The sequence below is a fragment of the Nomascus leucogenys genome, chromosome 14, assembly GCF_006542625.1.
Source record: "Nomascus leucogenys isolate Asia chromosome 14, Asia_NLE_v1, whole genome shotgun sequence".
In the NCBI taxonomy this organism is placed as follows: Eukaryota; Metazoa; Chordata; class Mammalia; order Primates; family Hylobatidae; genus Nomascus; species Nomascus leucogenys.
In genome coordinates this window covers 33,455,401-33,599,579 of record NC_044394.1, presented here as the reverse complement: position 1 = coordinate 33,599,579, position 144,179 = coordinate 33,455,401, and the positions used below count along the sequence as shown (strand labels likewise).

Sequence of the window (144,179 nt, the reverse complement as noted above, 5' to 3'; positions counted from 1 at the left end):
TGTCTGTTGGAAGAAAGGATGTTAATATCTTTCTTCACCTGTTAACATCTTTCTTCACCTGTTAACACTGTTCTCTTGTCTCTGCACCCCTGCTTTCCTCTGCTCCATCTTCTTCCTTCCCTCTTTCTTCTTTGCCCTAGTGCCTCATGCCTTCTTCCCATCCCTGTGTCCCTGCTCTTCCTTGGCCTTCATGAGGCATGCTGTGAACTGGGAAGGGACACCTAAGTGCCTTTGCTCTCAGGGTGAAAGGAGTTAGTGTTCTAATTTCTAAATCTTCCCCTGATATTTAATTTGATTGTATTTTAATAATGTCCTTTATCAAATGTTTTGTTCATGAAGAATACTTAGATATAAGAAAAAAGAAAACCAGAATAAGTAAGTATAAGAAAAAGAAAACCAGATTCCAAATGAATGGATTTAAATAAATGAATTTATGAATAGACACACAACCAAATGACTCAAAAGCCAAGCCTGAATTTTGAAATCATGATTGTTTCATGGTAGAAACCCGGTAACTTTCCCATCTTCTTATCTTACCATCTTCCCATTTTGCAACTGGCCAGGACTGAAAGTGGTGGGGAAGTGTTGTGCACAGGAAGGGTCCTGTGGTTTTCCTGGCAGGTGGCAGGCTCCAGTCTTAACCCCTAACCAGTTCCCTCTACCTGGCAAGCACATTCCGGGCTTTGTGCAGGAGGAACCAGAGCAGAGCAGTTACCAAACTGTTACAGCATCTCCAGGCAGGGAACATGGATGGTTCCTGTTAGAACCAGGAATGTGGTTTCCAGTACATCATCCCCCATGCACTCCTACTCATCTTAAGGAATGCTTCCTTAAGAAGTCTGACACTTTTTTCTTTTTTTTACGCTGGAAAACAATCAGTCCCCTTTTACAAATCTCCTAAGGTTATAAACTCAAACTGCACTAGACAATAGAGGCAAGGAAAACTATTTTGAAGAACTTTTGCCCAATTTGAACCTCAGCTTGCTAGATCTATTGTCTGCTGGGTGAATCCTGGGGAATTCATTGCTCCTGGAAAAATGGTGTTTTGACCGTCAGTGGGTATACAGTGATTGATGCTTTGAGAACGCCATGCAACTCAGAATCACTATTTGTGGAATAGCCTCCATATAACATGATGTGTTTATGTGTGTGTGATGTATAGCTGGCTTTGAATAACCACGTTTAATACCTTCAGTGGAATATGGTGCATCCTTCATACTCCATGGTACACAACGTATACTCACATACTCCAAGGTACTTCTTATCCTTTCTAAAGGACACTGAAATAGATACACAGTAAAACCTCAGCTGACCAGGATAGTCCTGGTTAGATAAAAATTAAGCAAAATTTTCTTTATGTCTAATACATATGACAGTGGTGTGCTGATAAATCCCTTACAACCAGCAATCCAGGGGGGATAAAAAGCCCTGATTTGTGGATTTCAATGCTGTAAATGCTCCTACATGATCTATCTTGAACTACCAAGGTGATGTCAACTGGCTTGCAAAACTTGTAAAACCTAAGTCAGCTCTTGGGAGCTGTGCACTGGCACTGGCACACCGCTGACATTTAGTATCCCACTGACATTAGCACACCGCTGACATTAGCACCCTGATACTAGAATGTTAAGGATGTGCCAGCCCTGCTTTCCACTATGTGCGCTGCTGGCTCTGGGCTTCTGGAGAAATCTTGTCTCGAGCACTTATAGTCACTCTTCTGTTAAAGAGATATGAAAATATAGGCTGTTGGCGATCAGGCTGCATAGCCCAGTTGTTTCTTTCTGCCCATCCAGATGTAAACAGGCATTTCTATGATTTTCTGATTCCCTGTGGAAAGGGAGTGCAGAAAGCAACATATTGCTATTCAAACGTTGCTAGTTGTATTTTTTTTGGCTTTCTTTTTGTCAGAAAGTGAAAAGACATAGCCCATAGAGGAGTTCTCCCAGCTCCCACCAGAACCCCGGCAGCACACTGGCGTCACTTCCAACTCCTGCATTGACAGGAAGCCAGAACATTGTCAGATCCTTAAAAATGTAGAATCTTACTAATGTTTCTCTGGTCATAGACTTTCTGCTAGGTCCCATACCAGTTTTTTTTCCGCCTTTTATTGCAGAATTATCATCGCTGAAGTTGATATAGCTAAACAACTCTTGAGGAGAATTATAGCAGAGGGACTTGGGCAGCCCACAGCCAAAACATTCATGTAAGAGTTTCTAGGCTTCCCACTATTTATTGATTGATATATTTATTTTTGTAAAATATTGTAGAATACCAAATATTTTATTTTTATGTCTGTGATTCCCTTTTGGATAGAGAGTCTTCTGGGCTTCAGAGTATGGCTCACATATAATATATGGCCTGTATTTCCATCTCTCTCTTTTTGTATCAGAATGTTCTGTTGGTTTAAGGAATCTTGCCATAGCTTGCCATAATTTTGTATATTTGTGTCTTGTAGGCATGCTGTGCCTACAAGCATGCTTTGTAGTATATTTTCTGATTTGTAAATAGTACAGTATTAACTGAAGTGTAGATGTTCCAGGAAATATTTAACCAGTACATTGTTATGCAGTTTCATAAAGTGATGTTGTCAGTTTATCATGAGAGGCAAATATTGTCAGGCTGTGAGAGAATGTGATTGCTACTCAGTAAATGGAGATGCTATGTAAATGAATCTTTTCATCCCCCAAAGCTGGTACTTCCCCTCTGAATTCACCTATTGCCTTCACTGACCCAGAAATTCAGAGATGCGATTGGTCAAATTCATTTGTAATTGGACCAATTACTTTGTAAATGTCAAAAATGTTACCTTAGTGATTTCCAAAAGAGTCAGCCCCAAAGTGCCCAATTCTTTCCTGGTGTGTAAATTTTGGTCCAGGGAATTAGTGACAAAAACTTTTTTTTTTAGAACTGTTACTAAATGTTTCAGTATTTATTATGATTTATATTCTTCAAGTAAAAGATATTTTCATATAAGAGAATTTTATGTATTCTTCTTACTTGATTCATCAACAGATTATGAAGCCTAGCAGTGTTCTGGCAAAACCTTTTTAACTTGCCTAGAACACAGAAGGGATGTTGCCCTTTTTAAGGTTGTAGATCTTTTCAGAGTCACTGTGGGTCATTCCTAACCCTTTGCAGTTCTGCAAGCTCACAGACGGTGCAAGAGGAAATGCTGGTATGACTCTGTGCATTTTCTTGCCCCCAAACAGGAACAGTTGATTTCATACATTAAATGGAAGGTAGATGTGACTATGCAAGAGAAGTATGCAGGGGTGTTTCTGGATGTGAAATATTTTTCATAAGTTAAAAACCCATCATGGAATAACTGTTTGTTGTGATCAGCATGTTTTTATCACACATGAGCACCGGTTTTGTGAGCACCTGACTTGATAGTGGTGGGGCGGCCAATGTGCCAGTGCCCATCTACCGAGCATTCGTGGATGTTGGAAATCAGCAAACACCGCAGACACACTGAATCAGCTGATGCACGGTCATGTTCTTGGGTAAAACCTGTTCATTATCCATGTCCAGATTTGTATAGTTATCACTAGACTAAAATGAAGATGGAAATAAATATTTTACCCTGTGTTCATGAACCAAATGTGTACATTCAGAGTCTTTTTAAGTAAAATAAAAAAAATTATTTTGGTGATAATTATTTGCAGCTTATTTTTCCTTGAGGTGAGATATTTAGTTTTGCACACACCCCACTTTTTCATGTTTCTACTTGATAATATATCCAGATAGAATAAAACTAATTGCTATATTAATAAAGAATGGTCTGAAGAAACCATAAGTTGTTTTGGGCTTGTAACTGACCTCAGTAGAGAGTGGGATTTTGTAGCTCCATCGTTCTCCACTTTATATGACTTTGTGTAATTCCCATTAATGCCACAGGCATTCATAGAAAATACAATTGGCTCCCTTTTGTCAGTAGCTGGAAAATATTTCTTCTTTGAATACCAAAGGAGGCAGATTAGAGGTAACAGTCCTGGCCAACAGACAGACCCTGATGCTTTTTCAAGAAGGAAATTCATTCTTATGGCAGAATGTGGAATTTGAAGGGCATAGGGACAGCCCCAGGTAGAATAAAATCTCTTCCATCAGAAAATCATCCTGCATTACTTTTTTTGAGGGGAAGCCTCCAGTGTCTCAGCTGTCAGGCTGAATCTGGCAAGTTTGTTGGAGGGAAGCACAGCCTTCATCCCTGGATGAGCACTGATAAGGTGAGACAGGGCTCTCCCATGGAGGAAAGGGAGCTGAGAGCCCAAGATGGGGCTGAGCCCAGGACTGGACTAAACAGGCCTGAAAAGCCACTCCTGTAACTCGATTTTGAATTCTTTAGCAACCTATTCGTTCTCTTCTTTAAATAAGTCCATTTATAAAAGTCTGTCACAATGTGGGGTCTGGAACCCATCTCTGCAATTGGTTTGACCTGAGCACAGCTATGCTGGACCAGCCACCTTGTTCTGGGATTTCTTTCCTACTGATACAGCCTGGAATTGCACTAGGCAGACACACAGCTGCAAGTTATTTGGGGGGTAGTTTATTTACAAAGTAAGACAAAAAATTATTTTCAAAGCTCACATTATACATTTGTAATATGTTACAGGTTCTGATAGTACTCTTGATGTGAATTGAACTTTGTGGTGTGGGGAAATCATGCCATGAGATCTCTGTATGCGACTCTAGTCACATGGACGAGAACCCACTTTTGTATAGAAGTGACTATTTGTAAATAAGGGGCCTATTTGGAGAAGGTGAGAGCTTGTTAACTTGGGTGGTTATAAATGGATTATGTGGTTATCTCCCACTCACTCTCCTGAACTGTCAGTTTACAAGAAACAGTTCATGCCCTCTCTTAACCTTCCTCAGACCATTCACACAGATCTAAAGTAGCTCATCTCATTCCAAGAAGAAAGTCCAGAAATACATGGACACCACAATACGTTTTTACTCTTAAATGTGATTCTGAGAATCTTATAAAAAATTTAGGCCACTCAGTTCAAATTAAGATTGATGGGAGGTGTGAAGTACCATTGTCAACTCAAGATTTGCTAGAAAGTTTTCACACACAGAACACTGAGCCCACTTCCTTGCACAGCATGGGAATGATTTTAGAAAATTTAGTTCTAACTCCCTATTAGTATCTCTGCCTGAAATGTGTACCGTAGCCTAATTATGAGGAAACAACAGATGAACCTATTTTAAGAAGATTCTGCACTCTTAAAAAGTCAATGAAAGGCAAAGAAAGATTGAGAAACTGTTATAGATTAAAAAAGACTAAAGAAGCGTGGCAACTAAGTGCAGTATGTGGTCCTGAATTGGATCCTAGACCCCTCAAAAACTAGCCAGAAGCACATTATCTTTTTGTTAAGTTCACTGCTGCCACAGCTGGTAGAGAGTCCAACTTCATCCATTGTATACTCTCAAATGACATTCATTTGTAAAAATCTTCTGCATGGTTATTGCTCTTTTTCTGAAACTGTGAGAAGCTGTACAGGAGTAACTAGGCTTTTGTTCAATGCAATGTCCAAGAAGCAGGCAGACAGCATTAAAAATGAAACCGTTCTTTGCTCAGTAGCCAAACTCAATGCAAGGAACAGAGCTGAAGGGAAAGCGTTCATCACATGGCAAACCTGATGTTAATAAATGAGCTGCAATAAAACATTTTCTTGAAATAACTGAACTCAACATGCTTTTCAGGCAATAAGCCATCTGTTTCAAGTGTTTAGAAAACGGATCTCCAATCACTGGTAATTTAAACTTCCTTATACCCCAGTTCAATGTTTGATAAGGAAACAGTGCTAACAGGATGGGAACTGAGTTACTATATTAAGAAACCCAGCAAGAACAAAAACCAGCCCCCTGCAGCTATTTTGTTTATGCTCCAGACCCGTCTGTTTTAATTAACGTAATATTTACATGAGACCAGCTCCTGTTACGTCTTTTGCTGCAAATATCATATGTTTTATTCTTTGTTGTTGTTGTTGTTGTTGCTTTTAAAAGAGATCTTGCAAAAGCACAGTTGCAGACTATGCCTGAATGAGGTGTACGCCATGGAATTACACCAGCATTCTACCTCCCAGGGCCAGGCTCACCTGCTTTGTGCAGTTTGGGGTCAGATATCAGGTTGCCAGATGAAATACAGGATGCCTAATTAAATATGAATCTAAGATCAAACCATGAGTAGTTTGTTTAGTATAAGTCTGTCTCAAATGTTGTACAGAACATACTTATACTAAATAATGTTTGTTGACTACCTGAAATTCAAATTTTATTGGATGTTTTTATCTGCTAAATCTGGCATCTTAAGTCAGGTATTGCTCAGAAGGTTACATGAGTGGAAAGAGCCACAGAAAGATGAAGTCCTTTGCCTTTCCATGCCTAGAAGGGCTATTCAGAAGATGACTAATCACAAAGCATTAGTTTGTTTACACTAAACAAATTATTCTAGTAAGGTTCATCATTGAAGAATAGCTTTGAGATTTGAAGTGGAAATCCCCTTGACCATGTCTGCCAATGCTAAAAACAGTAGTAACACCCCAAAATCATCATCCCCAGTTTATACGTGAAGAAATTGAGTCACAGTGAAGAAGGCATACTCTTGGAGGTCATTCAACCAGGCAGAAGCAGAACTAGGATTGCGAACCCAAGCAGCTCACTTCCAGCAACCAAGCCCTTCCCTGCTCTGCTATGCTGCCTCCTACTTAAAACCACAAAAGTAGTGAACTTTCACATCCATTTTCCTACAAAATCTGTCAACAAACTGGAAACCCCCAAGCTTTAGCCAGGCGACACTGAGTGGGCCTCATACCGCAGGATCCAGGCTGCCTACCATCCTTCCATTCTTCCCCTGGGGCTTTTTCCTGTCTCTTGCTTTCCTTCCTTCTTTGGAGCTGTTCTTCACTACTACATCTTTGAGAGTTTTCTCCCTGCAATACAGGTGCTTCCTCTTCCTGCCCTTTCTCAATGTATGGGTCCCATAGGTTAAGAGCTCACTGAGAATTCTGCAGAGATAGACATGGAGTGATGACAAGGACAGAGCAGAGTCACATGCACAGGTTGGATAACCCTATAGAGACCCTGGGGCACTCATTTGGTCTCTGAGTCCTCTCGGCTCCTCATCTCAGAATTGCCCAGACATTTAACTCAAGGCTGGGAGCCTAGAAGGTGTTGGGTGTGAGACCAGGATGCTCTGCCCACAGCTCAAGGAGGAATCAGGCTGACGCTGCTGGCTGATCTCATGCCCCAAAGATTCTGCCAGGGTCCTGGCCAGCTGTGTCTTTTCAGGATTTTCCCATCCCTCTGTTATGAAATCTGTCTGTCAACTAACTGGAAACTCCCAACCCTTAGTGAGGAGACACCACATGGACCTGAGAGGTTTTTCTTTCCTCCTCGACCCCCACTGGGGAAGAGTAAGGTTTCCCCAGAACTTCAGAAGATTCTCAACTGAACTGGCCGACATTTTCACTACCTTTCCTGGGAGTCTCTCCAACACCAAGTCCTGAAAACCTTACCGTCAGATTCTCTTTTTTTATGTTGACTTCACCTATTTTACATTTTGCTATATTCATTAAAAGTGAAATTCCTGGAGAAAAGGCTGTGCACATTTAAAATATATAATTCTGAGAGATACTACCCAAAATGACTCTCCAAAACTTTACATCAAATTATGATCCATCAGCTGTGTATAAGAGTACTATTTCTATAGTTTCCAATATTCAATACTATTGCTTTTCTCAATGGACCCTGTTATGGATTGAATTGTGTGCCCCCAGAAAGATATGTTGAATCCCTAACCCACATACCTTAGAATGTGACATTATTTGGAAATAGGGTCTTCATAGAGGTAATCAAGTTAAAATGAGATCCGTAGGGTAGACTGTAACCCAATATGACTGTTGTCCTTACAGAAAGGGCAAATTTGGACACAGAGACAGTCAGAACACAGGGAGAATGCCATTGAACAAGAAGGTAAGGATTGCGGTGATGCTCCTACAAGTCAAAGAACACCAAAGATTGCCAGCAAATCACCAGAAACTATGGGCAAGGCATAGAACAGATTCCCCCTCATGACTATCAGAAAGAACCAACCAAGCCTACACCTTGATCTTGGACTTCTAGCTTCTGAAACTGAGAGATGAATAAATTTCTGTTGTTTAGATCAGTTTGTGATACATTGTTACAACTGGTCTAGAAAATTATTACAGATGCTAAGTACAATAATTCCTTGTTATACATTTATTTCTTTAATGATTTAAATTGACTTAAAATTAAAATTTAATTCTTTAATGATTGGTGAGTTTGAACATATTTTGACATATTTCCTGACCAGTTTTCTTCATTCCATAAATAAACTTTTCCTTTTACCCAGTGTTCATATTTTTCTCGCTAATTTGTTGGAATTCTATGTATTATGCACAATTAATCCTTTGTTATATGCTATGAATAGTTTTCCCAGTTTGTTGCTCATCTTTTAACTTTTAAAAAATATTACATTTTGTTGTTTAAAAGTTTACATTTTTATTTAGTCAAATCTTTCAGTTTTTCCCTTTGTGGCTTCTTCACTTAGGTGCCTCATACTTAGAAGTGGTTTCTCCATTTCAAAATTATTACAAGGTTTTGTTGGCAAAATAACTGTCATTTTTGGCCTGGCCTAATGAAATTGCCAAGGGAAAAAGAAAAGGTAGAGGGAAAAGGAAAGTGTTTTCTATTTTGTCTCTTCCTTGGACTATCCTAGACCAAGTTCACATCATCTGAGCCTGGAAGAAGCTTAAAGCCTTACTTTCTCTTGGGAGAGTTCTGAAAATCTCTCAATCTGCAGTTCCTGTGACTTGAGGGCTGGGTGCTTACTCCTGCAAAGCCCAGAGAACCTGCAGACCAGCCAGGCTCCTCTGTGCTAATGTCCCCTTATGCCTCCAGGCAGTCTTATGGGATGGTGCCATGATATCGTTATCTATCACTGTGTAACAAATCACACCCAAACAGTGCTTTCGACAATAACAATCATTTATTTTGCTCATGAATCTGATGGTTGATTCAGATGGGCTTAAGGAGAATATTCTCCCTTGAGATCTCATATCATCTGATGGTAACAGGGATGCCATCATTTTGAAGGCACCTGGGTTGGGGCTTCTTAGATCTCTCTGTCTGTTCCCTCCACACTGTCTTTCTACACAGCTACCTCAGGGTAACCAGACTTTCTGTTCAGAAAAGAGAGAGAGAGAAAGAGAGAGACTGTATTAGCTTTTATTACCTAACCTTGAGAGCCATGCAGCGTTACTTTCTCCTCACCCTGTGTGGTAGGAGTGAGTCACAAGACCAGCTTATAATCAAGGGGAGGAGAATTAGATTCCACCTCCTGATGGGAAGTGTGCTGATGAATCTTCAGATACCTTTAAAAACTCCCAGAGATAAATTGTGAGAATCCTCCAAATGGATTCTCTCTCTTCTGTGCACTGCCTGTGCAGGGTCTGTAGGAAACACCCCTATCTTCCTTGCCTTGATGAACCCTAAGGGTGCAAGCCAGTCCCTGCTCAACAACAGCTTCTCTTCTTCGCTCCTCCACCAGACCAGGCTGCCAGGCTCTCTCTTTACCTCAGATTTCTGGGTGGGCTCAGACTTGAGTCCTCCCTGCCCCCCACCCCCAAATGTAGAAACACATATCTAGTTATCCCAGGGGTACCATCTGAACAACTCTTCCTGTACCTGAAGTGAAGGACAGACATTCCTCCTTCCCTCCCCTAAATCCCAACAACCAGAGCTTGGCTAAGGAAATTAAGATTCACCCAGAAATGAGTGTGTTGACTAAAATCAAGTTTTGAAGAATACTTGTAGGCATGGCAAATATTCCTTAATGGAATAACAATTTTTCTTAAGTCAAATCATGACAGGTTTTTAAAATTTGGTGACCCAAGGTGGCTAAATGATGTATTTAAGCTAGAGCCAAAGACTGCTTTCAGTTCTTTTGGTTTACTAGTATATTCTTAAAGCTATATTTGGAATTCTTGCCCTTTGAACAAATGAATCACAGAAAAATTAAGTAACTTAACTAAGGTCATTTTATCAATCAGCAAAAGGATTGACCACAAGATCTAGATTTCTCAACTTCTAGTATTAAGACTCAACCTTTTGCAATGAAGATGTTTTCAGTGAAATTTTTTCTAAGATTTACCTCAATATTTTTGTTTCAATGAGGCAGAAAATAAATAACAAAGAAAAAATTTCAGATTCTACTAGACAATATTCTGCATTTTCTGAACTTTCAGGAATATACTTGAACAAAAGCCAGATTTTAATAAATAAATGTTGCCAAGAAATGTTATTTAATAAGTAGAGGTCCACATGATGCAGCAGAATGTTATTTGATTGAGGAGTTGCAAAGTGAGAAGCAAAGTGCTTTTGATACATCCCAGGGCATGGTGTTGAAAAGCTGCGTGTGGAGTTAAGTAAAGGGTGAAGGCAGTGCGGATTCACACGGCAAGTACAGTAACCGAGTCCCATGATCTATCACCTTTAGGTTTGTTGTTTTTTGCCATGACAACTGCTTATCTTTGGTAGATGTTTTGGATCCACAGCTGTCACTTGAGGAAGTGACTTTCCTTAACTGGCTTGACAAACAAAGACTAAATATGAAAATTCAGCAGCAGAACGAGAGATTTCCATATGGGAGATACTATGAGGTTTGTTAGAACTGCTCTTTTCATGGGTACACAACTGATATAGAAAAAGACACAATGGCAAATACTGGTAACTCTGATATTCACCAAAAGGATGCAGTTAATCAACCACCTACAGCTAATCTGAACCCCTTAGAGCTAATACTAGTGCTATTACTGATGTGACAACTTAAAATTAGTAATAGGAAGATTGGAATGTTTGCCTGTAACTCTTGTGCTCCAGGCAAATTAAACCAACCCGAAGTTGCAATGCCAGATTACAGACTCTTCTATGCCATCTCATCCTGTATGGCCGTCTTGTTGTCCACCAGTATAGCCCTAGGTCCTGTCTTCTTCTCAGACTGTCCAAGGATCCCAGGATTCTCTTTGAGCTCCTTACAACAGAATGGCAACCCCGGGGCCAAGCAAGTAGCATAAAAAAAGGAAAGTCGCCCGGGGACCATTGGACAGCTCAGGCCTCAGCTGTTGGGAACAGCAGCTATGCAGTTCCAGACGATTGTTACCATAATGGAGTTTAGACCTGTGTGTGCCAGATATTCCAATTTTTAAGATAAACTGGAAATATGGAACTTAAAAGTTTTTGAATTTTTCCATCTGGTTACAGAAAGTGTTTATACAATTCTTGGAAGTATAAATAATGCACATTTGTGAGTCAAATTTGGTTCCAAAGCTACCTCTTTACCCTGTCTGGCCTTGAGGTCAGTACAAATACTGAGAGAATCACATTCCTCTTGACTGAGACTATGGCCTTTCCCACTAAGCCGGTAGTCCTGCCAATAATGCCCAGAATTGGAACTGTTCCTTTTTGCCCATCCTTCCACTTGACGTGCAGTTGCGTTTCTTGTTAAGACTGATTAAGAGTTGGGTTGGGTGCTTCTTTCTTCCCTCATTCTGGGGGAATGTATCTCTGTTTCCTGTTGACACAGAGCCAATAGCATTCTTGAAGTTCTCAAAGAACTTCCCTTCATCCTAACATTGTTCCTATAGCCCAACATTAGAATGGGACTTTCTTCAACAAAGATGCACTCTGTTTCGATGGTTTTCAAGCTAGTTTGTGCATCACAATCTTCTGAAGGGTAATTTAAAAAATAGATTCCCTGGTCTCACCCAGGAGAATGAGATTTAGTCAAATGGGTATGATATATGGCAGCAATTCCCAAATATTTTATTCTCAGAACCTCTTTATCCCCTTAAAAATCACTGACTCCAAAGAGCTTGTGTTTACGTGGGTTTTATCTGTTGATATTTACCATACTAGGAATTAAAACCGAAAATTAAAATATATATGTATTAATTCATTCTAAAACTAACAAACTCATCGCACATTAATATAAATAACAGTTGTTTGAATAATAAATATGTTTTTCAAAACAAAATTAGTTTCATGAGAAGATTGGCATTGCTTTACAATTTTGTAAATCTCATCAGTGTCTGACTTAATGTAAAACACCTGGGGGCCGGGCGCCGTGGCTCATGCCTGTAATCCCAGCACTTTGGGAGGCTGAGGCGGGCAGATCATGAGTTCAGGAGTTCGAGACCAGCCTGGCCAGCATGGTGAAACCTCGTCTCTACTAAAAATACAAAAAATTAGCCGGGCTTGGTGGTGCATGCTTGTAGGTCCAGCTACTCAGGAGGCTGAGGCAGGAGAATTGCTCGAACCCAGGAGGCGGATGTTGCAGTGAGCTGAGATCATGCCACTGCATTCCAGCCTGTGCGACAGAGCAAGACCCCATCTCAAAAAACAAACAAACAAACAAAAAAAGCACCTGGATTTCCCTATCTGCTTTGCAGTCAATCCATTGCAACATGTCGTTTTGGTTGAAATATGTGAAAAACACTTGGCTTCACACAAATTTGTAGTTGAAAAAGGAAAACATATTTTAATCGTCTGTTCAGATAATTGTGCCTATTCTTCTTTGACACTACACTAAAACCTAATGAATGGTAGTTTCTTCAATGTTAGTTGCAAGGGAAAATCTTAAATCTTTTAGTAAACTCTTTGTACTGTGTTATATTAAAAGCCATTTGTCTTGTAGTTTTAATGGATCTTTTACCCACACATAATTCTATAACATTATATATTTGTTATTTGGAAAATATTTGTCATCAGACCTTCTAAATGTTGACATATTTCATTAAACAATATTATCACATATCATGTGGCTTCTGGAAAACTGCTGTACGCTTGCTTGGTGAGAGAATGATATTGATACAGGCAAATAATGTCCTGGTGTTATTATGTAAATAGTTTTGACTTCTATGGACTCTCTGGTCCACAGAGCCTTCTCTAGGAAAAAACAACAACAACAACACAGTTCTTTCCTATAGGTGTATAAAACTAGATTCAGCTTCAGGCTGTGCTATTAACTAGCTACGAGACCTTAAGAAGGATTCTTTATCTTTCTATAACTAATTTTCTCAACTGTAAAATAAAAGTGTTGAACCTCAGTTGGTGTTTATTAAGGGAGTACCATTAGCAATTGAGGCAGAAAAAGTTGCTGTTGAGAGAGACTATCCCTCATGTTACATTATATGTATTATTCCTGGCCTCCCTAAATATGAGTAGCATGATACTCCACCCTCAGCCATTGTAAAAACCCAGGGCCTCGAGAGAACCTTTTGGAGGGAGCTATTGCATCTAGTTGAGACCTATTGGACAAAAGTAATTTTAAGTTTCTTTTCAATTCTGAAGCCAATTCTATTAAAATAGGGTAAATGACTACATTTGAAACTATTGAACATATTTTGAATTTGTCTTTTGCCGTGTGTGTGTTTGTGTGTGTGTGTGTGTGTGTGTGTATACATCTACTTAGGTATTATAGATGTCCTTAAATATGTTTGATTAGACAAATATTTGTGACCACATGGAGAAATTAGAAGAGCTGGGGGTTGGAGCAGGGAAAATAAAACAGACAGGAAACAACCCTCATATTTTCCTGGCCACCTTGTTGCAAATTAAGAATTCTTGAAATCTTTACTAGTTGATAGTGCTTTGCACATTCCCTTGTTCAGCTGACCAGAGGTGTGGAAAGGAAGAGCTAAGGTCTCCCTAGCCCGCCAAGCTTCAGGAAACGTAGAAGGCCATGAGCTAGTCCCTCAGCTCTGGTTCCTTCTGCTCCTGAAGGGGCTGTGTAGCTCAGAGGGTAAAAGCCTGAGCTGGACCCAGCCTGCCTGGGTTTGAATTCCAGCTTTGCCACTTCCTGGCTACATTTCCTTAGAATGTCACTTCCCGCCTCTGTGTCTGAGTTCCCTCATTTGCCTACTGAAAAGAACAAAAGCACTGGCCTTAAGACTTACTATGAAGATTAAATGTGTTGATGCATTCAAGGTACTTGGAACAATGTGTGTCAATGGGTAAGGAAGCAATAAATGTCAATGAATAGCATTCCCAAGTGAAGGTGGGAAGCCCTGCCCCCTCCACTGAAAACCCTGGTTCACCTTTCCCTGCTACATATTTTACTTCTTTTCCCATAAGGCTGAATATGAGGCTGATTTTTACCTTACTCTTCTGTGTACACATGAGTTACTGGTTATGATCCAGGGAAGCATCATTTTGTAACCCTGCAGGGCGTCAGCAAAGAGCTCTGAGGGAGCCCTCCTGATGCCATTCCCAGTGAAGGCAAAGATTCCCCAAAGCCTGGCAGAGTCCAACAGAGCTGGCACACCAGAAATTTGGAGGATTGGAACACACATTATTAAATGTGGTTTGTCCAAAATGGTCTCCTTTAGCAATGAGTGTCCCACAGTAAAAAGCCAAAATGAAATTCCCAAGATTTTTAGTTTGGAAATGATCAGTGAGAAAATAATTCCCGATTAAAAAAATAAGACCATCCTTGACAAGACTTTTCCACAGGAAGCATTTGAAAAAGTTTGGAGGTGAATCCTGGAGGAGTGCTGCCTCTTGTAAATGTGGTGGTTCCCACAAATGTCATGTCTTCTGTCTTGTCGTAAAAAAATAAAAATGCTTTACATTTGTGCATTCTGCTTTTTGCAGAACCTCCTTCTGAGCTCCAAAGAATTTTCACTTTCACATCACCAGAAAAATGAGGGTGGTAGGAAGATAAGAAAGCAAGGGCTCCTACTTCTTGAGTTAATTGTGGACCTATTTGTGACTTGGCTTCCGGCTGACTCACAGCTTCTGAGAGAAGAATTCCAACAAATGTGTATAGTCCATCAGCAGTGGAGAGATAAGCGGAGGTGACCTCATGGCAAAGCTTCCGTATGTTTGTGTGTCTCTGAATAAACACTCTCCACTGGGCCTTCTTGGTCTGAGTTTCTCATTTTTCTTCCTAAGTGTTCCTGACACTTGCTGCTCTTTCCTTAAGATTCTACTAATGACTGATTTAAGGGTTTAGTGTAATTGGCAAGATGGCTTTAGGGTCGCTTCCAACTGTGTGAGTGTACAAATTTATATATGTGTAGAACTGGAAATGGCTTCAGAATTCATCTAGTTCAACCCCCTTATTTTCAGAAACCAGAGAGGCTAAATGAACTTCTGAGATCAGAAAACACTTTCAGGCAGGACTAGGTTGAGAACTCCCAAAACTTGACTTTCCATGACTTACTCTAAGGTTCTTGAAATTGGGGTCCATGTGCTCCCCTGGAATTATCATGTATACAAGTCACACAAAAGTTACAGAACACAAATTGAGGCATGTTCTTACAGCTTCCATTTTACACTAAGATATTTCATATCACTGATACGAAAGATAATTTTCATATCACTGACATGAAAGATAATTTTCATATCACTGATTCCCTAGCTCCCAGAACAGTACCTGGCATAGTAGGTAATCAATAAATATTTATTGAATGAATGAATACATGAGTGTTAAAAACAAAATATGATGATTTCATCAAAGACTTTAGCTTGCAATGGGATATTCTGTCATTACAGATATTAGCAGATATATTTGAGAAAATCATAGTGGTGCTAAAACCAGGGGTCTCCAAGAAGCAGCTATACTGTGATCACGTGCCTCATTTGAAAATCTCTCTACTCATTTCCAAGAATCAATGTATTTTGAAATTGGACAAATAATAAAATTGCATCTTTTGTTTCTCTCTCTGGAACACAATTCCCCCCCTTCCCACCCATTATGGGTATTCCCTACTTGCATAATCTTTTTTTTAAAATTTATTTTATTTTATTTTTCCAGAAGTTATTGGGATACAGGTGGCATTTGGTTACATGAGTAAGTTCTTTAGTGGTGATTTGTGAGATTTTGGTGCATCCATCACTTGAGCAGTATACACTGCACCATATTTATAGATTTTTATCCCTCGCCCCCCTGCCATTCCTCCCTCAAACCTCCAAAGTCCATTGTATCATTCTTATGCCTTCGCATCCTCATAGCTTAGCTCCCACATATCAGTGAGAACATGTGATGTTTGGTTTTCCATACCTGAGTTACTTCACTTAGAATAATACTCTCCAATCTCATCCAGGTCACTGCAAATGCTGTTAATTCATTCTTTTTTAACTACTTGCATGATCTTTTCTTATCATTTCCACAGGGAAGCCTTCCATGAACCCCTAGACTAGGTTAAGTCTTCCAGGTATATGCTGCACTGGACCCTGACTTTCTTCTTCATAACACTCAACACACTTGATTAATATCTGTCTTCCCGGCTAGACTGTAAGTTTCCTTCATGAGGCATGGCACATGCTGTTCTCATCCATTGCCTGATATCCCTATGGTCTCAACCGGGACCTGAAACATGGTAGGTAATCAATGAATAGCATTTAATAAAACAGAATTTAATCTCCTGAGCTAATTATAGTAGCAATTGGAGGGACCTGGTGGATCCTGCTGCAGTCTGCAAACAATGGTGCTCTGCCTGCCACAGTATCAGCAGCTCACTTCATACCAGATACTAGACAATATCTCTCACTGCCTTATTTCCAGGAGCTAAAACAGCTACAGGTCCCTGAGTCTTCTGATCAGTGACCACTCACTGTCACTCAGGTTTTTTGTCCACCTCCTTCCACCAGGATCATTGTTTTCCAAAGTTGTCCTGTTTCCTTGTTCAGAGCTATTGGAGGTAGAAAGTCCATCACGGAAGTTGATACTGGTCTGAGTCAATATAAATACTTGAGGTTGGGAGAGGATGGATTAGAGATATTTTCAGAAATAGAATTGCCTGAGCTTGGTGAGAAAACAGATGTGACAGGAACAGAGTGGAGGGCATGGAAAACTCCAGATGATTCTGTCTTTTCTAGCAGCAGTGACTGGTTGAATGGTGACATATTACCTAAGAATTGCAAAGGAGAGGAGCATGACTGAAGGGAAAAACCAAGGATTCTAGTTTGAAAATACTGAGTGTGAGATGCCCACACCCACGGTGGATGTGTCCAGCAGTTAGAAATATGAATATGGAGATGGGAAAAAGGTCAGAGATGAAGACCCATACTGGAAGGATGGTAGCTGACCTTGGTCTGCCAGTCACCACCAGAAGACTGTCCTCTTCACAGGACTACCCATCTCTCTACCCAAGACTCCTATTGAATCTACCCTTTCTCTGAGTAAGTGGTCAGCACAGCTGTTGCCTTTGGGTGACCATGACAAAGTGGCAGTAGCTGTGGCAGCCACCAAGGGAGACTTGGGTCAAGGCACTAGGATTGTCCCAGCCCTAGTTGAATGTTCACCCTTGGGCATGATCTCAGAGGAGGCAGGGAAGTCTTGTGGGCACTGTGAGTCTTGGCACTGCTGGGGATGCTTTGGGAGATAGAATACATCAGTGGAAGTGTAATAGAAATATGTGAGGATTTGAAAATCTTGATAGAAAAATAGAAACTTGGGAACAATTTTGTGGAAACATATGTCAAACCTGTGGGTAGACCTGTGATATGTGGTACAGGCAGACAGGAATAGATTTATTCAGTCCTCATTTCACAAGTTTTTCCTCTTCTGGCTCTCTTTTCACTCTCACTGACTGTACCAGTTATTTGACTTAAAAAGACACTCAGTCCCTTGACCAGTCTCTTCATTTTTATTCTAATTTATCAGCCCCTCCGTCTATCTGTCATGGATCCACCATCCGTCAGTCTGTCCACTCTCTGGCTTGTGTTCTCAAGTCTCCTTGTCCTTTCAGCTCATCCACAAGGCAAAGCTCCAAGCCTGGATTTGTACTACTTCCTGCCTTCTTCACTCCCATTCTGGGACTGCTTTGGGGGAAACCATGTAGTCAAGAGATTGATGCAGATTGTCTGTAGTCTCATAGTGTCCAGACCACAGACTGCCTAACAATACTTCCAAGTGTCACCACTGGTCCCCACGCTCCATTTGGTTAAACATTATTCTAGACTCCCAACTCTCTTTCCTTTCTCTCGGCCCCTGTCCTTCCTGTGGATCTCAGCTACTACTGCAGCTTCACCCATAAACATGAGCTGCCTTTGTCTATGCTGCTTACAGTACGGGTGTGCACACCTCAGAGTGAATGTGAAATGGCTGCACATAAGACTCCAGGCTGCTACAGCAAGGGGTGATGAGGCAGAATCAAAAATAATTAAGATAAAAATAAAAAATAGTAGCTAACACTTACTAAGCTCTTACTAAGTCCCAGGCAGTGTTCCAAGGATATCACCTCATTTAATCCTCATGACAACATCGTGAAGTGGGTAAAAACAGATCCCTGTTTACTCATGCTTCTTTGCTGAGAACCCCAATTTAGTTCACACCCATGGTGTGGCTCATAATTGACCTGAATGCACCACCGTTTTCTGCCCTGCTTTGCAAGATAGGCACGTCCTCAGCTGCTGTCCAGCAAGGGGTGGCCACGTGGCTGTGTTCTGAGCAGTGGGAGGTCAGGGGAAGTTTTCTGGGATGTTTCTTTTTGCAGATGAAAGAACAGTGCCTCGAAAAGTGGGAGGCATTTGTCCTTCACTCCTTGACTTTGAAAGTTGTCAAATGGCCTGGGGCTGTGGGGGTCACCTTAGAAACATGAGGTGACCAGCATGACCAGCATGAGACAAGCCAAAGGACCAAGGATGGTGGAGGGGGAGCTGGGGAAGGGAAGACCCTGAGCCTCTAAGATATTGTGGAGCTGCCCTCCCACATCTGTACCTCCTATTTCCCGATTTTTCATTTAGGAGAGAGAGTTGCCCGTCTGTACTGCCTGGCTCATGTTTAGTTCTGTGTCCTATTATTTGCAGTCAAACATTCTTCACCGAATCAGGTCATTACCATCATTAGCCCCCTTTTGTTGAAGAAACTAAGACTTGAATAAGGTAAATGACTTTGCCAAGGCTGGTCAGTGGGGAGGGAGTCTCACATGAAACACACACAGCCTGATTCCAGGGCCTGCTTTCTGGGTTCTGTCTCTGCCTGCCAGGTTCCAGGTGCTAAACTTTGGTAATGTACAGTTGGATGATGGGCAAAGGAAGACAGAACCAGATAGAGGGGTGTAACAAGGAGAGAACAAAGTAAGAGAAGCTAGACCTGTGTAAGAGAAGTGGCAGGGAGACCAAGGTTAAACATACAAATCGACAGAACATCTGGGGTGGGGGTAGAGAAAATGACTTTGACACTCCATTGAGAGAGGTATGTAAAAGGCTGGAGCTAAGGACAGTTTCAGCTGGGAGTGTTTCAAAAGACACAAGTAAAATACAATAATCCATCTCCTAAAAAAAAAAGGTCTAATCTCTCCATGCTGTCTTTGATACTATACAATGACTAGGAAACTTACACAAAATGGCCCAAGTGGGCCCAGAGCTATAGGTTGTTATGAAATAATAATAAATACCTCCCGGCCGGGCGCTGTGGCTCACGCCTGTAATCCCAGCACTTTGGGAGGCCGAGGGGGGCGGATCACGAGGTCAGGAGATCGAGACCATCCTGGCTAACACGGTGAAACCCCGTCTCTAATAAAAATACAAAAAATTAGCCGGGCGAGGTGGCGGGTGCCTGTAGTCCCAGCTACTCAGGAGGCTGAGGCAGGAGAATGGTGTGAACCCCGCAGGGCGGAGCCTGCGGTGAGCTGAGATCACGCCATTGCACTCTGGCCTGGGCGACAGCAAGACTCCATCTCAAAAAAAAAAAAAATAATAATAATAATAATAATAAATACCTCATAGCTTCTGTACAACAGATGAACCTTTCTTAGGTCACACTGTATACTTCAGCATTCCTAGTCTGACTGTATAACTCTTCCAGCTGCCACCCTATGGAGTGGAATGAAGAGACGACAATGGAGTCAAAGAAAGAGATGAGAAACAGCTGGCACCAGGTAAATTTGCAGCATGTTTATTAAAGGATAGGCAAGTTCTTAAAATCTTGAGTTGCACCAATGTGCTCTGCAGCAAATTTTTAAAAGTTTGAGCTGGAGCTAAGGACATATAATTGCTAATAGCAATATTAATATCTGTGAACTTTGAACAATTAGTATAAAATCTTGCCACCTTTAATTTCAATCCTATCTTTTCTAACCTTTTCTGGGACCTGGTTCCATTTAGCCAGATTGATCATGGGTTCCTGAATTATTGATGGCACCACTTTGCATGTGCTGCCTCCTCTGCTCTGAACCGTTTTCCTCCCTCCTCAGAATCACCCCTTGAACAGTCCCTGCTCACCATAGTACTGCTCAAGTGCCATCTTTTCCAAGTAGCTCCCCCTACATTTGGTACTAATTGGTCCTTTTTTGTGTTCCGATAGTAACCTGTACATGCCCCTATTACAGCACTGGTTTTATTGATGTGGAAGTATCTACTTACAAGAACTGTGTTTCAAATAGTTTAATCCCAATACCTACCAGGAACATTACCCCTACCATTCCCTCTGCCAAAATATTCTTCTTAGGGCTCTTGTTCTCATTCTCTAGCAAAGCTCTTTATTTCTTTGGTAGTATTAAGCACAATCTGTAGGTCTTTTTTTATTTGCTTTCTCATATCTGGCTCTCATTCTAGAAGAACCACTGTGTGAAGGCAATGACTATTGTTTTCTTGTCTCTATCACGGAGCCTGGCATTCACTAGGTGCTCTAAAAATATTTGTTATAAGAAATAATATGTCTGGCACAAAATAGTAAAATCTACTACCTAAAATTGAGCCTGGGGCTGCTTTACTGCATATCTTTCCAAAAGCTAATTATCTCTATATTTTGTTGTTGAAAATTTTTATTTTATGAGGACAAGTATTATTAATATGATACATGCAAAAACAAAATGTGTAGGTAGAAACCATACAAAAGATTTTTTTTTTTTTCCCTGTGGGATAGTGTCTCCTTATGACAAGGACTACATCCTTCTCTGGAGACTGTTGGTTCTTTATGAGCTTTAGCCAACACATATTCTCTTTTAAAACTATTCCTTTTGAAACTGCTGGTAGCACTCTTGAACATTCCCTTGCAGGTAGTAACAGAGCAGGGGCCAGACTAGAAAGGCCTGCCCTATAGCCAGTGTTGGATACGTGTGACGTTAGCTCCAGCCCAGAATTCTGGTCTCTCACTTGTTATCAACCCAACTTACCTATTCAGGTGGGGTGACAAATTCAGAAAATACTGTTTTCTCCACAATTCATGCAAAAAGGAGAAATACTGGGGGTCTGCAAAAAGTTCATGGAAAATGTATATTATGAAAAAACTATACATGGATTTCAAAAATTTTTCTGCACCAAAATAAACTCATACTAACTTATTATAACATGTCTGGACAGTATCTAGCTTGAGGCAATAAGAAGGATAACACATCAGTTTGGAAAGAGCCCCTATCAGAGCAACACGAATTATGATAAAATTGAAGCAAGGACTAATACTGAATTTATGGTGAAGCTTGGGTGGAAGAATGGTGAAGTCATTAATGCTTTACAAAACATTTATAAGGACAATGCCCAAAGAAATCAGCAGTTTACAGATAGATAACTCATTTTAAGAAGAAACAAGATGATGTTCAAGATGAAGACCACAGCAGAGATCATCCACATCAGTTTGCAAGGAAAAAATTCAACTTGTTTGTGCCCTAACTGAAAAGGACAGAGATTAACAGCACACACAATAACCAACACCACAGACATCTTAATTGGTTCAGCATACGTAATTCTGACTGGAAAATTAAAGCTCATCAAACGTTCTGTTTGATGGGTGCCAAATCCATTGCACCCAGATCAGCTACAGACAAGAATAGAACTTTCCATGGAAACTAAGTAAGTGGGATCAAAATGCTGAAGCATTTCTCTGATGAATTGTAACAGTAGATGAAACTGTTAAATTATCAGTATGATCCTGAAGACGAAGCACAACCAAAGTAATGGCTACCAAGATGTGGAAGTGGTCCAGTCAAAGCAAAAGTGGACCATTCAAGAGCAAAAGTCATGGCAACAGTTTTCGGGAATGCTCAAGGCATTTTGCTTGTTGGCTTTCTGGAGAGCCAGAGAGTAAAAAATCTGCTTATTATGAAAGTATTTTGAGAAAGCCAAAGCATTAGCAGAAAAATGCCAGGGAAAGCTTCAACCAGAGAGTCTTTCTCCACTAGGACAATGCTCCTGCTCATTCCTTTCATACAACAATGGCAATTTTGCAAGAGTTTCAGTGAGATTAGGCATTCATCTTACTGTCTTGATTTGGCTCTTCCTGACTTCCTTTTATCTTCTAATTTTAAAAAAATCTTTAAAGGGTAGCCACTTTTCTTCAGTTAATAATGTAAAAAAGACTGCAATGACATGGTTAAATTCCCAGGACCCTCAGTTCTTTAGGGATGGACTAACTAAATGGCTGGTGTCATGGGTTACAAAAGTGTCTTGAACTTGATGGAGGCTATATTGAGAAATAAAGATTATGTTTTTCATGTTATCTTTTAATGTCATTTTTTTCACAAACTTGTAGAAGTCTTGTATTGCTTGTCACCATGACATAGAGAAAATATGATCTTCTTTTTCTTTGTGTTAGTTTTCCTGGCATATCTGACCTTCAGTGTACCTTCAGTACAGGTGATAATAGAAGAGAAGGTCAGACTGGGGAGGGGCACCGAGAATGCCTGATCCACTGTTCACCTGGCCACCCCATCACTTCAACACATATCACTCTCCAAGGGCAATTGCATCTCTACTTAGAATAAGTACTCTAAATCTGAGAGGCCCATCTTCCCCCACATGGGTACACTTCTATAAAAAGAGCTACTGACTCTTCAGGAGAGAAGTTTGGCTCTCTGTCCATTTGCATTTCTTAAAACTTCCAGCTCACTCAGAACTGCAGCACACTGAACTACACAAAACACACCAGAATGTAAGGAGCCTTCTCTACCCCTAATTTTCACATCCGTAACAAGTCATTTCTATCTAGTAACCAACCACTAGTAACCAAGTAACTTCTCATATTTTGCAGGCATTATTAGCATGGAGCACAGTCAATTCAAAACCTGTTCCCCCACCAATAGCAGTGAGACTTTGGGCTAGTCACGTGACCTTGCCAAACCTTTATTTATTTGCTTGTTTACTTATTTCATGAAATAGGAGTCATCATCCTAATAACACCTACTTCTTTAAGGTTTTACTCTCATTTAATAAACTAGCCTAAGTAAACTGCTTATACAATGTTTGGCAGGTTGTTAAAGCTTAAACTTTCGCAATAGCAGTAAAGATATGATTTGTTAAAATTATAACTAATCGTGATGGATTATAAAAATGTATCATCATCATGAAGAGAATGGTTGTTAGTATCAAAGCAAACCTCCTTTGACTCTTGTGTTAAAAATAAATAAATAAATTCAAGCTTAGACCATCTTATTGAAGTGGGGAGAAAAGGGGGGGAAAAACCAAGCCTATGGCCTGACTAATAGTAAGTATTCAACCAACAGTAAATGGTAAGTATTCAAAAAGAGAGCTCAGTGGTAGAGCTCTCCTCTCCTCTGTGAGGAAGAACAAAGATCCAGTGATGTTTTTTCTCTAAGGGTGTTTTTTGGTTTATTCCGATTTATAATATTTTGTGGGTAAAGTGATCAAGGGTATAATTAAAGGCATGGGATACTGAGTCCATCGATCCATCAACAAGTATTGACTAGGACAGAAGTTCCCAAACCTCAGTTCACGGTGCCCTTAGTTTCTCAGTGAACATTTCACAGTGCCCCTGGGCCAAAGAAATACCTAACTGTGCCATTTATTAGGTAAATCCCACATGATTTGCTAAGCATTTCTGTCTCAATAACTTAGTAGCTGTTTGAAAACGAATACACATAAATAGGAAGAAAAACAATACTACTTTTTTGTCATGTGTAAATAACCACAATTACTAATGGGATATGTGCTTTTATTGGGTACTGCCTGGTTTCTCAAACCTTGGAATCAGATTGGACACCACCACCCTCCTTTCCTGTTTCACATTCATTTTTGTGAGACACTTGCATTTTATCACAGCAATAACCAGAAGCCCAGTTTCAAAAGCGTTGATGTAATTGAAAGGAATGTGGATGAACTGATGTTGAAGTTACAAACTACCTTAAACTGGTCATCTACTCTGGGTCCCCAAGATATTGAGGATCTCTGTGCTTTTACCTAAAAAATGTAAAATATCATGGTGCCCTTCTGAGTTTGCTGCAGCTCCTGGTGTGGGGTACCTCAGCACATAGTTTGAGAACCACCAGACTGTCCATTTTCATGTACCAAGAATTCTGCTAGGCATGTGGTCTAATGCAGTGAAGGAGATGGACACAGTCTGTTCTCCGTGAGCCTAACAAGTTAGTGGATGAGACTAATCTTACCAATAAATTCATTATCACAAACTATGATAAATGCAGTGAAGTGAAGCCAGGGTGTTGCCAGATGGGCCTTGTTCTTAGGCCTGAGAGAAGAATCTATCTTCATTTGGTTCTCAGCAGGTGCTTCTTTTGGCAGAAGCAAACCTATGATTGTAATCAACACCATCCTCCCTAAAATAATGACTTGGACAGAGAAGAAAACTGATAGGTACAGAATCGTGGAATTAAAACTAACAATGTTTGTCTATTTTTTTTTTTCCTTTTTTGAGACGAAGGAGTTTCGCTCTGTCACCCAGGCTGGATGGAGTACAGTGGCGCGATCTCGGCTCACTGCAAGCTCTGCCTCCCAGGTTCATGCAATTCTCCTGCCTCAGCCTCCCGAGTGGCTGGGAATATAGGCGCCTGCCACCATCCCAGCTAATTTTTTGTATTTTTATTAGAGATGGGGTTTCACCATGTTAGCCAGGATGGTCTCGATCTCCTGACCTCATCATCCACCCACATCGGCCTCCCAAAGTGCTGGGATTACAGGCGTGAGCCACCGTGCCCAGCCAACAGTGTTTGTCTTAATGAGATGATCTCCGCCCACTACAACCTCCACCTCCCATGTTCAAGTGATTCTCCTGCCTCAGCCTTCCGAGTAGCTGGGATTACAGGTTCATGCCACCGTGTCCAGCTAATTTTCGTATTTTTAGTGGAGACAGGGTTTCACCATGTTGGCAAGGCCGGTCTCAAACTCCTGACCTCAAGTGACCCGCCTGCCTTGGCCTCCCAATGTGCTGGGATTACAGGCGTTAGCCCCCATGCCCAGTCCAACACCTGGGGCTTTTAGGATGGATACCTTTTGTCCAGGTCCCAGGCTGCTTGCAACATGGAAGCAGGTTGCCTGGCTTCTTGAGCCTCTGTCCCCTGGGCCCCCATCTTCATCTCTAGAGCCCTGTTTTTCAAACTCACACTGGGACTCAAGAAGTGGGGAAAGGCCCCAGGCCTCTCTTGCCAAACTAGTTGTGTGGAGTAACAGGACTCTGGAAAGATAATATTGCAGGGGAGAGTTTTGACCTCAGTCTCTCATCCCCTAGTCCCAGGCTCCATCCTCACCTGGTATTCTACCCCATCCTTGGGTTGATGGAGTGGCATGAACCTAGAGCTCCCACTAGTGGCAGGGAGTGGGCCACCAATATTTCCTGCCTTTTCATTTGTTTCTTCCCTTCCACATACAGGATCAACAGCCAGGCTTATGGTATACCAGCAGTATCCCAAAATGCTGTCTCCACATTGCAGTGGCATTTCTCCATACACTGGAAATTTTCCACAGACTTGCAGGGAGCCATTGATGCCTCCAGGACTTAGGAACATCTTTTCATTGTTGGCCCCCAAAGCCTCAATTAGCAGGAGGAAAGTTTAAAGCTGGGTCGGAAGACTGGGAAGGTCTGGAGTGAGTCGCTTAGAAAAGCTCTACAGCAAGGATTAAGGAAAGCATGCTCTTCTTTTCCTTTCCTCAGTGATGCTTCCTTAGTGTCAGAATGGTGAGACTGGGGGAGCCCAGCACGAAGGGGCAGGAGAGACCGCTCAGCTTCCTGGAGTGTAGGCTGCAGATCCACCTGGAGCCCAGGTGCAATGGGCCCCTGTGCTAGACCCCTCGAGGTCCAGTCCAGGTCCTGGGAGAATTGAACTGTCATTGGGAGCAAAATCATTACAGTAATAAGGAATGTGCTTGTCTGGCATATCTCTGCAAACCCATCATAGTAATAGTATAGAATCAGGCATTCAGGGTTGCCGGGTCAAGTTAAATACTGCCTCATCACACCCAACTAATAAAAATATTATTGTTAATAATAATAGCTGAATAAATAATCTCATAATTAACAATTACAAAGAAAAGCCAGGTTTTCCGACCCTGATCCAGGGCCTTTCTCATGACATCGATGGGTTAGCAAGACTTTCGAGTTCTGATCTTATTTATCTTCAGTGATAGAAAATTTAAAACAAAATGAAACAACAACCTGTGGTTTCTAGTTATGAAGACACTAAGATGTTTACTCAGCTGCAGGGGAGATTCTAAAAGATTCTGAAAGTTCTGCCTTTTCACTAGAGAAATAAGTGACAGTCTTAAAAGGGTTACTGTTATGGGCTGAATTGTGTTACCCAAAAATTCATATGTTGAAGTCCTAACCCCCAGTATCTCAGAATGTGACTGTATTTAGACATAGAGCCTTCAGAGATCATTAAGGTAAGATGTGGTCATGATCTCATTAGTAGGCTCCAATCCAATATGACTGGTGCCCTTACAAGAAGAGATTGGGATTCAGATGTACACAGTGGTTTGACCATGTGAATACACAGGGAGAGGTCAACTATGCTTCTTCTGCAAGCCAAGGAGAGAGGCCTCAGAAGAAACCAATCCTGCTAACACTCAGATTTCTAGCCTCAGAATCGCAAGGAAATAAATTTCTATTGCTCAAGCCATGGAACCTGTGATACTTCATTATGACAGTCCTAGAAATCTAATGCACCGAGGTTGAGAGTTTTTCTGAAAATTTTAATGTTGATACAGAATGCAATCTGATACCAATAGAGTAGAACTGGGTTTCCAACTCAGGTAATTCCTACTCCAGAGTCTTCATGTAAATCGAAAATATTAATTGTTCACCACCTTGGACTGTTTTGAAACAATGGCTTTTAAAGGGCCGTTAAAGAACATTTTGGAGGAAGTTTTTTTTTAGTGAAGACTGATTTCCAGATGCGTTAAGGGCCACTCCACGCCTACGTCCTGGTGCAGTAGGCTTCCGGCAGAGGGCGCACATCTGGACTCTGCATCTCCTCCAGGTGCTTCCTCCAAACTAAGTGCGGGTGTGAACACGGGTCCTGAAAGGCAAAATGGAAGGTCCAGGTCCTCAGGCCGCCACGGTTTGTGTCAGCTCATTGCTGCACCGGAAGCTCAGAATGTGCACATTGGGTCAAGGACTTGAGACTTCCCGTAGTGGCTTTGTGTGGTCACAGCCCATTTTCTCAGTCTGTGTCAGAGGCCTAGAGGCTCTCACTGTGGCATGGACCCTCATCCTCAAGCCCCACTACTCAGAGGAGCTGGGAAGAATTTCCACCCTTCCTAGTGGCAAGTCTCACTGTGAGAGCAGAGTGCCACCAGGAAAACAGGGCAGAAAGCCTGCTTTAAGGATAATCCTTATACTGGGGGTTATGAAGTGCAATATACCCTCATCCTCACGCTAATAGTGGTACCATGTAGCCCAAGCTTGTCTAACCTGCAGCCCTCGGGCTGTGTATGGCCCAGGATGGCTTTGATTGTGGCCCAACGCAAAGTTGTAAACTTTCTTAAAACATTATGAGATTTTTTTTCTCATCAGCTATCATTAGTGTTAGTATATTTTATTTGTGACTCAAGACAATTCTTCTTCTCCAGTGTGGCCCAGAGAAGCCAAAAGACTGGACACCCCTGATGTGGCCCTTTCATCCATAGTAGCCTATTTTGTCCTAAAGACAGTCTTGTGCAGTGAGCAGGCCAGGCCTCCCCACTACCACAGTTTACAGGCAAGGAATGTGATATTTCATAGGATGACGCTGACTGGCACCTACATTGCTAGCCAAAGAATGACAAAGATGTGGACAGAAGAGACAACCTTAAGCAGCTGACTGCTGGCTCCTGCAACAGTGTCGTCATGGCATTTGTCCTGGGGTCCCAAGGAAAGAAAACAAATCTGCAGCTGAGGAACAGGCTGAGTTGACAAAGCAGCTCCCACAGTAACACAAGGACAAAGGGTGTATGTAGATGTGCACGTGGTAGCAGCTTCTACTAAAGGAACCTGGATGGACCATTCTGTAAGTACCCACTACACTCAGGGAAGGTATCTGAACTTGTATTGTTGGTAGGCAAAGGTTTATAAGGCAGAGAGTAGTGTGGTAGTCCTATTAGATGTATAGTACACCTAGAAGTAGACAATTAAAAACTTGGAACACTTCTCACAAGGTAATACTGTGTTTAAACTTAACCAGCACCACCCTCCACCTAGACTAGACAAAGGAAGTCATTTTAGAATTGGAAGTCTGACCTTATAAATTTGCAGCCTACTGAATCTGTCCACTACTAAATTTTTCTGATATTGACTTCATTATCTACAAAAATATCTTCTCATCTACTATTAGTAATAATAACAATAATAATAGTTTCATTTACTAATCAAGAGATTTTTTTTAGGTGGGCTTCTTAGAAATCTCTGGGGAGCTAAGACTCCCCCAAACTCCTCTGTCTCTGAGTTTTTACTTAGGTTCCATTAGCAACTGTGGCACACCTTAACTTCCTCATTGTCAATGTGCTACACTGCCATTTCTACTCTACTGAGACCATCTATTGGAGAGTCATTCAGCTGCCTCTATGGCTCCTTGATGCGACTGAAAATAGTGCCTACTCTGGACTGATGCAGACTTGCAGGCTTAGGAAGCTGATTGTGCCTTGGCAGGGAAGAAAAGGCACCCTTTCCCTGGCTGAACCATCAGGGTGAAAGGCTCCAAGAAGAGAGTGCAGGCTGGCCTGGAGCGGCTTTGCTTCTTCTCTTTTTTTTTTTTTGACAGAGTCTCACTCTGTCCACATAGCCAAGATTGTGCCACTGCACAATCTTGGCTCACTGCAACCTTCGCCTCCCAGGTTCAAGTGATTCTCCTGCCTTAGCCTCCTGAATAGTTGGGATTACAGACATGTGCCACCATGCCCAGCTAATTTTTGTATTTTTAGTAGAGACGGGATTTCACCACGTTGGCCAGGCTGGTCTCAAACTCCTGACCTCCAGTGATCCACCCACTTTGGCCTCCCAAAGTGCTGGGATTACAGGCGTGAGCCACAGTGCCCGGCAGGAGCAGCTTTTTGCCCCCAGCCTTACAACTGTACCGGGGACCTAGAGGTCCTCATCCCGTGGAATTCCAAATGGTGCATTCCCTCTGCCTCCAGCTTCCCTCTGATTCTCTCTGTGGGATTTCTAACCTCTGGGCCACCCTACTTCACTGCTGGCTGTGCCCCTCAGTTGAGTGGTCCAGGAAGTGCCTCTGCCTTATCTGATATGCTCTGCATAACTCTCTTTTGCTGCCAGGTGGGAATTTCAATTCTGCTCTTGCCTCTCTCTTCACTTCACTGTGATTTTCAGTAAATCTCCATATTTCAAGTTGGCCGAGCTTGGCTATTAATATGTGCAAGCAGACTAATTTGACAAAAAGCCAATTTGTCAGATGAGCAATTTACTCATTTACTGGAGATTTTTTTTGAAGTGTTAACTTTGCCCTAAATCTGCCCCAGCGCAGAAGCTTTCAGAAAAATGTTTCCTCTGGGCACAGGACAATTTGCAGAGTCATTGTGTTGCCAAAGGCACGAGTAAAAGCAGAAGCAAATGACTTTGTTGTAAAAAGGGAATATAGTATCTAGCCCTGAAATTTTTGTTCAGATTAACTCAGTTCATACAAATAAAGCACTTAGAGCAGTCTGGCAGGCAATAGCTAGCCCCCAATAAATGTCAATGATTATTACTATTATTAGTACTATAATAATTACTACTTTTAATTTAATATATGCATTTAAATTCTATGAATCAAACTATACACTAGATGAAAAATAAAAATAACAATTTAAATGAGGATGCCACAAAAAACACATGAAAAAATGCTCATCATCACTGGCCATCAGAGAAATGCAAATCAAAACCACAGTGAGATACCATCTCACACCAGTTAGAATGGCCATCATTAAAAAGTCAGGAAACAACAGGTACTGGAGAGGATGTGGAGAAATAGGAACACTTTTACACTGTTGGTGGGACTGTAAACTAGTTCAACCATTGTGGAAGTCAGTGTGGTGATTCCTCAGGGATCTAGAACTAGAAATACCATTTGACCCAGCCATCCCATTACTGGGTATATACCCAAAGGACTATAAATCATGCTGCTATAAAGACACATGCACACGTATGTTTATTGCGGCACTATTCACAATAGCAAAGACTTGGAACCAACCCAAATGTCCAACAACGATAGACTGGATTAAGAAAATATGGCACATATACACCATGGAATACTATGCAGCCATAAAAAATGATGAGTTCATGTCCTTTGTAGGGACATGGATGAAACTGGAAAACATCATTCTCGGTAAACTATCGCAAGGACAAAAAACCAAACACCGCATGTTCTCACTCATAGGTGGGAATTGAACAATGAGAACTCATGGACACAGGAAGGGGAACATTACACTCCGGGGACTGTTGTGGGGTGGGGGGAGGGGGGAGGGACAGCATTAGAAGATATACCTAATGCTAAATGATGAGTTAATGGGTGCAGCAAAACAACATGGCACATGGATACATATGTAACAAACCTGCACATTGTGCACATGCACCCTAAAACCTAAAGTATAATAATAAAAAATAAAAATAAATAAATGAGGATGCCAGGGAAAGAAAATAGCAATCCTAGTGGTCCGTATTCTTAGTCTCATCATTAACAGTACTTTATAACTACACTCACACCTCAGTGACCAGGGTGTACACATAAAGCTATAAATTGGGGGACCTCATATACAATTTCTGGATAATTTTGACCAAAGGGCTTTTATCTTATCGACTTACAAATTAGACTCCCAATATGATGTGGTTGCCCTGACTTCTGAATCTTTGAGGGGGAAGAGGGTTTTATAAACTTATGTGAGCATGGAATCCATTGTTCAAAGAGTATATCGTGTAAAGAAAAGCCTTCCAAGGAGAAGCTTTGGGAAGCACTTCTGTAATGAATTACATTGAGATCTTCAGAGGACAAAAACTTAATCTCAAGTTAGAGACATGCTGTCATTACCAAAACCACATATAAAGCATCTCTCCCCAGTCAGACAAGAACCAAAGGCAACTGACGTGACTGCTGTCTCCTTGGAAGGACAGCAGGAGCCATGGTGCTGTGCACTCAAACTTCAGGGAGCTTCAGACCCTCCTGCTTGTGACCATACCCATGCCTGGGCTCTTGACTATTTAAATGTGTTTTGAAAACAACTCTCATTATAGAAATGAAAAGCCTGAAGCTTTCTCAGCAAAAAAGGTTTAACTGATGATACTTTACAAAGAATTAATAGATCAATCTAATTGAACCAACCAAACCAGTCAATTGTTCTAACAGAGTAAAGTATCAAATAGGTAGGAAGAATGTGAGCCATATCTTATGGCTCATACTGGGTGGGGTGGCCCAGAGGTTAGAAGGTTTAACTGATGATACTCTACAAAGAATAAATAGATCAATCTAATTGAACTGACCAAACCAGACGATTTTTCTAATGGAGTAAATAGCATCAAATAGTTAGGAAGAATATGAGCCATTATCCTCAATGTGAATGTGGACTAGTTATTATTTTTGTGATCATTACTTAGACACAGGTTGAGTGTTTCCTTTGACACTCAAGCCAGTGTGGTTGGATGATCCAGTACTAGAATCAGGTAGACGTGGTTTTGATGCTTGCTTCTTTCAGTTATATTTTCTCAATTCTAAGTAGCCATCAGTTTGTAAGATGTTCCATTTTAAATGCACCAATCAACTATAAAATACATACTGAATTTCAAAAGTATTAGAATGAAAATAAATGTCTTTTAGAAATGGAATATGAACTGTGAGCCTGAGCAGATTACTTAACCTTTCTAAGTCTCGGTTTTCTCATCTGTAAAATGGGGATGATAGTAGCTGCTACCTCATAGTTTTCTGTGAAAATTAATTAAGACATTGCAGGTAAAGCAGAAAACACCATGCTTAGGGAATTGAAAGCACTCAATATTTGCATTTCTAAAAACTATGTCTTTAGTCAAGCATAACTCTTTTAAAATGCCATTAACTATAGGAGGAAGAATCAGTGTTGTAACATTTTGCTATTCCTTGAGTGCAGTCTACATGTACTAAGTAAAGACATCATTGGCAACACAACTACCAAGATTATCTAGGGATCAACTATCTCAAGATAGGCATAGCAATTGCTGGATGCCGTATGATTTCCATGTATTTTATTTCTCCAATAGCACTCACATTCTTTGGGGGCTGTATTCTAATACTTTCAGAAAAGCCATGGGAACACACCAGAGTGACTGCTTGAGTAAATAAGTAGCATAAACAGCAAGCCAAACCACTGATGTGCACATCACTGGGCCCAATACTGTGAAATCCCACATGAGAAACTTGAAAGTGAAAGCTGGAATTCTGGGGCTATTGGTTTTGCTTAATAAAAAGCATTTCAACAGGTGAGTCAACTTAGTATTGCAGAGCGTGGTGTTGGCTTTCTTCTGATTGGGGCTAGTTTTTCATTAAAGGCAATATCTAGCACTGAAATAGTCACAGTACCTAGTCCCAACCACCTGCTTCCTGGTGAGTCAGTTCAAGTTCTCACAATTGTGTCTGTGTCCAGCCCCAGACCAGCTGAGCTGGGTCATGTGCTCACCCAGATCTTTCCCTAAAAGAGGACTGACAGGGAAACCACTGCCCTGTTTCACATCCAGGGAAGGAGCGACTTCTAAGAGAAATAGAGTTTTGTATCCTCGCCAAAGTGTCAGGAATGATCAAATGTGAAGAACAGAGGGCAAATCCGTGTTAGTGCGTCATTAGGTGGGTGTTGTTCCTAAAGTGATCACATGGTAACACTTCCTCTGCTCACTGATGACCCACCAGGAGGGTTTTGGAAACAGTCAGACCACGTGAAATGGGCTGAAGACATCCCAGTGTCCTCCTCTCAGAAGCTGTGAGCCCCTAGTCAGGGCGGGCTGTCTTAGCCTGTAAACATCCACAGGGCCAGAGCCTATATTTAACTGATGACACATCTTACGAGGGGGAAGGAATGGGGAATGCATGACCCTGTTTCCTCCCACCAACACCAGCCCATTCACACAGAGCTTCTTGAAGGTCTCACTGGCAATACTCCTTCAGACTTACCCAATATGCCCCACTCAAGGGCCCTCCCAGGCTTATGGGAACAGAAAAGTTTTCTTAAACTGGAAAGGAGAGTTGTGAATGAGTGAGGAAATTCAGCATGGCGATATTAGAGGCTCACTCCTTAGCCACACGGAATCAGGGACTCCAAGGCAACCCCATTCCCAGAGTTCTTTCAAGGGCAGAGCTAATGACATGGGACCAAGAATTGATTCCCGGAAAGGGCATGGTGATGTGTGGCCTCCCAGACAGCCTCAGAGCAAGGAGGTGGATTTGACTTTGGCTGTGGGGAAGGCAACATCCTCTAGATATTTTTCCATCTTGATGCTGAGTCAGACAAGGCAGTTAGTGGTTCTTTCCAGAACCCCTGCCAGCCTTCTCTTTTTTAAAGAAAAAGTCTTTGCAAATTTTGCTTTAGTCCATCTCTGCCAAGGGGTCATTTTCTTTTCTTTTCTTTTTTTTTTTTTTTGAGAAGGAGTCTCGCTCTTTCACCCAGGCTGGAGGGCAGTGGCGCGATCTCGGCTCACTGCAGGCTGCGCCCCCCAGGGTTCACGCCATTCTCCTGCCTCAGCCTCCCGCGTAGCTGGGACTACAGGCGCCCGCCACCTCGCCCGGCTAATTTTTTGTATTTTTAGTAGAGACGGGGTTTCACCATGTTAGCCAGGATGGTCTCGATCTCCTGACCTCGTGATCCACCTGCCTCGGCCTCCCAAAGTGCTGGGATTACAGGCGTGAGCCACCCCGCCCAGCCGCCAAGGGGTCATTTTCTATGTTGTACTTCCTCCCTATGTGAGGGCAAGGATAATATAGCCTTGTGTAGACTGTATATATGCTTCAGTTCCTAGCTATGCCACATTGAGACCTCAGTAAAAGAGGTTTGATTGCAATCAGAAAAGAGTTGATTTGAGATTTAAAGGAAATGACATGGGTACAGTGCTCACCAGAAAGTATTAAAATGGTATTTGTTGCTTATTATTGGTAGCTATTGTCATGATATTGCTACTGATACTGAAGAAGGACCCAAGACCCAGGGTAATGTTTAGCATGGGCTGGCCTTAACAGGACTGAAAGGACATCAATAAGGGAGAACAGAGAGGAGGAAGGAGGACAAGTGCCAACTTTGAGCAGGTATCAGGTGTGTGGGGGGGCAAACCATTTCTCCGTCCACCCTGATGATGAGTCCCCCTTTCCCTTTTTAAGGCCTGATTTTTGCACCCTCACCCCATCTCAGGTGGCCAGGGCCCCACACTGCAATACTCGTAGGTGACATCCATACTCTTTTTTTTTTTTTTTTTTTTTTTGAGATGGAATCTCACACTGTCACCCAGGCTGGAGTGTAATGGCGAGATCTTGGCTCACTGCAACCTCCGCCTCTCAGGTTCACGTGATTCTCCTGCGTCAGCCTCCTGAGTAGCTGGGATTACAGGCGCACACCACCACACCCGGCTAATTTTTTGTATTTTTAGTAGAGACAGGGTTTCACTATGTTGGCCAGACTGGCCTCGAACTCCTGACCTCGTGATCTGCCTGCCTTGGCCTCCCAAAGTGCTGGGATTACAGGCATGAGCCACTGTGCCTGGCTAACATCCATGCTCTTGATCTGTTCCTCCACCCACAGCACAACTTATCTGACCAGGCTCTCGTTCCTTCATTACACAGCTTTCTGCTGGGAATCAGATAACTAATATAAAGATGATACTAACGATTAATGGAGGATTCATGGAGTCTCCCAGAAATATCACATTTGTGGTTAATATTCCAAAGGCTGCTGGTAGGGATTTCTCAATCTAACATGAGTCTGAAAGAGAGATGATTTTCATCAGAGCTATTCTCAGGACTCTTCAAATCAGGCCTTCAAGTGCTTATCTTCTTTGCCTATGTTTAGCGTCAACCTTTAAAGCAAGTAAACAGTATCCCCGTATATTTAGGAATTCTCAAAATCCTTGGATTTGTTCATACTAAGCTACTGTTATACTCATTTTTAAAAAAAATTTTGGGCTCACTTTTCACCACCTGCAAAATGGGTATATAACATAAATCCATTCTGCATCTCTTAATCATGTCTTATCCTAGATTAATAAACACATGAAAAATCAGCCTGTAAATCAGATAATGTAGCTGTGTAAACTGGAGATGGGAAAGGAGAGCAGGTAGAATTAATATTACCATTAGTCATGACTAAAGCCAAACTTAGCAGTTTTAAAACTATTTAACCATCCTGACTGTATATTGGAATCAACTGGGAATTTTTCTTTTAACTACCAATTCTTAGGCCCCCATCCCCAAAGATTCCGATTCAATTGATATGAAGTAAGATCTGAGCATCAGAATTTTTGTTTAAAGTTCCTAAGGTAATTCTTTTGTGCCACCAAGACTGAGAACCAGTGTTTTAAAATAGTATTGGGAATACACAGTAGGTGAAAAACTGGCATCATATTAGGTGGGTCTTGGTTGTGATCACGAGCTGAGGAGAGCTCTATATTCTGGAAGCACTCAGCAATGGATGTTCAATGGGGTTCACACCATGGTTGCAGTTTGGGGGAAAGAACCCTTGGAGAGAAAGCAAGAATCACAAGAATCACTGAATCACGGGTTAGAGGAGCCCTCCAAAATCACCTCCTTCAATCCTCTTCCTAATTTCTGTGTGAGCACTGTCCGTTTAATTTATGTTTCTGGGCCTCAGTTCCCCTGTCCATTAAATAAACAGGTTAAATTAAATACAATCGGAGTGTTTCCCAGTTTTTATCCTGTGATTCTAAGAGAGTTTCCAGCATCAGAAGAAATAGAAGCCACAGTTACACAGCTGTGTGGGTATTCTCTGCTTATTCCCAGTTGCCCTGGGACATCATCTGAGCCACAAGCCCCCTGGCTTCAGCCTCTCTACTGCCGCTGGCCAGATGCCACCCTGAGCTTCTGAGTGGCAGCTGGAGCTCCACCCTCAGGGCCTCCCTCCCAGCCTTCTCTGGCAGGATGAAAGGTTTTGTGTAATTCTTGTAAATGCAGTCCATTTTAATTGCAGAAGCAGCCTCCAAGTGTTTTCTCTGCTCTCCAGCAAGCACGTGACCTGACCACCGCTGCTATCTGGAAAGGAAGTGGTGGAATGTGGAAGTTTACAGGGCATTCGTGTACACGCATCTTCTGGTCCAGAGCCCGTGGAATCCAGCCAGCAGTTGCTGTGCCACTGTGTTCTCTGGCCTCCCCCTCTCAGCGGCCTTGGGCAGCCTGGGAATCTCCGGCTTCATGCTTTTCCGAGGGGACAGGCCTTTGAGCAGAGCTTTAGGAAGTTGGTCAAAACAACAACAACAACAACAAAATATTTATAGTTTACATCCTTTGCAGCTGTCTCTGCACTAGGAGTGCCACACGTGGTCTCTCCAGACTGCAGGCTCTGAACAGAATCGACTGGAAGGGGATCATCCCAGCCAATACCCTAGTACAAATTGTCCTATCCAGTGTACAGACTTACTGGAAAAGCATCATATCTGCCCCAAACTTAAGATAAGAGTACCCTGATAAGGGACACGCTTGAGGCTCTGACAGAAAAGGAGTTTGGGAGGGAAGAGGGCAAGGGGTTTTCAAATGCACATTGAAGACCTTTCTGTCTTCTCAGCTCATGAGCAAAGAGGAGAGCGGGTAACATAGAGGTGAGGGTGTGGCTGGGAAAAAGGCAAAGTTGATGGAGTCCTTTCCATGGAAGGGTTCTGAAAGTACAGGTAGGAGCTGCAGAGTCCAACAGCACCCCTTGACACATGTCAGTCTCCAGGTATTGCCTTCTGGAACCTGGCCCTTTGGTCCAGGTGAGACCTGTTGCTACCCTGTCATGCAATCACATGCATGTCTTTTGAGGGCATTAAAACAGTGCCATCAGACTCCAGATCTTCTTTTCTGGCCCTCAGGGGCTCCCTCCTCCCAGCGTTTTCCAGCAGGATGAAGGGGTTTGTGTGACCCTTGTACTCATAAGGTCCCAGGGTCCTAAAAAAAGCCCTGTTTCTTGTCTTCTCCTTGTATGCAAGGTGGCACAGGAGCAAATAGTAGCAACTTAAGCGAGCCAAACTCTTCTCTTGATCATGAAGAGGGATTGACACTTGCAGGCTAGGCTGTCTAGCTTCTGAGGCCAACAGCTGCTCTGTTGTCTCATAATTCTGGTGGAAAAAAATAGAATGAGAGACACTGTCAGACCAGGAGGTAGTTGGGATTCAAACGTGGCACTTCCACTCAGCACGAGCTCTGGTTCCCGGACCTAGTAAGGTCCAATGACATGGGCCTCAAAACAGACTTGAGAGCCTCTTCTTTGCACCTTCAGACAAATGTTTCCTTTGGAAATTGTGACAGCAGCCACTTCCATATTCAACTCTGTTTTAGCTCCCAAAGAGTCAGTGTGAGGAATCCGTGGGAGAACACAAGGGTATGTGCCTGGCAGAAATGCAGGCACTCGCCAACGTAAGTCAGATGGTCAATAAGTGTTTCCATGTTTGTTATTCTATAATTTAAAAACCCTAAAACTCAGGAATCCCAATATTTTATTGCTTTTCTTATGAATGTTCCAGATGAATTTCCCCTCAGTCTTCTGCAAGCAGGCCTAGATAGGAATGCTGTAAGAGTCACCCTCCCTCTCCATCAATCTGGTCCTCAAAGGGCCTGGCATTGGTGGAGCAGGGCCTGAGTAGCAGGACCAAGAAACACTGATGCTCCTGTCTGTACTTTCACTCTGTGGGTAATAAGTCCTGGCCATAGGAAGGGAGGACTAATCAGAGTGAAGAAGACAGAAAGAAAAAGGAATGACAGAGGAGGCCCATGTGCTGGGGAAGGCTAAACTCTCACTGTGGCAACCATAGATTCCAAACCACTAATTAAGCCATGGGGCTTCAAGAGTTCAAGCACATTTATGGGAGCAAGGTGGTGAAAGACATAAGTTTGGTACAGGTAACACCTGCTGGACAACTGGGTCAGGGGTCTCCAGAGCTGAAAGCACACTTGGGAATATCTATTGATCTTTGTTGTTATTTCATCATTATTCAATTACTGTTCTGTGTGTTTTATAACATACATTATGGAGTACTATAGTAGTACATATATATAATTTATAAATAAATAAATATATTGGGGGGTGTATGCTCAAACATATTCTGTTGATGAGGTACCCAGTCAAAAGAGCTTGGAGACCATCTAATTAGAATGGTAACAACAAAAAAAGACTCAACCAACCTACCTAGAGGTCCGGCGCCTGACCAGGGCCTCTGCCAGGCTGGCTTGACATAGAAGGGGAAGAATCAGCTGTCCATTGGGAAAGCCCCTCTCCCACCTATCATCTAGTGCCTGTTGTCCCTTTAAGGGTCAAATCACTTGCATTTGGTGAAACAGGAAAAAAGAAACTATTATCATGAAAATTACTGTCTAAACCCACAACAAATCCTATCATAGTAGGAAGCCTTTGTTTCCAGGCCCTCCATACACAATTAAAAAGCAAGTAGGGACTAGATTACATCTTCTCATGTAATCCCCACAGCAATTGTGTGAAATACAGAAGAAATGGGGGCTCCGCAAGTATAGAAACACCTGTCCCTGAAAGGCAAGTCAGGACTGAAATTCAGCCCATGCCCTGCTCAGCAAGCCACCTGCCCCAAGGAAGGAGTGTCTTTTGCTAATTCTCACAAAGGTGCTGTATGGATTAGCAATAGCCTTGCTTTTTAATTTTTGCTTTATTCGAATATAATTTTCTCATCAATTTTGCTTGTATAAATACAGTTTGTTGCTTGTTCTGGTTTAGTCTAATAATAAGTTGGAGAAGTCCTGGAGAATGGGCATCCTGGTGGGGTGGCAGAATGGGGTTCTCGCTTCAGCAGATGTAGCCCCCCAAACACAGCACTCCATGGATGAGGACTCAAAAGATGAATGTCATTTTCTGCCCCTGTGTCTCAGAGATGCCCTGAGGCTGTCTGACAAGGTGAGCTGTTCCACACAAAAAACAAAGAATCACACCTCAGCCCAGCCTGTATTGGGGCCAGTCTATTGCCTGGGTCCTGAGATGTGCTGCCTCAAACGTCTTCATTGGATGTGGTCATGCCTGAGACCAGAGTGGAATAACACAATCCATTTGAATACAGCAATGGATGGTCAGAGATGTCCACACACATCTCTGTTCACCCTCACCTTCCTGCAAACTCCATTCATTTATTTATGGGGAAATTTGATGTTCCCCTCAAATGTCCTTTCCCTCTCAGAGAGTAATTTTGTTTCCCCGTCATCAGGTAGCACTGAGAAAGGGGTCAGAGTTGGGCCTCTCTGGGGCTGTCCCTGCAGTACTCCTGGGACCCTTAAGCCTCGGACTTGGGTTCCTTCATGGATTTGACAAATTCTTTGACTTCTTCTTCCAAGGCCTTGTTCCTCTTCTCAACATCCTTCCGGGAGCGCTCCATGTTGCGGAGGCTGATCTCTAGGGCTGCAGACTTCTTCTTTTCCTTCTCCAGTTCTTCATTGAGCCTCACCACCTTAGCCCAAACGTCATAATTCTCCTTCTCAAGGCTACAGGGAAGGAAAGAAAAGAATGAAAGAATATGGCACTCATTCTAGGCTCTTCCTTCCCCTTTGCTCACAACCTGCTGCTCATTTTCCTTTTCAAATCACAAGACCCTTATCCAACCTCTCGGCTATGTCCCTCTTCCCACATGAAGATGTCCCAGGAAACCTGAATCCCCACAGCACTTCTGAGCCCCTCATTTGTCATTTTTTTTTTTTTTTTTTTTTTGATGGAGTCTTGCTTTGTTGCCCAGGCTGGATGGAATGCAGTGACGCAATCTCGGCTCACTGCAAGCTCCGTCTCCCAGGTTCACACCATTCTCCTTCCTCAGCCTCCCAAGTAGCTGGGACTACAGATGCCCACCACCACACCCAGCTAATTTTTTCTTTTTTTTTTTTCTTGTATTTTTAGTAGAGACTGGGTTTCACCATGTTAGCCAGGATGGTCTTGATCTCCTGACCTCGTGATCTGCCTGCCTTGGCCTCCCAAAGCGCTGGGATTACAGGCGTGAGCCACCACACCCAGCCCCCTCATTTGTCATTTAACACCATCTTGTGACATCTATTGTGTTTTTTCTCATGTCGTTTTATGTTTTGTATCTTCAACCGGATAACAAAGTCTTTGAAAGAAGGGACCGGTTCTAATAGATCTATATATTCACTCCCACAGCACCTTGTATCAGTCTTGAAAGTCCCATCCATATTTCAAATTTCTCACACCTCTGTGCTCACGAGTGCCTCCTCATCCTGTGTCAAGGGAGAGTACACACTAGCACCCTCTCTTATTAAGGATCTCCTGGGGACCAAGATTTAGAGAAACAGAGGGAACTGCCCTTTGGGGAGCCGTGGTCCTGGCAGTCTCATCCTCACTTCTGAATCCCATGCCAGGTGAAAAATCTGCGGGATTCCTGAATTGCTAACATTTTAATCGTTACTGGCCAAAATCCTAATGTAGTGCCAGGTGGCCCCCTGCCAGGCTGTGCTGAATTAACCCTTAGGAATGAGTGTACATACGCTGACTGTGTGACTGGAAATTTGTTTCAGAATTTCATTCTGTAGAGTGTGCCTCCCTTCTCCCCAGATGGCCTGCCCATTTGTACAGGGGAGGCTTGAGCTCCCATGTGAGCCCAAAACTTGGGTTCTACCTTCAAGGGCCTTGGCCTATTCTGTGGGTAACAATCCATCTTCAGAACTTTGCCTACCCCCACCTATCTCTTCTTAAAGCTAAATTGATCTCATTCCATCCGTTTTTCTTCCTTTTTTTTTTTTTTTTTTTTTTTTTGAGACGGAGTCTCACTCTGTTGCCCAGGCTGGAGTGCAGTCGTGTGATCTCAGCTCACTGCAAGCTCCACCTCCCAGGTTCACGCCATTCTCCTGCCTCAGCCTCCTGAGTAGCTGGGACTACAGGCACCCACCATCACGCCTGGCTAATTTTTTATATTTTTAGTAGAGACAGGGTTTCACCGTGTTAGCCAGGATGGTCTCGATCTCCTGACCTGGTGATTTGCCCACCTCGGCCTCCCAAAGTGCTGGGATTACAGGCATGAGCCACCGCGCCCAGCCATTCCTTCTGACCCTCTCATTACAAATCTACTTTTCTTCTCCAAGTTCTCTGTACCCCTCTGATTCTGGAAGAAATTCCAAGTGAGGCACTGTGCTAGATCCTGACCATGGGTTCCAGTGGGAAGTAGAATCTGTGTGGGCTCAGGAGCCTGGGATGGGAGGCTTCCCTGACTGGTGGATTCAGAGGACTCTGTTCCATTCAGGAGGAGCAGCCACATCTGTGGCAGCTAGTTCTTTTTCTACCCTGTTGAAGATACTCATATTTGAGGGCAGTGTATGCCTTCTATGGGACTGCTTTGATCACTGTCAAGATGTCACAGAAGTCTTTAATCCTACAAATGATTGGTTTCAGTTTCTTAGACAAACAAGCTACGTTTTGCTTCTGGATGGCAGCTCTCTCTGTGTGGAACAATGAATGAGGGTTCACAGTAGTCTTCCCTTCGGATACCTGAGTGCATGGACTAAGATGTAGCCATAAATCTAAGAGCCCACGAATCCACATTTCACTGCCTCATGACTAGTGCTGATATGGGAACAGCTGGATCAAGGTTTTCTCTCCTGAAAACAAATTTGCTGGCCAATCAGTAGTGTGAAAAATATTTCAAGAAAATACTCTACCTACCCAAGAGGACAAACTGTGTGCACAGATCTTGGGAATTTGCATGTGACAGAGGCAATAGCTGCCTAACTGGCCTCCCACTTCTGTTTGCCCCGTGCAACTGGTGCTCAATGGGAAGCCAGTGAGCCAATGAAGCATAAACCAGGTTGAAACCATCCCGAAGCTTCTTACTCAGGCTTGCAGTGGCTGACAAAACCCTACTGCGTCCTGGCCTCCTGTACTTCTCCACCCTCATCTCCTTCTAACCACTCTCCCTGGGTGGGACCATGGGGGCCTGCTCTTTTCTCACGGCTCGGCACTGGCCGTAGTCATCTCCCATCTACGCACCTGACTTGCTCCTAATCTCCTTCAGGCCTTTACTTACCTGCTGCCTTCTCACGGAGGCCTTGCCTGTCCCCCCTATTTTACATTGGAACCTGTTCCTTGAACTTTCTAACCTCCTGACCCACTTTATTTTTCTCCACAGCACTTGCCATCAGCTGACATAACATATATTTTATTATATATTTGTATTGTCCATCTGTCCCCACTAGAAGAAGTTCTGTAAGTGCAAGAACTTTTGTCTCTTTTGTTCAGTGCTATACTCTAACAACTGGAATGTGCCTGGCACAGAGGAGGGGCTCGAGGAATATTTGCAGAATCAATGAATGACCTTAACATAAAAAAAATTAATTTCCTTTAAATTAATTAAAGCATGTTGATTCTTAAAGAACCACTGTTTGGAAATTATTGATTAAACTACTTAAGCTAGATATTTACATTTCCTAAATCTAGTTTAATGTTTAGAGTGTTCACCAATTTAGTCATCTCATTGTTCCCTTTACTCTTTCCTTCCTAGGCCTGCTATAGATTACTGTCTTCCCCAAATTGAAGCTTTATGATGTGACTTCTGTGGTGGATGGGAACAATCCCTCTTGTCTCTAAAGATGCAAGCCAAGTGCTTCTCAGTGCCCCTCTGTCTGACTTACTTTTTAATCTGTTCCTCATACATTTCCTTCTGTGTTTCTATTTCCTTTCGTAGCTCTTGGACCGTCCTCTGCAAAGAATCAAGTTCCTCTTCTCCAGAGTTCTTTTTTTCAGGCCCAGTTTCAGAGTTTGGACTGGCAGGAGTATCTCCCTTGGAGTCACAGGCTTGGGAAGAGAGTGCACTGGCTTCCTCCCCAGGGGACCCTGGCAGGGAAGGGACGTTATCGTAGGTGGAAGTCCTTTGGGAGTCAGAAAGTTGGCGCAAGTCTTGAGACATCGTTCTCCTGTGCCCTTCCCCTGCCTTAGCCTCTGAGGAAGGCGACCAGAATTCATTTTTAAAGATCTCCGTTTTGCTGCTGTTGGCACCCTGAAAAGCTGGTGTCAAGAAACATTTCCGGTTAGGGAGTGTTTGAGTCCTTTTACGAGATTGCATTTTCCAGTCTCCTGGATTTTCCCTGGGTACTTTGCTGCTGTCCTCCAGAAACCCATCGCTCGGCTGCTGTCCGGTGGGGCTGGTTGTATCAGAGTCCCTTGTCTAGAAAAGAAACGGCCATGGATGTCACATGGGGTTTTCACCTCTGTGTGGCATGCTCCCAAGGTAAGGATTAGAGACCCCAAAACAAAAGTTTCCTGGTAGCATACCTATGAAATTCTTAATGTATCACATTAGTTGATTATCTGCATTGGCATTTTTTTCCAAAAGGATATTGCACTAAAGGAACCATGTTCTAGAGATGAAGTCTCACCAAAATCAAGTGTTTGTTTGTGGTTAAAGAGTCCTAAAGTAGGATCCTTATGTAATCTTAGTATGGGTGGTCTTTGTAACTACGACTGAAAACCCAGAAGCCATAAAAGCTTGATAAATTTGACCTTTTGATTTCCATGATCTAAAAAATTAAAAAGAACAAAAATAAAAACAAACTAACAAATCACCACATACCAAACCAAAAAAAAAAAAACAAAAAACTAGCAAAAGGTATTTGCAACGCATATCAGACAATTGGTTACTCTCCTTAATAGATAAAGTTCATAAAAATTGTGAAGATCAACAACCAATATAATTACAGGCAAAGGACAAGATCAGGCAGCTCACAGAGGAAAAAATGAAACTAGTCCTTGTACATAAGGAAAGATGTTCAGCCTCTCTCATAATACAAGAAACTCAAATTAAAATTAAAATTACTGAAATGCCAGTCTCACTTATCAGATGAGCATACCCCCAAAATTTGACAACACACTCTGTTGGCGAAACTGTAGGAAAACAGTTCTTTCATGCATTGCTTCTGGAAGTGTAAAATGACACAAACTCCAATAATTTGTTTCAAAATCATACAATCAAATCTATTTACCCTCTGACCCATCAAGCCCACTTCTGAAAATGCATTTGAGAAATACATCTGCCTGAGTACAAAAGGAGGTCCCAAAGTTATTTACTGCAGCTTTTTTTGTAGTACGAAGAACTGAAAGGCTGGGTGCAGTGGCTGATGCCTATAATCCCAGCACTTTGGGAGGCTTAGGAGGGTGTATCACTTGAGCTCAGGAGTTCGAGGCCAGTCTGGGCAACATGGTGAAATCCCGTCTCTACAAAAAATACGCAAAAAAATTTAGCCCAGCATGGTAGTATGCACCTGTAGTCCCAGCTACTTGGGAGGCCGAGGCCGAAGGATCGCCTCGGCAGGAGGTCAAGGCTGCAGGAAGCTGTGATCACACCACTGCACTCCAGCTTAGGCAATAAAGTGAGACCCTGTCACAAAAAAAAAAAAAAAAAAGAAAAGAAAAGAAAAAGAAAAAGAAAAGAACTGAAGGCAGTGTGTTCATCTATAGGGACTGGTATATCTACAGAATGGGACACTATACACCTCTCGAAAACATGAGGTCATATGAGGTAGCTGTTTATGTATTGACATGAAAAAGGCTCCAGAATATACTGCTAAGTACAAAAATGCAAGATACAGAGTTTTGTGTGGGAGTTTGTATGTGACTATATGTGTATGTGTGTGACTGTAGAGAGAGACAGAATTATACTACATTTTGTATAAAAAAGGAGGTAAATAATTTGCACTCATGTCTTCTTATATTTTCATAAAGGAACATTGGAAGGATAAATAAGAAACTAAGGCAGTGAGGGATGGGGTGGGTGGGAGTACGGGAGGGAGCAGAACTTCTCAATGTATACCTTTTTCTATGTTTTTGATTACTTGAACCATGTACATATATTATCTATTTTTAAATGAAATTATAAAGAAAAAGGAGACAGAATATGAGATCTAAACATAAAATCAATCACTTCTTGGCCTTTTGGCTAAGATCAAGTGAGACCTAAACATAAAGTCAGACAATCGGGTTCAAGCCCTCCCTTTAATCTTTGTAGCCAATCGCTTGCTTCAGAGACCCCACCTGGAGTCAGAGGTACCTGGGTTCTGAAGGGAGTACTGGATCTGAGTCCTCCTCTATAACAAGCTAGTGCTACTACATTGGGCCAGCTGCTCAACCTCTCTGAGTTTCTGCTCCTCAATAACACAATACGAATGATAAATTCTGCCCTACAATGTTATGTAATATGAGGACTCTAGAGGTGATCAGTGTAAATTTCCCAGCATAGTGGCTGCCCACAGAAATCAATAAATGGCAGAAACCTATTAAATGAGTACAATAATAGCTATTCTCAAGGACTGTGGGATGATCTTGTTACATGAAGTATGAGCATTTTTAAATTTTATTTTAGTTTTAGAGTGTTAGTAGAATGCATTGCATCCAGAAAGACCTATCCTAAGAAAAACCACAACCACTACCCATTACCTGCCTTTTAAAAACAATCTTCAGGGCAAACAGTACTGTAGGTAACTTGAATCATCTGGTCAACTAGAAATTTGAAATCCATTTTTGGCCACACATAAAGATCAAGCTACTATATAAAGTTCACATGTTCTTTGTAAAAATATTTGTTCCTATAAATATATAAAAATATTTGACCTTTGTAAATTATTGCCCTCACGAGGTCTACATTTCAGAGTCAGCAGAGCTTTTGGACATTGGGAACGTGAGTTTCAACCCTTCAGCACAAACGTGGGGGCTGACATGGCTGAGACTGCTTATCAAGGAATGAGAAATATTACACAAACACATCACATACTCTGAGAAAGGAATCACGTTTCATGGGTTAGCAGGAAACCAGTTTTCTCTGGACGTTCACCCAGAATTTTCAATAATTCTGACCAAAACATTTACAATGTGGTATACATCCTTCCCATTGAACTTCTCTGGACTGTATTTGAGTCTCTCTTTTAGAATGGGCTTCAGTGAAGACCCTCATTGCTCAGTCACTGGGTGATTGGCACACTTGTCACTCACCCCCCTCAAAGATGCCAATAGAAACTAGATTTGGAAAGAGAGCAGGCTTTCAAGGTGTGTTCAGATGAGTCTGTAGCAGCTGTGCCCACTGCCACTGCATCACCTAAAACTCCCCAAATTGCCACCCCAGAGCGGGCCTTACGTGGGATGGCCTGGACTAAAGGAAGAACCCAATGGAAGCAGGAAGGTTCTCTGCACCTTACCATGCTACTGAAGCTGTCTGTCCTAGAAATTCGGAGGTCTTCAGTTGCATCCCAGCCCACAGAGCTTCGGGCCACTGGAGCTTTCTTGGGGTCGTTTTTCTGGGCAGGGGGTGACAGGGGTATATCCTTGGACTTGGGGAAAAGGACTTCATGGTCTCTGATCATCATAGTCATCACTCTTTGGATCTGAGGAGTCCCTGAAAGAAAGAAGAAAAAGACCTGTAGTGTAGTGTAGGAGGCAGGTAGTCAGTCCTCAAGGATCCCCACCCATGGGTGTCTCCAAACTCGGTTCTAAAACTACAGGGCCCAGAAGGGCCTCATTCTGCTTCTCAAAAGACCCTTTTTAATTGCTTGGAGTTGGAGATGATGTTGAAAGGGATGGAACAGAAGGACATGGGAGTAGAATGAAAGAGGGAGCTGTTTCAGGGGGAGCCAATAGTCCACTGGATTAGTTTTTGATCAGGAAAGTAGGCAATAAAACAGCAGAGAAAATGAAGACATCTTTCTCCCCTGATGTGGTCCTCAATATGATATCTGGTTCCTTATCAGACACACAGCAAATATGTGACAGGCTTTCTGCCCCCACGCCCATGGCAGATATTAGTACTCTGTGTCAGGACACAGCCTCAGAAGCCTGCACAGCACAGCTTTTTAAGCAACCTTTTTGTGGGCTGGCTTATAAAATGAAAGCTGGCTGGGCACGGTGACTCACGCCTGTAATCCCAGCACTTTGGGGGGCCGAGGCAGGAAGATCACTTGAGGTCAGGAGTTCGAGACCAGTCTGGCCAAAATGGTGAAACCCTGTCTCTACTAAAATTACAAAAATTATCTGGGTGTGGGGGTTTATGCCTGTAATCCCAGCTACTCGGGAGGCTGAGGCAGGAGAATCACTTGAACCTGGGAGGCGGAGGTTACAGTGAGCTAAGGTTGCACCACTGCACTCCAGCCTAGGCAACAGAGTGAGGCTCCAACTCAATAAATACATAAATAAAAATAAAATAAAATAAAAAGAAACCTGCTTGCTCAATCTGGCTAAGGGTATTTAAAAGTAATAAAAGACTCGCAAACGCTAGCTAGCTATTATTGTGCTAGTCTACTGCACTGTGGGACCATTGGGCAAACGCTTGACCTCTGTCCTTTGTTGTGATCTGAAAAATGGACACAATTCCTGCCCTGCCTACCTCACAAGGGTATTGCATGACTCAGATGAGATCGATAACCTGCTGAAAATGCTTGGCAAACTACAGAGCAGTGCACAAATATCAGGGGGAATGTTGTAATTGTTATTTCCTGTGTACCTGCTTTCATTACATGACCAGCCATACCTCTCATGATGACGGCAGGGTCTTCGACCTTCGACCTGATGAGATTCACACCAATCACAGTAGCCAGGTTGTCCACGCTCATCTTGTTAACAGCACAGTTCAGCTGTATTTCATGTAGGAACCTACAGGCAGCCAAGAAATCCCATGGTAGAAAGCAGGATGTAGCCAGGAGGAAGCACGAGAGTTCCAACGAGAACTCAGGGATGGATCCAATGCTTTCCTCCCAGTCTCAGGAATGAGACCAGCCTGCTCTGCCCACAAGAATTTAGCCTCATCCTGAAAGACCCAAGACCAAGGAAGGAAGATAAATCGGGAGGGTCCTGCCCAGCTGCTGGGGTGGGGGTTGGGGGAGGTGAGTGGAATCACATAAGCAGGAGGCAAGATCCACTTCCAGGAGCTCAGAGTGGACTAGAAAAGGTAAAATGGGTATCTGCCCATACCCATGTCTTGCCTTGATAGGCTTATCTCCCAGCTCTCAGCACCCATCCCACCCAAGTCTCCAGAGATGAAAACTTTATTGGCAAGAAGATCTCAGGGCTGGGGAATCCATGGTGCCTCCTTGCTCTCATCCTCTGATTAGAGCACAAGCATTGCTAATTCTCAGCAGGTGCTCCATAACTAATACTGAATTTTTGCTAAAATTCTATTAGTTATGGCATAAAGCTCTCAGATTCACTGTAAAAACAGGGAATTTCTAAATACTCTCTCTAAGAACCATTTAAAAATGGATAGAATGAAGCAACACAATTTCAAATACAGAGCAATTATTAAATAAATGGTGACATGTCCAAATGATCAAACATTATGAAATATTATGGAGTTATTTATAATCCAATTTTATGGCATAGGGAAATACTCATAATAAAACATTAAACCAAAAAAGCAGGATACAATCCTCTATATAATTTTGATTTAGTATAAAATGTTATTCCCCTATATTTATATTAAGGTATGAAAAGATCTATCATGGAGAGACAACACCCAGAAGGAAAAATGTTTAAGTGTTAATAGTGCTTATTGCTGGTGAAGGGATTGTGGGTCCTTTTTATTTCTCATTTACTGTTTGCTATATCTTCCTGGTTTCCAAGTCAAGCAAGCATGACTTTTATAATCTAGGAACTACAACAAATTACTTTTAAAAAATAAAAGACAAAATTCAGGTCAGTCTGGGATGAAGATCCCAGTTCCCAGCCCAGCCAGATCTGGGTCAATCCACAGCTAGAGTTGCCACAGGGGTGGTGCACAGCAGGTCCCCAGAAAGGGCTGAAGGAAAATAACCAGGGTGGCCCAGAATGAATGTCTCCCCAGAGCTAAGCTATGGCTCAGAGTCACAAAGATGGGAGATCATTCTAGAAACATTATAAGAGTTCTGGGTTCTCTTGCATGTACCAGGACTCTGGGCAGTGCTGAGGCAGGCCTAAAGGGGGGTGCACGTTCGTTTTTTGGGTCAACCAGGTTTTCAGAATCCTTGAAATTATACAGGAAGCTACTTCAGTGCTATGTGAATACAGCTGATCTTCCAAAGTGCTAGACCAGAATCTCTCTGTTCACAGAGGTGGTCCCTCCTCTTCTAACTAGGAGCTTCTTTCTGATGGGGTTGAAAACTGTAGAGTTGATACCAGGGGCCTCTCACCTGCAGATGTAGCTCAGGAGACTATAGTTGTCACGAGGAAGGATGGAGAGCTGCTTCATCAACTCCTGCTGAGCCTGGGAAGAGATTTACACCAGTAAATCATTTACCAGTAAATGAGCCTGCCCATGTGCCAGCAAGGAGACCCTGGAACAGAATTGGTGTACCTGTGCAGAAACACTTTGGCAGTCATTCCTGTCCCTGTAGTTTTGTGGGTTTAAAAAAAAAATTGGAAATAACTCTAAATTCTCATAGAATTTTTTTAAAAAGGGTCATAGTTTTTGTTATGTATACTTTTTATTTATCTGTAATTACGCCACTGCACCCCACCCTTGACCCTGAGCTACTCTAAGAAAGGACTGTTTAACAACTCATACATTAATTGTTTGCCTAATGAATGCTTGAGATGTAACAATCCAATAAAGAATAAAACCACAATAAGATATCTCAGAATCACCTCAAGACTGGTGAGAAAAGGAGGATTCTTCTGAGAAGGATTTCAAGCACAATGGCCTAGCTGAGACCTGCTGGGACACAGAGATAGGCAGACCATGCTGGAGGATGGTGCAAGGTCAGACTGTTCAAGCTCTGCAATGGATGGCCGTGGATGTCAGGCAAGGTCTACTAGGAATGCATGTGCCAGAGAGAAGAGGGACAGCAAGCTTTTCCGTGTTCTTTTCAACCACAGCTGCCTGTAGGGTCTGTAATCACTACCTGCAACATGGTGCTTGTGAGAGTACACAATTCACTAGCCAGGCGTGGTGGTGGGCGGCTACTCGGGAGGCTGAGGCAGGAGAATCGCTTGAAACTGGAAGGCGGAGATTGCAGTGAGCTGAGATTGCGCCACTGCACTCCAGCCTGGGTGAAAGGGCAAAACTCCGTCTCAAAAAAAAAAAAAAAAAAAAAAAAGAGAGTACACAACTCACAGGCGGTATGCAGGCACTCCTCAAACCTGAGCAGCTCTCCTGCAGAAAACGCACCCTCCAGCCTTGTCAGCCTACACGCAGCAGCTTCCGTAGATATAGACCTTCTTAGTGTAGCATCAGCTTCATGCTGAGATCCCTTCTTCAGCTGAGTCAAGTAAATTCATTGTAAAGCTTGCTACAGACTCACCCTTCCTAGCTGCCACCTCTGCCATGTTTTCACCAGTGAGAAGGACCTTGGTCCCTGTGTGTAGACATGCACTGCCACAGATGTGGAAACTCTCAAAGATGCTGAGATTGAGAAAGCTGGGAGAAGCAAGTCTATAGTGAGTGCAGGGGTGGGAATCTTATTGTCAGAACAGCATCTAGGTGCTTCCTTTACTTTCCCCAGAACCCAGGGGTGAGATGCGATCTGAAACATTTATCTTTTTAGCTGCCTTTTAAACCTTATTCCATAAAATTTTATTACTTTCACAATGGTGAGCAGATATACCAATATAAGTTAACACTTTTCATATCCCCTTCTCCCTCCCCAATAAAATTCTTAAGTTACGCACAAAATATCGTACCTCAGATCCATGCAATTTAATTTTTGTTTGGAAAGGAGCTACAAAACCTGTATCATGCTCTCTTCCTTTCTTAATTTTGAAATATAAAGTCAGCTTTTCTCTTATGTCAGGATCTATTCAAATCATGATGCTCTCCCCACCCTCAGTCAGGGATGGAAGTTCTCACAGCTGTTTTCTTACAGGGCTAGGGTGCTATTTCTTCATTCGTTTGAAATAAATATATTCTATGAAGCAGACTATCTAATAAATTCTGAAGTGTGGAAGATAAACCTTCCCTTATATTGAAAAAAAATTTTAAGTCACCCCCAGTATCATATCCCTGGGTCCTCAAAACAATCCTAGGCATGGCTGATATTATTATGAAAATTATCTAAGTTTGTGGTGTCTGATATAGCAGTTGCTTGCCACATGTAACTACTTAGATTTAACTAAATCAAAATTAAATAAAATTAGGAATTTGGCTTCCCAGGTGCACTAGCCACATTTTAGATGCCCAATAGCCATGTGTGGCTGGTGGTTACCATGTTGAATGGTGCAGATATATAAAAGTTCCATTACCATAGAAAGTTCTATTGGTCTAAGTAAATAAACTGAGTCTTATAAAATATGGGTAATTTGTCTAATGGCAAAATCAAAGTTAAATCTAGGTCTTCATTATAGATTTTTCTGTGCACCACTTTGCCAGAGAGGGCTTTTAACATAGTCATTGATATAAACATAAACTTCTTCATGGATCACTTGGATTTGGAAATCTTGTTTAAAAATCATCAAAGTTTATTGTTGTTGGTGGGGTTTCATCAGTTTCTTTGGCTGGTTGGTTGGTTGGTTGGTTGATTATAATAACATGACTACAGTGTGATCATTGCTGACTATAAGGCCTCTCTAGAAATAAATTTATACAGGATAAAAAGTCTTGCTAGTGAACTTGTGCACTTCCACAAGCATATTGAAGATGGGGGTTACAGACCCTACAGGCAGCTGTGGCTGAAAAGAACAACAATCAAAAAACCTTCCCTGTCCTTCTTCTCCCTGGCACATGCCTTCCTTGGATGACCACGCCTGACACTCACAGCTGCTGTAGAGCTTGAACTATGTGACCTCACACCTGCCTTCTAGCCTGTCCTTGTGTCCCAGCAAGTCTCAGCAACACCATCATGCTTGAAACCCTCCTCCAATGTATCCTCCTTTTCTCACTACATTTAATATGACCCAGCAGTATTTGATTACGGTCCAGTTCTTTATTGGATTATTGCATCTCATGAAGGCTGTGGTTTGCCAGTCATTATGATTGAGTTCATATGCCTTTTGTTGCTGAGGAAGTTGCATTTGACTATCTTACCAAAAAGTATAGGCCCCTTGACTCACTGTTGCCTGTTGGAATAGTGTCCAGAAAACCAATCACTTTCTTCTAAACCAAGACAACTAACTCTAAGATGCAAACCTTTGCCTCGTCCGCATTCGTGAGCTGCCCACAGAGCAGGAACCCTTCATACTGGCTCCAGGGAACCACGGGCTCTGGGAGGTCTCGGAGGTAGAGCTTTAACAGGGAAGCCACAGTGTGCACATCTGTGTCTCTGGAAGAAAATAAGCAACACTCTTTGAAACTCTTTGAAAGAAAAACTTTAGGATGTTCCTCACTTCCATCCTGATGATTCAGTGAATAGAACCATAAATTACAAACGGAAATTTTGCAGAGGAGTAGAGTCTGATAAAGAAGAATGAGACCAAAACATTTTTGCTAATTTGCCCTTCTGGAACAACAATCTTGAATAAAAGTTCCTCTGTCTCTTCCACCCAACTACCTCAAAGGTAAGTTCAAGGTCTACATTTTTACTAAACCTTCCTTAATGATTTTCGTCTTTATTGCTTTCTTCTTTCTTCAAGTCATTTAGTGTCTCACAATTAGCATTTTCTAATTAGTCTCTAACATAGCTTGTGTTAACTCCTTTATATCCTTGGTCCATTCATCTCTTTAATCTTCCAGAGTGCTTAAAATAGTTCTGGGGTTCACTCACATATTTACTCAATAATTCACTCAATCAATAAGCATTGAGAAAACCTATTAGGTGCAAGATACTGCAAGATACTTGTCAAGCACTGGGATTTCAGTAGCCAACCCAAGGGACATCGGTAGCCATCCAATCCAGGGATGGAGCCCTGGCCCCATCAAGCCACAGAGCTGTGGGGACTCAAGCATTATAAGGTCCTTACAATACTGTGTGGCTAATGCCATGATATGGGAAGCCCAGGACTCAGGATCCTATGGAAGTATGGAAAAAGAACACCCAGGGCAGAGATGGGAACACATAGGTGACTTCTCAGATGAAAGAGTACCTCAGATGAGCTCTGAAAGGCAGTGACGAGTTAGGGCATGAGGCAGGCAGCATGTGCGTCAGCCTGGAGCATGAGGAGAGGATGCCTCCCTGTGGGCCTGATTGACTGAAAGAGGCACGGCTGTTCAGTTCAGCTTCTCCATTTACAGGAGGGCTTGGCAAGCCACGGGCCAGAAGCCAAATCTGTCCCACTGCCTCTATTTGTACAGCCTGGGAGCTAAGAATTAGTTTTACATTTTTAAATAGCTGGGGGAAAAAAACACTCACAAGAAGAAGAGTGTGTCATGATGTAAAAATTATAGGAAATTCAGATGTCAGCATCCGTAAGTAAAATTACAGAACACCACCACACTTGTTCATTTATGTACTGAGCAGAGTATTACAGTTGCAGTAAAGACCATCTGGCCTGCAAAACCTAAATATTTAAAATGTGGCCCATTAAGAAAATTTTGTTGACCCCTGGTTTACAAGGCGATTGCATTGATTCTGCAATGCCACAAGAGAAGTAAGATTCACTACCATATTCCTGAAGCTGATTATTGAAGAAATGTTTGTTTCATATTGATGAAACCTGGCATTCTTAGGTAGCAGCCCTGGTAGCATCATGAAAAGCTGTGATGTGGCAAGAGGTCCAGAATAACTTTGGAATCTCCTTGATTTCAGTGATGAGAAATATAGAACAGGCTGGAGGACATGTCTCCTGGTCCTGGAAGGGAAGGGAGGGATGGATCTGGACAAGAGGAGGAGAAAGGAGGCATCTGAGGCAACAGAAGCAAGAATACTTGGGCTTGATTGTAAAGCTCTGTCTTGGTGCTTTGTGTGCATTTTATTTTGGTTTTGACAGCGAGTTGTTGTAGCTGTCTTCTGAAAAGGCTTCCCCTTTGCAGCCTGTGAACTCTACCTCAATAGGAGAACATGGGCTGGCACAGAGCCTGCTCTATGCTCCACGGCCGCCCTCAGGAAATCTGGGGTAGGAACCATTCATTTAACACGGGGATTCTGGAAAATCCTTCCCTGCTGAGTCACTGCCCAAAAATACCCAACGCAAAGCCAGGCTAGGAAAAGTACTTTTTGTAAAAATATGTTATAAGAAGTTCCCGAGTAAGTGGCAGAAAGACAGTCAGCTGACAATTTGCAGGAGCAGAATTCTCCCAAAGTCCAAAAGCTGCATCTTCCTAAAGTCCCTACACTGCAGTCCACCCACTTGTCTCTATCAGCATCCTGGGACTCCCTTTTGATTGGGACCTCTCCTTCACCCCCATCCAATCAGTCTTCCAAAACCCTTCAATTCTATTATCCTAAAGTCACCCTGATCCTTGTAAGCCTCTCCCCTCCTTTCACGACCCTATGCCTCCAGCATTCTATGCTCTGCCCACTCTAGGGCACAGTCCTCAACACCAAAACACACCAATGGAATGAGTGAAGAAAATAGAATTTGAAATGGAAAAAACAGCATAAAGGATAATTCAAGAAGCTGGATCCTGGCTGGGAACAGTGGCTTACGTCTGTAGTCTCAGCACTTCAGGAGGCCAAGGCGGGTGGAGAACTTGAGGTCAGGAGTTCGAGACCAGCCTGGCCAACAGGGCAAAACCCCATCTCTACTAAAAATACAAAAATTGGCTGGGCGTGGTGGCAGGTGCCTTTAATCCCAGCTACTCAGGAGGCTGAGGCAGGAGAATAACTTGAACCCAGGAGGCAGAGGTTGCAGTGAGCCAAGATCACACCACTGCACTCTAGCCTGGGTGACAGAGTGAGACTTGGTCTCGAAAAAAAAAAAAAAAAGAAAAAAGAAAAGAAAAGAAATTGGATCTTTTGAACTTTTGAAGAGAAACAACAACAATAAAAAAGACACCTAGACAGTTTAATCAGGAGAAATTTAGACAGAAAAAGCATCCATCATTAGAAAAGAGAAAGGGGTTATAAATACAGCTACAACATGGATACTTCAAAGTTATAATAAAGGAACACAATTAGCTATATAAACCATCTTACAACACTGAAACTTTTTTTTTTATTTTTTTATTTTGCAGTTTTTTTTTTTATTATACTTTAGGTTTTAGGGTACATGTGCACAATGTGCAGGTTTGTTACATATGTATCCATGTGCCATGTTGATTTCCTGTACCCATTAACTTGTCATTTAGCATTAAGTATATCTCCTAATGCTGTCCCTCCCCCCTCCCCCCACCCCACAACAGTCCCCGGAGTGTGATGTTCCCTTTCCTGTGTCCATGAGTTCTCATTGTTCAATTCCCACCTATGAGTGAGAACATGCGGTGTTTGGTTTTTTGTCCTTGCGATAGTTTACTGAGAATGATGTTTTCCAGTTTCATCCATGTCCCTACAAAGGACACAAACTCATCATTTTTTATGGCTGCATAGTATTCCATAGTGTATATGTGCCACATTTTCTTAATCCAGTCTATCGTTGTTGGACATTTGGGTTGGTTCCAAGTCTTTGCTATTGTGAATAGTGCCGCAATAAACATACGTGTGCATGTGTCTTTATAGCAGCATGATTTATAGTCCTTTGGGTATATACCCAGTAATGGGATGGCTGGGTCAAATGGTATTTCTAGTTCTAGATCCCCGAGGAATCGCCACACTGACTTCCACAATGGTTGAACTAGTTTACAGTCCCACCAACAGTGTAAAAGTGTTCCTATTTCTCCACATCCTCTCCAGCACCTGTTGTTTCCTGCTTTTTTAATGATGGCCATTCTAACTGGTGTGAGATGGTATCTCACTGACAACACTGAAACTTATAGAAAGCTTCCCAGTTCATTTCGCCAAAAATAATCCTGACAAGCCATGCCCACTGCTTGGCCTAGCTAACTCCTCATTCTTGTTTATTGGGTCTCAGCTTAAATGTCATTTTCTTGGGGACCTCCCTAAATACACCAGACCATGTGAAAAGCCCCTGTCCTAAGTTTTCATAGTGTTGAGTTTCCTTTTTAGCACTTAACACCATGGAACTTAAACAATTATTTCTATAAATTTTTATTTTAATGTGAGCACCCCATTGTACTAGGGCTAACGCAGATGTCTATTTTATGGTCTAAATTTGTAGCATTATTTTTTCTGAGTTTGCTGTTCCTCTAACCCAATAGAGCACTCTTAAATGATTCTTTTTTTTTTTTTAATCAAGGGCCAAGAGTAAGTCAGGAGCCAGGTGGCTTCTGGGTTCAACGGCTGATGCACTAGGGATTACCCAAGACTCAGATGGTTCTGCCAGCCCTTCCCTGGGGGCATTGATGCTTGTAATGTGGCATGTCTGTAAGTGCGTTTCTCACAGACACATAGGGGTGAGGACTGTGTTAGCTTTGTAGCCGGGCAGTGTCCATCCTGGTAGAAACTTGGCAAGGAGATTTTAAAGTTCACATTTTTGTGTCTAAGGAGACCAGAAAGACCTGCACTAGTCTCACCAAACAGCTCCTTTGCTCACCTTCATTCTAGTGAGGTAATGGGGGCATCTTGGGGTGGAACCCAGCACATAACCAATGCAGAGGATCTGGGTGAGTTCCCACAGCCGTGAAGTTGGGGACAGCAAGAGGGGGCTCCTTGCTCTCCCAAACACTCCTTCTTCCACCCACTGACTCCTAGAATTCCTTTTATAGGAGGCAGAAAAAGCTACAACCATAGCTTCTCTCTCCTGTTCTGCTCATGACTCTGAAAACCCTCCCTTTCCCCCTTTCCTGCCCTCTTTCCACCCCCTTTCACACTGCCCCTCTTTGGAACTCCCACACACAATTCAGGTTAACACTGTCTCAAGGCTGGTCTCTTCCTCTCCCACTCTCAGGCCAGATTCACTCTCAGGAAATCATCTAACACTGGTCACCTTCACTTCACAGTTAATTTGCCAGTTTTGTTGGCCTCTCTTGAGTTGTTGGTTTTGTCAATTCTATGATCCCAAAGTCAGGCTGATCCCTGTAAGCCCCTCCCCTCCTTTCCCTACCCTGTGCATCCGGCATTCTATGCTCTGTCCATTGCGGGGCACAGCCCTCAACACCAAAACACACCATGGAATGAGAAGTGGGGGAGTATAAAAGGGGATGGAGAGAGGGCAGAAAAAGGGGAAAAAGAGGGTTTTCAGAATCATGAGTGGAATAGGAGAGAGAAGACCTGGTCTCTCCTAAATATGCTCAAATGTAACTAAATAATAAGAATCAAATAAGAGCCAGTCACACCTCCCAAATCAGACTTGTCCTCTCAAAGGTTATGTGGATCTAAGAATTGCCCCTGCGAAGCCCCTGAAAAGCCCCTGATGACCTTTCCTATTTCTGGATGTGTAAAAACTCTACCCCTCACTTCTAGAGGTGGAGATGTCACAAGGTAAGGTAATTTTCTTCCTTCCAGCCCCAAATATTTCAAAATAATCAAAGATTCCCACACCACCACCCATGCTGACTCTATAGTGCATAGGCTAGAGCCTAAGGCAGTTATTTGGCAAATATCAGCAATCACCTCTGTTCCTTTTGGCACACTGTATGGCATTGCTCTAGCAACAACCCACCTGTATCTTTCATCAGGCCAAGGCTACCTAAAAACATAAAAAGAAACCGAATATAAAGGTGGTGAGCATAATGGAACAAGTGCCTGATAACAAGATGCAGTTTATGGTGCTGCTGAAAGGTCCCTGTGTTTGATGCCCATAACGGGCTATTGTTCCAATAAGAACCCCATCTCTTGCTTCCTAGGGTGCTGAAATATAGCACCCATGGGAAATTAACTTATTCAGGGCAGGAAAGACACCCCTATGGTTGTCCAAACTACAACTATGGCCACAAGCATGGAGAGAAACATATAGATCTCAGAGAAGCTTTGGAGGAAAAATGGGCAGCATTGGTGATTAGAGTGAGGGGTGAGGGAGCTTCTACACAAGATGACACTTAGGTCTTCACTATTTTCTCAGAATCAACCCAACCCCATTGTCCAAAATAAGCTTAGCAACTTTCATTTTTGGAAACTGGATAGAGTTCAGGCCCATCTTGTTAAACCTTGGTTTATGGGCTGCTAATTTGGAAAGAGCAGTCAAACTTATGCCAGCAGGACAAGTTCACGCAGGCAACTGGGGTGGAGAATGCACAACATCGGGTAGGGATTGTGCTAGCTGAGTGTGGCAGAGAAGGAAACCTCAGCTGAGTGGCTGGAGAAGGTGGGGAGAAAGGGGGTGGTGGGAGGAAATGTCACTATGCCTGATATGCCCCAAACAGGGCTGGGAGACCTCCACACAGAAGACTTAGGAACGCCAGGCTGCCAAGATATCAGGATGTGTTCCTGCAAAAGGGCTCAGAACTGAGTCAGAATCACGTAGTACTGTGATCTAGGAAACTAACAAGAAGTCCTGGTTCTAGCCACTTCTGGAATGCTAACGAAAGCCATTTGTGCCCTTGGATATAGATCTGGTGCATTCTCCACCACTCTGAGTGTTTGTACAGCTCAGCTCTTCCATGTTCCTCATCCGTCCTGAAGGGCGAGCCTCAGGCTAGGTCCCATCATTCTTCCCTCCTCTGCACGTCACCTTCTCCTGTGCCTTAAACATCACCTGAATCTGCCCAGCAGGGTTCCAGTTCTGGTTCACATCATCTGCCACATAAACTATCTGCACACTCTCCTAACTGTGCTCCAGTCTCCCAAATTCCCAATCATGGGCAAAACAGAGGCTCTTTCTGTTGCAAGCCAGGGCTCTTAGAAGTGTCTATGCAAGTCCCATAGCTCAACTGGAATGGAGAGGCCCTCCCAGCCAAGCCAAGCAGAGGTGAGGGCAGAGGTAGGACACTGCAGCGGGGCAATGTACCTGTCAAAGGAGGGCCGCTCCCCAGCGTCAAAAGCATCTCTCAACTGCTTCACCAGATTGTCCTGCCCAGGCAGACGGAAGATGCCCTCTTCATTCCGGCCGTGCTCCAGGATGAACTCTGCACATTTCTCCACCAGGATGGGCACCAGATGGGGGCCAAATTTCTGTTCATAGGCCACAGTCTCATCCAAGCGCTGGCCAAACACTGTTGAGGAGAGAGCAAACAGAACCTGCCCGTCATTCTGTGTTTCCTTGGATGAACTATTTCTTGACTTTCTGTGTCACCTGTGACTTCACAGGTTTTATTGCAACAATACTAGACAAAATATAGGAGACAAATCACTCATAATATTTCCTGAAGCTATAAATAGGGGCCTGTAAATTTGAGGCAGTCTTTGTCAGTCTTTTTATATTGACCCACATTTCTTACATATTTAAAATAACGGTTGGCTTTTATTGAATACTTTTTGCTAGGAATTGCACACTTTTTATCTTTAATCTTGACACCAACCCCATGAGGTGGTATTAATGTCACACGCACCTTACTGTTAAAGACACTGAGCCTTAGACACTTGCCAAGGTCAGGCAGCTCAGAGCATGGCACAGCTGGGATTCAGGCCTAGACAGTGAACTCCCAACAATATGCCTTATCCACGGCAGCAAGCAGGCCGTTTTGAGTTCACTCACGTCACAGAGTAGTAAAGCATAACACGGTACGGCATCCCCCCTTATCCACGGTCAACTGCAGTCTGAAAATATTAAATGCAAAATTCCAGAAACAAACAATTCATAAGTTTTAAATTGCGTGCCATTCTGAGTAGCATGATGAAATCTCTTGCGGTCCTGCTCGGTCCAGCCTGAGATGTGAATCATCCCTTTGTCCGGTGTATCCACATTGTATACACTACTTTCCCAGGAGTCGCGTAGTAGTTGCCTCAGTTATATTTAGCAGTTGTCTCAGTTATAAGACTGAAAAGACATAATGTGTATAGGGTTCGGTACTATCTGAGATCTCAGGCATCCACTGTGGTCTTGAAACGTATCCCCCCAAGGATAAAGAGGGACTACTGTAGTCTATCACATAGATGTTTCATAGCACTAAACCACTGTGGCATTTAAAATAATTTAGGTTGTTTACTATGTCCTAATTATAAACATTGCCACAGCAAACATGTTCATTCACCTGGCAGAGATCCTGGAATGTATGCAGTACAATGCATAATTTCTAATTAATTAACATTTGGATGCATGAACAAAAGCATTTCATTCTTTTGAAGTATTTCCTTAGGACAACTTCCCAAGTGTAGAATTACTGGGTCAAGAGGTTTGAACATTTTTATAACTTGATGGTATGCAAATTGCTTTCCAAAAATATTTTCCCAAATTACCCTGCCTCCAGCAAAGCAAGTGTGGGCCAGCTCCACGCCAGCTCTGTCCTGGAGAAACTGCTGCAGTTTCCCCGCACCGGCAGTGTGAGAAGACAAGTTTACAAATCAGGACAACCACTGCCTACCCATTCTCCCACCAGGCTTCCATACTCTGGAGGTTCAGAAGACAGGCTGTGGCTTCTGTCCTGTCCTGCCTGACTTTCCCTCTGCCATAATCAGGGCTTTGCTGCACCCAGCACTTCAATCCCTAGGACATCCATTTGCAAAGTCACTTGACTCTCCCCATGATTCTCTCTCTCAGGTTGGTACCCTCCATCCCATCTCGAGTTCCTTTGGATTCCACCTGTATAGAGCTGTACCAGGCTCTTGATCCTCATGTTCTTTTCTGCTCCCACCCACTACCCAGGCTAGGCCAGCCTCCTCTCTCACCTGTAACCGCTGCAGTCTCTTCTCTCTATCATGTTCGAAACCCTCCTGCTGCTTGCCTTTCTAAAGCACTGCTCTGCTTGAGTGCCTTTCTCTTGGTTTTCAGTAGTCATCTGCTTCTCCCCCAGTTGCTACAGTGATGGTTTTCAAATAGACATTTAAAGCCTTGGCAGTTTGTCAGGGCCTCCTCTTTCTTCACATCCAGTGTTGGGAGGTGAGAGTGTGGAATCTAGAAGGAGCTGAATAGGGGGCCTCTGTATTCCCCACTACCACCAAATCTGCTTGGCTGTTGTTCGTTTCACTTATTGCATTGCAGTGAGACTGTGATTAAATACTTCTGTGGCTAAAGTTTGAGAATCAAGGCTGACATTCCTCAAGGCTTGGTATCCACCTGCTTTCCTGGCCTGATGTCCTGCCATGCCCCGAGAGACATCTCACCCTGACGTTTCCAGAACATAATGCTCTGCCGTCTCCATGTCCTTAAACAGTCTCCACCCTATCCAGTCTGCTCTCCCCTTTCCCTGGCTGCACCAATTCTCTTTGTCCTCCTTGGCCCTTCTCAAATATCATCATATCTGCCATGCCTTCCTGACACCCAGATGGAGACACTACATCCTACTCTGTGCACCGTATTGTTTCTTGAATATCCCAATCCTTCCCACACTCTGTGATCACGATTTGTATGTACCTGTGTCATCTGCATGATTGTAAGCCCACTGCTACTGGGAATAGGAAGAAGGGCTGTTTTCATCCCCAATGTCTAGTGTAACCCCTGGCAAAAGGTAGACAGTCAACAAATTTTGCTGAAGGATTTAATGAATCAATTTGTCTTTAAGCAAGTATTTTCCATGACTAATGGTTATTCGGCATTTCTTTAGTTTAAACACTAATAGGAATCTCCTTGGTATATGAATTCAGCTTCCCACTAGCATGCATTGAGTGCCCTGTCATGTGCCAGCACCAGGTTCCCTGGAATGGGTTGTACAGACAAGGGGCATAGAAGACCTTGTTCCTGCTTTTAATGAGTTTGCCAACAAGTTATGAAAATAACATAACAGATGGACTGTCTGCCTTTGAGGGGTCACACAAAACATGGTGAGAAACATGGTGAGAAACAATTAGAAAATTTCAACAACCATATGGAATTAGGTTTCTATTTGTCTGTAAAAGGAGCTGGACAGATCTTTTCACCAAATTGATAGGACTGACTTAAAACAGACCAGATAGCATCTGGAAAATTCTGTTTTGAGAGGTCCAGAGAGGGGCCCTTCAATGAGAGAGGCAGATGTCTCTTGGAGCAGTTGAAACTCAGGCTCCAGAGGTCCACTGGACTTGGTGGGGAAAGAGCACAAACACAATGTAAGGATGTGCACAGAGAAGTCAAAGCTTTCAAATTCAAGCTCCATTTCTGAGGTCTTATAGCAGATGCTCCACCTTGCAGGTGATTTGGGGCCAAGCTCCTTCTTACACCTTAATATGTGTCTAGTTCTCTAGCTTTTCTCCTCATCCCAGTCTATCAGCCTTGTCCTGCCTTCATCCTCTATTTTTCTCATGCCTCAAATGCAGCCTTTTTGATATTAATCTGACCCATACTTTTTTCTTCAACATCCCCACCCTGCTGCTTCCTACTACCCTCTGCATGTCTTCTTCAGGACATTGAGAACTACAAAAGACCATGCACAACCATATTGTGGAAATTTATCCTTCCAATCTCTGCAAGACATTGGTTCCAAATTTTCACCACTCCTGTTGAACTCCCCACCCATTCCCTCCCTTCTCTGTCTCAACAGGTGATCTTGGCTCCTCTTTCCTTCCATTACCAAATGGAGGGTTATGAGTGAACTCCCTCATCTCCAGTCCCTGCCTTTCCCATCCTTTCTCCTCTGTGTTCCTGCCTTCTCCCAGAGGAAGAAAAGGGCCCTACCTTTCATCTAGGATGATGCCTTCTTGAACTGTGAGTTCCATTCCTTCTATCTCTTCCAGTACTTACTGTTTCTCTTTGTATCTTAAAATTTTCTCTTTCAATTGAAAGATCCCACGTGGGTCTAGGTCTTTGCCATTTATGAAAGAATAATCTCCCACCTCAGTTATCATGCAAATGACCAACATTTGCCTTCCTTCTCTTTACCATATACTTGTAATAAAAATGTCTACTTCTAGAGAGATGTCTGCCCCACTTCCTCACTTATCACTCACTGCTCAGCCTCTCAACCCATCACAATCTGGTTTCATTAGCCTGCACTTCTTCACTAAATCTGCTCACTAAGATTTCTAGTGCTCTCCTAATGTTCATTCCACACCCTACTTACTGATCTTCTCTGAAGACTGATGTTGTTAATTCTCCTTCCTCTTCAATACTTTCTCCCTACATTGCAATAAATCCAACCATTCCTGTTCTGTGCTCATGTTACTGATGACTCCATTCAAGTGTCTTTGACTGTGCTCCATCTTCCACCTGCTCCTTTGGTGCATCATTTCCTGGGATTCCAACTCAGGCTTCTTTTCTTCTCACTCTAGTATTCTCCTTAGGAAAGTGCATATGATTCCACACATTTAGATATCACCTACAAACTTATAACTTATTAATCTGCATATCTGGTCTAGATCTCTCTCTCTATATATATATGTATGTATATATGTGTATACATATGTGTGTATATATAAATGTGTGTATACACATGTGTGTGTACATATATGTGTATATATTGATATATGTGTATATATGAATATATGTGTGTGTACATATGGATTGATAGATATAATTTATGAAAGATAATCCCCCACCTCAGCTCTCATGCAAATGACCAACATTTGCTTTCCTCTCTTTACTATTATACTCATTAAAAAAGTGTTTTATTTGATCATTATATATGTAGTTATATCATATCTATTTCCATCTTTTCTATCTCTCTCTCTCTGTCTTTCTCCTCTATTCCCATAAGTTCAATGTCTAATGGCAATTCTCCCAGTATCTTCTCTAATCTCATTATCATCCCATCCCTAAATCACTGCTTCTCCTGTAGCCTTCCTCAAAGGCAATAGCTTCATTCCATCGTCAAGCGCCAGGTACTCTCCTAGGCACTGAAAATACAAAGCCATTAATACAAGGTACCTGCACTTAACTAACCCAACTAGCAAAATTGTGAGCATTAGAATTATCCACAAAACTCTTCACTCTCTCCAAATAGGTTGGTACATTCTTTTTTTTTTTTTTTTTTTTTGAGATGGAGTCTTGCTTTGTCATCCAGGCTAGGGTGCAGTGGCGCAATCTTGGCTCACTGAAACCTCCTTCTCCCCGGTTCAAGAGATTCTCCTGCCTAAGCTTCCTGAGTAGCTGGGACTACAGGCGCGTGCCACCACACCTGGCTGATATTTTGTATTTTCAGTAGAGACGGGGTTTTACCATGTTAGCCAGGAAGGTCTCGATTGATCTCCTGACCTCGTGATCCGCCCACCTTGGCCTCCCAAAGTGCTGGATTACAGGCATGAGCCACTGCGCCTGGCCTAGGTTGGTACATTCCAAATATGCTTTAAACAAGCTCCCTATTCTCACTGCTGTTGCCTATATCATTATAATGGTTTCTTTTGCAACTCCGTTTCTTGCAAATTCCTTCCACCAGAATTCACAAAGTCATTCAACAAATGTAGGCTGAGCATTTGCTGTGGGTCAGGCTCTTTGATAGCTAGAGAGTATGATAGGATGAATGAAAAATGGTCTTTGCTTTTAAAAAATTCTCAGGAGAATGGGCTTCCTCCTACTCTCCACCTGGAAACCCAGTCTTCTGAATTTGGATGTCTTCTCAGAGAAAACTGGTCACTCTTTCCTCTACTCATAGAGTTCCCTGTGTGTTCCTTGATGTTATCACTCTCACGTAATTTTATGATGATTCATTTAAACATCCCTCTCTTCCACTGGACTATGGACCCCTCAAAGGTAGACAGTCCATCTGGCTCAGCATCTATGTTCAGAACCTGGTATGTGATGGACCTCAGAGAGCTGTCACTACCTGCTATCTCCCATTCCTCCCATTCTCTGCCCCTTTTCTCTGCTCAGTACTTCCCCAAACCTACTCTTGTCAAGGAGACCAATGGCCTTTACATTTTAAAACCTGAGGTGAAATTCTCTGTCTTCATCTTAACTACTCTATCAGCAGCATGCGGTACAGCAAGCCACCCCCTCCTTCTTGGAACACTCTCTCACGTGGCTTTTGGTACACCAGTCCCTCTTGGTTCTCCATGTGTCTCATCAGATGCTTTTAGCCTCCTCTGAGGATTCTTCCTTTTCTTGCTGTCCTCTAAACGTTGGAGGGTCCCAGGGCCTCCCTTCCTCATCTGCACACTTTCTTATAGTCTCACCACTTTAAATATCACCCATATGATGAAGACTTTGAACTTGACATCTGCAGCCTAGAAATCTGTCAAAGCTATTCTCTCAAAAAGAACCAACCACTGGATGCTCTGGAGACATCAGGACCAACAGTGTCACTTCTTACATGAGAGAAAAATCATCTTTGTTTTTTTTTTAGCTTGGCCAGGTCAGGTTTTGTCACTCTTAATCTCAGATCACATGACGAGTTTGGAATCAGAAACATCCCTGGAACTCCAAAGACCTGGTCCTGAGTTCTACCAATGTCTGACCTCTGGGTCCTAATTGTCACCCCTTTGGCCATTAGCAGAGCATTTCCATCGTAATAGGTATAAATTTTCATGAATTTATTATAATAATTGTAAGTAATATAATTACCATAATGTAATTATAATGTATGTAATATGATAATTATAACTATTAACCAATGTAATTAATGACATTAATTTTATGCTGCGAACTGACCCCAGATACTTTCACATGTGCTATCTCATTTAGTCCTCATGAGAACTCTACAAAGTAAATATTATTGTTCCATTTTACAGATGAGAAAACTTAGACTTGAATCAGGAATTTTTCCGAGGTCATATTTACCCTGTGATTCTATATTCAGTGCTTTATTTCCTTTTAGAGTTTAAAGCTAATGGAATAAAAGTTCAGAGATCATAAAGTCTCAAGGGGGGGTCCTCTAATGCCAGACCATGCCAGCCCATGCCAGCCCCACCTCCCCTATACCATGTTCACCTCATCCCCAGTCCTCAGACCTAAAATTTTGGACCCCATCCTGAACAACCACAGAAGGGTGAGGTCTCACTACCACACTAGTAACTGCCCTAGCTCTTCCCACAATCCATCTCCACCCCTTACCCCTCAACCCCTTCCTTAGATTTGCTGGAAAACTCCAGGAAACTGGGTTGGTTTGGGGAAGTGGAAATAGAAAGAGCAACTGTCACCTCCCTCCCCACCTTGGTCCTCCTTTGTCATCACTCAAACACTCCTAAGATCAGGACAAGAGCCCCTCCCCACCCCGCCTCTAGCCCAGCCCAGGCCTCAGGGAGAGCTCCCCACCCCCATACACACTGTACCTGCCAGCTCAGCACTGATACCTCCTTCCTAGGGTATCAGTTCCAGAAGTGCTCCCCACCCCTGACAGGAGAGGGAAGAGGCTCTGGGAAATGAGTCTTTTAGTGGAAGAAGTGAACCACAAAATAAAAAAGAAATACCTTTCTTTCGGAGCTTGGGGGTTTTCCTCCTGAAATCCCAGCAAACAAGCAGTGCCAGGGCAGGAAAGCCACAGCCCAGTTCCCACCGCGGCATCCTGGGGATGTGAGGCATGGCGGGGCCGAAGACTCACGCCTACGATGAGCCAGCCTCAGGCCTTCCCTCCTCCCCAGACTGGAAGACCTCTCTTCTCTCACTTCCAGATCAGCACATGCTTGCAAATACTGCTCAGGTTCTGACTCCAAAAAGGAAATCATGGGATCTGTCCGCACTTGCCCCAGCCCTCCGGGCCCTCCTTCCCCCAGCACTTCCCCTCCCCACTCACCTTTACACACAGGACTCTCTGGCTTTTAAACAGTGAACATAAAGCTGTCAAGGCCCGCAATAAAAATAAGTGCCTCCTTTTACTTAGCAGCTAATTGTCAACTGCCATTCAGGGGATACCTCCCAGGTGGGTTAAAAAAAATCCCACGTGGGAACCCTTAACAGCATCGTTCTATATATCAAAGTGTCTGGCAGAAACAGAGAATTTCACTTAGTGTTTATGAAGCCAGCTCACCATTCCCTGGAAATGCTTTCAGAGTTGCACATGGCTCGGTGGAGGCCTTCAGAGATAATGATCTTGAAGGTAGGTTGTTGGGTAGACTGAGATGATTTTGTCCTCCTGATGAGCAGATACTGTAAATAGTGCAGCAACCCTATCAGACATGCCCAGGAGACGGCAAACAGGCTCTCAGCATTACAGAGAGACAGGCAAGGTTGTCAGGAAGAGCCCCAGGGCTGTCTCATGCTGCCAACCCAGTGTTTATTCTCCATTCATTAATAGGCCAGGAATCAGGGACTCATCTGACTCCACATTCTCTGTGCATATCAAATTCACTCCCACCTCCTGGCAATGTTACCTCCAAAACATTGTGCAAACCTGTTTGCTTTTCTGCATCTCCACTGCCACCACCCATGTCCAACCCACCATCTGTCCTTTCTGCCTGGACAATGGCTTGAGTTTCATATCTGGTCCCCTGCTTTCATTCTGATCTGCCACCTCCAGCTCAATCCATTTTCCATACAGCAACTAGAATGATCTTTTAAATAGAATCTGATTTTTTTCACCTTCTTCCTTGAAATCCCCAATGACTACCTATAGCTGTTAGGAGGAAGACCAACATCCTTAACAAAGCTATCTCTCCTTTTATTACCCTCCCCTCACTCCAGAGCCTGTCCTTTCTGTCACAGGACCTTTGCACATGCTATTCCCTGTGACTAAGACACCATTCTGCTTCCCCCTTTTCTGTCTAGTTAGCTTCTGCTGGCCTTTCAGAGTTAAGCTTAATCATCACGATTTCAAGGAAGCCTTCCTTGACCTACTTGACAAAGATATTTTTTCCCCATATGGCGTCATGTGTTTTTCCCACATGGCTCTTTTCACAGTTGTAACTACGTTTTCCCTTGGCTCTTTAAAAGTAATTGCTGTGTCTTCTCCTAGCTTGTGAGCTCTTTGAGAGAAAAGACTTTGGCCTTTTTTTCTCTCTCCTCTCTCTCTCTCTCTTTCTCATTGTTGTGCCCCAGTGTTAGAATAGAACTGGGCACATGGCACATATTAAAGACAGAGCTGTTGACCAAATGAATAAATAAGTATCTGTCTGTTGTTAGAAGCTGAGGGCAGGAGAGATGAGGGAATTCATGGAAATAAGTAAAAATCATCTATTTTAATATCGAATGTAGCTGGTGAGAAAGACCAGAACACATGGAATAACAATGACTGCACACCCCTCCAGGCTAAATTGTGCTGTGGATTACGAAATCATGCTCGGAAGGGTGCAGAGAACTTAAAAGAATGAAAGGAGGAAAGAAATCCAAGGTATATCACAATTCAATATTTACATACTGTATGCCTCCTGTTGGCAAACACACAATGATGCTTAAAACACAAGATCTTCTTTTTCAAGATGGCTGACTACAAGCATTTCCAGTAATCTCATCCACTTAGGGGAACCAAGCTAGTGTGCAGACAACCGCACTTTAAATGCAGTGTTCAAGAAAGAACTTGGGAGTTCAACAAAAAAGTGAGAGGAAGCTTTGAAATCCAGGAAGAAAGAAAGCAGGAAGGCTGTATGGCTGAGGCCAGCTGGGAAAGGGGAGCGAATCCCCCAAATGGGAGAGGGTGAGTGAGTGCCTTTCTGCTGTCCACTTTCCCACTGGGGAATTATACAATCCAGGCCGTAGGAGAGCACCTTGACTCTCCCACACCACGAATCTAACTTGGGGAGTGGCAAGAAGACTATGATATGGAACTGCTCCAGGGAATGTCCTACACCCTTTTTGAAACCTGGCTGGCTGCTGTAGGACAACATTCTGGATCAGAGCTCTTACAGACTGTGCATGGGGGAACTTGGGTGGTGCTTGCAGGACTGGGGCTTGAGTGGGGGATGAACCCCTGCAGCCCGCTCTGAGAAGCAAGTGTGGAGTGGGCTCCAGCCACTGGCATTGCAACCAGGCACACCACCATCCCAGGTCCTAAGCAAGAGGAGAGTTGTTGTGGAGGCTTGGTCTGAAGCTGAATGGCATCTCCTATGGCCTAGGACTGAGTTGTGGACTAGATGCAGCCTGCTAGGACTGACTGGGTGGCCAAGTTGGCTGCCATAGCCAGGATGGAGGAGGGAACTTTGCTGGGACTGGGGTGTGAGACGAAAGCAAGGCTCATTCCTGTGGGCCAAAGCAGTGGCCACTGGGACAGCCCTATCCTCCCTATCCTAAGACTTCAGGACAGCAAAGGTTGCCCATCACCAAGGATTTCATAAGCAGCCTAAGGACTTCCTCTACCCCGTAATCAAGGCTGGTGCATGCATTTGCCATTGGAGGGCCTGAGTACAAGCTTGCTTGGTCCAGCTCTGCCCAACTTTGCCCCCTACTCCAAGACAGAGTGTGGGATCCAGGCTCCTGGGTGTTCCACAAGCCAACTACCACCTGGGTTACCCAAATACCTCTTCTGGGGAACAGAGGTCAGGCATAAATCTCCATGCTACCCCCACCGCTTGTTCTTACCTGCAAGCACCATCTACTAGCCTGGAGGCTGGCCCACACAGCCCATTGAAACTTGAAACAACTGCTAACACAAAAGCACTGTGCTTGAGAACTAGAAAAACATTTCATGACCAACTTTACACCCACTGCCCCCACCATCCTTGCTGCCCAAAAGATCAAAAGCCCACTCACCTGCCCAGTACACCACTACTACAATCAGCATCCAAAAAAGCCCCCCACAGGTCCAAGAATCGGCCCGCCTGGAACTGCCAATACACGTACCAGCATATGCTGCCTGAGGTCACAAGGAGAAACACACTTGGCCCACCACTGCTACCACTGAAACCTGAAAAAGTAACCAATAACTGCACCCTAACACACTAAGGAATCCATAGATACCACTAAGTCTATTTATGACCAAGGAAACCATACAGCATCTTCCCCACTGCACACACTAAGAAGCAAAGCCAAATGGCCCTACCCAACCAACATCATAGTCATATCTTCAAGAAAAAATGTCCCCACCCCATAATGAATGTAAATTCAAAAATAAGAGGAAGTGACTATTGCTTCAGATGTGCAGAAATCAATGTAACAACACAGGAAGCACGAAAAAGCAATGTAATATGACACCCTCAAAGGAAAACAATAATTCTCTAGCAATAGCTCCTAACCAAAAAAACTCCTCAAAATCCCAGATAAAGAATTCAAAATATTGATTTTAAGGAAGCCTAATTAGATGCAAGAGAAATCTAAAATCAATACAAATAAATCAGAAAATCAATTCAAGATATGGATGATAAATTTACGAAGAAGATAGATAACTTTTTAAAAATCCAAACAGGAATTCTGGAACAAAATAAATTTATTGGAGGAATTACAGAAAACATTCAAAAGCTGCAACAGTAGACTAGAGCAAGCAAAAGGCAGAATTTCAGAACCTGAATACAAGTATTTTGAAATAATCCAGCTAGGCAAAAATAAAGAAAAAAGAATAAAAAGGAGTGAACAAATTGAGTCATTTGGAACTACATAAACGAACTGGTATAACAGTTCTAAATACATATGCACTCAACACAGAGCATCCAGATTCACGAAACAAATATTACTGACCTAAAACTAAAAAAGAGATTGACAGCAACACAGTAATAGTGGGAACTCAACACCCCATTCTCAGCATTACCCAGATCATCTAGACAGAAAATCAATTAAAAAGTCTTAAATTAGACTTTACACCAAGTGGGATGAATAGACTTTTACAGAACATTCTATATAACAATTGCAAAATATACATTCTTCTCAACAACACAGGGAACATTCTCCAAGACAGGCCACAAAGCAAGTCTCAAAAAATTTTTAAAAACTGAGATCATATCAAGTATCTTCTCAGACCACAGTGGAATAAAACTAGAAATCAATACCAAGAGGAACTTCAAAACTATACAAATACATGGAAACTAAACAACATGCTACCGAATGATCATTGGGTCAATAAAGAAATTAAGATAGAAATCTAAAAATTTTTTAAACAAATGAAAATACAAAAACATACCAAAACCTGTAGGCTACAGCAAAAGCAGTGCAAAGAGGGACGTTAATAGCATTAAATGCCTACATCAAAAAGTAGAAAGAGTACAAATTAACAACCTAACTTCAAACCTCAAGAAACTAGAAAAGCAAGAACAGACCAAACTCAAAATAAGCAGAAGAAAAGAAATAACAAAGGTTAGAGCAGAACTAAATGAAATAGAAACCAAAGAAACAATACAAGGGATCAACAAAATGAAAAGTTGGCTTTTCAAAAAGATAAACAAAATTGTTAGACTTCTAGCTAGACTAACCAAGAAGAAAAGAGATCCAAACAAACAAATCAGAAATGAAAAAGGAGACATTGTAACTAATACCATCGAAATACAAAAGATCATCAGAAATTATTATTAACAACTAGATGCCCACAAACTAGAAAACCTAGAGGAAATGGATAAATTCCTAGAAACATATACCTCCCAAGATTGAAGCAGGAAGAAATAGAAAGTCTGAAGAGACCAACAATGAGTAGTGAGATTGAATCAGTAATAATAAAACTTCCAAAAAAGAAAAACCCAGGACCAGATGGATTTACAGTTGAATTCTACCAAACATACAAAGAAGTTCTAATACCAACTCTCCTGAAACTGTTTCAAAAAACTGAGAAGCAGAGAATTCTCCCTAACTCACTCTACAGGGTCAGTATCACTGTGATACCAAAACCAGACAAGGACATAACAACAACAAAAAAGAAAACTACAGACCAATATCCCTGATGAATATAGACTCAAAAATCCTCAACAAAATACTAACAAACCAAATCCAACAGCACATCAAAAAGATAATACAACATGATCAAATAAGTTTTATATCAGGAATGTAAGGATGATTCAATATACACAAATCAATAAATGTGATACATCACAAAAACAGAATTAAGGCAAAAGCCATATGGTCATCTCAACAGACACAGAAAAAGCATATGATAAAATTCAGCATCTGTTCATAATAAAAATTCTCAACAAACTAGGCATAGGAGGAATGTGCCTCAAAATAATATAGGTCACATGCAACAAATGCACAGCCAGCATCATACTGAATGGGAGAAAGTCGAAAGTATTCCCTCTAAGAACTGGAACAAAACAGGGATGCCAACTTTCACCATTCCTACTCAATAGAATACTGGAAGTCCTACCCAGAGTAATCAGGCAAGAGAAAGAATAAGTGATATCCGAATTGGAAAAGAGGAGGTCAAATTATCCCTATTTGCTGATGATGTGATCTTATATCTAGAAAAACCTAAAGACTCCACAAAAAAACTCAGATCTGATAAATGCATTCAGTAAAGTTTCAGGATACAAAATCAACATACAAAAATCAGTAGCATTTCTATACACCAGTAACGATCTAGCTGAAAACAAAATCAAGAAGGCATTCTGATTTACAATAACTATAGAAAATAAAATACCTAGGAATATACTTAACCAAGGAGATGAAAGATCTCTACAAGGAAAACTACAAAATCACTGACAAAAGAAATTGTAAATGACACAAACAAATAAAAAAATCCCATGTTCATGCATTGGAAGAATCAATATCATTAAAATAATCGTACTACCCAAAGCAATCTACAGATTCAATGCAATTTCTATCAAAATACCAATGTCATTTCTTCACAGAACTAGAAAAAAAAATCCTAAAATTTATATTTAACCAAAAAAAGGGCTCAAATAGCCAAACAAACCCTAAGCACAAAGAACAAGGCTGGAGGCATCATATTACTTGACTTCAAATTATACTACAAGGCTATGGTAACCAAAACAGCATGTCACTGGTATAAAAACAGACACATAGATCAATGGAACAGAATAGAGAACCCAGCAATAAAGCCACATATTTATAGTCAGCTGATCTTTGACAAAGTCTATAAGAACATACCCTGGAGAAAATACACCATTTTCAATAAGTGGTTCTGGGAAAATCTGATTGCCAAATGCTGAAGAATGAAACTGGAGCCCTATCTCTCACCATATACAAAAATCAAGATGATTAAAAACTTAAATGTAAGATCTGAAACTATAAAACCTAGAATAAAGCTAGAATAAAACCAAGGGAAAACTCTTCTGGACATTGGTCTAGGCAAAGAATTCATGAATAAGGCCTCAAAAGCACAGGCCACAAAAATAAAAATAGACAAATAGGACTTAATTAAGCTAAAAAGCTTCTGTACAGCAAAAGAATCAACAGAATGAACAGACAACCTACTAAATGGGAGAAAATAGCTGCAAACTATGCATATGATAAAGGACTAATATCCAGAATCTACAAGGAGCTCAAATAACTCAACAACAATAAAACCAAATAACCCCATTAAAAAGTGGGTAAAGGACATGAGCAGACAATTTGCAAAAGAAAACATACAAATGGCAAACATGCATATGAAAAAAATCCTCAACATTAATAATCATCAGAGAAATGCAAATAAAACCCACAATGAGATCACACCTTACACCAGTCTGAATGGCAATTACCAAAAAGTAAAAAAATAACAGATGTCAGTCAAGATGCAGAGAAAAGGGAACACATACACTGTTGGTGGGAACGTAAATTTGTTCAACCTCTATGGAAAACGGTATGGAGATTTCTCAGAAAACTAAAAATAAAACTATAATTTGATCCAGCAATCCCACTACTGGGTATATACCCAAAGGAAAGGCAATTATTATAACAAAAAGATACCTTCACTTGTATGTTTATCACATGATTATTACAATGGCAAAGATATGGAATCAACCTAACTGTCCATCAACAGATGATCGGATGAAGAAAACATGGTATAAATACACAATGGTATACTTACTGTTCAGCCAAAGAATAGTAAATATGACATCTCAAAGAATGAAATCATGTCTTTTGCAGCAACATCAACGGAACTAGAAGCCATTTTTAAGTGAGAACGAGGCAGACACAGAAAGATATCACATGTTCTGACTTATAAGTGGGAGCTAAGTAACGTGTACACACAGACATAGAGTATGGAATTATGGACAACAGAAACTCAGAAGGATGAGGAGATGGAAGGGGGTGTATGATGAGAAATCACTTAATAGGTACAATATGTGTTATCTGGATGATGGGTACCCTAAAAGACCTGGCCACTACTACACAATCTATGCATGTAACAAAATTGCACCTGTACTCCATAAATTTATACTAATAATAATGATTTCAAAAGCATAGGACCTGTTTCAGGACTTTAAAATTGGGTTGAGTAAAGGAGAACAATGTAATGCATTGTTTCCTCACTCAGCAATAGCCTGAGCAAAACCTCAGATGGCTCATCTCCGGAGGAAGAGGACAAAAGCAGGTCCGGACAGAGTGTGATGATTTGCAATTTGGACTGCTTGCTCCCTGGAGATGGGACAGGGACCAGGTTTCAGTGTGGAGATCCAGAGAAGGCATGCCTGCTTTACTAAAAGGAAGGAGTAGTTTAGAGGAAATGGGCAGGAGTAAGCTGAGAATGAGTTGTCAGAAGTCACAAGCCCTTAGGAAAGGGTGGCAAGAAATTAGCCCACTGATAAGAAAAAGGCTGAAACACCAATGTGCTGCCCTCTAAAGTGAGAGGAACACTCAGAGCCAGCTACAGGCAGGAGGAGCCCTGAGGAAAAAGTTGGGAATGCCGTGAAGACTATGTGGGCCATCTCTCCAGTCAAGGGAGAAAAGGAGCCCAAAAGGGGATGGCAAGCCAGAAGAGGCATCAGCTCTGCACAATTGTTACCAGAGTAACTTCTAAAATTTAAAATTGGGATTCATTCCCTAGGGTGTATAGACGGGCTACAGGTGTCTGAAAATATTTTGCTGTCGAAAGCAAAATTGTTTGTGTCTAGGTATTTTTCTGGGGAGAGTTTCTATAGCTTTCATCAGATTCTCCAAGGGGGGTCTTTGCACCATAAAGAGCTCCACCGAGACTCACCACTGACATACTTGGAGGAAGATATTATAATTATAGAGGACACAACCCATTTACTTAATAATCTCTCAGATAAGCTGATCATCATCTAACAGAGGAGAGCCTACTGAGGGAGCAGAATGTAGTGCTGCTATGGGAAAATGACGTGATTCTTTCACCCATTCGATTAATAAATCTTTATTGAGCACTGTTTACATTCTAGGATAAGGTACTGTACAAAAAAGAGAAAAGCAATTCCTCCAAGTAGATTGAAGCTTTCATTCCAGTGAGGGGAGTCTAGCTAGGAACAAAACAAATGAGTAAAATATTTAGCATGTTAGAAGAGGTTATGTGCCAAGGAGCAAAGCGAGGCAGAACTGAGGGGTAAGGAAGGGGTTCAACGCTAAACAGAATGATAGAGGAAGGCTTACTGAGGTGATGTTTGATCAAAGACCTGAAGACGGTAAGGGACCAAGCCATGCAGCTACCTGGGGAAAGAGGATTCGCAGCGAAGGAAACAGCAAGTGCAAGGGCCTGAAGGCAGGAACACGGGTAGGATGTTTGAGGAGGCTGGTCTGGTGTAGCTAGAGTGAAATGAGCACGGGAGAGCGTTCTAGAAAACAAGGTCAGAGGGGAAATGCGGGAGGGGAGGCGGCGGGCAGACTGTGCACTGTAAGATCATTATAAAGCCATGACTTTTACTCTGCGTGAGAAAGGAAGCTATCGGAGAATGTTGAGATGAGAAGAATCTTGATATGACAGGTTTAACAGGCTCACTCTGGCCGCTCTGTTGAAAACAGACTGTAAGAAGGCAGGGGTGAACGTGTGGAGATGAGTTTCAAGGTTAGTGCTGTAATTTGACAAGAGAGGATTCCATCTCCATTGGGGTGGTAGTAGTGAAGGTGGTGGGAAGGGGGCAGGCTCTGGGTGGAAAAAGAAAGTTTCACAAAGGGCTAGAAAGAGGTGGCAGCAACATGTCTCAGTGACTTCACAATATTTGGGAGGCATGTCTTTCCCATCTAGTCAACCCACGTTAGAGGTTCTTTCCAAGTGGTAACGTGCTGTGGCAAAAGAGCCCTGGCCTTGCCCCTTACCTGCTGGGCCCATGGGACACGTCATTTGTCCCTTTAAGGCCAACATTCCCTAACTTACAAATAGTAAGAACAAATTTCTGATTTGTCCAGTGGCCTCAAATGAGACTCTATACTGTCTTAAAAATGCCCTCACATTCTGGGATCTATGATTTTGGTTAGTAACTTTAAACATGGCTGGGCATGGTGGCTCATGCCTGTAATCCCAGCACTTTGGGAAGCCGAGGCAGTGGATCACCTAAGGTCAGGAGTTCGAGACCAGCCTGGCCAAAACAAGGTGAAACCCTGTCTTTATTAAGTATACAAAAATTAGCTGGGTGTGGTGGCACATGCCTGTAATCCCAGCTGTTCAGAAGGCTGAGGTAGGAGAATTGCTCAAACCCTGGAGGCAGAGGTTTCAGTGAGCCGAGATTGTGCCAGTGCACTCCAGTCTGGGAGACAGAGTGAGACTCCATCTCAAAATAATAATAATAATAATAATAATAATAATAATAATCTGAGATGCTGTATCAGAGGCAACACTGTTCTTTGAATAAGTAAGTGGTGTTGCACTCTGATTTCCCCTTTGCTGGACTTTCCACCGCCTACAGGACTTATGCTTGACTTTCTTCTCAGGGTGGTGGTCTTGGGGTGCAGTGAGGGTGAAATCCCCATGTGTATCATGACAGAGTACAGCAGTTCACTATCTCAAGGCTCAGCCAAGCATCACAGTAGCCACAGAACCTAGTGAAAGTACACGGATACCATTTTGACTCAGAGAGCAGGTGCATGATTAGGCAACATCCACTACCCTTGTCTATGCAGATAGCTTAAAGCACTGGACTGGAGAAAACAGAAAAGGGTGGCTCACAATCTCATAATCCAGCCCAATAAGGATGGTCACAGCTAAGATTTTCCAGCATGTTGCCTAATTATGTACCTGCAGCTCATGTGCTCCCAGAGAAACAGACAGGGTAAAATCAATGCTAATGTCCCCTTTCTTGGTCCCAGACTCTTATAAAACCTCTTGGCAGTTCCTGCTCTTGGTTTCTTTGAGAAGCTAATGTATCTAACCAGCAAATCTTTCTTGGTTTTTTAACATCATTAGATACGATTTCTATTTGTAACCAAATAAACGCTGAAATGTATCAATTAAGATTCCAGGCCAGGCATGGTGGCTCACGCCTGTAATCCCAGCACTTTGGGAGGCTGAGGCAGGTGGATCACAAGGCCAGGATATCGAGACCATCCTGGCCAACATGGTGAAACCCTGTCTCTACTTAAAAAATACAAAAAAAGAATTAGCCAGGCGTGGTGGTGGGCACCTGTAGTCCCAGCTACTCAGGAGGCTGAAGCAGGAGAATGGTGTGAACCCGGGAGGCGGAGCTTGCAGTGAGCCGAGATCACGCCACTGCACTCCATCCTGGGCAACAGACCAAGACTCCATCTTGGAAAAAAAAAAAAGAAAAAGATTCCATAGCAACTTGGGGAAAATGCTTAAGCCCTTCTGAAAAAAGTGTGTAGATGTAAACAGTAGATGAAAGAAAAATATAAAATGCCTCTAGTGGAGTATTTTTTCTTTACTTTCCACAAAATTATTGTGATATTCTTGAAATTTCTGAAAGAAGCTGTTGGCCAGTGAAATAAATATTTAATATTCAAACTACAAAAGCATCCCTAAATGATTTCCAAAATAACAGGCCACACATTCAATACATAATTATATATTTAAGGTTATCTGGAGTTGACACAAGTAGGCGTGCTCCTAAAAAGTTGAAGGAAAATGTTAACTTGAGAACTCATACCTGCCAGTTTTTTCATATTTTTATAAAAGGAGGGAAACATACTAGATTCACGTGTTTGTTAATTTCAGATGGTTTTTACATCCGTTTTCTTTAGTCAGGACCCTCCTCAAATATGGAAACATCACTAGGATTCCCAGAGAGCTCAAATTCTTGAGTTGTGCAACCCAGAAAAGTGTTGAATGCTGAATTCACTGTACACCTGCAAGACTCCAGACACAATTCTTGAACCTTTCCCCAGTATGATGATCCCTCTTTTGGACAGCAGATTTATTTTCCTGTGCTGACTTATGCAGCCTAACTTATGCTTTCAGCATAGCTCTTGCCATCAGTTCCCAGAACCAGGCAGACTCGTGGTGCTGCGTGAGCCAGTGCTGCTGGGTACCCAGGGTCAGCTTATCCAACCCGTTCATTTTACAGATGAGAGTACTTTGGCCCAGAGAGGAGAAAGGACTACTTCCAGAAATCATACACATTTACTCACTGCAAAAGACTTGCCTTCCCTCCAGTTAATTTGGAGATGGCTCTTTTAGATGACCCAGGTGCTGCAGGGGGTGGGAAGCTAGAAGCTCTGAGCCCACTTTTCCTCCACATTTGACAGAGGACTTGGCCATGGGCATGCAGAGAACTGCTTTCTGGTTGTCTCCCTTGAGCACTGCTCGAGGAGCTATCACATTGGAGCTACTTCCTACTGCCTGAGATGTCACAGGCACCTGCCCAGGAAACCCTGCAGGGGTCCTTACCTCCACAGGGTGTGCCAGCAACTCTCCGGAGGAATTTAACCCACTCCTCCATCTCTGCCTGGGAGTTGGCCATGAGGACATAGGAGTCCTGTCCCACGCGATTCTGGTCCCATGAGGCTGGAGGAAGAAGTAGCACTTGTGAAGGTCTTAGAGTGATAAGAGCATGAGAGCAAGGGGAAGGGAAGGGAACCAGACCTAAATTGATTTCTTGGCTCAATGAAGCACTGCCAGCCAAACAACACAAATGCATTGTCTAATTATCCTCAGTGAAACTGGATATCCGGGCACTCTTACTGTTTTTGCTGAAGCTCTAACTCTACAGACAAATCATTGAACGCAATGGTTTGCAATTGGCATAGCTTGGGCTGAGAGCTGCTTTCATTTAACAGGACAGAAGTAATTTCCTACCAAAAGGAAAAGGAAGTTCATGGTGCAGTTTCAGCATAGATGAGACAGGGTCAGCCCATAAAAGTTAGAAGACTTTAGATCATCACGTCAATCATGGATACTTTCCTAAGCTGGCCCTGAGCTCAGTTGAAGGGGTAGGGTCGGAGATGACAATCTCAGGTGGGAGTGACAGTGAGTACATGTGTGCTTTTTTCACAAAATTGGTGCTTGGTGATCATATTTCTGCTCTCCTGACCGCACAATACCTTTCAAATGTAGGTTCTCAATACTCAGTTAATGGATACATGAAACTTGTTAGAACTTTCTTTACCATTTTCACTTCAAACCTAAGATTATATATAGGTGTAGTGTTTCCTCAGTTGGTGTTCTCAAATGGACAAAAAAGGAGGGAGAAATTGAAGGGAACAGAGAGCAGGGAGAAGGAGACGAAGAGAAAGAATGTAGGAAAGTGGAAAATAGGGAGAAAGAAGCAAGAGAGGGAAAAGGAGAGTATCAAACACAGGTCTTAGACCATGCAGTTAGTTAGTACCAGATCTGAGACTTGAACTCTAACTTCATCTGTGGACCGGCTTGCAAATGGAAATCCTCAAAGTTGGTATTTTCTTTAGTTGGTTAAAATGAAAAGGTCTCAGCGGGGACAAGAAAACAATAGTGATCCCTTTCAATTATGGGATGTTAAATTTCGAAGTGCCTTGGTAAGCAGCAATCCATTCTTCTCGCAATGGCAGGCCATCTCCCTCAGAGAGCTTGTTCTAGCTGAGTAGTTGTGCCTAAACCTGTATTTCCCTACAGGGCAGGAAAAGACTTTCAAATCCCCTCTGGTTCTGGTCTCTTGGACCTATCTTAATATCACCGAGCCTCACCTTCTTTCACCCTTTGGGATAATCTGATTCTGAATCCATCTTGTCATTAGGTTATCAGCTTTTCTAACCATTAAAGCCCTGGGCATTGAGAGTATCTTGAGAACTGGATGTTTTCAGAAGTAAAATGGTAAGTTAAAAATACTCAGGGAAAAACAAAAAGACCCTCTAGGAATTGCAACATCCCTTTGAAATAGTATAAGGAGTTAGTATTATTTCCATTTTATAGATAATAGAACTGAATCCCAGGGATGCAAAAGCACCAGTTCATCAGTATCCAGTGAGTTGCTGCCAAATGCAGGGCAAGTCCGTCGGTCTCCTTACTCCCATGAAAGATTCCACTGGCCCATATTGCTTCTAAATTTGACCTTGAACAAAATTTATCTGGTGTCTTTCCCCGCCTCCGTCTCCACCTAACTCCAGTCTACTATGTTGTTAAAACATGCCTTCTAACTTTACCCTGATTCCTGGGAGGTCTTTCTGTTCTGTCATGAGCAACCCCACTGGGAAACATCCAGGTCTCAAGATGTTCCTGAATGAAGAGGACTTCCATGGACAAACTCTTCTGGTTAGGAGAGCTGATGACCTGATGACAGGATGATTGAAAACCAGGTTGTCCCAAAGGGTGAAATAATGTGAAGCTTGATGACATTAAGATAGGTCCAAGAGACAAGAACCAAAGGGGATTTGAAAGGTTTCTGTTGTCCTACAGAAAAGTAAATATTTGGGCATAATTGAGGTGCTAGAACAGACTTTCATTAACAGGAATTGCCTGACATTAATACAAAGCTCACAAACAGCACCTCTGACCTAAGGCACATAATTTATCTGACTTAAACACAGCCTGTTCAACATGTGTTACCCTTTGGGCTGTTTCTCTTGTTGGAAACAGACCTCTCTTCTTTTCTTAATCTGCCTAAAGAACTCCTATCCATTCTTTAAAACCCAACTCAAATGTTACCTTTTCTAGGGACCTTTCTTCCCCCTATTCCAAGTTGAGTGGGGAGTCCTTATTCTATAATCCCTTAATATCTTGTTCTTACCTCTATCACTACAGTAGCTAAATTATCTTGAGCAATAGTTTCCTTACCAGTACAATGGAGATATTATTTAATATGTCCAAAACTGATGCCCTTACCCCAAAACCCCCGAAAAAAACTTGCTACATGCACAAATCTCAGCAAATCCATCTTTTCCATTGTTTAGGCCAAAACTTTGGAGTCAACGTTGATTTCTTTTTCCCACATCCAATTCATTAGCAAATGAAGCCCTCCCTACCTTCAAAATGTGATCAGAAATTGCTTACTTCACAGCCCCTTCATCATTGCTATCTCTGACTTGGATTCCTGCAAAAGCCTCCTCACTGATCTCCTTGTTCTGCCCTTGCCCCCACTACTTACTTTTGTTTTCAATTCAAAAGAATTTTAAAACATGAGTTATGTCATGTCACACCTCTGCTCAAAACTTTCCAGTGGCTTCCCATCCTTCTAGCAGAAAAGCTAAAGTTCTCACATTGCCTGCAAGTGGCTATGAAATCTGTGCCCACCCCTGAGAAAATGTCCTATTCTTGTCTCCTGCCATCATTTCATTCTAACCACACTGGCCTCCTTGACCTTCCTTGAACATACGAAATAGGCTCAGAGACTTTGCACTGGCAATTTCCACTTCCTGGAACGCTCTTCCTCCAGCTGTGCTCTTAGCTGACTCCCTCATTGCCTTCAGATCTGTGCCCAAAGGTCACCTTCTCAATGACACAAACTCTGCCAGCTCTGTTCACAATAACCAATCAATCACCTCAGCCAGCACCCTCTCTCTCTTTGGTTTAATTTTCCCCATAATTGTTATGCTATCAGAAAAACTACATAATTTCCCCATATATTTGGTTTGCTGCCAGTCTCTTCCCAAGTAATGTGCATGCAGGCTGCTTTGTTCTTTGCCACATTCCCAGTTCTGCAATAGTACTTGCCTCATAGGAGGTGCTCAATGAATTTGTTGTATAGATGAGTGACAACAGATCATAAAGTGGTATGAGAACTAAATGAGATAACATATGCAACAGAAGGAACAACTCCTTATTCCTGGTGATTCCCTGGGTTAGGAGGAGAATAGATAGTTATTCTATGAGAGATCAGTAGGGAGAGGGAAGCCTACCCGAAATTGTTGGCTGCCCCCAATTAAAAAAAAAACTAGCATGACTACAATTAAAAGTTTCTATGTGGTGTTTGTGCAACTAAAACTGGTGATCACAGAGAGAGGATCCTATCTAGGAAGCCCATTTCTTACACCAGCATTAGCTCCGGAGAATCATCTTGCAAAAGAGGATGATAAAAAGAGGAACTAAAAATTCTCTATGTTATAACATGAAGGATGCCTCACTTTAGGGTTGGGTGGAACCTTGGAAGATGATGGTATCTTTATGAAAATGCTTTCCTATCTTATTATTACTTTAGTATTATTTGTCCTTATGAGATGTGGTGTGTGTGTGTGTGTGTGAGAGAGAGAGAGAGACAGGGAGAGAGAGAGAAAGAGAGAGAGAGAGAGAGAGACAGAGAGAGAGAGAGAAAGAGAGAGAGAGAGAGAAAGGATCTGTTTGTGAATTCCTCTAGCAGGCCAGGAGACTGTTGCAAGCATAAGTGATAATGAGAGAACAAAGCTTCCTCCTGCACTGGTATAGCAATGTTGAAGAGTAGGTATTTTTGGTGCAAAGCCCACAGTGAATGTTCAGCTGGATCTCTCAGCAGGGTTACTCTAGATTGAAAACCCAGGCTTTCGGACACACGTGTTACCATGGATGGTTGTGTCCCATGAATTGCACTGGGAGAGGCATCCTAAAAACAGAATAACCTTTGTGGAAAGGGAGACAGATATTTCTAGTGAGGAGAGACTGAAAAAGCAGGCTTTCCTGCTTTTCCTCTGAAGAGAAAGAGAGGAAGTTACACCTTCAGATTAAAAAGCAAGGGAGGCTGGGAATGGTGGCTCACATCTGTAATCCCAGCATTTCAGGAGGTTGAGGCAGGTGGATTGCCTGAGGTCAGAAGTTCGAGAGCAGCCTGGCCAACATGGGAAACCCTGTCTCTACTAAAAATACAAAACTTAACTGGGCATGGTGGCACACACCTCTAGTTCCAGCTACTCAGGAGGCTGAGGCAGGAGAATTGCTTGAATTGGGGAAGCAGAGGCTGCAGTGAGCCCAGATCACGCCACTGCACTCCAGCCTGGGCAATGGAGCAAGACTCTGTCCCAACTCAAAAAAAAAAAAAAAAAAAAAAAAAAAAACAAGCAAGCATCTAGGAACTTAAAATTTTTTTTATTTGTATTCTATAAGCAGTCATAGCCAAGTTTAGGATTTTTTTTCTGCATTATAATTATCTCTAGATTATTCCCAAATATCAAACACTGATATGACATGCACTGTATCAAATGCTTCATATTGATTTCCTTATTTAATCTTCACTATTATCATTATAGTCCCCATTTTATAGACAAAAAATCAAAAGGCAGGGAGAAATTAAGTAACTTCTTACACAAATAGTAAGTGCCAGGGTCAGGGCAGGCTAGCTCCAGACTGGACACTTCTAACCTCTATGCTATGCTGCCTTCTCCATCAACTTTCTTATGCACACAGTGACCTTGTGTGAGTGGGAAGGAGGGGGTGAAGAAAAGAGGCACTCAGGGGCCACGTGGCCTCCCCTGCTGTGGTCAGTACACTACACAGCCAGACTAGCCTCTAGTCCTGGATCCCCTGGCAGGGCTAGGCCTAGCATAGGAGCAAGAGACAGGGAGAAGAGTAGAAGCATCTCAGGGTGGCAGATCCAGGAGCATGACCCAAACTCCCCTTGTTCCAAATGCATTCAAGGAAGGAAACTCTTGATTTGAAAGAGGCACCCTCCAATGTGCCAATCACGTGCAATGGGTGAGATGCAATGGGTGGAACCATCTGAGGTTGCTGAATTTTTATAATTTTTGACCCATCGAAACGGCAATTTCACATGCTTCCATTTATATTTTAACTGTTAAATTTGATGACCTACTACCTTCTAGACTGAGTTCATTTTAGTGAGTAGAGAAGGTACAATTTTCATGTCAGTGGCTCAGTGCCTTGTACAGTACCTGGCTCCTAGCACACACTCATGAAATGCTTACAGAGTTGAGCAAAATGCTCACCTACTTATTTCATGGGCATTATTCAAGCACTTGATACTAGTTAATAAACTACAATAGCTTCATTAACTGTATACAGAACCACTGTGGGCTCTCAATAGGCTGGTTGGTTAGTTAGCTGAATGACTCTCCGAATATAGCTTTGACTTCTAGGATCCAGTAGTAAAATGGGAAGAAGGAAAGATCCAGAAGTAAAATTCCCATTTTACTTCTGCACTGCACCTCTGTCCTACCTGTTGTGGCCTACCTGGAATTATTTCAAAGACAAACTTCCCAGCTTCTTCTGGGTTTGTGGCGATCTCCTTGATTGTACTTCCTGGTAAAGGCATGCAGCCCTGAAAGATGAAAAGTCAGGCCTTAAGGATAAGCAGCAATTTAACACCTGTAAACTAAAATTGAGTTGGAGAACAGATAGGATAATGATGGGATGGGGAGGAGGGCAGGAGGATAGGGACATGGGAAGCTAGCCTCCCAGTTTTAATGGGGCCCCTTTTGCTACTCAGGCCTCGGGCAAATTAAAGGGCAGCTATTCCAGAGCAAACCAGGTGCCCAGAGAAAAACGAGGTTCTGATATAAGAATGAGCTAAGAGGGTGCCATCACTAATACTTGCCTCTTCTCACTTTTCCAAGGATCCAACTTGATGGCCAAATGAGACACTTGGTCTTTGTGAAGGCAATGCTGAGGCTGGGGAGACCATGCTACCTGCCAAGCTGCCAGAGGGGTTCAGGGAGGACTGAACCACTCAGGTCACCATTGGAGGGATGGGGTATTGAGTAGAAGGTGCCTGCACCTTCACTAACCACCTAGAATGTATTATTCATTTAGTCCTTCCAGCAGTCCTCCAAGCAAAGTACCATTATGCACATTTTATAGGTGAGGAAAAGAGATCAGAAAGCTTCTGTAATCTACCCAAAGTCATAGAGCTAGTAAGTGCCAGAATAGTAGTTCATCTCAGAAGTCAGTCCAAAGCCAGTGCTCTTCACCATCAAAGCTGAGGTGGCGGGAAATGGTCCCACCACCAAGCCCAGATCTATGAAGGGGGACTGAGGGTTTAGTAGGATTTGTGACCTCTTATATACAGATATATTATCAGAAAAACAAGCCACTTCCACCATGTGTGTGTATGGTGCTTTATCACAGTGCATTCCACTTGGGATAATTCTTCTTTTTTTTTTTTTTTTGAGAGGGACTCTCGCTCTGTTGCCTAGGCAGGAGTGCAGTGGCGTGATCTCAGCTCACTGCAGTCTCCACCTCCTGGGTTCAAGCGATTCTCCTGTCTCAGCCTCTTGAGTATCTGGCACTACAGGCACCCGCCACCGCGTCGGCTAATTTTTTGTATTTTTTTTAGTGGAGACGGGGTTTCACAGTGTTAGCCAGGATGGTCTCGATCTCCTGACCTCGTGATCCACCCACCTCAGCCTCCCAAAGTGGTGGGATTACAGGCGTGAGCCACCGTGCCTGGCCCACTTGAGATAATTCATTAGACCCCCATAACAGCTCCATATCCAGAGCACAGCAAGATTTATCACTGCCACTTTGCAGATGACGAAACTGACACTTTGAATGTCTGACTGCACAAAGTGACATAGTTAATGTGCACTGGATCTAGTTACTCATAGTTTTTCATAATCTACACCTCGCTGGCTGTTGAAGGTAGCAGACCTGATTCTGAGTTGAGTAAACACATGTATCGTTATTTCAAAACAAAGTACGGATGGAGACGACTGGTGGCAGAGAACACTATAAAGGCAAAAGAGTCTTAAGGAAATCTCAGAAGTAAGATCCACTCAGGAGCCTAAGAGAATAAATGTTTCTTGAGGATCTAGAAATAAAAATGCTGAAGACTGAGAGAGAACAAGACAAGAAGGAAGAGGAGGAGGAGGGGAAGGAACAGAAAAGGCAGGAGAAGGAAGAGAAGAAAGAAAAAATGGAGGAGGAGACAAGGAAGGGGAGAAGGGGAAGGGGAAGGGGAAGGAGAAGAAAAAGAAAATCGGTCTAGAAAATGAAATTCTGCAATTCTTCTACATTCCTCTAATTTTATTGTTTAAAAATAACCTCCACCTACACAGTCCTCACCATCTTTAATAAATCACATCCATGCCTTCAGAAAAAATGACCCTGAGGTTGTGCTGCTGAGTTACTTTTGATGAGTTATGGCACCAGAGTAAAAGGCCATGTTGCTTTTAGACAGGAGGGAGCACTGTCTGGTAAGAAGAGAAGGAAAGGGCAATCGCAGAGGTTTCTGCCTCCCCTAAGTATACCTCTCTAAACTGTCATTTGATACCCAAAATCATTTCATCAGAAATCGTAACAACAAAATACTAAAAATATACATGCCATGTATTGAGCAGTCCCTAGGTGTCTGATTCTATGCTGATTGCCCTGAATATATCAGCACATCTAATCTTCATAAGAAGTCTAGGATGGAAGGACTGTTATTCTCCCCCATTGGAGAAAAGAAGAAGTAAAGCTCAAGGAAGTTAATTAGTTGACCCAGGATCACAAAAGCTAGATAGTAAGAAATCTATGATTCCAGCCTCAGTCAGTGTGATTCCAGAATTACAAATAAGGCTTTACTTGCAAGTCCCACTTGCTGAGAGAAGTAACAATCAGAGTTAAACATGTTCACACCAAGGTGTAAATGACTAATTGCAGGCCCTTTCCTCAAGCTCAGCATGAGAGCCTTGAACTTCATAAATGGCAAGAGGAAAGCAGGTAAGAGGAAGAGACACCAGTAGGGGTGAGGGTGGGGACACTGATGGGGAAGGAAGAGTTGTTCCAGGAAGGGAAGGGCCCAAGTTGCCCAGAGCCATTTTCAAGTACTTAGCAAGTTGACTGGGGTGGACTCTGTATAAAGACGGAAGGACGGAAAGGTTTATGCAGGAGGCCACAAGTCCTTCAGCAGTAAAGCAATGGAAACAACTGTGGCAGTGAGGTGCCAGAATATCTAGAATTCTCTAGCTATAACTTTTAAATCCAATTAAAAGTTCATCTAGAACTACATTTTAGCCCAACTCCTTGTTAAAGCATTTTTCAAAATGCTTATATTGGCTCATGAGAACTTAACTGTTAAATTTTAAGCCAGTTTCATTGTAAGCTTACAATGAAATATTTTCTATTAAAAAGGTGAAGATATTTAATTTTACAACTTTCTGATGCTTTACTCTATTTTGCTATCATTTCTGCTGTTGTGGTTACTTCCATCTATTCTATCTGTGCGGTGGAAATCCTATATAATGTGGTGCTATTGCATGTCTCTTCTCAGCTCTGAGTTCAGTGGTATCATGTTGGTAGCTCGCATCAGTCGTGATGGGAGTATCTGCCGCACAGAAATTAGCAAATGTTGCACTTCAATCAACTCTCCCATTAGAGGGCCAGTTGTTAACTATTTACCAGCACATCGCTGGTAGATAACCACTTGTGTCGATGCCTCAGAAAACAGGCAGATGAGACAATGGGACCACGGGTCTACCCTACTACTAGGATTATCTGAGACCATCATTGTAACAGAAACTTGAAGGCAATAAGCTGAGATTCTGTTTGAAACAATTTCCCTGACAAACAACTTTCTAGAATGGTTTATATAAAGCTAGTTCATGGACTTACACAGCCTTATACTGTTAGGACTGGACGGGATCTTTCTGAGAACTCAAAGAAAAAATGCACAGACTGCCTTCTATAGGGCCAGAAGATTCCCCAAAAGCACATACAGGAAAGTCTATCATACACGGTTCCATAATTTATTTACATTCTCCTTTGTCGGACGCTAGGTCCAATGTTTCTCATTATAAATAGCATTGGATATTCTTATTATTTCTTTTGGAACTTCGTAGACCCAGAATCACTGTGTCTAAGGGTATGACAATTTTTTGGTGTTTAGTAAATCTGGCCAAATAACTTTCTAGAAAGGTTGTATCAACTGACACACACATCATCAGTGTATGTGAGGGCCCTTATGCCTGATGGCTCTAAGATTATTGTGATGTTTCTGTTTTTTTGGTATCTTGGGGGATAGGATGTTTGTGTGCATTCTTTTTAAATTTACAACTATTACACTTTAATTATAAAACATTTTTAAAAAAACATTAAAAATTGTATGTGTAACACCAGTATTCAGAGATAACCACGGTTAATACTTCCTTGTATGTCTTTCTAGGCCTTTTTCTATAAATACAGATTCATGATTTTTTTTTCAAGAATGGGATTAGTATATACATCATCTTCTGATATACACTGCTTTTTAAAGACAATAATGTTACGGACATCTTTCCATTTCAAAAAGTATTAATTAGGAGCATCGATGTCTGAATTGTATTTTATTGTATAGACATATAAATGTAGCCTATTATAAGTTAGCCCCTACCACTGGGCATTGTTGTCATATCATTAATAAAAACAATGCTGTGGGGAATCTACTTAATTATTGTTTGTGATAATACTATAAACATCAGCCCAAATTCCTAACAGTGGAAAATTAATTAAATTATAGAACATTCATGTAATAGATTGTTTTGACATAATGAAGAATTACATTGTAGAATCATATTTAATGTTGGGGGCAAAATTCATCACATATTGTTAATTTTTTCATTAAATAATATTTATTATACTAACTTTGCATTTACAGTAGATGAGTTCCTAAATACGTATAGGGAAGGCTGAAAGTGGAGGGGATATAGCTGGCTATTTCTTACTGATGGGATTGTGAATAATTTTTAAAGTTTTATAATCAAACAATACATATCAGCATGCAGTAAAATACACTATTCTTTCTAAGAAATTATTATTTTATTCCTAAACATTTTAGTTTTCTATTTTTCACATTTAAAATGAGTGTTGGATTTTATCAATGCATTTTTCAGCCATCTATTGAAGGGTTATGTGGTTTTGCTAACCTGACCTATTGATCTGATGTATTATATCAATAGATTTCCTCAAAATAAATTATCCTTGTCATCTTAGAAGGGTTAACTAATTATCTCAGGCTGATTTAGTCCTGAGAAGTCTTTGGGTTTCTTCTTCCCAGAAGTAAAGAGGAGAAGCAAGAACCTTAAGATATTTATTTTACCCTTTGACATTAGTTTATGTTTTTACAAAACAGTTTTTTACACCTGCTTTATGTCATTTGATCCTGTGACAAATGCAGGCCAGGTAGTATTGTCTGATTTTATAAAAGAATATAGAGGGGTCCAGAAAAATTAAATAATTACAGGGCCAAACAGTGGTGGAGCCAGGAAAGAACACATCCTTTTATATAAAGTACCTCTCACCCTCTACAGTTCATGGAAACACACTCAGCTTCCCCTTTCATTGATTTGGGGTGGCCAAGGCCTTATTGCCATCTCCCTTATACTCTGCAGATAGGAAGACTTCCTCCATCATCTTAACATGTCAACCACCATCTTAGCCTGGAATTGCTTGGCTTTAATAAGGTCTGGGGTGTTTATAAAGAGAAGGAAGGCTGGTTACCATGCACAGAACACCAGGCAAGAGCCCCGTCTGTGGTGGGGTCCCTGTGATCCTTCCCTGGCCTCTGCAGTGACAGACACTCAGAGGTCAGAGCCCTTAAGTGGAGGAACTGGTTAACCAAGTCCTGCTGATGTGTAATGAATCCTCAAGCCTGCCCTTAAAGAAAACAGTCCTCTTCCAAAATGACCTTTTCACTTTGGTCCCATCCACCCCCAATATCTACACACTTCTTGTCCTTGCCTGTCGGGACTTTGTTCTGACTCTGGAAGGTTCTAGAGTCTGTCATCCCAAATAAGCTCCTTCTGGCCAAGCCCATACTTCCATCTCCACACACATGAGTTCTAGGTGGGTGACCAGCTGTGCTGGATGCCCTGAGACATCCAGTTTGCACCTGGGGTCCTGGGGTAATTTTTCAGAGCATCTTCTTTTATTCTCGCACACTACTTGGCCAAAAAAGCAATGAGGATGGCCGAAGAGACCTAGGCCCAAGATTTAGGATTAAAGCCCATTCTCACAGCCTTATCCACTGTATCAGGAAATCCTGTTTGCTCTACTTTCAAAGTATATCCAGAAGCTGACCATTTTCCTCCAACCCACAACTCCTACTGAGCCCCTAAACATCATTAACCCCTTACCTAGATTACTTGCGTCTTCCCCCTGTTCCATTTTTGAGCACAGTAGCCAGAACTGTCTTTTTACAATTTAAACCGAAAACTGTCACTCTCTGCTCGGAGCCCTGCAATGCCTCCCTGTGGCCCTCAGGGTGAATGCTCAGGTACTTACAGTGGCCTGCAGTGCCCAAGCAGTCTGTGCCCCTGATCCCTGACTACGCTCTTGCTTCTCAGACCTCACCCCCTCTGATTCCTACCTGCTAGTTCTGCTCCCACCATAGTGCCCTCCTTGCTATTCCGCAGCCAGGCCAGACATGCTCCCTTTGGTGCCTTAGCACCGGCTGTTCTCTGTGCCTGGAACATTCTTTCCCCAGAGATCTACCCAGCTTATTCCCTCTCCTCTTTAGTCTTGGCCCCAGTGTCACCCTCTTCATGAGGTCATTTGACCATCCTTTTTAAAATTACATCTTCCCTTAACTCTTGACACCTGCTAGCTCATCCTATTTTTTTCTTCATAGAACTAATCTTTTCTCTAACAAACTACATACTTTTCTTATTTGTTATGTTTATGTGTCTTTTCCTCCATATTCTAAGCTGCATATGGTAGAGATTTTTATCTGTTTTGCTCATAGTTTATTTCAAGTACCTAGAACAGTGTCTGGCACATAATAAATGTTCGATAAATACTTATTGAACAAACAAATCAATGAGTCCCAAAGTCGGTTTTCCTGAACCCAAATCCACTCTCTCTGAGCCCTTGACTGAGTGTCACCACCATCACCGCCCTGTTGCCAGTCTTGACTTAGAGCCATGTGTAGGAAACTCCACAGTGCCCAGCCTGGTGCTTCCTGGAGGACCACTCTGTCATCTTTGCAACTCAGTTTATGTATCTAGAAAATAGTGTAAAGGGAAAAGCAATTTCCTTTCCAATGGGTGTGTCTGGTCCTATAGAGAAGGCCCCTGTGAGTTTAAGTGCAATCCCAGCGGGCTCCAGGCCCGCCTCCTCCGTGCCTTATGAACGGGACAAACAGCCTGGCTGGTACCTGGGGCTTCGTGTCCTCTTCCTCCTTGTAGTAGTAGAGATGCTGCGCCCTCAGCACAAAGTACCTCTGCTGCCAGTTCTTCACGATGGACCTCTGCTTCTTCAGCCAGCCCATCTTGATGGGCCTCTCCAGCGGGTTGGGGGTGGACGATGGATGGAAGGCAGCCATCTGCTCGCCGGTCATCACACTCCTTGACCGAGCTATAGAGAGGAACAGACAGGCCGACTGACTGAGGGACATGGGGCAGTGAGCAAAGAGTGGGCGGAGAGGAGAGAGGAACCCCAGAGGGGGCTGAGAAGCTGGGGGGGACGACAGCCAGGTCCAGTTCAGAGGTCCGGATCTGAGCAAGAGAAAGTCCCCCCCGAGCCAGAGAAGCAGCCAAGGGGCCAGCTCCCAATCAGGGCCAGGCCAAGAATAAAACCCAGGCTGCGGCCGGTGGCCCCGTGCACAGGCAGTCCGGCACCGCGGCAGGCCCCGTCATTCTGCAAAGCGAAAGGTTGGCTGGAGCCTTCTGAAGAGGAAGTGGCCACAGCATCTGACAAAAGGTGCTTCCTTTTTCCTGCGTGGGAGTCAGTATCTGACAAGAGAGAGGAGAAAATAATGCCTCACTCTGAAGGCTCGGGGTGAGTCCCACGCAGCTGCAGAGGCCGCCGGAAGCTGCCTGGGCACTCTTCCACAGCGGCCGGTTAGAGGAGTGGCCGCACGACACAAGCTGTGTTAGCTCCAACCTCGCTGTGGAATGCAGGCCCCCTCCAGCGGACCCCACTCAAAACCCAGCCCCCGGCCACAGGGCCAGCCTGCAGGGAGTTGGCACCTTCTGAATTCTCCTGCCCAGTGCCATTCTGTTCCCTGCCCACGGAGAGTATCCCAGCCCTTTATGCTGTACAAGGAGCTCACTGCTGCTGCCTTCCTATGACCTTTACAGTTAGGTTGTCACTGCCAATAGAAGTCAGAAGCAGGATTTGAAGCCAGAGCCCCTTGAACCTGCTGCGTGGTATAATCGGCTTTTGTTTTCACACAGTTCTGCCTGTCATTCCATTAAGTCCAGCCTGTACCTCCACATCTTGTCTCCATGGTAACCCCCACCCAGGACCACTCTCTCCTTTCCTTCCCTCCGCAGCACTCCATCGATCACCCTGGTCCCCATTCAACACTTCCTTCTGAGCCCCATCTTCCTGATTTCCCAGCCAGTTCAACGATGCCCTTGTCTCTTTGGCCTGTACTGCCCTCCACACTTGCAAATACCCAGTGTCTGCACCCCTCTCCTTCTGCCAAGTGTTGCTGGAGGAAGGTTCCATCTTCCAACCGCCTTTTTCAGCTTTTGTCCATCCCTGGACCACTCACGACACAGCTAAACTAAGCTGTCAACTCTACTCTCACCTCATTTCATTTCACCTGATTGGAGACTAGTTCTACCTTTCCTCACTTTTTGACGGTGGATAAATTATGCTTCTCTGAGCCTCGGCTTCCTCACTTGCTAAATTAGGATAATAATACTTCCTTGTTTATGGAATTGTTGTAGAGATTAAACAAACATAGGCAAACCACTTAGCACAGTCCCTGGTCAAAGGTAAGTATATGTTACTCTTACTATTTTTATCAACAGATGACTTTACTTCCTACTAAAAAGATGGGGGTCATCACTGTGTGCTTCTTCAACTTAACTCTTCACTTCAAAATGTCATTCCATCATCAAGCTTCCTCTCTTTCTTCTTTCCTATCTTTAATGCATTAAATTGCCAACATCTCCTCATTGATTTTGAAAAATATATTCAGGGGGTACATGTGCTGGTTTGTTACATGAGTCCATTGCATAATGGTGGGGATTGGGTTTCTAGTGTACCCATCACCCAAATATTGAACATTGTAACCAACAGGTAATTTTTCAATCCTCACCTCCCTCCTGCCTTCCCCATTTTTGGAGTCCTCAGTGCCTGTTATTCCCATATTTATGTCCATGTATACCTATTGTTTAGCTCCCACTTATGAATAAGAACATGGGATATTTGATTTTCTGTTTCTGAGTTAGTTAGGATAAATAGCCTCCAGCTCCATCCATGTTGCTGCAAAGGATATAATTTCATTCTTTCTGATTCTCTTATTTCTATCTCCTTTTACGCCTGTGATTCTCAATCTTTATTTATAGTCATGGCATACTTTCAAACACCAGAGTTTTATATGGCATTACAGAGTCTTTCTGTAGCTATCTCCAATTGTATCTGGAGTTATCACCCTACTTCCACATTTCACCCTTCGGTCCAATATTGCTGTCTGAAGAGGACTCCACTGTAACTGGGCTCCCTTGACCCTCACAAGGGGTCTGAGTTCCCATAATATACCTTTTTACCTGGTTCCATCTGGCAGTCACTTCTTACCTCCCACCAGGGACCTGGTGAGGTCATACTAGGTTGTATCCCAGGTTGCAAGACATATTTGATTCAGCTTCCCATTGGACAGACATCATCATAAGAGTGCTTATACTCAGATGTAGAACAGGTAATTTGATATTTTGATGATAATTTGGTAGTTTGCTTACAAAGGATTTGCTTTATATCAGTGTGTCTTAGCAGCCCAGTTAAGAACTTTATCTGAGATCTTGCTCCTCAGTTACTTGCTATCTTCAAGGCCTTCTATCTGTAATTAAACAGCAGCCACTGTGGGCTGATCACTTGCTCTAAGGCTGTGGAAATGATCCCAAAGGAACTACAGAAGATTTTGGCAGAATACAATGAGGAGGAGGGAATTTGAAGGACTGTATACAGTTCTGCGTCTCTCTAAGTCAGAGACTGTACCTTGCAAGGACTCTTATCTGTCCTAGAAAGAGGGCAGAGAGTAGGCAAAAATGAAAAAGATAGTTTACACACAAAACTTTTGGAGAAAATCGAAGAGTGAGGCATTCCAGCAGATGCAGAGGCATTCTCCCCCACCTCAGTAGCCTCAGTGAAGTCCATCCCGGTGTGGCTTTTGTGACCATTCAACTGTAGCAACATCATACATGATAGGGAGGACCCCCTTCTAGCAGTGGCATATAAGAAACCTTTACTTGGCTTCTGGGGTGACGCCACCAAATGGAGCCAACTCAGGAGTGGGGGGAAGTGCCACATGGCGGCTAGAAGGACTCAGGCCCCTTGGGCCACCCCCAGAGGCCCACAGACATCATTAGGACCACAGTGGGGGTTAGGGGAAACTGAAAGTCTCCAACAGCATTGAAGAAGTGGGAAGGGGTTAGCAGAAGAGAAAAAGATACCACAGATTGGAGAGAATTCACTCAGCATAGAAGAAATTAGTTGCTGGTATTTTGTTCACAGTTCTGTGAAATTTTTCATGCTTTGTTGTGGCAAAAACAACTATAAGAAAAACAAACAAATAAAAAACCCTCCTAGGAGCACATGTGCATTGCAGAATGACCTGGCAACGGCAGGAGTAAGTGCGAGGATCTTATGTTCCCAGACCTGGCCAAGAGGAGCTTTGATGCCCTTGTAGCAGAAAGGCAACCAGCTTGTCTGCTTACATCTGAACAAGGCTCTGCCTGGCCATGTTTTATATCCATAAATGATACCACTCACTCTACATCCAACCAGTGTTTCTTTAGTGCCTGTTAACATCCCACCATAGTTGGTGTAACTATGGGCACTGGGCCACCCATTACAAGTTAGAGAGTGGGGATAGCTCAGTACAAAGTTCCACACTGCTGAAATTAGGCCCAAACCCTGGGGGTAGGGAGACAGCTGGGGTCTCAGATGAGCTAGGGATTAAGCAGGGGCACTTTCCATCCCAAGTGCAGAGCCATCTCCCTCCTTAGCCCACAGTGTTGCTCACCAGCCAGGCCTGGCATGAGATGATTAAAATAGCAGAGAAGAAAGTCTGGGGGCCTTCAGTTTGTCTTGGTTTTGATTAACTTTCCTTGTTAGGTTCTTTGAACAGTCTCTCTTCTTTGTGGGTGTGGCTTGTTCCGGATAAAGTAAACAAAGAGATCTGTTACTATTAATGGAGCTCTTTCTCATAATGAAAATAATAACCATGATAAGCTTCACTTGTGAGCCAGTCATTGTACCCTGAGTGCACTTTCCCAGCCCTTCAGGAAGGAGGTCTGAACCAGGCCGAGGGTTGGAGAGGGGGCTGCAGGCAGACCAGGGCGGGGAAAGGTGGGAAGGCAGTTGCTCAGTGTTTACAGAACACCCTGGGGCAAGTGAGAAATGAGGGCCTCAATGAGGTTAGAAACCTCACCTTATTCTAGTAGAGAGAGGATGAGCAAGCCCCTAGCACTGCACTGTCTTGTACTGTAGCCACTAACCATAAGTGGCTGTGTACATTTAAATGAATTAAATAGATTGCATTAAGTTAAAATTGAGTTCCTCCATCATACTAGCCATGTTTTAAGTACTCAGTAAGCCTGTGTGTTTCGTGGCTACAGTACTGGACAACGCAAATAGAGAACGTTTCCATGATCACAGAAAGTTCTGCTGGTCGGCACTTCCCAGAACTTGAGTGCTATCATTACAAAGCGTGGGGTGGAAATGGGCCACAAAGGTGAGGCAGCATTTTATCAAATAGAGAAATCAAGCTGGAGGGCCCAGAGACGAAGATGCTTTAGGTGACAGAGTGAGGCGTTCAACTTGATTAGGGAGGTAGTAGGGAGCTATTTTATATTCCTGAGCAAGGGAGGCCCATGATAAAATATAGTTGGATGACAGGACTGCTGGTGCTGAATTTTAGTCTGCAGGTGTGAGAGAGTACTGGAAAGGAAAGAAGAGAAATAGAAGAAGTGCCACATGCCTAGGGATGTTGTTTCTGCAGTAGAAGTTAGCTGCTTTTTGCCGCAAGATGGGGCAAAGGAAAATTAAAGAAGGAAGTATGAACAGAGAAGTCAGCTGAGAAACGTTATCACTTCCTTTCTTCATCTTCTGCCGCTGAACCCCCAAAATAATCTGCTCTCAATTCTGACTCAGTCTAGATTCTACTTTGGATGGCTGTAAATGTGTGGGTGAGGTGTGAATAGTTCTTTCAGAGCTGGGGAAACAATTTCAGTTATTTTCCCAGTATGTTGATATGAGCCGTGCATTAGTTTGGGAACCATGTTTAAATGGATTTGAAAAGGGAGTAGAATTTGCACGGCTTCCCCCAGCCCTCTCTTCTGAGCTATGGACCCATCCATCCAGCTTCCTAATGTGCCTCCGTGAGAATGTCAAGCTCATCATGCTTACCACCTCATCAAACTTACCACCTTTCCCCTTCTCACCTCTACCATTCTTCTGGCTAACACTGGCACACACACCCAAACCTGCTTTACCTCCACTGGTCTTTCTGATGTACTTGAGTGACATTCTCCCAGCCAACCAATCAACACAGAAGGTTGCCTGTTCCTTATATTCAGCACTGACAGCATTGCTTATGATGTGAGCCTTCTAGAACAGAATGCTGATCATGTTACTTTCCTGCCTAAAAGCCTCTGATGACCCCCAACACCTCCCTCCTAAAAGATGAAGGCTAAACTACCATGGAGTTGGAGTCCTTTGTGGCTTTTTCTGCTGCATTTCCTGCTCTTTCTCCATACCCATCCTGCACTTTATCCAGGACAGTATGCTGTTCTCTCTGCTGGTATGTCCTCCCCACCCACCCCCACCTACATCCAATTTGACCTCTTGGAAAACTCTTACTTATCCTTCAAGAATCCCTTCAGGCCCCACTTCCTGTGAGAAGCCTTCCCGGCCCTGCCAGACTTAGTTGCTCCCTGGCTCTGGACCCTTGTCAGTGGAGACACATGTGTATCGTAGCCTTCATCACCTTGCTTGGTACTTTTTTCTTTTCCTGTCTTCCCTCTCCACTTGCACTCTAAGAAGACGGGTACTGCCTTGATGTTTGGCCTTACTCATCCTTGTATCCTGCACCTAACACAGTGCCTAGCAGAGAGAAGGAAGGAGAAAGTAGCAGAAGTGCACAGGCTTCTACATACGCAGCCTTGGGTAAGCAGTATTCTATCCCTGAGGGCCAGTTTCCTCTTCTGTAAAGCTGTGATAATAACATGTATCTTATGGGGTGATAAATCCATAAGGATTAGTAAGGATAAGTGGACAGGCCCCAGCCAGTGCCTGCTTCTTAAAACATAAACATTAAATGAAAGCTATTATTATTAACATTATTATTATAGTATGGACTCAATTTTATTCTAAATGAGAGAAAAGAAAGAGAATATTATGGAGGGGAGGGATGAAAAGAGGGAGAGAGATGGAATAGAGGGAGATTAGCTGGACATTGCACAATATCCCAGGTGCAAAGCCAGAAGCCTGGATTAGGATGGAAGAGGAAGCAATATGAGAGGCTAATACCGAGAGGACTCAGCCACCTGCTGAACAAGGAGGAGCAGGAGACAAGGATTTTTGTGAGGTTTGGGGTTTGAGTGGCTCAGGTAAGGTAGCCTTCCCCATTCATTCATTCATTCATTCATTCAAGATTGAGGACTTGACATGCACCAGAACCATTTCGGGTCTTGAGGATATGAGATCAGCCAGACACAGCCCTGATGGATCCGGGAGACCCATTCATGGAAGCAAGGAAGGAAATCAGAACAAGGCCAGTTTGAACAGGCAGGTGAGTCCAGGTCTGGACATGATGAAGTGTGAGCGTGGACTGAGAGCTTCAAGCTTCCCAAGAGTTTTGGTTTTGATAAGTAAGGCTTATGAATTAAGAAAGAGATTAGGGGGAGAAAAGAGGTGCAAGTGAAAGCCAGAAGATTTGAGTGACATGAAAATCTCACACCAGAAAAGTTATTTGCATAGATGTTCAGAAACCAAAGAAAAGATGGCATAGAGGAAACCAGCACAGAGGGAAGCATTTCTCACTTGAGGCTATGGGGATAAACGGAGATGCAAGACAGAAAAGGGTGCTGTTTTCCTTGGGATTTTTGGTAAAGCTCCACACTTCCTAGAAAAGCATCTGGCAATTGAAGCATCTTGATAAATATTTGCTGAGTTAATAAAATAAATGTTTTAGAACGAAATGTGAGCCACCATGCAGGCATTTTGTATTTGCAAGAAATATTGGCCAATTTACCTATTGGCAGGATTTCTGGATATGTTCACTGTATCCACTTGAGCAGAGTGGCCGATGGAAGATATAATCCCTGATCTAACAATAATGAATATCAATAGTTACTTATGTATCGAGTACTTGCCATGAGCCAGCCACAGTGCAAGCACTTTATACAGCTGTGTCATTTAGTGCTCATGCTCTTTATGGTAAGCACCATATTGTCACCCTCATTTTTCAGACAAGGAACCAAAGCTCGCCGAGGTGAAATGCTCCAGTTAACAACTAGAAATCTGATTTCAAAGCCCAATATCCATACCTAAGCCACAGCCCAGAAAGGAGCATGTATTCTTGTGGTGAAGAGAGGCATCCACATTGGAGATGGAATTCATGTCTAGTAATTCACAGGGTTAAAGAACCCAGAGTGAAGTGGACAGAAGAGACCATGCCACCCTTCACTGAGCTGGGAACAAAGCCACTACTCCTAACCTATCATGTGAAGCAGCTGCCTCAGCCCCACCCATTTTGCCTCTAGATTGTGCACAGTTTTGTGCTATTTCCGCCAGTGTATGCTCTGCTAGGCTCAGCAGGCCTTGAAAACACAGTGACAGAGAAATGGTACTGAAACCTCAAGCCCACCACTGAGGCTGTGCTGACACCCCAACAGGAAAACGGACATATTAGGTAATCCTGCCACGTCTTACCAGCTGCTACCCAAGCTCCTGTGGAGAGACCTAGGGATTCTGAGCAAAGCCCCACGTGGCCGAGGCATGGGAAGGAGAGAGACTGAGCTAAGCTACCGTGGGCCGGCAGTCAGGCCCACACCACAGCTGAGGAGGGAGCCTACTGGGGAGCTCTCTGAAACGGCAGACCTGGCATCGCTACCACCTGAAAATGATAAACAGATTCATACGTCCCTTCCCACACCCTGCCCACATACACACATGCAACGCCCCTGCCACATTCACACACACATACATGCAGACCACCCACCTATCCTGTTATCAGACTGCGGGATGATGGCCCTTAGTTTCCACCCAGAAGGAAATTAGGACGTTTGACTTCAGAAACTTCAGGCTCACTTTCTGTATCCCTTTTCTGTCTTCAAAGCAAACGCCCGCCCCCCCCCCCCCATTGAAAAGCACCCATCATTCTTTTGAGTTTCATTTTTAACTTTAGTATGAAAAGCATTGCTCCTTCAAAAAGCATCTTTACTGTGAGATTGATGACAGCAAAGGAGCCTTCTCTCTGTACCCTGAAATTAAACCACACGGGTCTTCCCAGGGCACTCACCCTTGAGACAAATTTGTATAACCTAATTCATAGAAACATCTAAAAGTCGTTCCCTAAAGCCTGCCTCAATACGCCAGAATTGGGCAGATTTAATTTTCCCGTGTTCCATGGATTCTAGAAATGCCCTTTACTGTTTGACAAGTGACTGTGTCAACCTAAAGGAAAAAAATCTGCTTTGGAAAGGGGCTTGGCACCACTGGCTATGTCTTCTGCAGGAAGAGGCAAATAATGCTGCCTTGGTAGCAATATAAGACAGAGGGAGAGAAATTATCTGTGTGTATGTGAGAAAGAGAGAAAGAGAGAGGGAGAGAGAGTGACAGAGAGTGAGAACAAGACAGAGAGAGAGAAGGGGAGAGAGAGAGGAGTACTGGCTTTGTTTCTTCTTTCTCATCAGCAGCTCTGGAAACCTGAGCCAGCAACAAATGTTGCAAGGTTTTTTTGCACTCCAGCAAATTTGTTTCACCTAGGGTGCCTCTCCAGGGCCACCCCTCCAGTGTTCATGTTTTGTGGCTTTCGTGTTTCTTAGGAATTTAGAGTGCAGTTGCCCCTTGTGGGTCTGTGTGTCTCCATCAGTTGCAACACCTTACCCGGCCCTCTCTGCCTATCTCTGCATAACAGGAAGCCACGTGTAATAACAAGAAGCTTGCGGAATTATGAACGTTTCCTACTGAACACTGCCCCAGAGCTGCCTCTTCCTCAGCACAAGGCAAAGTAGAGATTTGGCAATCAGAGGGCAAATTTTCTCTGTAGAAAATTCTTTGACACTGTAGCTGATTAACTGCATATGCAAGCTACCTGCTTTCGCAGGCGCGAGTGTGAGGAAGAACAATTCTCATCAGGTAGGACTGCAGGATAATTAGTGCAGTAAGCTCTGCCCAGCACCCTGGTGGTGTGTTAAATTAGGAAGAGCAATCGAAGTACTGACCCCTCCATTGTCAAAGCTAGTCATTTATTTTAGGTAAGAGGTTTTGGTTCACTGGTCACTAGCATTCATAAATAAATAAGTGCATTAGGATGCTTGAAATATTTGTATTGCATAAGCACGGATGAATTATATGGCCTGAGTAATTCACAGGAAGGACCCTTCCAGGGCCATGCTCAAGTACTGGCAACTACCATCAAGCACTGGCCCTTGAGGAGGCTACAAGCCATTACGGCCTAACAGACATCACTCCAGTCAGTTTCTGGGGCATCTACAGGTCTTAGGGAACAGTGATTTTAAACTTTAACTCTACTGAGAGTTAAAGTGACCAATGAATAATGCTAGCAGTGGGGTGGGCCCAGGAAACAAGTCATAATATGTTTCTCCTATTCTACAACCTGATAAAAAGATTCCATTAAAAACAGACAATTTGATCATGGATAGAGGATAGATGATACCAATGAATTATTGATTAGTTTTGTTAGGCGTGATCAGGACAATGTGGCTAGAAAATAAAATTTGCATATTTTTAAGGATGCATACTTAAGCATGGGGAAAATGTGTCTGGGATTTGTTTTAAAATATCTTAGCATAAAAGGGAGTAAAAGAAAAAGAAAGGGATAGATAAAACAATGTGACAAAGTATTTTGTTGAATTTCAGTAGTGGGTCTACATGGGGGTTCATCATATTTTCTCTGTTGATGTTTAGAATGTTGATATAATAAATGATCTTTTTAAATATTTTATTAGGCTTAAAAATAAATTCAATAGGCTTGTTGGGTTTTTTTTTTTACATGTCAACTATTGCTCTAAACTTCAACTTGTCTGTTTTCCAAGGTCTGCATTTCAGACCTATTACTCCTCAGAGCACAGCAGAATGACACTGCACAGATGTTATACCACTCACGTACACATTCCCTCCCAGACAGATCCGCCTCCATACCCTTGCGCTGTCACTTTATCAGCTGATGAATGGGAAGAACCGAGAGACTTACTGAGGCTGCCAGTATGGATAGTATTTCCTGTAACGTCAGTTTTACCCCAACACTTACTGGCAGAGAGAGAGAAAGGGCAGCAGAAACCGGGGGGAGCCCAAGGGTGGTCTGTGAGGGAGCTCAGGAAGGAATGACCGCCTAGAATTCTAGGTGACCTCATGGCAAGAGCTTCCATTTCCAAATTTAGTTTAAAATGACAGAGGGACTAGCTCAGTAATAACAAGGGGGGATCTAAAATGAAAGTAAAAGTAAAGAAGGATGCTATCTGCATGCCATTCGGGGGGAAGAGGGATTTCTGCAAGATGTAGGATGGGCAAGGCTAAACTGAAGAAAGCTGTTGGTCCCACAACTCAGTGCATATGGAACAGCCTGCCCCAGAGGGAGTGGAAAAGGCCCAAGAAAATCCTGCACTAACAACGCCTACAGAGGAACAGCAGCAGCGTGGAGACAGGGAACAGATGGAGACCTGAAAGTGCACACAGAGGCCTGGCTGGGGCATGTTATTTCCAGTTTACCCTGGGTGCCCAAAGTCGGGCCAGACAAAAAGTAACAGCTCTGTCCTGCTGGCTCCTCAACCAGATCACGATACCAGTGAGAACAGAGGGTGCCTTTCCACCTAACCTGGAGCTACACAAGAAGAAAAACAAGAAGAAAACGAATTTTCCTTCAACAGAGAGGGGAGCTATCCTCCCTTAACCCCTTAACTGGGTGTGTCTTAAAAAGTTACACATAAGCTTGCCATAGCACCCAGCAATTCCACTCCTGGGAATCTATTCGGGGGATGTGAAGGCACATGTCCATAACAGTTTTTGTATGTGAATGTTTCTAGCAGTATTATAGATGATGGTCAAGACTGAAAACAGTCCAGAAGCCATCAACAGGTAACTGGATAAACAAAATGTGGGAAAGCCAAACAACGCAATACTACTCGGCAGCACCAAGGAGCAAAGGACTGATTCATGCCACACAATGAACCTCAAAAACATTCAGCTAAGTGAAAGAACCTGAATACAAAAGACAACAAATTCTATGAGTCCATGCATAAGAAATATCCAGAAAAGGCAATTCTATAGAGACAGTGGTTGCCAGGACTGAGGGTGAGAGCAGGGATTGATTGCAAAATGGCTGGAGAGAACTTTTTGGGGTAATAAAAATGTCCTAAAACTGGACTGTGGTAATCATCACACAACTCTATAAATTTACTAAAAATCATTGAATTGTACACTTACAATAAAGGAATTTTATGGCATATAAATTACACCTCAATAAAATTTTTAAAAGAAAGATTAGAAACTAAATAATATATATAACTGCCATACACATAAAAAACCCACCATGGAAACAGTGAAGAGTAGAACAGTCTCTGCATAGAAAAAATGAGAATAATTTTCTACACTTTTAATGCAGTGAAACATGCCAGAAACTCTACACAGTTAGAGACTTTTGCCTGTTTTGTCACTCAAATGTCTGGACTATTCCAGGAATGCAAGAATACTTCAATATTTAAAAAACTAGTAAATGGTTTAGCCCATCAATAATTTAAAAAGTCATATGTTTTCAAAGATTATGAACTTGCTTTTGATAAATTTAACATTAGTTTATATTAAATGTTAGTTATAAAGAACAGAAGATCACATTCTTAGGTGTTAAAGAGTATCTCAAACCGAAAAAAGGGGAGGGGAGAATTGAAGGAATGCTCTATATCACTGAGAATTCAACTACAGAAAATTGGAAGAATTAAACATTTTTAGGATTCAGGCCAAATATTTGCTTGGTGTTTTAACTGTATATGGAAAAATGATGAAGTACAGTGGAGTGTCTTCAGAGAAACAGAAAATGACACAGCAGAAAATTTCTGATACTTCTTCTACTGTGTCATATAATTGAGAGCTGTGAAGTTTATGAAAATTTTCACTGCTGTGACACTTTGCAATTTTGTTAAAGATTTTTTAGAGTTTGATAAAGAAAGTATTCTAAAATTCATGAAAGATGATCAAATACAAAAAAACCAACATCGTTGTCTTGGTTACAGCTAGTGACTTGTGAAAAAGTATCGAGATTTTACTTTTTCATAAAATTGTATTATTTACCAGCATTTTTATCAACTTTGGGCTACACTTCATGGTACTTGAGTAAGGCTTTGCAGAATGCAGTATTTTCCCCATGATTCAGCCACTGACATCTGGTAGTTCTGTTTCTTCTTCAAAGCTGTCAAACATTATCAGCTGCCTGAAAAATGTGTTAGGGGGTTTCCCTTTTATCACCCAAGGTCCTCACAAAAATGTCAGGACTTATTTTGTATGTATCTGTGAGCAACTGTAGCGTTTCTGTCTGACCTGGACTTTCTTGGCCCACACACTAGCCTCTGCTTGACATTTCTTTCTGGCTGGCCACTCCTTCACAGTTCTTATGGAAGAACTAGAAGAACACCATTTTTGTTTCTTTTTTCTTTTTCTATTTGTTTTTAGCCAATAGTCACCGAAGGACCAACTAAGCTTTTGTGCAAAGGCTGAAGAAGCAGGAACCAGAGATGCACAAACAGGAGGTAAAAGAAGGAGAACCATGAGGGGGTGACTCAACAGGCTAACACCAGGACCCCAGGATGCAGTCCTAATTCCAAATCCCTCTGGCTTAGCACATCTAATAGCATACGAGATCTTTTGAAGGTGAAAAATGAGTTGTAATATTTGACTTGGGCTATTTTTCTCCAATTACAACTTGTGTGATTTTTTCTCAATTATTTTTATTGCAGTAAAACACACATAAAATTTACTATCTTAACTCTTTTTGAATGTACAGTTCAATAATATTAAGTAGAGTCACATTATTGTGCAACCATCACCATCCATTTTCAGAATTCTTTTCATCTTGAAAAACGAAATTCTGTACCCATTAAAGAGTTAACTCCCTTTTCCTTCTTCCCCTATCCCCTGGTAACCAGCATTCTACTTTCTGTCTCCATGAATTTGTCTACTCTAAGCACCTCATATAAGTGGAATTATACAGTATTTGTCTTTTCTGAAGTGGCTCATTTCACTTGGCATAATGTCCTCAAGATTCATCCATGTTATACCATATTGCAGAATGTCCTTCCTTTTTAAGGCTGAATAATATTCTACTGAATGTATATATCACATTTTGTTTGTCAGTTCATTTGTCAATGAACACCTGGGTTGCCTCCATGTTTTAGTTATTACAAATGATGCTGCTATGAACGTGATGTACAAATATCTCTTCAAGACTCTGTTTTCAATTCTTTGAGTATATATTTAGATGTGGAATTGTGGGATCAGATAGTAATTCTATTTTTAATTTTTTGAGGAACTGCTATACTGTTTTCCATAGTAGCTGTAACATTTAACATTTCCACCAACAGTGCAAAAGGGTTTCAATATCTCCACATCCTCACCAACATTTGTTATCTTCCTGTTTTTTAATGGCAGCCATCATAATGGGTGTGAGGTGCTATCTCACTGTAGTTCAGGTTGCATTTCCCTAATGATTACTAATATTGGTGGCATCATTTCATTTATTGTCCATTTGCATATCTTCTTTGGAGTCCTTTGCCCATTTTGAACTGTTTGTGGGGGTTTTTTTTGTAGAGTTTAGGAGCTCTTTATATATTCTGGATATTAATCCCTTATTAGATATGTGATTTGCATATAGTTCTAACAGCTTTTTGGTCGAATCCTTAGGATTTTCTGCATATAAGATTATATCATCTCTAAACAGAGATAAGTGTACTTTTTCCTTTCTAATGCGGATACTTTTTATTTCTCTCCCTTACCTAGTTGCTCTGTCTAGGGTTTCAAGTATTACATTGCATAGAAGTTGCAAAAGTGGGCATTCTTGCCTTGTTCCTGATCCCAGAGTAAAAGCTTAGAGTCTTTCAACATTGAGTATGATGTTCACTGTGGGTTATTTACATATGACTTTTATTACATTGAGATAGATTCCTTCTATTTCTGGTTTATTGAGTGTTTTTATCATGAAAGAATGTTGAATCTTGTCAAACACATGACTATCATATGAGATGATCATATGTTTTTCCTCTTCATTCTGTTAATGAGATGCATTAATGAAATTGATTGATTTTTCTAGGTTGAATCAGCCTTGCATTCCAAGAATAAATCCCATTTGGTCTGGATGTATAATTTTTTAATGTGCAGTTGCAGTCAGTTTTCTATTGTAGCATTTTGTTGAGGATTTTTACATCAATGTTATAAGGGATATTGGTCTGCAGTTTTCTTGTAATGTTGTCTGGCTTTAATATCAAGGTAATGTAGAATGAGTTAGGAAGTTTCCCTTCTTTTTCAATTCTTTTGAAAAGTTTCAAAGAGACTGGTATTAGTTCTTTAGAAATGTTTTTGTCTGGCTTTAATATCAAGGTAATGTAGAATGAGTTAGGAAGTTTCCCTTGTTTTTCTTTTGAGAAGTTTCAAAGAGATTGGTATTAGTTCTTAGTTAGATGTTTGGTAGAACACACTGGTGAAGACATCAGGTCTTTACTTCGTTAGGAGATTTTTGATTATTGACTGAATCGCTGTGGTTAGAGGTATACTCAGATTTTATTCTTTTCTAAACTAAAACTATTCTTTTAGTTTAGGCTTGATAGGTTTTGCGTCTCTAAGAATTTTTCCGTTGAATCTAGGTTATCAAATTTGTTCGTGTACAATTGCTTATAGTACTTTTATAATTCTTTTTATTTCTGTAGAATAGGTGGTAATACCCTCACTTTCATTTCTGAATTTAGTAATTTGAATCTTCTTTGTTTTTTTCATTATCTATCTACCTAAAGGTTTGTAAATTTTATCGACCTTTTTGAAGAGCCAAGTTTTGGTTTTGTTAACTTTCTCTATTATTTTTATATTCTATATTTCATTTATCTCTGTTACAATCTTTATTATTTCCTTCCTTCTGCTAGCTTTGGGTTTAGTTTTTCCTTTCTTTTTCTAGTTTCTTAAATTATAAAGTTCAGTTGTTGATTTGGGATCTTTCTTCTTTTTAATGTAAGTATTTAAATCTATCAATTTCCCTCTTACTCCTGCTTTCTCTGTTTTCCATAGTTTTGACATGTAGTGTTTTTGTTTTCATTCACCTCTAAGTATTTTCTAACCATCCTTGTGATTTCTTCCTTGATCTATTGTTTGTTTAACAGTGTATTGTTTAATTTCTACAATTTTGAGAATTTTCTAGTTCTCCTTCTCTTATTAGTTTCTAACTTTATCCCATTGTGGCTGGAGAAGATACTTTGTATGATACCTACCTTTTAAAATCTATTGAGACTTAAACTGTGTCCTAATATATGGTCTATCCTAGAAAATATCCATGTGCACTTGACAAGAATGTGTATTTTGTTGTTGGATAGAGTGTTCTGTATATGTCTCTTAGATCTAGTTGGTTTATTGTGTTGTTCAAGTCTTCTATTTCTTCACTTATCTTCTGTCTGGTTGTTATATTCATTATTGGAGTGGAGTATTGAAGTCTCCAACATTATTATAGAACTGTCTATTTCTCCCTTCAATTTTATCAATGCTTGCTTTATGTATTTTTATGGTCTGTTATCAGATGTGTAAATGTTTATTATTGTTATATCTTCTCACCATACTGAGCAATCTATTAATGTATAATGTTTTTCTTTGTTTCTTATAGCATTTTTTAAATTTAAAGTTCATTTTGTTTGATATTAGTATAGTCACTCATTCTCTTTTGGTTACTATTTGTGTGAAATATCCTTTTCTATCTTCACTTTCAATCTATTTGTATCTTGGGATCTGAAGTGAGTCTCTTGTAGACAGCATATAGTTGGGCTGTTTTCTTATTCTGCCAATCTTTGTCTTTTTAATGGTGAGCTAAGTCTAATTTACATTTAATGTAATTACTGACAAGGAGCAACCTACTTCTGTAATTTGCTATTTATTTTCTACATACCTTACAGCTTTTTTTGTCCTCCATTCCCTGCATTACTATCTTCTTTTGTGTTAGCTGATTTTTTTGTAGTGAAAGGTTTAACTTTCTTCCTTCATGTATGTGTACATATATACTATTTAGTTATTTTCTTTTGATTACAATTGGGATTACATTTAATATCCTAAAGTGATGATATTCTAGTTTAAATTTATATGAACTTAACTTTAATAACATACAAATACTCTGCTGCTTTAACAGCTCTGTGCCCCACCCCTTTAAGTTGTAAATCTCTCAAAATTATACCTTTATATACTAATAATTTTTCATGTCTGCACAATTGTGTAGAAAACAAAATGTGAAATTACAAACCAGACTGATCATAACACTAGCTTCTAGACTAATAATTGTTTTTAAAATGATTTGTCCCTTAAATCATGCAGAAAACAAAAGGTGGAGTTACATACCATCATTATAGTAATTCTGACTTTTATAATTGTAGATGTATTTACCTTTGCTGAGATCTTTTTTTCTTCATATGGCATCAAGTTACTGTTTAGTGTCCTTGTATATCAACCTGCAGGAAGGACTCCCTTTAGCATTTACTGCAAAGACAGGTAAAAAACTCCTTCAGCTTCTGTTTATCTGAGAATGTCTTAATTTCTCCCTTGCTTTTGGAGAATATTTTTTTCTGGGTATAAAATTTCTAATTGACAGCCAAAAAAATAACACTTTAAATATATCAGATCACTACCTTCTGGCCTTCAAAGTTTCTGATGATAAATTTGCTCATAATCTTACTAAAAATCCCTTGTATGAGACAAATCAGTTTTCCCTCACTGCTTTCAAAATTCTCTCTTTGTCTTTGACTTTTGATAGTTTGATTATAATGTGTCTCGATGTGGGTCTCTTTGAGTTCATCACCTGCCACTGAACTTCTTGGATGTTTATATTCATGTCTTTCATCAAATTTGGGAGGTTTTCCATCATTATTTCTTCAAATATTATCTCTACACTCTTCTCTCTTTTCCTTTTAGGACTCCCACAATGAGTAAGCTGGTCCACTTAATGGTACCCCAGATGTCTCTTAGGCTCTGATCATTTTTCTTACATCTTTTTTCTTTTTATTTCTCATACTTGATAATTTTCACTGTCCTATTTACAAGTTTGTTGATTCTTTCTTCTGCCTGCTCAAATCTGCCTTTGAATTGCTCTAATAAAATTTTCATTTCAGTTATTGTACTTTTCAGCTCCAGCATTTCTTTTTGGTTTCTTTCTTATGTTTTCTATCTCTTGTTTGATATTTTCATTTAATGCATACATAATTTTCTTGACTTTCTCCACATTTTCCTTTAGTTTTTTAAGCATCTTTAAGATTTTTTAAAGTCTTTGTCTAGTAGATGTGCCATCAGGTCTTTGTCAGGAACAGTTTCTGTTGGTCTTTGTTTTCCCCTTTTAGTGGGCCATACTTTTTTGTTTCTTTTTATGCCTCATAATTTTTTGCTAAAAACTGGATATCTGAATGTAATGATATGGTAACTCTGGAAATCAGATTGTCTCCCTTCCTCAAAGATTTGCTGGATTTTGTTTGTTTGTTGTAATTGTTGTAGGTTGCCAAGGATCAGCCTGAGCTGCAAACTTAGAGTCTTCTTAAGTCTTTCCTGAGGCTGCACCTTCCCCTGGGCAAGTTCAATATCTTTCCAACTTACCCCATATATGTGGTTGCTTTTGAATGTCTTAGTCTTGAATGTCTGGCTCCCAAAATGGGAAAAGGAGAAAAATGAAGGAGACACAGGAAAAGGCACAAGCTCTTTAAATCTCCTGGAAGTCACCATGTGTTGCCATTTCTTTGTCTGTACCTCAGTGATCAGAGGCGGGAATCAGTGATCACAACATAGATCCCTGTTATTTGTAGTACAGGGTTCATTTTTCCCATTCTGGCTCCTGCACGTTGAGCACAAGCTGCTACTGGAATGTATGCACATCTGGAAAGCCTGCCACAGGGCTAGGGGTAGAGGATGTGTCATCACTATCGTGTTGAGAGCTGAAACTTACTGAAATTAAGTACAAGTCACTGTCCAAGCCTCCTTCTGGAAGTTGCCAGTTTTGATTAGACACCAGGGTTCCAAAATAGATACATCAGACAGGCTTGGAAAGAGTAATTGTTGTCTAGGTGGGGAGATAGATTCTACCATCTTCACATGATCCTCTGTGGGCTATGTTTTAAGGGTATAATTTCATTAAATTTAATGCATGTACCAAATAGAGATTCATCAAACATAAAATAACATGTTTTATAATAAGCTGGTTTACGGTACATTTAGAAAAGAAATAGTAAATATCTTAATGTAAAATTGTAGAAATGAGAGAGATTTGCTCCGTATGATCAAGAACGAGTCAATTTTTTCCACTTTCAACTTTTTAACTCAACCATTACCCCCACTCTTCTTTCTTGGCATTTTCTTATTGTATCAACTGTGAAACAAGCCAACTTGAAATCAGACCCAAGAGCAGTAGGTAGAAGTTGTACTCAGACTCAAGAAAAAGCATGCAAAAATTTCTGTTCCTTTTAATATATGGGAAGAGGTTTCAAAATACAAATAGATAAATGTAGCTAATTAATTGACTTTAACATTAAATTCAATTAATACATAGCATGTATTATGTTATACCCAGGATTGATGGATTGGCGGCGGGTGAGTTTTCAGAATGCCATTTTGAATTAACTTGCATAATTTTGAAAAGGAGAATCCGGTATGATATATATATTTTTTTATTTTGGAGTATTCTGCCATAAAAATAGCACTGGTCATTACAATCTTCCAGCACTTTTCTCTGAGTGATAAAAGATATTTTGGAAAATGTGGCATTTATGATCTCTGGGAGGAGGCCTGGAAAAGGAGGGTTGAGAGTTCAGAGTAACACAGGAAATCTGTGTTTATAATGCTTAAGTGTGTGGGTGTGTTCATGTGGGCAGTGCTGGAGAGAAAAAATAAAAGAAAATGTTTGCAAACCATTGCAGGCAGGAGTTGAACAAAAGACTCAAAGAGTCTATAATATTTATGAAATGTATTCAATATTTACAGAATATACTGGATTGAGGTTATCAAAAACAACTCTTGACACCAAAAGCACAATCCATAAAAGAAAAGTGTGATATTTGACTTCATCAAATTAAAACTAACAGAATGAAAAGCAAGCACTAAGAGAGTGAAAAGCAAGCCACAGGTTGGGAGAAAATATTTGCAGATCATATGTCTGAAAAAGGACAAAACTCAACAATAAGAAAACAAGAAAATTTTTTAATGAGCAAAATATTTGATCTGAGACTTTACCAAATGAAACGATGCCAAACAGCCTTAGTCATTAGGAAAATGTAAATTAAAATCAAGATGAGATACTACTACAAACATATTAGAATAACTAACATAAATTTTTAAAAAACTAACAATATCAAGGATCAGTGAGAATTAGAAACAGCCAGAATTTCTGTATGTGGCCAGTAGGAATATAAATGATACAGCCCCTTTGGGAAACAATTTCGTAGCTTCTGATAAAGTTAAATATATACCTATCATATGATCCAGCAGTAGCACTCCTCAATATTTACCCAAAAGAGATAAAACATTATGCTCAAACAAACTTATAAGCAAATATTTACAGCAGTTTATTCATAATGTCTAAAAGTTAGAGACAATCCCATTATCTTTCAAGTGATGAATAGATACATTCATACAATAGAATACCACTCAACAATAAAAAGGACAAAACTATCTATACAAGTAATAACATGGCTGAATCTCAAATGCATTGTGCTGAATAAAAGCAACCAGGCTTCAAAAAACACACATTATAGTTTCATTTATATGACATTTCGAAAAAAGCAAAAGCATAGAAACAGGTAACAGATGAGCAGTTGTCCAAGGTTTGGGCTGGGTGAGAGGGGCTGACTAGAAATAGATGAGAGTAGGATATTTTTTACAGTGGTGGAACTCTTGATTGTGGTGGTTGTTACGTGGCTATATGCATTTAACAAAACCCATCTAATTGCAGTTTAAAATGGTCAGGAGATCGAGACCATCCTGGCTAACACGGTGAAACCCCGTCTCTACTAAAAATACAAAAACAATTAGCCGGGCAAGGCTGCGGGCGCCTGTAGTGCCAGCTACTTGGGAGGCTGAGGCAGGAGAATGGCGTGAACCCGGGAGGCGGGGCTTGCAGTGAGCCGAGATTGCGCCACTGCACTCCAGCCTGGGTGACAGAGCAAGACTCCATCTCAAAAAAAAAAAAAAAAAAAAAAAAAAAAGTCTTACTGAATGACCATTTAAAAACATTGTTTTCATTTGCTCATATTTATTACACGTTTGTTACACAGAGCTGACATTCTCACCTCCCCCTGACCTTCAAATGTTTCCACAGATAATGCAAGTTCTGAATGAAAAAAATAAAGTGGTATTTACTATTCTACAGCGACTTGTTGAGGTAAGTAACCTGAAAAAACATGGGAACGTGGGAAAGACGACATTCAAGAGCAACATCAAGCTAAATCTACTCCAGTGATCTGGGAGTAACATTTCAGAGTGGACTGATAGCACCCCTTCATTTAGCTTGCTCTTTTCACAGGTGCTAGGGAAAGCCATGCGATGCCATGCCTGGCAACAAGCCCACACTGCTTCAACTTCCTGTGAAGAAAGCCCTACCATGATCCCCACCCACATTATTTATTTTGGTGACCCGAACAAACAAGAAAATGTAGCCAGTAGTGTTTCCTTCCATAATTCAAGTAGTACTGAGTTTTAATATAAAGGAGAGCAAGATGCTGGGCAAGTTGGTGTGGTTAAAGGCCCTGCACAGGAGTTCTCTTGTGGAAAGTAGCAGAAAGCCCACTAATGTTCAGGAGGTCTGGGATCTAGTCCTGATTCTGCCATACAGTAACTTGCTGTGTTACTATACGAGCATTTCACATAATTTCTCTACGTGTTTATTTTCCCATTGTCTTAGTTAATATCTTGGTTGCAAGAAACAGATACCAAATCAAGATGGGTTAATCTAGATACAGATAAATAGAAGGATAGATAGCTAGTAGTTCTCAACTAGGGGGTGGTTTTATCACCCACCCATCCACCCCAAGTGGACATTTGGCTATGTCTGGAGGTATTTTTGATTGTCATAACTGGGAGGATTGATGCTGTCATCAGCTGGGTAAAGTACAGGGACTACCCTACAATGCATAGGATGGCCCCCAACAATAAAGAATTATCTGAATTATTTGGATCAAAATAGTGATGAGGTTGGGAAACCCTGATATCTATCTATCTATGTGTCTATCTATCTCTTTGCATATATATTATGTATATAATATTTATGTGTGTGTAATTTTTAAAGCATAGTATATTATTTCACAAAATCTAGGGAAATTTGGGGGGGTTGGAAATCATGGCTCAGGAAGAATAGAAATCAAGGCAGATTTTGCAGGTTTTGAGTTCTCAACAGCGCTCAAAGGCCTTCCTCTTAGTGCCCTCTGATTTCCAGTACTCACTCACAAATGCCCATTCTCTGTGAACCTCACACTGAGGGGAAATGAGATAGACACAGCTTGAGTCAGCTGTTCATTCTGCTCTAGTTGGCTATGTCCAAGGGGGAATGTTCAAGCCAAAGATCAAGCCAGTGGCCATCCTTGGAGACTGGGTCAGGAGCCCTTAGAGAGGTGGAGTTGGGAAGACAGCCCTAAAGCAGCCCATTACATTTATCTGTAAGGTACCAATAATGCCACCGCTCCTCTAGAAACCTACTATCAAATAAAAGGCTGTAGGCCCCAGGGGAACTTGGAAACAGGAATGGCAGGTGTCTCCTTTAAATGGAATTCATGGTATTTCTCTTTTTTTTTCTACCTTGAAGAACAGATTTCATTTTTTACACTTCTATAAAACAAATGGAACCATGACTTCTGTTCCACAATTTCCATAGCTGATTTCATGAACTTTAACAAGTTTTCCTTATTTACAGCAGTCTCAAGCTTTATTCCCTTAGAGATGTCAGGACGTGGAGCGTAATTTTGCTGCCCCCTATGCTTTAAAGACCAAGTGAATTGAAAGAACAGTAAATCCCTGCCCCAACACAATAAGTGGGGTCCAGAAGGATTTTACGTGGGGTCTAAAATTCAATCAACCATTCACGGTCGCGTTATTTTGAAGCTAATGAAATGGCTGCCAGGAACCTGCACAGCTTGCCAGTGGGTAGCGCCAACCGAAGCCCATGCCAAACTTGGCTGAGTTTGCCGCCATCTAGTGGCCGCTCCCAGCGTCAGTTTACATCTCTCAATGAACAGGATGCGGGCCTGTGGCCGGCCAGGACCAGCCTTCAGCAGGCCAGTCTAGGATTTTCCCGGTTAGTTGTCGCTCTTGGATTGGTCCAGACCAGGAAGACTAATTATTACAGGATTACTTAATGAGGAGCTTTTCTGTACTTGGAAACATAAAGCAATGGTTTTAACCTTTGTGAGATTACAGGCCCCTTTGAGAATCTGCCTATATGCATATAATTTTTCATACAATTTCTAGAGGGTTTTGGGCTTACTGAAGCTAATCCATGGACAAAAAGGGAAAGACACTGAATATAAACCTGATACAGATGTTAGCTGGGTGTAATTGTCAGCCATTCTGAAGTCGTTTGGAACAGAAAGGGAAAATGGCAAGGGCAGGTGTGAGAATAGGAGGAAATCTACTGTTAACTGGAGGACAGTAAGAATCTCACTGTCCTCTAAAATGTGCCAAATGCCCATGGATCTTTAGTTGTACTTATACATGCTGTGTATCTCCACCTTAGCTTTCCACCCTTAAAATTGGTTCCTTGTTTTACATGCCTGAGTTTTTCCTGGCCTTTCCTATTCTCCTCTGGTTTTTATCCAAAGTCGCTAGAGGACCAACAATAGGTTTGGGTTGGGAGTGAGAATACTGCCTGGGATTAGGCCAGCACCCCCCATTGGCTGGGTGATTGAGCAAGTCCTGCACCCTCCCTGGGCTCAGCGTGAGGATGAGCATCCTTTAACCCCTCTTAGGATGGAATGAGACACTGTGTACAAGTGAAAGACATTGAAAGAGTCAGAAGCAGTATACAGTTTTTGGAGTCTGCAATATTATTCCAAAAACAAGTCCTAGGTTACTCCACAGGTAATTCGTGCTTAAAGCAGGTGAAATAAATGTCAGCTGGACTTGCTGGGAGAGAAAGGATGTATTGTCCTATTTTCCAGGGGCCTGTTGACAAGTGGCATTAATAACTATTATTAGTGCCTCCTTCTCACTACTCACATTATAAGCAAAAAGCTTTCACCTTTGGTTTCAGTAACCCCTTAACACATCACTTCTGACACTAATTCCCTCTGTGAGCAGGAGCTGGGGCCGGCCCGGCCTCCACCCTCTTCTGTACAGCCCTGACATCTGCAGAATCACAGACAGGTCTGCAGGGAACCGCAGAGAAGAAGGAATGCCTTTAACTAATTCAGGGCACTCAAACCACAACACACACACACAGACGCCTCTCACAGTGGAAGTACACATTTTCCAAAAATTAAAAACTGCTCGGCAGGGTGCAGTGGCTCATGCCTGCAATCCCAGCACTTTGGGAGGCCGAGGCAGGAGGATCACCTGAGGTCAGGAGTTTGAGAGCAGCCTGGCCGACAGAGCAAAACCGGGTCTCTACTAAAAATACAAAAATTAGCTGAGCGTGGTGACAGGTGCCTGTAGTCCCAGCTACTCGGGAGGCTGAAACAGAAGAATCGCTTGAACCAGGGAGGCAGAGGTTGCAGTGAGCTGAGATCACGTCATTGCACTCCAGCCTGGGTGATAAGAGCGAAACTCCGTCTCAAAAAAAAAAAAAAAGTGGCTTCTTGGGGCTGGGCGCAGTGGCTCATGTCTTGGGGAGGCCAAGGTGGGAGAATCACTTGGGGCCAGGAGTCCAAGACCAGCTGGGCAACAGAGCGAGACCTCACCTCTACAAATAAATAAATAAATAAATAATAAAATCAGCCGGGCATGGCGGTGCACGCCTGTGGTCCCAGCTACTTGGGAGGTTGGGGTGTGAGGATCGCTTGAGCCCAGGATGTTGAGGCTGCAGTGAGCTGTGATCACACGGCTGTACTCCAGCCTGGGCGACAGAGCAAGACCCTGTCTCTTTAAAAAATAAAATTTAAAAAAGGGCCAGGTTACTCAAAGCTGTACTATGGAATATTAAATAATGTTTTAATGTATATTTTCAGAGAAGAAAATTTTGCAAAACTCAAAACCACTACGATAAAGTAACACAATTGCAAACATTTTGGGAATGTGTTGCCATTGTGCTGTGGCTCTGGGTCTTAGCAACACTTATGGTGGCAGATCACAAACTTTGCTGCATATCCAGTCACTTGGGAGCTTAGAAAAGTTCGAATACCTAGACCACAGCCCTTGTTACTTAAATCAGTGTCTCTGGAGTGGAACCTGGGCAGGTGAATTTTTTTAAACCTCCCCAGGACGGCCACGTCTGGTAACCACTACCTCAGTGGAGCAGTTGAGAATGTTCAGCTCAAGCACTGAGGCTGCCTTTGCCTGATTCCCTTTAGCCCCAGGGTGACTGCTCTGATCAACGAAACTATTGACACTCGCAAGCACTGGGGTGTTCACAGAGAATAAATTAAAGGACATGAAAACTGCAAGATGGGAAATGGTTAAGAGGCTTATAGTGGAATCTAGGCTTGAAAGGGAGATAAGAGAAGTGGATGAATGTGAGATCCAGGTAGGAGATGGACAGGCCTGATGGTACAGTCAGTTGGGGTAGGGGGAGGTCATGAGGCCAAGAGATGACTCAAAGATGACCTAGTTCCTGGGATACAAGGTGGCAGAATGTCAGTCAGCTACATAATTTGCAGATCCCAGTGCATAATGAAAATGTAGAGCCCCTTGTTCAAAAATCATTAAGAATTTTAGGATGGTCACAACAAAACATCAAATTCAGCGTGGAGCCCTTCTAAGCATAGGGCCCAATGCAATTGGTCCTCTCTTCTGCCCACGTCCATCCTCCACTCGTCCCTCTTCCTTCTTCCTTCCATCTGCCTCTCCCTCACGCTTGTATGCTGGTGTCTCTCTCCCTCTCTTTCTAAGCTTCTCTGTCTTTCTTTCTTCCTCTCCCTTGCCTGTCCTCACCTCTAATCACAGTTACCCACTTAACCTAACTGCCCATACTACAAAACTGAGGTTTAACTTTCATGTTTGGATTCCTGAGTAAGGCTGCTTTTCCCGGGGCCCCTGAGTCTGAAGGATTTCTTTGCCCACACTTGACTTTCAGTCATCAAGAAGACTTTGATTATAGGAGCAAGACATACCCCTTGTAGCTCTGTTCAGCAGTCTAAGCCTTAATGACATAAGCCCTGACTGCCCTTGGGGATAGCTAAATGCTCAGTCACCCATACGCTGTTCCAAATTAGCTTCAGAAACCGAAAGCCCCACTTCCCTCTCCATAAGAAAGTCAGAAATATCTCTCTCTGGACCAAACCGTTGTTCAATCACTAATAAAGACAGGAAAAAAAATGCTTCGGATTCATTTTAACTTACTCAATTTCACTGGGCTGGAGAAAAGTTAACAGGCCACAGGCTATTCCACAAAAATCTCTTTGGTACCTGTAATGTGCCAGAAACTGTTCTTGGCAGTGACTATCTAAAAGTGCACGAAACAGGCAAAGCCCTGCCTTCAGAAGCTTATGATCTAGTGCAAACATGCAAAGGAATGAGATTGTTTCAGGCACAAATAACAGTATAAAGAAAAAATGTAAGATAATGGGATAAAGAGAGATTGGAGTTGCAGGGGCTAATTATAGCTAATTATACTAGGTGCTAGAGTCAGGAAAGACCTCTTTGAAGAGATAATATTTGAACTAAAACTGGATGGAGTGGAGGAAAGGCCATGATAAGATCTGGGAAGCACATTTCAGGGAGAACAGCAGACAGGCCTTGAGGTGGTGGCTATGAGCACTGGATGTTCAGAAAACTGTTAATAGAAGGAGAGTGCGGCTGGGACACAGTGTGGGAGGAGCAGAGGACTACAGGTGGGTGGAGAGAGAGGGGCAGGGGCCTGATGCCATGGGCAGGGATCATGAGTTTGAATTTAATCCTAAGTATGCTTAAAATTTTAATGAGGAACTGACATATTTGATTTCCACTTTTAAAAGATGTTGAGTCTGGCCACCGTGCAGAAAATACATGGTCCAGGACAAGAGTGGAGGCAGGAAGCCAAGTCAGCTAACTATTTCCTAGACTAGGCAAGAAATGGTGGTGTTACAGCATTGAAGATAATGGAAATAGTCAGATTAAGGACATAAATTGGTGGTGAATCCAAAAGTCTTTTCTGGTGGATTAGATCTGGAGTGGAAGGGGAAAACATGAATAGAAGATGACTCTAGGTTTTTAGCCTGAGCAACTCGGTGAATAGTAGAGCCTTTTGCAAAGGGCAGGTGAACTGGGTGTGGGAGGGTGGGAAGAGGGATGATTCAGAATTCTGTGTTGGACACACTGGGGGAGGGAAGCCTGTGAGATATTCAGGTGGAGATGTGGGGCCATCCAGAACCCAGAAGAGAAGTTGGAGCTAATGTACGAAAGTTAGGGTAGGACTTAAAGCCATGGAAAGGGCTTTAAAGATTTTAGGGTTGGATAAACAGAAGAGGACAGGGGGACTGAGCCCTGGGACCGGGGCCAGCTTCACAGAAAACCTGTACAGTCATACAGGGCTCCATGCTTAGATGGTCCCTACACTTGGTTTAATGCTTTGCTGTCACTATGTTGAAATTCTTAATAATTTTTGATCAAGGGACCCCACACTTTCATTTTGTACTAGGCTCCACGAATGATGTGGCCAGTCCTGCTTGGGACACTTCATTGTTAAGAGATCTGGTAGAGAAGGAGACTTCATGAAAGCAGACTCAGAAAGAGTAACTAATGAGGTGAGGGAAAGCCAGGGGCATGGTGTGAAGGAAGTCTACAAAATTTTTTTCAAGGAGAAAATGCCTGATTGTGTCAAATGCTGCAGGACACTTGAGTAAGATGAGGACAGATGCTTAATTGGGCTGACTGATGAGTGAGAAGGAATCAGGAATCACTTACATTTGAAAGCCTGTGTCAAGAAGATACATGGGGGTACCTGTCTTTTCTTTTTTTTTTTTTTTTTTTTTGAGATGGAGTTTCGCTCTTGTTGCCTGGGCTGGAGTACAGTGGCCCAATCTCGGCTCACCACAACCTCTGCCTCCCGGGTTCAAGCGATTCTCCTGCCTCAGCCTCCCAAGTAGGTGGGATTACAGGCATGCGTCACTACACCCAGCTAATTTTTTGTATTTTTAGTAGAGACGGGGTTTCTCCATGTTGGTCAGTCTGGTCTCGAATTCCCAACCTCAGATGATCCGCCTGCCTTGGCCTCCCAAAGTGCTAGGATTACAAGCGTGAGCCACCGCGCCTGGCCCTGGGGGGGTCCCTGTCTTTAAACCCATGCCCCTTCTCCCTCCATCTCCAGTTCCATTTTTCACAGTCAGGGACCTCACACACATGAATGTGGACACCCCAGCCCAGACATCTGAACTTTGTTCTGGGCCTCTCTGCAATCAACCATCTGCAGAAAAACCACTGGGAGGTCCTAGGAAAACATTCTTGCAGCTCCTGGCCATCTGTGTAGGGAATTTCACAATCTTAGATGGTCTAGAAGGCAGGCAGGGCACAGGGTCTAGGTGGGCATGTCCCCTTGACCAGACTCCTTGCCCTGTGAGGAGGAAGGAGTACAGATGGAGCAAGAAAAGAGCAGGACCCTCTAAAATACATGTCTCCAATGGATGCCCCTGTTGTCCAGGCCTATGGGCAGCACTGGGGATAAAGATGTGGGTAGACGAAAACTTTTGGTGGTAGGAAAATTGAGTAATTCTCACTTAGTTGTACATATTTTTCTCTATGAATGTTATCAGTGAGAGTGACGGCAGAAGGAAGTGTTAAGGCCTTGAGGAGAAAATTAAAAAGTAGGCGTAAAAGTTTTGGGGAAAATGAAAGTGAATTTACCAGGTATGTGCTATAGTTTAAATGATGGTGTCCCCTCCAAAATTCATGCTGAAACTTCATCTCCAATGCAACAGTATTAAGAGGTATGGCCCTTGGGAGGTGATTAGGTCATGACAGCTCTGCTCTGATGGATGGTGTTAGGATCCTCATAAAAGGGCTTGAAGGAGTGGGTTCACCCTCTTCTGCTCTTCCATCATGTGAGGTCATGGCACTCCTCCATTTTGCCCTCCCATTCCTTTCTGCCATGTGACACCACCGAGACAGCATCATCTACAAGGAATGAGCCTTCACCAGACACGGATCTTGAAAGCACCTTGGTCTTGGACTTGCCAGCCTCCAGAATTGTAATAAATAAATGTCTGTTCTATATAAATTATCCAGTCTCAGGTATTTAGTTATAGCAGCACTAGTGGATTAAGACAGTAGGCGTAGTAAGCTTGTCTGGCTCTGTTGAGTGCCCACCTCAAATGACTGGTCATAAACTCAAAGTGAATCCAGGCACCTCAGGGGTGATTTTCTCCAGCGACGTTCAGCTGTCCAGTTACAGGCACTAAGAAGGTGGATTATTGGGTTTAAACAGGGTTAGGGGTTATGATGAGGAAAAATGGCCAGAGAATTTAAGGGTGCATGTTCAGTAGTAGATTTAATGCTAGTTATGAATCTGAGGTAAGGAGGACTTAATGGGGTGACTGATAGTGAAAAAATGGTGGGACCAATGGAATGGAGGCTCACTGAGGTAGTGTCAGAGAATTGCTGGAGTGGGTGAGCTGGGCACCTAGGATGTGGTGGGCACAGGGTGGGAAGTGTGAAAGTGAGATTTCAGAGGTGGTACAATTATAGGGGGTGACATGGTTTATTTATGACTATGAGTGGCTAAGCTGGTTGGAGGAAGTATTATCTAACAGCTCTGCAAAGGAGGTGGAACTACCGGCCCCATTTTTCAGATGAGAAAACTGAGACACAGAGACATTAAAGTGACTTGCCCAAAGTCAAAGAAGTGAGAAAAGGTTGAGCTGGAAATCAAACCCAGGCCCATCTGCCTTTAGGGGCCTCGTTGTCAAAGACTGCCTACTACATTCAGGTATGGCTTCATAGTTAAGTCAAGTGTCCTTTTTTGTTTTTCTTTCAGGAAATGATTTTTATCTGGAATCTTACTTTTTATCTGTGAAGACACAAAGTTGACTACATTATCAATCACTTTCATTACCAGGCTGGGCATTTCAGGCCACAGAAGAATGAGATTGGGATAATTTTGTGCTGGCCAAAAAACTGGTTAAATCCAGGGTTTTCTGGGGAGAAATAATGAAAATAGACCACATTTATTGGTGGAAATGCAACTGCATTGTCTGCGGGCACTCTCTACTGGCTCTAAATCAGAATAACAATGTGGGATGAGAAGCTTGATTTGTGGCTTTTTGGAAGGAGCATATAGACTTGAATGAACATGTAAAAACTTGGCCCTTGTAGATATCTAGGGACTATGGCTCCAGTGGGGCAAGAAAAGTTTTTGTTACAGAACAAACCCTGTGTCAGCTTTTTAAAAGTCACAGTCACAGTCACGCTGCATATGTCTAATTCCCTTTAGTGAGACAGCCCCGCTTCCTCAGAGTGTCTCTAATGAGACTGTCAGAATCTTAATCTTTTTCATCTTCTTACATTCTGAGCCTAATAAAGTGTCCAGCACATAGTAGGTGTCCAATAAATATGTGTCAATCAGAATAGAAGAAAAATGAGATAAACGGTACAATCTCGCGGAAGGGAGAGGGACTACTTGTACCTGGGTAATTCAGGAAGCCTTCCCAGGACAAGCTGGGTGGTGGCCATGGTAATGGGGAGGGAGAGGTAGAGTTGGAAAAAAATATATATATCCAGAAAGCAGGATAGCAAACTTAGGGGCCAGATATAGGACCCACAAGGGTAGGAATTTTTGTGTGATTTTAGAAAGAAGTACCTTGCAATACACTGACAGATGTGGCTCCCGATCTTTCTGGAGAAAATGTGAGCAAGACTAAAAGATTTCATAAAAACAGATGGAGGAAGCTAGCATGACAGTTTCAAGGAGGCTGAAAAATGAACTTGGAAAGATTTCTAACCATGAGTACTAAAAAGAAAGAATAATGACTCCAGGTTTAAAGATATTTTCTCCTAAATCAGTTTTTGCCATAAATTGTGTGGCTTCTCAGGAAATTCAATTCAAGAAACATACAGAGCACCTATCACAATTACAGCTTTGTTTCCCTGGGCCTAGAGATCTGATTTGAGGGTTACTTTCCTGGTTTTCACACTGAGTTCAATGTCCCACAAACCCCCTGAGTCCCAGACAAATCAGGCCAGCTGTCACTCTACCTGGGAAGGAGAATGAGGAACGCTCAGAGGAAGAAGATCAGTGCCAAAATCAAGATCAAACAGGTTGGTCTCAGGACAGAGCACAAGGGCTGAGCTGAGAATGGACTGGAGGTGACAACTCTACATCTGCTATCATCTTTACTCTGAGACGTCTGCATAAGGAGATTCCTCACCCACTGGTAAAGTGGATTTCTGGCTTCTGAATGACCAGGTGCATGGAATCAAATGCAGAATGACAGTCAAAGGGGAAGAATGCATGCACAAGAATCTTTGGGTAGCAACAGCAGAATTGAGGACAAGAAAGGCGGGAGCCTCATTTTGAAAGTCTTGCTCTTCCCCCACAATTATATCTACAAACAATGATCCGAAAGAGAATGGTAGGCCAGGTACAGGACTCTTACAGCTAATAGGAAAAACTGCTCTGCCACTGCTGTAACCCACATGTAAGTGATCACAAGCAGTTAAACACTGAGCCCCTGAAGCCCAAACTATCAACTTCCAACCTCACTTCAGTGGCCAGAGGTACGCATGACAGTAGGAGATGGTCGGCAGCTCTGGAGAAGGAAGCACTAAGTCATGGAGGAGGGTCTCCCACAGAGCAAACAACCCAGAGTCACTCTTTGCTTACCCAAAGCAAGGAAAATTTGAAGAACTGCTCCTGTCATAGCACAGAGACAATGACATTTCTATAGCAGGCATTCTGCAGGAAACTTATCAGAAGCTATCATTATCCTTATTAGAAAGTCACAACTCAGGCATTTTACTGATTTGGAAAATAACTGGCAAAAACAGACAAACAAAACAAAGCAAAAAGTAAGAAAACAAGAATAGCCATGCAGACAAAATGGACACAATTCACGCAAATTGAGAAGGAAGTGAATATACGGCATTTGGAAGCATAAAGAGTAAGAAACAGAACATGACCAGTCAACTGCAGACCAGCATGTGTGCTGTGAGCCAGGAACAGACACTGGGCAGGAAAGGATATATCTGCCGATGTTGTAAAGACCATATGTCTAAAGAAAAGAATGAAGAACTAAACTTAATCAAGACAAACAAAACCCTGGCACTGCTGGCTGTGGTTTTCACCAATGACTTGATTCAAAGGAATTGATATCAGATCTCCATTGTAGCTAATGTCCATGACGATAATGATAATTACTAGTGTTTATGAAGCACTTACTAGATACCAGCTCTTATGCTAAAGTTTGACATAGATCATCTTCTCTTATCCTCACAATAACTGCATGAGTTAGCACTAGGATTGCACTCATTTTACAGTTGGAAAACCTGAGGACCAACGTCACACAGTGACCAATCAATGATACTGGGATTCAAATTCAGGCAATCTGGCCCCAAAGCCAGTTTTTAACCACTGTATGACAGCTGGCTCATTCCATTATGGTTAGTTTACACTTTGTCAGAAAATTATTTTTGTAAACTTTATAAAATTATTTTAAAATATTAAAAAGTATTCACATCAGACTCAGGAACTCTATATCTTAATGCTTCCTCTTTCACTTTGAAACTCCAAACCAACAAGGAAGCAAATGGTTCAGCCACCATTGGCCAAAATTCCAGCAGTGGAGTATCGCAGCCCCATCCAGAGCTGAGATCCTTGTGTGCATGTTTTGGGGGTGGATGGGTAGTACGGTGTGGAAAGGAGAGAGTGCAGCAGCTGTCACCTTAGTCAGTCACAGCTTAAGGAGAATAGATGGTGGTAGCAAAGTTAAGCATCACTTTTAGAAAGGTGGAGGGGTGGTGAGGGGTGCTTGCAGCATGAGAGGCACAGCAGGGCAATGCTGCTTAAGTACCTATCACATACAAGTGAGCAAATACATGTTTTATGATGAGTGACTCAATGAGTCAATGAAATGAAATGACTGGTCTGAATGTACTGAAGATTGCATAATTTTATGTAACTCTAGGTAAAGAATATGAGTGGTCATGGAAATGTGTTTTACTTTATGAACTAAAAGAAATAACTTTCAACATTTTAATATTCCTTGAACCCTTCTTAGATAAATTGCAATGATCAGTCACAACTAAAAAGTAGGAAATCTGAAGCTGAGTGTGGTGGCTCATGCATGTAATCCCAGCACTTTGGGAGACTGAGGCAGGAGGACTGCTTGGGCCCAGGAGTTCGAGACAAGCCTGGGCAACATAGTGAGACTCCCCCATCTGTATTTTTAAATAATAACATTTTTTAAAGTATGGAAATTATTTGCAATGAGCACATAAACTCCGATCAAAGACAAAGACTAAAAGTAATGCTAATCAAATGGGCGTTAGATTTGATTGATTGAAGTTGTGACTCAGCTTCAAATTTAGCTCTGCTTCCTGGCAGCCAAGACAAAGAGGAGAACACAGTAAGTTGCACTCCTGTCTTACTAGAAAGGAGGAAGCACTGCAGTCCCTCAAAGAAGACACAGTTATTTTCTGAGCACTGAATTCCCAAGCAACTTTCTCACATAGAGTTATACATAGAAGTCGCTGGCGTCCTCCATTCTTCATTCTCATTTTTCCAGTACAATTAGGAGCAGATTTCGCGAAATCCTTACTTGCAGGAAAGCTATAAACTGAAGATATAACATTAAAAGACAACTCAGTGAGCCCTATTCTGTGAGGGTAGCAAGATAATGTAATCCAAGTACAGCTTCTAGTCTGATCTGAGGTTGGAAATGAGACTGTCTATACAGAAAGGAAACAGATGTTTGCTGAGCACCTAACATATGTCATATGCATGAAATATTTTCTTCCTTTCAGCATATGTGTTACTAGTCTCATTTGTAGAAGCTAAGCAACTTGCCCCAGATTCACTGCTGTTTAAAGCAGAGTCCCAAGCTCATGCACACTTTCCTATACCACACGTCCTCCTTTCTTTCACAATTTTTATCAAGAAGAGTCAATGGACAATTTAGCCCCTTTCTTTGGGCGATTTGAGGTTATTCTCCCCAGTGAGGGCCTAGAGTGCTGGTGTTATGTACCGTATTAAGAACAACTCATTTTGTTCAAAAGCCAAAGGATCAGTTAGTTGTGGGGTTGACTCATATCTGCATGTTCAGGAATGTTCATGGCTCTTATCTAAAAGGAAGTCCATAGTATTGAGAGCTGTAAACTTCTCTGTTTAAATGGCCTGGGAAAGGATTATTATACTCTCTCTCCAGTGAGCAGAAGACCTAGAGACTCCCCGTGGACAAGATGTTTACACTGTGACCAAAGCATGGGTAGGAACTGGGTGGTGGTAAGGGAGACCCAGATGGAGAGAGGGCTCCAGGCAGATGAGAAAGAGCTGGAAGCTACAGAAGGGAGGATGTGGCTGAAGTCTCCAGTGTGCAGCAGGAGAAGGGAAGGTGGCAAGAGAGAGGAGGGCAGGTAAGCAGGGCCAGATCATAAAGACTTTCCATTTAATTCCTTCATGCAGAGGGTCTATACATAGTATAAAGCCTTCTGCTTCTCCAAAAAAGTAGACACAATGTGAAGTAAAATCACTGTAAGAAAGTCAGCGAGTCGGGGGCCCCTCAAGAACATCTGCACCTAGATCTTAAAGAAGGTGAATGGCAGTGATGGGAACAGGGGTGGTGGGGCCAGAATTCCTCTTAGGCACCATCTGGGATTCCCATAGCTGTTCTCATCACAGTACCTCTCTTACCGCTTTGCAGTTGTTTCCTTGTCTCTGCCCCCACTGAACTGTATGCCCTACAGGACTGTCTTCATATTGCATATTTAGCTCAGCTTCCTGGCAGCCAAGACAAAGAGAACACAGTAAGTTGCATTTCTGTCTTACTAGAAATGAGGAAGCACTGCAGTCCCTCAAAGAAGAAAAAGTTATATTCTAGGTCTGCCAGACCTATGGGTATCACTTTTTTTCTTTGCAAAGTGACTTTTGGTTTTTAAACAAGCTTTCAAAGAGAAAAAGGATGATGAGTAAAGCATAACACAAGAAATGTCAATTATTTTCTCTCTTTGTAACTTTCGTATCTCAGTTCCTGTCTGGGGACTCTACAAAATTTCCATGCCATCCTCTGTGACAGAATCCCCACAATCTGCCTGTGCCTCGCTGTGGCTCTCCGTCATGCTCTTCCAGGTACTAGTTGGTCTCAATTGCTGTGGCCACCAGTGGGACTTTGCTTCTGGTCTTTACTCCCTCCCGTCTCTTGTATCTTAACACAAGTTCAGACCACTCGACTGGGGTGCACCTTCATGCAAGATTCTTTCCTCAAGCTGCCTTGTGTGTGATAGGACCATTTTCATCAACTTACTTCTCTCAGTTGGTCCCAGCATCTTTCCAACACCCCCATAGTGGGCCTTACTCAAAAGGACCACATTCCAGCTGGTGGAGTCTCCATAGAGTTCTCCCATTGGATGCTACATGAAGATACTTCATAACTGTGAGGTGTGAGACAGGGAGATGGCAGCATTACCATTAATGAAGTGACTTATAGTGATGTATACCCATGGCAGGGCCATTGGGCATCTTAACCCTGGCCTAGTTTCAGACACATAGGCACCAAGAACCATCGAGCTAGCCTCTGCCCATCCAAGTGCACAGTCTCAGACAAAGTACAGAATCTAAGTTGACCTCATCTGGCATGTACAGGGGGAATTTTGTGCATGAGTGGATATAAAACCAGGTCCTGTTTTCCCATCACCACTTAGATTGGTCCCCACTCTGCTGCTGCTGCAGAAGGCCCAGAGGTGACATCAGTCCTTTTTCCTCAAATGGCCAGAAGGCTGTTGGCCTGGGCAGCAGGAAGCATGCACTTTGTGGAGAGAATTTAATTTATGCCTAAATGTTAAGTCAACAGCAACATATGGACAGACATTTTTACTTAAACAACCAATAGCAATGTAACCTCTGCATAAAAATAAAGTGGGCCCTAGAAGGAACAGTTCCCTTGTGTAGCTGTTCACTGTCTAAGGAAGGCCATGTTCATATGCTTTTTTTTTTTTTCTTGAGTCTTGCTCTGTCACCCAAGCTGAAGTACAGTGGCATGATCCTGGCTCACTACAACCTCCGCCTCCCGGATTCAAGCAATTCTCCTGCCTCAGCCTCCCAAGTAGCTGGGATTACAGGTGCCCACCACCATGCCCAGCTAATTTGTTGTATTTTTAGCAGTGACTCTACTTGCATGTGTGGGGACCTTTACCTACCAGGGACCGGGGGCTACTCATGGAAAGCAAAGACTTCGGGCACAGCAAACAGACCACATTCAGTCCATAACCCAGGCTGGTCTGGTTAGCATATAGTAAGTTTGGTAATGAATTGTAAAGAAAGCTCTCACCACTTTCTGATGTTCAGAAAGCTGAACATCAAACAAACACAAATCAGTTCACCATGGGCTATATAGTTTCAGGATTCTCCAACCTGGGGAACCAGCATTTCAGTGTTCAAATAAGGCACAAAATGTGCTCAAGTAGACTGGCCTGGTCATTGGGAAGCCATGTAACTCTTTCAAGAAAGCCCTGTAACCTGGGACTAGAGGTCCAGAAAGTCTGGACCTGTCCTCCAGTGATGACAATTCAGTTAAAAAGGCACATAAATTAACAAGCAAAATATTTGAGTAACTGCGTGAAGGCAGTGAAAGGCTGTCATGATTCTAAAACTGAAAATGATAAAGGATCAAAGGACGAAGTGTGTGCTCTTGGCTCCACCTCAAGTCAAGACTGTTTGCTCTGCATTTTCCTTTTTCTTCCAACCCCTATTCCCACCAGGATCAATAGGTCAGATGCAGGAAGGTCTGTGACTTTTTTCATCACTGCATGAAAATCTGTCAGACTCATGGTAGTGGACTCAGGTGAGTCTGCCATCCAGCAAGACCCTCTTCAGCTCTCAGATGGAAGTGCAGTGGAGAGTCCCTCCCCTCGCTCTCAGAGACTTTCACTTTCACTCCAGCTCACAAGATTCTGGGAAACTGGAACCATAGCTCATTAAAAAAAGCTAGGGCCGCTTTCCTGGGTCACATTCTGGGTCAGTGTCTTGCTATTTCACCAAGTGCCCATTCTAGTGTCCTTCCTAAGCTATGGCCTGGCTCCCTGAGGACAGATCTCAATAACAGCCTCCAAAAAATTGAGCTACAGAGTGAATAGTGAGTTAATATTTGGGTTCTAGTCCCAAGTGACCTTATATTCCACCCTTTTGGGGATCATCTACTCCAGGAGTTCTCAATTAGAGAAGATATTACCCTCACCCCCATCCCCAAGGAACACTTGGCTATATGTAAAGACAGTTTTATTTGTCACGACTGGTAGTGCTTGGGGGATGTTACCATCACCTAGTCGGTAGAGGCCAAGGATTCTGCTAAACATCCTATAATCCGCAGGACAGGCCCCACAACAAAAAACTATCCAACCCAAAATGTCAATGGTATCTAAGTTGAGAAAACGTTAAAACCACAGATTGTCAGCTTTCCTGACATAACTCCCAGTTCCACAGGTCTTCCTAATAGAGGTAAATTTCTTTAATATATTAGTAAGCCAGTTCCTACAGTTACACCTGGACACAGGATGCTGGAGAGGGGACTGGAAGTCCTGTAACTGAGTCAAGGGCTCTCCCCCATCAGAGGACTCAGCTTGTGATCTGAATTCTAGTTCATGTGACACTTATAAATGCATCCTACTGTCGTCCAGTCCTTCAGGGTGACAAAATTGTAGATAGCATGGATAATGACAAGGGCTTCTCTGTATTTCATTATGTCCTTATTATTATTTTTTCATTAAGTAATACTAAATAACATCATCTGCTTGTTTTTGTTGGCTGAAGCATTCATTCAGCCAACAAATATTTATTGTGTGCCCAGTTAAGAACAAGCACTGTGCTCTATACTAGATGGGTGATAACTGTCTGCTGGGGCTAGTGAACATACACCACAGTACCTACAGCAGGAGTTCTTCCTCGGGTGAGGATGAAAGTGTGGGGTGCTTGTTGAAATGCAGGATCCTGGGCCTTCCTCCAGAGATTGTGATTTTGTAAGGATGGTGCCCAGAAATCTGCATTTTTAGCCAGCACTTGATGTGAGTCTGATATAGGTTATCTATGGGACCAGGCTTTAAGAAACATTGGTAAAAATCATGAAATTCACTCAATCAAATCCCAGACCTGAGTATATGCAGTCTTGAGCTCTAGTGTGGTAATTTCCTATATCTGTGAAAAAAATCATTTAACTATTAATTGTCTCAACTTTCTTGTTTTTTAAACCAAAGGAGAGTAAGACCCTAATAACCTGTGTTCAAACATAGGTGGAGAGAAGGCAGAATGACCTTATTTATGTAGAAGCAGGACACTTTCAAAGGAACAGAACCGTACAATTTGTATGACATAGATTGAGCATTAGCCAAGTACATTTGTATCAATGATAGGAGGAAAATCTCTTGCTTATGTAAGAGGTATGAACACTATCTTTTCTCTGAACTGACCTCAGCATACAATCATTCATAGCTTGATTAGGGAACACTAATCTCTGCTGGTTATCAAGATAAATGGCTTCTCTGATTACTCTGTTTTCTTTCAAATCCTTTCTCAGACCTACATCATTAATGCTCCGCCTGTGACTTTTCAATGGAGCACTTATTTTAGTAGCACACTTAACCCCATTAGAGGTTCAAATCTAAACCTTGTTCTAAGCAAAATTCCTCCAAGCTGTTAGAAACACCTTAATACTTATCTATATCTAATATCAAGGAAGTTATCTCATGTATGGGCGAGATACATAAATGTAGGCAATAGTTTTCAGCCCGATTGCTCTGACGTGAATTACTGTGACCAATTTAGCAATAGAAGAAATCTATATAAAGAACTTCATAATGAATATATAGATTAAACTTAATGTATCACTATCATCATTAGAAGGACAGAGTATGGGTTAAAGGCCACACTATCTCAGAAAATATGCCAGTCTCCCTTAAAATAATAAAAAATACATCTATTTTCCAACTCATCTAAGAATTCCCTCCCATTCTGTTCCTTTAATTATATCTTTATTATGTAAGGTCTTTATTATACTTTAGTACTTTTTTATGTTCCTGTCTTGTTTTTGTTGTCTACCTTTTGCTACTACCTTTTAATATACCTTGACTCCTGGGCTCACAAAACAGAACACCCATTGAATTTACTTACAGATTGAGCACCTCAAAAGACTCTAGTCTTTGTGCTCCTGTTCAGAACCATTCAAAATATGGATGAGTTTCCAAACAGGAAGGAAATGGAATATGCTAAAAACTCACAGTTTTCTGTGTAATCTGTAGCCTTAAATCATCCGAAGTACCCCAGATCCTGCACACCAAGGAGTTCCATCCCACTGTTTTGTCCAAATGAAAGAGAACCCCCTCCCAGCATTTTAGAATTTGGACCTGGAATGCCAATTTAAATGCAAATGGTCCCTCAAACTCGGATTTGCTGCGAGATCCATTTTTAAGTAGACTATGCTCCCTGCAGACCAACATGCAAATGGTGCTCGAGTATACGTAGGAATCACAGAGGCAACGAAAAGACACCAACCATACCTATTTTCGCAGCCTCCACTTTCAGGTTGAAATCCCAGTTCCTTGGCAATTTTAGGGACATTTTGCTTCCAATTTAAGTGAGTAGTTAGTGAAGCGGTGAGTCTGTCACAGTTTGCGCCCTTCTTGTCCTTTGGCTCTTTCTCTCTGTTTTTGTGTCTGTTTTTGTTCCTCCTGATGATTGCTTCACAGGCAATCTTAGGCTTGAGGTTGATTTGCCAACGTGTCTCCTCCTTTCTCTTAGATGAAAGGTCCATCCATCTGTCACTGGAGGATGGCACCCAAACTCCCCCAGCCTCCACCCTCAGTCCCACAGGGGCTAGCACCCTGCTTTTCTTGCTTTCAGTTTTACCAGAAATATCCCAGTTGACACTTCCCTCTGCGTCATGGGAAGCAAAGCTCCTTTTCGAAAGAATCTCAGGCCTCACTGAGTTGAGGTCGTGATAAACAACTGCTGCCTCTCGGTTGTGTGTGTGTGTGTGTGTGTGTGTTTTAACTGTCTGCTTCCTTGCATTTGAGGAAGTGGGTGGCTGTTCAGTGAAGATGATACATTATGAGCACTCTTTCTTGAGAAAATGGTTTTTGGAAATGCTTGAAAAACCAGAATGGTTGCTTCTGTTATAAAAGCCTACAGTTTTAATTAAAAGAAAATGTCCAAACTCCCATCAACTACTTCAACTCTAAGCTCTCCTCTTCCTCACCTAACGGATCAAGCATCCAAAAATGGTCAGAAAAACAACAAACATTCCCCCAAAGTTATCTTCTTTTAAATTCTTCCTGCTGTAAGGACCATGTCACAAGCTCTCCAGCTGCTCAGGATAAAATTTGCAAGTGATCTCAGCCTGATGTAGGGAGGGTTTAGATGTATTTGGCTTAATGAATCAACTTAAGCTAGGTCAACCCACTCACATATCCTAAGGGTTCTTTCACATTGTACACAGGGTGTGGGCTTTAGAATCGGGGTGTGTGGGCTGTCATACATGGTGTGGGCTTCCATTTGCTAGCTCTTCAACTTTTTAACAAGCAACTGAATCTTTCCAGACCTTAATGTCCTCATCAGTAAAATGGGGTTGATAATAACCACAACTCAAGGGGTTTTTGCAAAGGAATCTAGTGCAGAGTTTGACACAGAGTGGTTGCACCACAAACATTAATTCAACCTTTATTCTATTTAGTTCAGTTCCGTGACAATCTTTCATGTTTAACTGGGTCAGCCTAACCTAGTGATTAAGAATTTGGGCCCTGGAAACAGATCACTGGTAGTCAAATCCTGGCTTTCTTGCTGTGGGACTGAGGAAAAGTTTCTTGACCACTTTGTGCTTCAATTCTTATCCTAGATGGGGCAAATAATAGGGCTTAGTTCATAAGCTGTTGTGAGGCTTTAGTAGAAAAGCCAGTACAAAGTGCTCAGAACAGTCACTTCTGGCCAGCATCTAAGCTGCACACCTTGCTCCATTCATTCTCCAACTCTCCTAGATGACTGTGTCATACTTTCTTCTTCACCTGCCACTTGCTTACTCTTACAGACGACCTGGGTTCCCATTTCATTGAGAAAGTCAATGTAACTGCAAGAGAATGTCCGCAAGCTTCCCTCACTCTATCTGCTCACCTACCTGCACGCAAGCTGTACCCCTGACCTTATTCTTGGTACAATGGGTGAACTGGCTGTTACCACTCTCCCATCCCTATTGCATCATCAATTTCTTCTTTCTCTTTGATCCTTCCTGTCAGCGTTCAAACTTACTGTTTTTTATCCCATAAAAAATCTCTCTGGATGCCACCACCCCCTTGGGCTAGAGTCCCATTTCTCTCCTTCATTTCTGAACCAAGCTTTAGTAAGAATTGTCTAACTTGCAAATATCTCTCCTCTTATTCTCTCCCGAATCCCTTAGTTGATGTTTTTGCCCCATGACTCCACAAAATATATTCTCATCAAGGATACCTATGACTTCCCTGTCACTAAACTCACAGGTCACTGCTTCATCTTCATCTCATGGGCCCATCAGCAGTGTCGGACACATTTGATAGCTCTCTCCAACTCTGAGCCCTCTCTCCATGGAGTGCCCATGGCCTATGGTTGGCCTGGCTGTCTGCCTGCCTGTCTGGCTTTTCCGTGTCTGTTTTCCTGCTGATTGGTTCTCATCTCTCTGACCTCTAAATATTGAAGGAAACGAAGACTCGACTGGACTCCTTTTCCATCCACACTCACACCTTGGTGAGCTCATCTGTCTCAAGGCTTTAAATGTCACATATTTGCAGATGATTCCAATGTGTATTTCCAGCCCAGACCCCCTGAACTCCAAATCACATGGATCTCTGCTTAGATCTATAGTAGCCATCTCAAACTAAGTGTGTCCAAACTGTATATCCAGAGAACGAGGCTGAAGGAAAAGTGATGACCTGGTGTATACTCCTCTCTTCAGGAATGAAAGGCGCATAAGAGAGAAGAACCTTGCAAGCGCATTTAACGCCTCTGCACACACCCTGTCTGCTCGCATTCCATTGGCCAACACAGGTCACATGGCCAAGCTCAAAGTCAGTGAGGCCGGAAGTACACCCAATCCTCGGCAGCAGTGGGGACGGAGAAGGGCCTGAGGGGTGGAAGAAGGGCCGGAGAATTTGCTGATCAAGACTCCAATCCACCACACTTACCCAGTCTACCCAGCTACCCTCCGGCCTCCCCGGGGAGCTGGATTCCACTGAACTTGACTCAGCCACTTGGAGACATTGCACTACTGCCTGCCTGACCCAAACACCACTGCTCTTTTTCGTATCCCGACTTCATGAAGCGGGTGTGGGAGGGGTAGCTGTCTGGCCCGGCCCAGCAGCATCTCCACAGGGGAATTCGACACCATCTAAAATTTCAGTCCTGGGACCTTTAAACTCAGGAATGTTGAAAATATTTTGAAGGTGGCATTAAGAAACACGCAGGGAACTTCCTTTACTTTTCAGGGTAGGTTCCTGTCAGTCTTGGAAAAACTCGTGACCCATGGGGGAAGTTAGTTGTGCATATGCGGAAAGGCAATCAGATGAAAAGCACAGTCCCCGCAAGGGCCCAACACAGCAGCCTTCCCCCATCACAGAGCTCTCTCCGGTCAGTCAGCTGGATACTGCGCTCCCTCTCTCTGATCTTCATAAAATGAAGAGCCAAATGCCTTGCCTGGTCCCAAAATTTGAATTAGCATCTGCAGTAGCGCAAGCAAACTTTCTTCCATCTATTGGCTTGTTGAACGATGAGCGGATTTATTAAGGACCAAATTTTTGCTGGATATTGGAGGAAGGTTCGTGAACAAGCAGACCTGGTTTCTGCTTCCCCACCTCACCGCCCTGACACCGGCTGTTGTCTTTTACAGTCTGTTGGGGGAGAAGAACAATTAAGTGAACAATTAAATACAGTGTGAGAGAGCTATGTTGGGGAAAGTGTAGGGAGCTAGGGGGGTGTATATGCGAGGGGCCTAACTGGACTTGGGGAGTGAAGGAAGGGTTCCTGGGAGAAATGTCTTTTAAAGTAAGGCTTGACAAATAAGTTAGGGAGGCAAGAGGGTTGGAAAAAGGATTCCAGACAAAACCGACAATATGAATGAGGCACGGAGAGAAGAACGCTCTTCAGGTCGCTCCTAAGAAGGATGAAAGGGGTGGGGTTGAGCAGAAATGAAGCTGGAGAGATAGTCAGGGCTGAGCAGGACTGGATCACACAGGGCAGGTAAACCTTGACAAAGAGTTCTGACTTTTTCCTGGGGAAAATGGAGGTCACTGGAGAGTTTTCAACAGGATAGGGGTGAGGAGGCTGTGGCAGATATCTAAGACAGAGGAAGAGTGAGGGAGAGAAATCGGCAGCATGGGCATGGAAAGAAGGGAAAGCAACACAGGAGTCATGTGAGTGACAGAATTGACAGCCCCAGGAGAATTATTACAGCAGAAAAAAGAGACACCCAAGATCCCGGCTCGTCACTGGAAGGGTGTAGTTCCAATCACAGAGAAGGGGCACGCACAAAAACAGTGAGGATTGGTAATGAGGAACAAGGAGAAAATGGTGGGCTTAGTTTGGGGCGTGTTGATTTAGGGACCCGAGGGGCACTTGAGCGCAGATCTTCTGCACTCAAGGCTCATGTGAGCCTAGAGCTCAAACAGACTCATTCATTCATTCACTCGTTTACTCCATAAACATTTGTATAGGCCTGCGTTGGATGCTGATTAAACAAGAAGGATGATTAAGAACCCGGCCTAATCCTCAAATGAGCCATAAGAGAGAAGTGTAAACATAATAGCAATGCCGTGCAAGATACAAAAATAGTGCATGCACAGGGTAAAGTGGGAGCAGGAAATGGTTCCCTCTGCTCGGGCGGCATCCCAGGAAAGGGGACCCATGACAGAATAGTCAGGAAGCCAGGTCGGGGAGTGAGAGGAGAACGCTCCAGGCAAATGAAACGGCAGATCGCTGTGAAAACACAAATACGGCCCCCATTTAGGGAAGTATCAGAAATGATGTATGGACCCCAAAGATGCCCCATACCCACTAGTAGAAGTTGCAGGGGCTGCTGGGGCCAGGGTCTGATGCAGTTGCTGAAGGGTTGGACTCTAGCCTGAGGAGGACTCTTTTTTTTATTTTTATTTTTTCTGAGTCAGGGTCTCACTCTGTCAACCAGGCTGGAGTGCAGTGACACAATCATGGCTCACTGCAGCCTCAACCTCCTGGGCTTAAGCAATCCTCCCGCCTTGGCCTATGGAGCAGGTGGGACTGCAAGCGCTCACTACCATGCCTGGCTAATTTTTTAAAAACTCGTTTTGTAGAGATGGGGCTCTCACTATGTTGCCCAGGCTGGTCTCAAGCTCCCGGGTTCAAGTGATCCTTCTGCCTTGGCCTCCAAAGTGCTGAGACTACAGACATGAGCCACTGTGTCCAGCCTGGAGAACTCTTAAAACATCTTTCATTATTATTTTTACCATTACAGAAGTCCATGCATAATCACCATACAAGTGTTTTAAAAGCAAAAAGAAAATAAAAATCATTGTTGCCACTTAACGTGTAATAAGAACTTCTCCCATTCTTGATTTCCTACTTCTCCCTCACTTTCTACTCATGTGTACATGTAATGTATGTATGCATGTATTGTAAATTTTTTAAATGGTGCATATGCTGTCTTATAAACTGTTATCTTCCTTTGACAAAAAAAAATCATGGAAAAGTATCTGTCATTAAGCATTTTTCCAAAACATCATCAGTGGCCTCATGATTTTTACTTATATGATGAGAGCAAAATTCATTTAACAAATCCCTGTGTCATTCAGCATTGGAGATATGTATAAATTTTCATAATATTCTTATATCTAAATATCTGAATAAATCTAGTCCTTACAAATGCTGGGAATAAGAATATACTAAGGTTTGCTGTGTGCTCTCAAATTGCTAAATCACTGAATTGTACACTTCCATGGGTGAATTGCATGGTATGTGAATTATGTATCAATAAAGCTCGTAAAACAACTGTCAGGTGAAGAACAAACATGAGACAGTTCTACGATTTATGTTTCCATTAACAATATATGTAGGGCCCAGTTCCCTCAGAGCCTCACTAACAGTTGGCATTATCTTTGCTTTTATTATAAATCATTTTCAGTTGAATAAGCAAATACTTTTTTTATTAAATAGTGAAACTAAAGTTATTTTTTAATGTGCTTATTGGGCATTTGTAAGGGTTGGATGTGTCTAGGTGTCGATGTGTCTGAGTGATTTTGCAAGGAATCAGTGCAGGGGCAGTTTCTTATATCTTTATTTCTGATTTTCAGCCCACTGGCTCTAGGATCTTCTCCAGGAGTGTCAGTTATCTGCATGTTAGCTCTCCACTCTGTCAATTCCTTGTCTTTCATTTTGTCATCTCTGTTACTGTTATCTGCATTTGAAGATAGTTTCTCATGTTTGTTCTTCACCTGACTGCTTGTTTTTTATGAGCTGTATTGATACATAATTCACATATCATGCAATTCACCCATCGAAGTGTACAATTCCGTGATTTAGTATATTCAGAGTTGTGCAACCATTGCCACAATCAACTGTAGAACACTTTCATCTTCCACAAAAGAAACTCCATACCCATTAGCAGACCCTCTTGATTTTCCCCAGCGCTAGGCAACCACTTTATGTCTTTATAGATTTGTGTATAGACAAAGGTGTCTGTTCTGGACATTTCACATAATGAAGTCATATACTGTAATATGTGGTCTTTTGTGACGGGCTTCTTTCCCTTTGCATGTTTTGAAGTTTCATTCATATTGCAGCATGTATCAGAACTTTATTTCTTTTCATGGCCAAATAATATTCCATTGTGTGGATAGATCAAATTTTGTTTATCTGTCCATTTAGTTGATGGACATTTGGATTGTTTCCACCATTTGGCTATTATGAAAAATGATGTTATGAACATTTGTGCACACGCTTTTTAAAATTTTATTTATTTATTTATTTACATGTTTATAAAGATTGGAGTCTCACTATGTTGCCCAGGCTGATCTCAAACTTCTGGGCTCAAGTGATTCTCCTGCCTCAGCCTCTCAAAGTGCTGGAATTACAGGTGTGAACCACCATGCCTGGCCTTGTGCACAAGTTTTATAAACTGTTATCTTCCCCTGACAAAATGGCATTATCATGGCTTTTATTAAAAATCATTTTCAATTGAATAAGCAAATTTTTTTTTATTAAAACATCATCTCTCTTGGGTATGGACATAGCAGTGGAATTTCTGGGTTATATGGTGACTTTATGTTTAAACTTTTGAGGAACTGCCAAAATGTTTTACAAAGTAGCTGCACCAGTTTACATTTCCACCAGAAATGTATGAGGGTTTCATTTTTTTCCACGTATTCCCCAACACTTGTTATCATCAGTCTTTTTTTATTTTAGCCATTCTAGTGGATGGTTAGGATGAAATGTTATTATCTCATTGGGGTTTTGATTTGCATTTCCCTGATGACTAATGATGTTAAGCATCTTTTCATTTGCTTATTGGCCGGTTTGGTTTTCCAAAGCAGAATTCCTGCTTCGTGAAACATCCGATGATGTAGTCCCACTGAACCTGCATTTCCTCAAGGCCACATCCACCTAAAACTCAAGCCTTCAACTTCGACTGAAACTTTCCTACTTTTGCCTTATTTCCATCTAATCCTTCTGATGTACACTGTACTCAGTATCATTTCAAATTTCCAGCAGACTTTTTTCTATGTACTTCAGCTGCATTTCCCCTACCCCTTGCCCAGTTCTCTAGAACTTTTAAGTGATGCTGTGCATGAAAAGGCAGTCACATCTTTCTAGGAGTGATTAGATCTGCTGAAGAGAGTCACTTGTCACCAGATCTCTCCGTCTCCTTCTCCAGCGAGCTCTCCAGGCTGTGGTTGTCACCGTCATCCCTCATCACCATGATGGTTGTAGCTGTTGTTTTCTGCAGGGGTTTAAAACGATGCCTGGGCAGGCGATAGAGCAATCCTATTCCAGCTGCCTCACAGATGAGCATCAGAGAAATGGATGGAGGGAGAAGCAGAGATCAGTTTTCTGAACTTGACACAGTTTGGGTCAGAGCGAAGAACAGACTCCAGGAGAGTCAGAATGTGAGGGTCCACCTTTGTCAGGAGGTCCCTGGCCACGGCACAAAGCCGGGGGAGGTTTTTCTGAACACAGGCCTTTGTGAAGTAGGGCGATGCACTGTTAATCAGCAGATGGAAGCTCCGCAGAGGCAGACCCTCTGAGGCAGATCAAGTGCCCGAAATTGGCACAAACTTTTACATTCCTGGGAGACTGTGCCAGGTGCTATTGTAGTCACACTTGTATTGATATTTTCCTTCTAACAGATTTAAGAAGAAAAGCATAATACTTTTTGTACCCACATCTTATCCAAAAGTCAGGGGAAAAAAAGATGGCCTGAGGTCAAGCAGATTGGGAGGAAACACATTTCTTTGTGGCCGTGAGTCAGCCAGTTTCACTCGCTTGTATTTCCCACCTGGCTCGTGCAGCCATTTGAATGTGGGCCCCCGTGTTGCAGACGCGCTCAACCAGTAACCACGCTTTTAGCAAATACTAAGTGCATAGGCCGGATGGCTGCATCTTGTGGTCTTGACTGACAGATGCCTTAGCATGTATATCCTGGAATGTAGCATTTGGAGACACCAAATGTAAAGATCTTTTTCATTTGGATTTTAATAGTCTATATCTTTTTAAAAGCTGAATTTACAAGGCACAAAATCAAGGTTTTATTCCTATTCCCTTGGGCATATGGAAAAAAACAGAAAGAAAAAGAAAAAAAAAGATTTGTGCGATAGGAGTATGCCTTGTTGCAAGCTCAGCAGAGGCAGACCTGGCAGAGGAAGAGATTTCTGTGCTCTGAACACTCTGTGTGAGCCCAGTGGATGGGGTGCAGGCTCCTGGGCTCAGACCACAGAGCCTTGTTCCCCCCAGCCCCGAGCAGTGAGTTGGAGGCACCTCCTCTCGTTACTGATGTCACCTTTGCCAAGGCCCCTGGCATTGGATCTGATGTCTGGCCACAGTTTGATAGTCTATTGATCTTTATTTGTTCTAAGTGTCCCATAGCCAAAAAAAATTGTCCCATAGCCAAAAAATTTATATCTGGAGGCCTGAAGGCCAAGACTGGCATTATTACTGCTGGGGCTCTACCTGAAAGAAGGCTGCTCTGTGAATGATGGGGTCAGGAAGGGAAATGTCTATTTATATGGGAAATTCGTTCCCAAGGGATTATAAAAGAATCTCATGTTTTCCAATAGAAAGGAGCACACTGAGCAAATCAGAAGCAAATATCCCTCACGTAACACCTCCTTTTGGCCATTGTTCTGTATTACGTTACATTAGTTTGAACCACGTGAAGCTGCCAATATTTGACAGCTTTTGACTGGCAAGAACAATTTCATATATTTCCACATAATAGGCCCACTCTGCCTCCTGCCACTCATTCATTCACAAATATAAAAGGAACCGTTCACCTAGTAGGGATCAGGCAGTGTTCTAGGTGCTGAGAACACAGCCAACAACAAGACAGATGAAAATGCCTGCTTTTGTGGAGCTTGTTCTAATGAGGAAAGAGACAAGAAAATAAATAAGTGAAATAAATGTAATGTGTTAGATGGTGGTAAGTCCTGTGGAGAAAAAGAAAAAGTGCTATGGGAAAGGGTGAAAGAAATGTCAGATTGAGGGGAGAGGGGAGGGAGATTTTTAAATAGTTGGACAGTGAAGGTGACATTTCACAGAATAGGTGACATTTGAGTAAAGACCTGAGCCAGGTTGAGAATGAGCCAGGTAAACCTATGTGAGAGAACCTTCCAGGGGAGGGAGGTGTGAGTGCAAGAGCTCTGCCAGAGGTGAAAGCAAACCTAGGACTTCAAGAGATCCCAGGGAGGTCTTGTGTTCATAGCAAAGGGAGGAAGGGGAAGATAACAAGAGACAGGTCAACAAGGTAATAGGGGATGAATTGTATGGGGCTTCATAGGACTTTGCTGGGACTTTGGCTTTTGCTTAGCGTGAGGTTTATAGCAGAGGAGTGCCTTGATTTGATGTATACTTTTAAATAATCAGGCTGGGCATGGTGGCTCGTGCCTGTAATCCCAGCACTTTGGGAGGCTGAGGCAGGAGGATGACTTGAGCCCAGGAATTCTAAACAGCTTGGTCAACACAGTTGAGGCCCCATCTCTAAAAGAAAAGAAAAGAAAAAAATTGGCCAGATAGGATGGCACACACCTGTAATCACAGCTACTCAGGAGGCTGAGATGGGAGGAATGTGTGAGCCCAAGAGTTTGAGGCTACAGTGAGCCACAATCACACCACTGCACTCCCGCCTGGGTGTCAGAGAGAAACTCTGTTTCAATAATAATAATAATTATTATTATAAAATAATAAAAGATCACTGTGGCCTCTGCATTGAGAATAGACTGAAAGGTGGTAGGGCAAGGGTAAAAGCAGAGACCTTAGAGCTGACTGCAATGTTCTAGGTGAGTGAGACAGCAGGTCTGCACCAACGTGGCCTGCTCAGCTCACTGCACGTGGTTGTGCAGGTGATGCAGGGAGCAGGGCACCAGCCTCATGGGTAGGTGGGGCTGGAGTCTAGTCAGGGCACTGAGCATCAGCCCAGGGTCTAACTGTGGAGCTTCAGCCATCCAAGGAAGGAGTATCGTTCTCTACTCAAAGGCTCTGCCACCCATTCAGTCATGAGGGTGATGTTTTTCTAAATTGTACAAAAGCAACACAATATAGACCAGCAAAGGCTCTGCTGGTAGCCAGGGAGGTGGTGAGAAGTGGCCAATACTTCATATATATCCTGGATCGACCTTATCTGCTCTCCCAAAGGGTTGGATGACAGGCGTGACAGAATGAGAGAAGTCAAGGGAAACGACAAGGTCGAGCATGGCCTGAGAAAATGGAAGGGAGAAGGTCCCGTTTGCTGAGATGGGAAAGACAGGGAAGGAGCAGGCTGGACAGAGGCTGGAGATAGGCCCACATTAGGCCAAAGATGCCCAGTAAACATCTCCAAATGGAGATCCTACTGCCACCCAGTAGGCAGCTGGGTCTGAGTCTGGTGTTTAGGGCAGAGGTCCATTGGAGCATAGTTAAATAATGTCAAAGGCTTCTTTCCTCGACCTTAAATATTTTTTGTCACTCAGAGTGGCTCAGGAAGAACGTCAGCAAATGCAATTGGTAATGGCCTGAGGGTCAGCAGGTGGCTGTAGTTCCATCCTCTTAGCATCCCACAGAAGTCATGCACTGTGGAGCTTCCCCAGTAAGGCAGCTGCCTGCTGTTGCGGAGGGGCTAGTAGGACAGAGGTTTTGCTCAGGAGAAATACACATTATAGATTTAGGTGTCAGGTAGTCTAAGCTTACAGACCAGATGTTTAGAGAGTTGGGGGAAAATGTCAGCTCCCTAACACCTGGAGAGTGCGGGCCCAGTCCAGTGTGAAGTGCGGAGAGTTTGGGGCCCAGTCCAGGAGAAACTGAGGCTTTCTCTCTGGAAGAAAGAAGCCACCCTTCCAGGCTGTCCAGAGAGCTCCAGAGGTCATTCATCTGATGGTCCTTCCCAGCTGCATGGTTCTGCTCTCTGGCCCCAGTGGCTCATCAATGGAGGCCATTGCCCTGTCATACTCAGACCTCAAAGAAGAGAGCGATTCGACAAAAATTAGCTGGGCGTCGTGGCACACCTGTAGTCCCAGCTACTCAGGTAGCTGAGGTGGGAGAATCACTTAAGCCTGAAGGTCCAGGCTGCAGTGAGCTGAGATGGTGCCACTGCACCCCAGCAAGGCAACCGAGTGAGAGCCTGCCCCACCGAGAGAGAAAGAGAGAGATTTACTCCCACGCATTTCCCAGTATCAGATGTGTCTACACCTGAACAATTAAGGTCTCTCCTCCTCATTCCAAAATGAAATAAACCATCCTGAAGGGCCTGGTTGAGCCCTTCTGCAGGCCTAGTCAGGCATCATTCATTCCACGTTGGTATACTCTGCCACGGAAAGCACCAGGGCCATCACTTCCACAGGCTGGGACCAGGGATAGAAGAGTTAGCAGGTGCCCGCAGTCCCCATCCTCTCAGCTAGCAGTGTGGGACTGTGCTGCACAGAAAAGACTGCTTCTGAGAAAAGCATTTGGAATGAAGAAGCCTCTGGATGCAGGAGCCATAATATTATACCTACAACAGACCACAGAGGCCTGCAGGACTCAGCACAGTCATGAAACAGCCACCAAGGACTGGGAAGCCCAACAGGGAATCTATGTGACACAGAGATGGACTGCTTACCAGCTAAGCAGCGTGTGGTTTGAGTGAGCTGGGCTCCATCCCACCAGGATGTAGCATGGCCCACAACTAGAAGGCTAACTTTATAGGCTCCCTGCCCCGATTAGGGGACTTCACTTTCTTGAACACGTTCTCAGGGCATGAAGTTGTCTGTCTCTTCCAAGGGAGTGATCGCAGACTACTATGATCATGGATGACTCCATTTGTCATGCTGGATTCCCTGAAAATCCCACAGCAAGAACTTCATTTATGACCACTGCCTCCCATGATCACTCCAAGCATCATGGAATTTGCTGGATATTCCACACTCCTATGAACCATCACCGGTGCATCTAAATGAGCACTGGAATGGCCGGTTCAAGAAGTAAAACAGAGGCGCGGTCACCCTTGCCTCATAAAAAAAAGAGAGCAGAGAGGTGGTGGGAGCCCTCTGCTGGGGCACAGGCCCATGTGTTTCCAGCTGAACTCCAGACCTAGCGCGCCTCTCCCCTGTTTGGAGAGTGGGGAGCCTATGTGGCTGTTGACCTTGGCCTGAGGGTGTCTGCACCAAGTGACACTCGTATTTGCCTCAAGCACTTTGCATGGTGCTTTGCAAAGCTGTCCTTGAGGGCTCACGTGCCCATGCTTGATGGGGAAAGATTGGGAGGTTCAGGAGCCTGAGCTAGGGTGAGACATGCGCCCTAGAGCCAGACTGGGTTCAAATCCTACCTCTTCAGCTCACTGCCTTGGTGACCCTGGGCATGTTGCTTAACTTCTTTAAGCTTTACTTCTTGTATATAAAAAGTACTCAATATAGTGCCTGGCATGTAGCAAATTCTTTTTTTTTTTTTTTCAGACAGGGTCTCTGTCATCCAAGCTGGAGTGCAGTGGTGCAATCTCTGCTCACTGCAACCTCCACCTCCCTGGTTCAAGCGATTCTCCTGCCTCAGCCTCCCGAATAGCTGGGATTACAGGTATGTGCCACCACGCCTGGCTAATTTTTGCATTTTTAGTAGAGTCAGGGTTTTAACATGTTGGCCAGGCTGGTCTTGAGCCCCTGACCTCAAGTGATCCACCCGCCTTGGCCTCCCAAAGTGCTGGGATTACAGTCGTGAGCCACCGCGCCTGGCTGCAAATTCTTAACAAAGAGAAGAAAATAATTTCCATTTTTGCAATTAGGAGTTCTGAAGAGCCCTTAGCGCTCGATTCCATGTGACTTATTAAGAAAATAAGCTGAATAACTAATAAGTTAAAGTGTGCTGAGAGACCTTCCCTTCCTTGTTTAAAAGGCCTGTCAGGCTGCAAGGCCAACTTGAGCCAGCTGGGGAGGGTCACTCAAAGGAGTGAGAAAGGACACTGTCTGTCCACAAAGCACTGCATGCTGAGATGCTGAGGGTGGTGACCAATTCTGGACCACAAACCTTTCGTGTGGTTTAAGTAGCCTCTCCTTGCCTGCCCCATGGCCCAGCAAGTGTGCAAACAATGACACACCCAGTTTGATCAGCTTGGACACACTGGGTGAGAGGAAGTGGTGTCGTGGGAAGGGGTAGGTAGGAAAGGAGAGAGTTATAATCCCTACACCTAGAGAAGAGCAGGGGATCCAAGTTATGGAAAGGCAAATTTGTAATCCTCTATTGACCTTAGGTTTCAATGAGAAGAAATCCAATACGACAGCTGGAGAACTGTATTTTTAAGCCAAACCTGGACTGCTCCACCACCCAGCTTCTACTCTCCTGAAATCACGAGATGCTCAGCAGGGTGCTGCCAGAACAGGAAATGACTAAAGCAGCTGATTTCACTGCTGATATGAAAGTCATGGTTCACCTTGAGTGATTACACATAGAACACCCAGACCTTCTGGGGAGAGGAGGAGCTGGTGCGAATCTGTAACTTTAATGTAAACTGAGTCCACACACTGGCAAAGATAACATTTTGACTTTCATTGCCATTTCAAATCCACTTCCTTCTCATGACTGTCATCATGACTTTGTATGTAAATAGGGCAGAGATTAAGTCATCTCGTTTTACAGAAAAGAGGTGTGGAATGGAGGAGTAATTTGCTTAGAGGTCAGGTCAGAAATCCATACTTTATCCATGAGTTGTTGCAAACCTTAATGCTCAGAAATATACAATACGATCATCACAATAAAGTATAAAATTAAAAATAAAACAAGGAATTAATTTTTGATTGCTAGTTCTGATGAGTT

General features: G+C 42.6%; 2 protein-coding genes across 2 annotated transcripts in view; one reads left to right on the top strand and one right to left on the bottom strand.

The window, feature by feature from the left end:
* Window positions 1-3,793, top strand: part of BMP10 (bone morphogenetic protein 10) — a 10,618-nt gene extending 6,825 nt beyond the window's left edge. Inside the window, exon 2 of the mRNA XM_003262490.2 lies at window positions 1-3,793. This exon is cut by the window's left edge and continues 1,894 nt beyond it. The gene's annotated coding sequence lies outside the window, so the exon portion shown is untranslated.
* Window positions 3,794-38,992: 35,199 nt separating this feature from the next.
* On the bottom strand, window positions 38,993-130,672 carry ARHGAP25 (Rho GTPase activating protein 25). The gene is made up of 11 exons (XM_030827850.1): window positions 130,223-130,672; window positions 91,170-91,369; window positions 84,293-84,380; window positions 78,617-78,733; window positions 59,104-59,308; window positions 52,415-52,547; window positions 49,485-49,558; window positions 47,852-47,973; window positions 46,527-46,723; window positions 42,975-43,507; window positions 38,993-39,830 (listed from the first exon to the last, which is right to left on the bottom strand). Exons 1-11 carry the CDS (start codon window positions 130,281-130,283, stop codon window positions 39,623-39,625), a joined length of 1,938 nt encoding a protein of 645 aa, XP_030683710.1. The 5' UTR covers window positions 130,284-130,672; the 3' UTR covers window positions 38,993-39,622.
* Window positions 130,673-144,179: the final 13,507 nt, after the last annotated feature.

Excerpts from the sequence above, each read along its gene's own strand:
- ARHGAP25 (XM_030827850.1), bottom strand. The coding sequence starts at position 130,283 with ATGTCCCTAAAATTGCCAAGGAACTGGGATTTCAACCTGAAAGTGGAG. Across the intron at positions 43,508-46,526 it reads CAGACAGCTTCAGTAGCATG|ACAAGGGACTCTGATACAAC; the intron begins GTAAGGTGCAGA and ends TTTCTTTTCTAG. Across the intron at positions 39,831-42,974 it reads TATGAGGAACAGATTAAAAA|CCTTGAGAAGGAGAATTATG; the intron begins GTAAGTCAGACA and ends CCTTCCCTGTAG.